The following is a 127759-nucleotide window of genomic DNA, read 5'->3' as shown; positions in this document are numbered from 1 at the left end:
CCCCACCGGGTTAGGGACACTCCAGGAAGGTGATACCCACCTCGAGCCGCTCCCAGCGCTGACCCTGGGGTGCTGCAGCTGCCTTCCCCTGCCCGCTGCGGGGCTCCTGTCTCATTTTCACCACCAATTAATAAACGAGGGACTGACCCCACGAAAGCCCAACTGGGGAGCCCTGGGTGCTGGCAGCAGCCCCAGCTCCCTGGGATGATGCCACCACCCCGGCCCTCATCCCATGCCCGCAGCAGGGCAGCTTCCAGCTTTTAGGAAGCACTGCAGAGACCTTTGCCTTTGGGTCGGGTGCTCCCAGCCCGGACCCGCTTTCTATTCCCCAACTGGGGTGTACTGAATATAAAGTATCACAGCATTGTTATGAAAAATAATTCAAACCCACCAAAAAGGCCAGGAGCAGATGGAAGGGCGAAATGGGAGCAGTCTAGGCTGGCTGTAACCCTTCGCGGGCAGGGAAGGCAGGGCAGGCTGGGGATCAGCATCCGCATCCCAGCCCTGCCGCTGGTGCCTGCGGGTATGGAAGAGAAGGTGATGGGCTGAACGTGTCCCAGTGCAGCTTGTGGGCAGGACAGGCAATGGTTTCCCATGGGAAAGGGGGAACTCGTGCTCGGGGGCTCATAAAACCGCCAGATTTTTGGACAGGCTTTAGGGATGCTGGAGAGTGCCCTCATCCCCAAATTCCTGCTGAAGGATGGGACATGCAACCTGGGCACCGCTCAGCCCGGGGGCTGCCCATCCCCTCGCTGCAGCGGGGCCTCAGGTCCCTTCTGCGACCACTGATGGCCCGCAGGTGCCACCCACGGCACTGGATGTGTGTCCCCTCCCTGCCACCAGCATCCCGCCGCCGAGCCGGGTACCGGGGGTGGCGCTGGGGACAGGGACGCGTCCCCAGCCGCGGGCCTCGCTCCAGCTGGGCGCTGTTTTGTAAGGACTCCTGGGCCTCTGCGGCGCAGAGATAAGCCCAAGAATTCGCCGTCAGTTCCAAATATCCCGTCCGCTTCCTCCCGCCGTCCTCGCCGCCGCTGCAGCCCGCTTGTCTCATTTCCGCAGCAGCGTGCTGGGGAGCGCTTCCTGTTTTCCCCCCGGCCCCGGGGCGGCGGCGGGGGCCGAGGGGCGCGGGGAGGAAGGGCAGGACAATGGGCGCGGGTCGGGACGGGCAGCTGCCCATCGCCCGGGATGGGGGCTCCTCGGCGGCCCGGGATGGGGCTGGGAGGGAGGGGGAAGGCGGATGGCAGGTGGCAGCAGTGGGGACGTGGGTCCTGGGCTCAGCTGAGATTGCGGATGGGGTTTCTTCCCTTCCCTTTCCTTTCCTGATTTCTTTCTTTTCCTTTTTTTCAAGGGCTTTGCTGCCTATCAACCCAAGCTCCCTAGAGCGCATCGTCTCTGTGCTGCAGTGGGAGCCCCTGCTCCAGCTGGGCATGAGGACAGGAATGGACCCGGGTGGAGCACAGCCCTGGGTGGGGGCACCCTGCCCTCTAATCACCCCCCCGAAAATTGCACTGTAGGGTCCCTCCAGTCAAACCATCCACCACAACCCTCTCCTCCCCAGCCACAGCGTGGGAGAGCAGCATCCCCACGGGGCTGCCACCTCCCAGGAGCTGTGTCACGGGGCAGGAGGATAGGATGTGGATACCCCATCCCAAACTGCAGCTTTGAGACAAGAGGGATCCATTTCAGAGCTCTGCTCCCTCGGAGCTCAGCAACCTCCTGGCACAGGTAGGACCAGGCAGTGGGCAGCCCTGTGTCCCCCTCTTTTCGGGGCTCCTGCCCCGTGGTGCTGGGCTGAGTGTGAGTGTTTACTCGGTGCCTTTCTCACCGCTCGCAGCGTGGCAGGAGTTATTCAAAGGCGGGAGGAAGCGAGCACAGCAACTGAAACAACAATGAAAAGGAAACAGAGCTCGAAAAATTCTCCGTTCATAAATCAACTGAACTGCAGGTGATCCCTGGGCAGGAGAGAGCTGAGGAAGAGACACGGCTCGGCTCAGCATGGCCAGCAGCCAGGCAGGCTCCGGCCCCCCAGGAGGGCATGGGGGAGGCCGGGATTTCCCAGGGTGGTCCTGAGTGATGCTGGGGTCAGTGTCCGTGTCCCCGGGGACTTTGAGGCAGGTGAGGTGCAAGCATTGCTGGGTTTACTTTTGTTACACATTTTTATTATACATCTGGGTGAGAAAGGTGAAGCTGTGCTGGGTGGAGTGGGTTTGTGGGGTCAGCATTGCATGCACGCACAGGCACACGCCTCCTTTCCAGGTCAGAGGAATGCAAAAAGCCCAAGGATGTGATGGAGTGCAGGGACCATGCCACAGCCCTCTGTGGCCAGTAGAGTGGGAATTGTGGTAATTTTGGTGGTTGAGGGGTTGCAGAACAGCCCCATGCATTTTATTTATCTCCACGTTTGCCTTTTTGGGTTGAAATTCATCACTTTGGAAACAGAGAAGCGAAAAAGGTGTGGGTGAGCATAGCACCAGTCTGTGGCTGTGCCACGGGAGACGTTGGGGTTAACGGGAGACGATCCAGGGTTCTCGGCAGCATCAGGCCATGGCTCCTTGCTGGGATCTCATAAAGGCTTTTTCCTCCTTAGGAAATAGAGCTGCTGGATTGGGATGGGCTCCTCAGTGCTGGCAGCATCTCTGCACGGGCAGGGGATGGGCATGGTTGGAAAAAATCTCCCCCTCCTGCCTCCAGTTGTGTCCTGCAGCATCTTGCTGCAGGCAGGATGGGGGCCAGTTTGGACAAACCTAGCTGTCCCCTCTGCCAGCTCCTGTAAGCTGAGACCCAGTCCTGGGGACACCAAAAGGAACTTGTGCTTTTGGGATGAGTGGATGGCCCCAAGGACCAGGCTGGTGGCACTGGACTGACCTTACAGCAGAGGAAATGATCCAGTTGTGTTCCCTGCACTGGGAAAGCCAAGAGAGATTGCATACCCCCTTCTGCTGCTATCTGTCCTCCCTCCTGTGAATTCCCTGTCATCTTGTCTTTTGGCAGAGCTGGAAAACTGGGAGACCACCGTAAATAAATCCTGTGTCTTTAAGCTGTTTTGTACAGTACAAGAAAATGCACTCGTTGAATTACAGCTTTTTAATCAAATACATGTAACCATGTCACTTAAAGTGCTCGCGAAAAGCAAGGAAAAAAAAAAACCCCAACACAATTGGAAGAGCATGATATTAAAACCAGCTGCCTGCTTACCCCCACCACAGTTAATAGTTTTTGAATGTTCTGAATGAGAGAGAAACCAGAGCCAAGCTCCACTTTCATGTCCATCTTTCTGATCAAGCCCTGTCAGACGGGGGGAGCCGGGCAGCCTGGCACAGAGGCGGGGGATGCGGGAGGGCTGCACTCCCTTGTCCTGCTGCTTTGCCCATCCCTTCAGGCTTTCTCCCTGTGGTGATGGGATGTGGGAGCAGCCTGGCTGGGATCTAGCGTGGAGATGGGAGCACAGGTTGCCCAAACCATGCAGAGGTGAGGGAAGATGCATCACCACCATGTTGTGTGTCCCCTCCTGACCAAATTTAATCCAATTCTACTTCTTGATGCTTCCTCCCTCAAGCTGGCATCACTGCTTGTCCCCCTGAGGCACTGTGCTACCCACAGCATCCCTTCCTCCGAGCATGCCAGTGCAGTCCATGGTGTCACATCCCTGTGCCCTGTTCCCTTGGGACACACATGCCAGGACCACCTCAACGCCTGCCTCTGGCCTCGCTGGCCACCAACCCCCCGCCCAGCACAGCCTGCCAACCACCCGAGCTCTGCAGTTCCCCCGCAACGTGGACCAATGCTCATTAAGCATGAGGCAGAGACCACCAAATATGTCAAAACACACTTAAAATTTATTGTTTCATACCATACGTTTGAGTCTCTTGAACGCCGGCCAGTGTTTCTCCCTCTCCGCGATGGGGCCTATCTGCTGTCACCGACGCTTCGCGTATATGTATAGCCCGCTTGCTTGCTGGCTTTTTTTCCCCTCCCCCTTCTTTCTTTAAATGCAAAATACAAACAATTGATGGAAAATGTACATTTGTTCCATATGGGACGGTCGGAGTGTGGAGAGGAGCCAGCAGAGGCATTTTTAGGCAGACTCCTCTCTCCAGCGGATGGCTGGATGGCTTCCCAGAACGGCCCCGCGCGGCCTGGCCTGACTCTCCTGACGAGCTTCAGACGCTCTGTGACGCTCCCACGATGGTGGGGGGGACGTGATTCAGTTCCCTGAAGGGATCAACCTCCCTGGGCTGCCGGGCACAGGAGGAGGGAGAGGCTTCCACCAAAGCACTGCAACATCCCGGAAGGGTTGAGCTCGGCTGCGCAGGAGGTGAAGGGGACACTTGCTTTAGGACTTGTGTAGGAAGTTGAGTTAGGCTTAGTTGGGTTGGTTGGGTTGTGTTGGGTTATGTTGGGATAGGTTGATTGGGTCCTTGGGATAGGTTACGTTGGACTGAGGTTGGTTAGGATGTGTTGGTTTGGGTTGGGTTGTGTTTGGTTGTGCTGGGCTGGGTTTGATGTTGTATGAGGTGGTTTGTGTGGGCTGGGTTAGGTTGTGCTGTTTGGGTTGTGTTGTGTTGGCCTGGATTGGACTTGGTGACCTCTGGAGAACACTCCCAACCCTTCCATGACCCTTTGTCCTCCTGGTACATCACAGCATTGCTGAATCACCTCAGGAGAGAAGCACAGAAGAGTTCTGACAGATGTTGTGGGGCTCAGTCGGCTCAGAGCCAGTGAGAAGAAACCCCCAAAATCCTTCGTGGTTCACACAATGAGGCCCAAACCTACCTCCTTCACAGGGACCTGTCCTCCTCACAGGGACCCCAGCATGGTGCTGGGTGAGCAGATGTTGGTGCGGGGCTGGGGACTGGGGGTCCAGGGGCTTGTGGTGTCCCTAAGGCAGGGGAAGGAATGTGAGGGCTGGTGGGAGCAATTCTGGGAGCTAGAGGAGGACAACCAAAGCTCCACGAGAGATATAGAGGCTGAACTTCACAGCAAGAAAAGTGCTAAAGCATTTCAGGCTGCACAGATTTCCCAGGGCACATTAAGGACTCCTTGTTGGCTTTTCTTTTCTTTTGCAAAACCTTAAAAAAATATTTGTGACCAAAAAAAAAAAAAAATTATGACACCCCAGCTCCTGTTCCCTGCAGGCAGCTGCCCTCCCCTGCCTGCAGAGAATTCTTGCTGCCAGGAGCAGAGCTGGGGGGACACCCAGCCTCACCCGAGTGTTCCTGCTGCCCGGCAGCTCTGGGCATGGCGCAGAGGAAACGGGGCCTTTCCTGTCTGCAAGGAGCATTGAGATTTCCAAACATTTCCTTTCCCAAACTGAGCTGCAAAGAAGAAAGTTTGGGAAGGCTTGGGAACTTTGCTTCTGCTTGACCAGGAAAGGTTGTTCTGGGAACATTTGAAATCTTTCTTTGCATTTCAACCTTTTCCCTTTGGTTAACCTCTCACCACAGAATGCTGTTACCTCTCCAAAGGCTTTGCCTTCCATCTAAAAAAACCTGGAAACTTTTTTTTTTTTTCCAGTGCACTTTTTCTAGAGTCAGGAAATGTTTTGGAGCTGTTTCCCACAAACAGGTTTGGTTTTGATATTTTTTTTTTCTGGAAGAGGGGGAAAAATATAAATCCCATCCCTTGGTCTAGAGCAATTCCCTGGTGCCACAGTGGGGAACCAGCTCTGGCAGCATGTTCTTTTCCCCAGAGATGTCCCCACACCGAACACTGAAAATACAAGGATCCAGAGGCTCTAATTCCCTGTTCATCCCAGCCAGCATGACTTCATCCAGGCTGTTGTGTCAGTGTTCCTGCCCAGATGGTGAGCTCTGGGCTGGGATGGCCGGGGCTGCCCTGGAACTGCCACTTGCCACCCTGCACATCCCGCTTGCCCCGGGCTGTGACACAGCCTCAGGCTTGGGAACAGCGAGCCCGGAGCTGAACGCTGCCGGGCCGGGCTGGCTGGCACATGAGGTTTTAATATTTGGGTGGGTGATGTCATCGAGCGCTCCGTAACGCTGTAAAAAATCCAGAACGTCTATAAAGCTGATCTGTGAACCTCCAGCAGAACACACACACACAGGGGTGTGTGCACACGGACACATGGATGTGGGCAAACACACGTGCACGTGGAGGGATGCACACATGGAAGATGCACACAGGGATGCACACACACACACATGGATGCACCCACATGTGTGTGCACAGACATGTCCACAGAGAGATACACGCATGGATACGCACAGAGGAACGCGTGGATGCATGTGCAGGCTCAGACACACCAAGGGGCAACAACAAAGAAGCACAGAAAGGAGCAGAGGTGCACACACGTGGCTACACACATGCACACACACAGAACCACCCAGATGCAGGCACACGGATATCCAGGGATGTGCACACACACACACAAATGCCTGCAACACAAGGATAATGCACACAGGGATGGATGTGAGCATGGATGCATGCAGTGATGCAGGTACACACAGGTGCTTGCACACCCATTCACACAGATCACACCAATGCTTGCACACGTACAGATTTGCACACGGATGTGTTGGGATGCACACATAGTTGCACACAGGTAGAATCCACTGCTCAGCACCCCCAGGGGACACAGAGCAGATGCCACCTGCCCTTAAAGCCCAGGTAGGGCCTGGCATCTCCTCCCCCTCTCCCTGCATGCTGGGAAAGCTGGCAGGATGGGCTGTCAGGTTTTCCATTTACCTGTCAAGTTCCTTCTCCATATTTCTGCCGTAACGACCTGCTAAAAGCCCCTCGCTCCTCCTCCCCAGCCCAAAACCATCCGGCCTTGAGCTTTGGAGAGATTAAGTCATAAAAATCGGAAGGGGCTGTGCAGTAACAGCCCCAGCCTGAGCCATAACGGCAGTGAAATCATCCCCAAACTATGTCAGCTCCAGCCATTTCCAGTCCCACGTCACACCTGAGCCACCAGCAGGCAGTGAAACAAAACACTGGGGGATGGTTTCCTGGCCCCAGAGCAGCTGCACAGGGACAGGGACAGGGGAAAGATAAAAATAATATATATGTTAAAAATATATAAAAGTAACACATAAAATACTGAAAAAATAGAAAAATATTAAATATACAAAAATATGAAAATAAAATACGGTGCATAAAAATAATACAGATAAGCATAGAACTTACATATAAGATATGAAACAAGATATAAAATTACAAAAATTATATGTAGAATAAGCCCTCTGCCCTCCTGATGGAGCCAGATCAGCCCCTGTGCCACCAGTCTCACCAAACCTGGATTTGGAGGGCAAAGCCTGTCCTGGCCATGGCTAAACCGTGAGCCTGCAGTAGTGACACTGTGGAGAGCTGCCTGCCCAAACCACAGCTGTACCAGCACAAACCAGGTTGGTTTCAGACACTTCTTGATAAAGTTGATGTCAAAGCAGTGAGTTTAGGTGAAAAAAGCTGTGTGGAACACTGAGTGATGGTAGGAAGTGGCATCTTATAGAGCCTGGCACAGGTCTTTCTGCCTGCTGGTATCTGCTGTGTTTTTATTCCTCTTTCCTTTCCCTTCTCTTTCATTTCCCTGTGATCTGGGATAGGGCTGGGCAGAAAGGTGGGGCTTTCACAGCTGCTGTCCTCAAAGTGGTGTATCCTTGGTGCAGTTGTGGATGGGAATGACCATCCATTGCAGCTTTCAGTACCTGCTGTACTCCCACAGCAGCCTCCTGGGGCATAAATCGCAGGGTGGTTTGGGTTGGAAAAGATCTTAAGGGTCATCAAATTCTAACCCCCTGCCATGGACAGGGACACTTTCCATTAGACCAGGTTGCTCCTAGCCCAATCCAACCTGGTCTTGGACACTTCCAGGAATGGGGTATCAGCAGCTTCTCCAGGAACCTATGCCAGTGCATCACCACCCTCATTCCAAAGACTTCTCATATCTAATCTAAATTGACCCTCCTTCAATTGGAAAACCACAGTGAGCTGGCACAGCCTGAACCATGGGGAAAGAAGGGAACTTCTGCTGCACTGAAAGTGATTTCATGTTTGCTCCACGATGTGATGGACGGCGGCTCTCCCCAGCATGGCAGGGCAGCTGGGCGAGGACCGGCCTGCTCACCGCTGCTTTGAACCGCGGGAAGTGACCACATCCATGCCTGGAAGGTACCTGGAAGACGAGGGCTGGAAAACAACTCAGGGCTTTCTTCTTCTCCCCCCTCCCTCATCTCCTTCCTCCCAGGCCGCTTCAGGGAGCGGAGCGGGATGGAGCCCATAGCCGGCTGCTTCCTTTCATAGTCATCGGCGGCGGCACAGGATGCTTCTCATTTGGTGTTGTGTTTGTTTGCTGCAGCGCGGGTTCTGGCACCCGCCGGGCGCCCGCCAGCCCTCCCGTGTAGGTAGTGAGGTCATTTTTCCATGTATTCCCCCTTTTTACATACTGTATATGGAAAGACAATGAAGCGCCTTTGTGGCGTTCCATGGGAACGCGCTGCCAGCCCCCGGAGTGGTCCCGTTTATTAGCGCTTCACATTCAACAACAACAACAAAAAAAAAAAGTGAGTCAGGATTGAGTCCTGTTAACACTAATGTGAATTTAATTTAGGAGAAGCTTGAAAATTAATGTCATTTGTTAAATATCCATTTCCCCTAAAAGGCAATTCTTTGCCAACAACAACAACAAAAAACCTCTTCTTCTATTCAATTTTTTCAAATTTTTTTTTAAAACAGCCTTTTTTGGCGATATCAGCCTGGTTCAAATCACTTGGTGCTCAAGGAACGGATGCCACTGGGTTTTAAGCAACAGATTGTTGTTCCTCCTTTTCAAATTGAACAAAAAAGCTCCCTGTAAATCATACAGTGATTCACAGGAGGGGGATGAAGCTCCAGCAAAGCACCAGCAGCTCTGAGCAGGATCTGGCTGGGCATGGTGACGGCTCGGCAAGACCCGCTGCTGCTGGAGCCGAGAAACAGACAGTGAAGGCCAGGAGGAGGAAAGGCTCCGGTACATGGAGTTTTCTTCCAGCTCTGAGCATTTTGAGAGAAAGCACTGGAGCAGCCTGGCTCTATTTTTGGGGGGTTTCATGGGAAAACAGGGTGAGCCACGGGGACCTCGCATCGATGCGCTGCCAGCCTGCCAAAACAATGACCACACCAAGGCTTGTTTCGGAGGAGGATATCACACGTTTTATTATATTTTAATCTGAGAACAGCTGCTTTTCCTGCTGGGAGCATCTCTGGGCAGCATGGCGCAGTGCTGTGGGGCTGCCACCAATATCCCATCCCATCCTGTTCCATCCCATCCCATCCCAAGCCACTGTCCCGTGCCCAGCCGAGCAGAGCCGCGCTCGCCGAGCCCGAGGCGGCTGACGGGGCGGGCAGGCGGCAGCTTGGAAATTAATACATTTGCCAGGTTGTCAAAACATTAATCAACGGATACAAAAATCTGGAAATGGTTGGGACAACATGTATTTGCGGAAAATATGTGTTCACACAACAAGCACACAAGATGGGAACAATTATATGAAGATGTTTTAATAATTAACCAGAATAAAACAGTTTGCTCTCCATACAGTTCTAGACAATAAAAGTGTTTGCAGTCATATTTTTCTTTTGTACAAAATTCCAGTCAGTTGTTCCTCAATATTTACATTATCATTCCCTTTTCACAAAATATCTCCTTTTATTCCCCCTTCCTTTTTTTTTTCTTTAAATCCAGCTTTGCTACATAAATGCTTTAGATCTCGTGGATATCCCTTGATTTCTTTTTAAAAAGTCTAATAAAAAAACCCCAAAAGACATTAAATACCATTTTATATATAAAAATGCTTAGTAAAAATATAGTTTTGTTGCCCAATTAAAATATATTGCTGAGAATACAGTAAAAACTGTCCTAAAGCCCACCCCTAATGGGCGCCGACTCTTTAACAGCCCCGGCAAAGTCTTCCTAAAAGCTTTTTCCCCCTAAAAGTTCGCCTGTCCTTGGGTTAAATACTGGGGACAGGTCACACTTTGGCTCATCCTGGTGTGATTGTTTCAGGCAGGGTTTACTGGAATTGGCTTGAAAATGCCCCTTGGAGCTGGTGGGAGTTGGAGAGGTGCCCTGCCGAGGGCTGGAGCGGGGAGCACGGTGGGGAAAGGCGTCTAGCTGTGTTATATAGTTATACGGTATATCAGTGGGTTCAGCATGGTCTGTCTCTAAAATAAAAAAATTAAAAAAAATCAAAATAAAAAAGAACAAACAAGAAAGCGATGCATTTAATGAGATACTCTAAATATGATGGAGCTCGTGGTTAAAGGAGGATGGCTTTTTGTTTTTAGAGGAGAGTCGGGGCTCTCCTGGTGCGCGCATTGGATGTGGGGTCAACCTAACCGGTGATGCAGGGGCTATAGTAAACAGCACTGCTGGCATCGGACAGGGCTGATATCAAACTGCTCTCCTCGCAGGAGATGCTTCTAGGAGTCACTTTGGACAGGGAGACATGGTAAGGGAGGCCCGAGGCTTCGGGACGAGTCCTGCTCATGTTCAAATACTGGTCAAACTCGTTGCGGTCAACGTCTGTCCAGAGCTCGGTTTGGTTCAAGTGATCCACGCTCTCCATGTGGTGGGCTTCAGGCGGGGGCGACAGCTGGCCCAGGTGGGCGGAAAGCCCGTTCTGAGTTCCCGAGCACATCTGGTTGTAGTAAAGGCTGGAGGGATGGGGAGTCCTCATGGCGTCGGCCAAGTGTGAGGGGGTCTGCGTGTAGGGCACGGCCACGTCCCGCCCCATGCACTTCTCCTGGGGAAACTCCATCTGGTGATGGTGGTGGTAGCCGCGAAAGGGCATCATGTTGCAGTCATCCTGCATGTGCGGAGGGAAAAACGCCGGCTCGGTCTGTTCCAAGACATCCAAGGGAGACATCTCAGGAGTTGGCAAGCCATAGTTTTCAATATCCGACCCCATGGAGTGGAGTTCTCTGAAGTGGTTAAGTGGGGGAGGTTGGGGGTGGCCCGGCTGGCTGCCGCCATGGTGACTCATGCTGAAGTTGTCACTGCAAGGCTGGGAAAGGTTATGCAGGAGGATATTGGGTTCCATCCTCTTGATTTTCTTGGCTTGCTTCTTTCTCCTTGGGCGGTATTTGTAGTTGGGGTGATCCTGGAGATGCTGGATTCGCAGTCGTTCTGCCTCTTCCACGAAGGGACGCTTGTCGCTGGCGCTCAGCGCTTTCCACGACTGGCCTGGAAGAGGAAAGAGAAACTGTGAGAGTGGCTCAAACACCTGGCACTGGCCAGGGCATGGGGACACCCAGGGAGAGGCAGCTCAGAGGTGAAGGGCTCCTGCAGATGGCTTGATACCTGAGCGGGGCCTCACTGCTGACACCAGGAAGGGCTGGGGAATGGCTTCCCAAGCCAGGCTGTTCCCTTGTCCCAGAACAAGGCTCGGGCAGTGTCCAGCACTTCAGTGCTGTGGGAGAATGGGGGTACACGGAATGGGAACCCCTCTGCCAGGGCTGGGGATTCTGCCTCCCACTGTCCCTTGGTACAGCCCACAGTCCCCGCTTCCCTGCATCTTGCATCCATAGCCTGCACCTCTGAAGACCAAATCACCCATCCCAAAAATTCACAGCACCATATCCTGAATCCCACATCCCCACACCCCGCAGCCCCGTGTCTCTGCATCCTGCTGCTCTGTCTGGCCATATCCTGCTTCCCGTAGTCCCGCATCCTGCAGCTCCATTTACCCATATCCTGCTTCCCGTGTTCCCACATCCCGCATCCTATAGTCGTGCATCCCGCATCCTGCAGCCTGTATTCCCATATCCTGCACCCCTGCAGCTGTGTACCCCTCAGCCCTGTATCTCTGCATCCCGCAGCCCTGTTTCCCTGCATCTTGTGTACATGCAGCTCTGCATCTTCACATCCTCACATCCCACAGCCCCATATTCCCACATCCTGTAACACCACATCCCACAGCCCTTGATCCAACAGTCCTGCATCCTTACAGCTCGCATCCCTGCATCCTTGCAACCTGCAACTGGTAGCCCATCATCCCACATCCCTACAGCTTGTGTCCTGCAGCTCTTTAACCTTGCAGCACACAGCCCTGCATCCCCCAGCTCTGTATCCCACAGCACCCCATCCTTGTACCCCAGCTCCCGCACCCCATATTCTTCCAGTCTGCACCCCACCATCCTGTACCCTTGGAGCCTGGCTAGCAGACCCCATACCCCGGCATCCTGCAGCCTGCTGCCTTGTATCTGTGCAGTCTGCATCCCACAGCCCTGGACTCTCACAGCGCACATCCCAAATCCCTGTACTGCTTCATCCCACACTCCCAGCCCCGAATCCCTGCACCCCAGCAGTTTGCTCTGTATCCCTGCATCCCACTGCTTGGACTATCAGAACCAAACCCACCTATCCCTACACCCCCAGCCCCGTACCCCAACATTCTGAGCTCTGTACCTCTCTGCATCCTGCAGCCCTGCACTCTTGCAGCCCACATCCCCAGACCTGTACCTCTCTATTCCTATATTCCCAGCCCTGTACTCCCACATCCCTGTCTCCCCAGCTCGATATCCTTCCTATCCCACAGCCCCGTACTCCTGCAGCCTGGATCCCAACCCCACACCCCCGTGTTCCCAGCTCTGCAAGCCTGCATCCCACAGCCCTGGACTCTTGCAGCCCGCATCCCCAGCCTGCACCCCTGCATCCCCAGCCCCGTAAGGCAGCATTCCCTCATCCTTAGCTCCTTACTCCCGCATCCCCAGCCCCGCACCCCGCATCCCCGCGCCCCCAACCCTCCTCCCGCTCCGCTCCCGCTCACCCAGCATCTTGCTCAGCACGGCGTTGTGCAGGTCGGGGTTCTGCTGCGCCAGCCGCTTGCGCTCATCCTTCGCCCAGACCATGAAGGCGTTCATGGGCCGGCGGATGCGGGAATCCTCGGCGGCCTTGCCCTCGGGGCGGCCGGCCGGGGGGCTGTATCCATAGCCCGGCTCGGGGCTGGGCGTGCGGCTGGGGGCCGCGCCGGGGGCCGCGCCGCCGGGGCCGGGGCCGAAGGCGAAGCCGGGCTCGGGGCTGGGCGTGCGGCTGGCGGGGGAGGCGGCTCCCGGGGGGCGCGGGAAGGCGAGCCCGGGCTCAGCGGCCGGCACGGCGGCGGTGACCCATGAACAGTCGCCCCGGGGTTGCGATATCTCCTCTCGGCAGTAGTTAGACTCAGATATATTCATTCCAGCTGGACAGCACTTTGTGTCAGACCCGACCGGGTGCCGGAGAGAGAATCGGGATTCCTGCCGCGTCCCACCGGGTCCAGCACCGCCGAGCAGCCGCCCGCAGTTCGCCTCCCTCGCCTGCCTTCGGGGGACTCGGGCTCGCCTGCGTTTGTTTTGGTTTCTTTTCTTTTTTTTTTTTTTTCCTATCTTTTTTTTTTTATTTTTCCCCCTTTTCCCCCCAAAAAAAACTTTTGGGATGATGCTGGGCTGGAAAGGGCAAAATATAGCCGGGCTGGACCAATCAGCGGGGCGAGGGGAGGAGGAGGAGGAGGAGGAGGAGAGGCAGAGGAGGAGGAGATGAGGGGGAGGAGGAGAAGGAGGAGATGAGGGGGAGGAGGAGGAGGAGGGAAGGGGGGCGTCCCCAGGCACCAGCAGGAAGAGCCACCCGGGGAGGGCCGAGCTGGGACCGGTGTGGAAGCTGCTGTCCCGTTGCCTTCGGTCCAAGGAGGAGGGTTGTTAAATCTTTTTGCTTTGTTTTTCTTTTCTTTTCTTTTCTTTTCTTTTCTTTTCTTTTCTTTTCTTTTCTTTTCTTTTCTTTTCTTTTCTTTTCTTTTCTTTTCTTTTCTTTTCTTTTCTTTTCTTTTCTTTTCTTTTCTTTTCTTTTCTTTTCTTTTCTTTTCTTTTCTTTTCTTTTCTTTTCTTTTCTTTTCTTTTCTTTTCTTTTCTTTTTTCTTTTTTCTTTTTTCTTTTTTCTTTTTTCTTTTTTCTTTTTTCTTTTTTCTTTTTTCTTTTTTCTTTTTTCTTTTTTCTTTTTTCTTTTTTCTTTTTTCTTTTTTCTTTTTTCTTTCTCTCTCTCTTTCTCTCTCTTTTTCTCTTTCTCTCTTTCTCTCTTTCTCTCTTTCTCTCTTTCTCTCTTCTCTCTCCAAGCCCCTTTTCTGCTCCCTGTGCCCTGCCCTCGCCCCCACCACCAGCGGTGCCGAGGCAGGGAAGTGTTCAGCTTTGCCTGCCAGGCTGTGTGCAGGAGCACAGGGATGTTCAGGGCTCAGCGTTTATTTTTCTTACATCTGACTCCGTGTGTGTGTTTTGGCCAGCATTCCCCATCTGGGGCTGGGAGCAGCCCTGGGGTGAAGGCAGGGGTGAGCCCTCTCCCCCCGGCAATTTTCTGTGGGAATTTCAGTGTCAGGCAAAGAAACCGCTCCTTGAGTTTAAGTGAATTGACATGAACAGCATTGTGTTTTCTAGGGACTGTTGAGGAATGGGGGGTTCAGTGCCAGCCAGGTGATGGTGGCTAAACCCAGCCTGCAGGGCTGCTGGGGCTGGCACACTGTGCATGCCCTGGGCATGGCCGGGTACCCACAGCCACAGCAAAGAGCACATCCCCTGCCCCCAGGTCACGGCTCCGCTCCCTTGGCTGCCATCCAGCAGGGATTTGCAGGGCCAAGGGTCAGGCTAGGTGGTCTGAATGTCCTTCCTGCCCTTGGCACTGGGAATTATGAGTTCTGCGGGATCCTTTTGCAATCAAGGAGTTTGGCCAGAGCACTGTGCCTGCCCCCTGAAACCCCCGGGGCAACTGGGCTGACTTGAAAGAGATGTCCCAGCTCTGGTACCTGTCCCCAGCCCCCTCTGGCTGTGGACATGCCCTAGACCCCAGCCTGAAATGTGAACCTCGGTGTTAGGAGGACTCGGGGCACTGGGTTGCGCAAGAGCCCAGCTCCAGCCTCTCACTGCCGAGCCCAGCTCCAGCCTCTCACTGCCGTGGGGTATTGCATGCCATGGTTTCTGTGTGTCTGGAAGTGATTTGGACAAGCTGATCTGCCGTTAACCCTAAACAAAACAAAGGCCTCTAAAAAAAAAATTTAAAAAATTGTGTCTCACTTGTTCTTCAATCATCAACCAGGAGTGACAGAGGTTTCGGGCGAGATTTCCTTCACGTTTCTGGAGCTTCTTATTAAAATTTTGAAAGTGCAAATCAGCACCAGCCCACAGGAGAGCCCACACAGCTGCAAGGAGTCTCCTCTCCTCTCTCCCCCATCCAGAGGGAGCCGGAGCACTGCTTTGCTGGAGGAGCAGTCCTTGCCACCATCCAGAGCAGAGTCCCTGGAGGCTTTGGCTCTCTGCCCCTGCCCTGGGAGAAGCAAGGTGGGTGCTGGGGGATCTGGAGACTCTCAATCCAGGACCTGTGGCTGCCTGTGGAGTGAAGTGAGCAGCCTTTGGGGCAGTCCGTCTGGGCAGCTGGTGGGGACGTCCCCCTTGTCCCAGGCTTCAGCCAAGCATGTGGAGCATTCCCTGATCACATCCTCTCTGTGGCCTCCTCCATGGCCCTGGCAGAATCCTTGGCCTCCAGGTGTGCTCAGAGCTGCCTTGGAGCAGGGGTTGGTGGCACCAGTTGGCATTTGGGATGTGGTGGGGATGAGCTGCAGCATGGTGAGAGTGGGGGCAGCTCTGATTTTCCTAGCCCTGGAATGATGTTAAGAGCTGGGGCAAACCCTCCCCAGGGGAGGCAGAGCCTCATGTCCTCCACACTTGCTCTGCACAGCTACTCCAGGCCTGGGCTTCTTCCACATGGGATGACCAGGGGCTGAGGATGCTCTCCCTGCTGCAGGGGGCAGAGATCAGGGTGGTGCTGCTGTCCCTGCTACAATGGGAGAGTTTGAGAACTCCTGACCATGGAGCAGAGCCGGGCACTTTGACCCTCAAACTCGCATGAAATCCAGCCTCACACTGGGTCTGCAAACCTGATCTTACAGTGCATTTGCTGTTGGTTCTGCATCATTAGGAAATCATTAAGAAGAAAAAAAAAGGAAAAAAGAGACAAAAATTGCAAAAAATGAAACAAATAAAGAGAAAAAAAGGAATGGGGTGAAGAGCCATGGAGTGTAGCATGGTTTTTGAGGAGGCAAAGCACAGAGAGAGGGGAAAGAGAGCTGAGAGAGGGATGGAGCAGTATGCAAAGCACACAAAAATGCCTGGATGCAGAAATGCCTGCGTGCAAAGCACCCAAAATATCCCCAGGCCAGCCCGGAGCCTACCTTCAAGGGCAATACCACCTTGCTTTTCTTCCCTCCCTCTTCCCACAGCCAGCATCACAGAGCTCCACTCCAGGGAGTGAAAGCCCCCTCAGCCAGGTGTGGGGTGAAGTTGCAGGGTCTGTGCCTGGCTCAGCTTTCCTGGGAGGGGGATAAAGCCTTCCTTTCACCCTGCTGCCCACAGGGCTGGAACGTGGGGTGCTGGTGACCCACTGGCTCCTCACCAGCCACATCTGCAGCCACACACAGAGAGGAAGCTCTGGGCATCCCTGGGCAGAGCCAGGATCGGTGTGTGCCAGCCGAGTGACCTCTCCCCATGCCCTCCTCGCTGGCCTTGGAATCAGGCAAGCTGGACCCCAGTCCACTCACTGCCTCGGGAGTTGTGTATTTTTTAATTTCTTTTTTTTTCATTCTCTCCCCAATTTTTTTGAGCTGGCAGCTGGCTGACCCCACCCCGGCCCCTGGCTTCCCTTGGCAGCATCCCGCGCAGCCCAGCGCCACACCTAGCAGAGGAAGCGTGGCGGGACGGCCGCCTCTGCTCCCCAGCACAAAGGCAGCTCCCTTGCCGCCCCCAGCCCACCCATTCCCGATTATTTCTCCCAGCCAGGACCAATGCTGAGCTCCCACCTGGTTAAAAATAGATGTGGCAGCACCTGGATCATCCCAAGGGGTGGCAGGGATTTGAGGGCTCAAAGGGGGGCTGGTGGGGTTGGTAAGAAGGGAAGAGCCTGTTGCCTGCTGAGCCTGATGGTTATTTCTGCTGCTGCTGCCTGTGGCTTGGTGCAAGAGCTCCAAGCTAAGGCTGTGCAACCAAATCCAAGGGACTTGTCCCCAAAATTTGCATCCAGGTAACAGAGGTGGCAGGTGGATGCTGGCAGGATCCTGTGGCACAGCAGTTGCCAGGATCCAAGCTGTGGTGAGAAAATGGCTTTTAATCCTCATTTTGCAGAGGATGCAGGGAGGGACAGGGGCAGGATGGGTCTTTGGGCCTGGTGCAAGTGCTGCACCCTCCTCTGGTGCCCAGCGCTGCCTTCCCTTGCTCACACAAACCAGCCTTGCCTCTAGATATGTTCACACCACTAATTGATTAATCACCATGCAATTACCAGCAGTGTGTGGCTGGTGCCGTTGTATGTCCAACAAGATGAATGAGATATTTCACAGGAAGATATTTATTATTAATTATAGTGAATAATTATCATTAGGCCACACTGGACATGTACCTGGAGCAGTGCAGCCAGGTGGGATGGACGTGACTTACACCCACCCCTGCCAAGGAGATGGGGATCCTTGGGGTGGCCATGGGGAGGAGGGATGTTCCTCACACAATTTGGGGGGACCTGTGCAGCATGGCCCAGGCTGGCAGCTCCTCCAGTGCCCTGAGAGGTGCCCCCGTGCCAGCAGGTCCCGTGGGCTCCCCTGGGGCTGGGGCTGCTCCAGCCTTGCTGGAACAAAGGCTTCCCAAAGAAAGGCACTTCCTGGAGAGCAAAGGACTCAGGGCTGGGGCTGTCTGTGCGCCCTGCTGGGAGGCTGAAGTCATCCGCTGGGAAATGCTGTGTTCACTGGAGCCTCCCTTTCTGCAAGGCCCAACTCAGCACCCGGTTTCCTCGGGTACAAATAGTTCAGTGGGTCAGGCAGAGGTGGAAAGTGCCGAGCCAGGCAGCTGGGGTTCAGCAGCCATGTCAGGAGCATCCTGCCTGCAGCCGTGTGCCTGTACAAGGGTGACAAATCCCCTGTGTCCCCAGCCAGGGACCAGACTCCCACCCAAGTGGGGGAAAGTGGGCAGTTGTGCCACTCCCAGTCCAGGGAACGCCCAATTCAGCTGTTTTCTGCTCATGTACTCTTTTTTTTTGCTGCCAACTCCCTCTGACAAGTGAAGGGCATCAGGGACAGCAGGAAGTCGTTCTGGGCCACAGTGGCTCTCTGCCTGGGTGCTCACTGCCACTCTGCCCTGCTGCCAACCTCTCCACAGGTCCCCAGCAGCTGCAGGAGCTGAGCTAGGAGTGTGCTGTGGGCTGTGTCGGCCAAGCCTGGCAATCAGACACCGCATCTGAGGAAGCAGAGAAAGTTGTCTTTATTTTCAGCTCTTTCCAATAACCAGAGGTCAGCCTTGTTTATACAGGATTATAACTGGAACGACAACAGCGATATCCATTGTATGAGCAGCAAAACCCACAGCTAACCTGAAAAAGCTGTTTGCTGCACATGGGTGCAGCCACTGCACCTCCTGGGTGATGGCCAGAGACCTTGGGCCTCCCCAGGGCTGTCCTAATTCCCTTCCCCTGCTTTTGCGCTGCCGCAGCCCCTTCTGGCACAGCTGACTCTCTGGTCCCACCATCAGCTGCACTTCCAGCCACATCACCCTGTGTTTGCTCCCCAAGCTCCTCTCTGTGAAACCTGGGGTGAGGTCCCCACATCCCAAGCATGAGCAGAGCTGTTGCAAATCCCACCCATGGTGCTTATGGACACTAAATCCCGGGAAAGGCTTCAGCATAAGGAGATCAGAGCATGCCAGAATGTGTAGGGCACACGCTGCCTGGGGTCACCTCCCTGGCAGCTGATTGCACCAGCACTCATTGCTTTAATACCCAGTTCCCATCACAGAGAGAGCCCAGCTTTTAGGAAGGAAAGTCTTACACTTCTACCAACTATTTCAAGACTTCTATAAACACATTTTTGGTTGAGCATTAATGAATTACCTCAATGTAGAGCTACTCATGCCAAATACATGAATACAGAGTGTAGAAAAGCCGCCGAGAAGCAGATTTGGCTGCCATTCAGCTGCTCCGATCCGCACAATTTCTTTTCTTGATTATAGCAAGAAAATGCTCCCTGCCTGTGGCACTGCATCCTCCCAGGAACAGGCAGCTGGCCGACAGTTGGGCTGTGCAGAGCCTGGGCATGCCGGGGTTATTCACTGCTTCCATCCCTTGAGTTGGCAGAAAATGCTGCTTGCTGGTGTCTGTGCAGGAGATGCAGCCAAGAACTGGGATCCTGCTCACTCTGCATGCCCAGGCTGGCTGCCTCGGGATGCCTGACCTCCTTTTGGGTGCTGAGGAAAGGAAAACTGCAATTAGAAGGTTTTCTGAGCCCGGATTTTTTGGGAGGTAGGTTGGAGCTGCCCATCTGTGGCCCTGCAGCCACACATGCCCATGAGAACCACAGCCATTGGCAGCTCCAGCACGGCCCCTCTTTAGCCTTGGGGACTCCCAGGAGATGATGTGATCCCCAGGAAAAGTGCAGTCTCCCTTTTGAGTACTCCTTTCTCACAGGGCTCTGTGCCCACGTGAGAGAGTGGGTGGTGGCACCACTGTGGGCACTGAGCCCCCCAGCTGGCAGCAGGAGGGTCACCCATCCTCTCTCTCTCTCATCCAGCAGCACAGGACATCTCTAGGAAAGGTTTGCTGTTCTCAGGAACTGCTGTGGCTCCTGACATGGTTTAACTTAGCATAAGGCATGCCCTCGCCGGGCAGCAGCAGATGGCAGATGGCTGCTGGCTGTGCCATGCTCCCCTCCTCCCTTTCCCCTCTTTCCTCTCCTCTCCTCTCCCTTCTCTCTTTATTTCCCCTGCGGCCCCCAGCCCAGTGCTTTGTGCTGGTTTTGGCTGGTTTTTGCTCACAGGAAGGTGGCTGCCTGGTTTCTGAGCATCGCCACAGCCAGGCCTGGAGGAGGAGGAGGAGACCTTTGCAGCATCTCTGGAAGAAGAGGAACACCACAGCGTCCCAGGAAGAAGGGGAACCCTTTGCAGCACCTTGGAAGTGAGAACTTTGCCAAAGCTTGCAGCCCACCCCACTGCACACAGGATCTCGTGGCCACCTCTGTGCTTCACCAAGGCTTTATCTGCTCAGCAGAAAGAATCAGGACATTGCTGAGAGAACCTCACCTCATGCAGACAGGGAAAAGAATGTGGAAGAGGGGAAGAGTGGGGTAGATGCTGCTGTGGCTCTGTGCCTCAGTTTCTCCACATCTTGTACAGGGCATGGGGCAACCCAGCCTCTCCTCAGGCCCTTTAGAGACAACAATCTCCTCAGCAAATGGCCAGATGTATCTCTGACAGAGTGCTTCCATCCCCAGAGAGAATAATAACAATAATAATTACAATTATAATAATAATAACAAATAATAATTACAATAATAACAATAAGAATAAAGAGAAGGACCTGAGAGAATTCCCTCCTTGCCAGCGGAAGAACAACTTTTGCTTTTAGGTGCTGCATTGAGGATATTAATTAAAGGAAGGGAGAGAGGATGTGCTGCATTTGCATCTCAAAACCCCAAGAACTGTGACATCCCTCCCATAAGTTTGCCTAAAAATGAGATTTTTAAGCTTGCCACAGGCACCAGGTTTGCTTTTCTGATTTCAGAGCATCCTTTGTGCTGCAGCTCAGAGAGCAGCAGTGAAACCCCCCAGCTGGAGCTCAGGGATGCTGGGAGCAGTGGTGGAGGGGTTTGGCACGGGGGTGCAGGGTGGGATGAGGAGGACGCTGCGGACCCCCAGGGCTGTGCCGATGCCGGGGATCCCGCGGCTGGCGGAGCGCAGGGGGCCGGGCAGGAGGGAGGCGGCAGGGAAGGGCTCCAAGGGAAAGGCTTTGTTCGCGGGCCAGCCGGGAGCGTGCGAGGGCCTCCGGGCTCCAGCGTTTCTCCTCCACTTCGCTCCTGCTGTGTGCGGGAGCCGAGCCAAGGTGGAGCACGGCGGGGTGGAGCGGGTCCCTGAGGAAGGCAGGGGACAAGGGACGGCCGTGCATTTGGCCCTTGAATTGCCTGGGAAAGCAGCTCTGTCTTTCCATCTCCCCCCAGGGCTCTTCTCTCACCCAAGCTGAGGCTGTTTCCCAGGCTGCTTGCCCTGAGCACCTCCACCTCTGCCCTTTGCCAGTGACCCCTCTTTTTGGCCCATGGAGCCCCTGGATCTGCAAGCTCAGGGGAAGGATAAGGAAAGGCTCACGACAGAATGGCCCTTCGTGGAGAGCTCGAGCAGGAGAAATAAGGTTAAAGGCTCTTATCTGATGGAGCTGCAGCCTTGCCAAAGCCTGTTGCTATCAGCTCGGGACACATGTGCTATTGGCAAAGCTTCGGGGACACAATAATACAAACAGTTTTCATTGTCGAGTCAACAATGATGGGAGAAGGAGCCTGGTGCTATTACCGGTATAAAAGGCACTGTAGGAAAGCTCAGGACAGGAGGATGCAGTCGGGATCAACAGCAGGGTTTAGCAGATTACAGTTATATTTGTATTCGGGAAGGAGAAACCTTCCATCCCCAGTGGGCTGGAGCCAGAAGGATGGAGCCAGCGGTGGGGGTTTAGGCTGCAAGGGAAAACTCTTAGAGCAGCACTGGAAGCAGCTGCAGCAAAGTGCTGATGGCAGCGGGTTTGGACAAGGGCAGGTTTGCAGCACGTCAGCCCAAGGTTGTGCTCTGCTCATGAGGGGAACTCAGGGAAAAAAATCATGACTGCAAGGCAAGAGAGGCTGTGTAGCAACAGCCCGAGGCTTGCACAATCCTCCACATTTTCACTGAAAAATCTGTTTATTTGGAAAAGTCAGTGTTTGCAGGGTGGACGGGTGATGTGGCACACACCGTATCCAGACCCTGCTGTCATTTGGGCAGATTTGAGGATGATGGAGAGAAGGTGGTTGCCTCCACAGGCTGGTGCAAAGAAGCCAGGCAGTACCTCTGTGTTTCACAGGCATCCCTCCAACACCCACGTTGCCTACCCCCATATTCCTTCTCCTCAGCCTTCCTGGCCCCTTTCAATCTCAACAGGGCATTTTTGGAGAACACACATTCCCATGCCATGCCATACCCTCAGATGTGGATGGTGAGGTGATGGGGAGCATCACCTCTATTGTGCCCATGGTAGTGAGAGAGAGGATGCAGATTTGCCAGCTGTTGTGCCATGGTGGCAGGAGTCAAGTATCTATCTATCTATCTATCTATCTATCTATCTATCTATCTATCTATCTATCTATCTATCTATCCATCTCTCACCTTTCTATCATTTCAGGCACAAAGGTCTCCCCACCATGAGGGAGCCGTGGGAGGCTGAAAAGCCGGACAGGAGGTCAGGAAATTGTTGGCTAATGTCAGGGACCGAGTGGGGCCAGGGTGGCCATTCCCACCGGGAGCGATGATGTCAGGCGGCAGCCGGGGCCAGGAGGCAGGAAACCCAACGCAGCCAGCGAGTCTGTCCTCCTTGGACTTCCCCATGTGTTTTCATGAACAATGCACCTCGTGTCAGGGACACTGGGAGGCAGGTCCCCCTTCACTTTGGACGCTGCAAGGCTCATCCTCCTGCACTGGAACACCGTTGTACCATTCCAGGTGCTGCTCTTCACTCTTGTGGGTTCTGGGATGGTGCTGGCGTTGCACCTTTTGCATGGGGATTTGGTGTCTGCTGCATTGCTGTGAGGTCTGGAGGTGACAGCTCTGCTTCTGTACTGTGCTGCTTCACTGGGTGGCACATCTGGCCTTGTGTGAGGAGAAGACAATCTGGTGAGCTCCAGAGTGCTTGGAGAAAGAATGGCCATGCCAGCTGCTGGCCCTCTCCCACTTCCAGCTTGGCTGGGACAGGGTAAATACACGCTTCGAGCATCCAGCCATGCCTGCAACAGTGTCCAGATATTCCATCTGGAAGTGGAAATAGCAATTACTCAAATGTGACAGGAAAGGCTCTGGTGGACTGAGACACTTAGGGAAGCTGTGAGATGTGGAAAAGCCTCTCCAGGCTGCAGGTCCCCATTGAGGTGAAGAGTGTCCATGGCCCTGCCTCTATCCTCCCAGCCCAGGCAGCCGGGGCTTATTTTGCACCTTGGCCCCTTTGTGAACTGAGCTGGCATTCAGAGCGGGCAGGGGCTGCAAATGGGGTGGCTGGGACAGGGCAAGACACCTGGTCACAAACAGCAAGAGGGAGAGAGAGGGACTTCCTGAGGCCAGTGAGCTCATGGGTGGCCCCAAGGACTCGAGCTCGGCCTCTCCCTCCACCCCACCCAGCACACCCTTGTTTTCGCAGAGGTTCCTCCGGGCTGGGGCCGCCGCAGGCTGCGTTTGCCAGGGGCTGGCAGCGATGGCTGTGCTGGTGCCGACAGGCCGGCTGGCATGCTTTCCCCCAGGGAGGCTTTAGCAGGAGGCTGTGCATTTCTGGGAATTGTGTTGGTTATTGTTCGAGCTGCAAGTGTGCGGCGCGCTGATGAGATCAGGGCTCGGTGCTCGGTGCTGGGCAGCGGAGCCGCTGCAGAGCCGCTGATGGGGCGATAAGCGGGACAAGGTTCTTATCTGTGCTCCCATCACTGCGGGGAGCAGAGGGCACGGCACAGCCGCGGTGACCTGTCTCGGCTGGATGAGGGCAGTGAGGAGGGAACACGCTGCCTTCTCCCTCCGGCAAGCCACGGCTGAACTGCTGAGGTTATTTGAGAGATAAGGGCCCAGCCCTCCTTGCCGAGCCTCTCCTTCCTCCCTCTGTGCCAGTCAATCCCTGTCTCCAGCCCCTCGGAGGTCTCGAGCCCAGTCCTGTCTGCTCTGCCACTCGCTTGCTCCTTTGCTGACAGGACACAGGTCTGGTTGATCCCAAACTCTGTGGGAGACCGTATCAGAGCACTCTGCTTGCAAAAGCACCGAGAAAAAGGGGCTGGGGTGTTTGAGTCCTTTGCAATCCTTTGCTGTGGCTGAACTGAGAGGTGCCATGTTACCCCATGAGAAGTCAGTCATTTTCCTCCTCCTGCTCAGGAGGATACCTTCTTCCATACGCTGTGGCTTTTGACACAGAGCAAGTCATGAGATCCTGAGGTCAGACCTGCTGCCATGGAGGGGCACTGCCATCCAGAGAGCTTCCCACTGCCCGGGTCTGGAGATCACACGGGTGAGCAGGGACAGCATAGGAAATGCTACATGGGAAAGCCCTGTGTGGGAGCCCAGGAGCCCCTGCCTTCCCACAGCAGACTTATCAAGGCACCAGTTCAGAGTGGTGCTTTCCATGGGCCAAAAGGGAAGTGCATACACACCAGACTTCTTGGGGTCAAGGATGCTGGGCAAGCAGTGAGAGGAGAGGCTGCAGGGGGCAAGGGAGGGAACCAGGGCGTGGGGAAGGAGACATAAATAGCAAAATGAATGGCTTGAACTTCCTATGTTTTATGGAGGCGAATAAAAGGAGACGGGGGGGGGCGGGTAGACAGGAGACCTTAGTGCCTGCACAGGCTCTCATGCTCACACAGGTCAGCCCAGACCCCAGAAACTGCTCGTGGCTGATGCAGGGTGGCAGCCTGCACCCACTTGGCTGGCATGGCTCTGGGCTGGCTGCTTGTCTAGCCCAGTGTCCCCTGGGGGCATCTCATGAAGCGTGACAGGCTGCTGCTTACCATTTATTCCTCTCCCTGTCATTATTATTTTGAACAGCAGCCAGTATAATTAAAATCATTAGGAGGAAGAGGTTTAGGGAAAATCCAAAGTGTCTCAGAAGAGCATCTGCAAAGCTGGAGGTCCAAACTCCACCCTGGCACTCACGATGAGCAGGGCCCATGGGAGCCATCATCTCCTCTGCATTCTCCCTTCCATGCTCCCCATTTCTCAGTGTGGCAGAGGCTGGGCTAACACACAGGGTGGTCCTGGCCACGTTCCCCTCTCAGTGGCTGCCCACTGTAGCCAAATCCTGCAGCTTTTGCTGGTGTAGGACGTGTCCCAGGAGGTCCAGATGGCTGTGTCCCCAGGCACGGGTGCTCACCTGCAGCTCCAGGGTTGCTCTTCCAGGATGGCATGGACGGATCCTAAAATATCTCCTGGGAACCATGATGCTTTCTGTTGTGTTAGGAGGGCCTGCACCACAAGAGGAGGTGTGGAGAGGTCCCTTGGCTTCTCAAAGGAGAAAACAGGATAGTCTGTAAGACAGAAATGGAAGTCACCATTCATGCCACATTCTCCAGGTTTCCTAAGTGTTTGAATGGAGGATTTGAGTCCTCCAGGATCGAATGTCCCCAGTGCCAGGACTAGGAGATTAAAGACATCAGACAGCTGCAGCAAGGAGAGGAAGAAAAGGCAGATCCCTGCCTCAATTCCAGGGCTGGCGCAAGTGCATGGTTAGAGAATCAGAGTCAGGAGCCCTCCAGCCAAGGTGGGGTCATGAGGGTGAAAAGGAGGGGAGACACATCAATACCCCTCCCCAAAATAAGTGGTGCTCTGGCAAAGCCTACAGCAGCTGCTCCCATCTCCTGCCTCAGCATCTACCAGCTACTGATAGTCTGTTGTTCTCTGGATAGGGTCACTCATTACCAGCTCAGAGCCCAGTGTGTCACCTGGGACAGCCAGTCCTCCAAGCAGTGACCCGAGGCTGAGGTCCTGAGGTCCCTAAAGTTAGGGGGTGTCTCAGGACAGAGCTTCCCTGTAGGTTTTGTGGTGAGCGGATGGACAAGGCAAGCCCAGGAGCACTTCTCATCTCTGCTTTTTCCAAAAGTGGACCAGAGCAAGCCTCTGGTGGTTGGGAGCAGAGAAAGGGTGGGGTTTGATGGCTGATCTCCAAATGACTTGAACTTACTGGGGACAGTGGAAGCAGGGAAAGCTTGTCCAACTTGATCCAGCCCATTTGCTGTGTTCAAATCTGCTGAGACTTGCTTGGGAAATACAGTAGCCCAGTGGAAAAAACAGGTGAGATTTTGTGGGGTTTTATTTTGCAGGAAACCTCTCCTGGCTCTCCCAGATCTGCCTGCCAAGGGCAGCTGCCAGCGAGGCACCACACACAGAGACTTTCAGGGAGTCTCTTGGTGTGCAGGGGTCAGCAAAAGCCCCCTCCCAGCCTCTCCCTGACAGACTCGCCCCTGCTCTGTTTTTAGCACATTCAAGTAGCTGCTTTCACAAGAGGTAAAAGAAAGTTCATGGATCCGTTGACAGATCACACCAAGCGGGAATTTCTCTGGGAATTCCTGCAATAGCAGGTTGGCTCCCGCGGAGGTGGAGTTTCCTCTGGATCTACCTCCACCCAGGCTCGGGGAGCGCTCCGGCCACCGGCTCCGCGCTTGGGGGGCTGGGCTGAGCGACGCCACGGCTGCTTCCCAGCCAAGGTCAGCCAGAAATCCTCCCTGCTCTGCAAGCGCCTGGCCTGTTGTGTCCTGTTAACCCTTGGGAAGAGCGGAGCCGCAGGCCAGCAGGGTTGGGCTGCAGAGCTGGCCTGTGTCCACGGGCACACAGGGGCAGGGGACATGCCTGGCAGGCACATAGGGCTGCAGGCGTGAGGACTTCGTGCCATTCTGTCCCTTGGGGACCCGCTCCAAGCAGGCAGTGGTGGGCCCTGGGTGAGGCTGGTTGCCACTGCAGGAGGCCAGAGCTGGCAGGGTGATGGCTCCCGCTGGAGCTCGGCATCAGTGACTGTGTGCTCTGGAATCTGAGACACGTCCCCAGCCATACTTGTGGTCAGGAACCATCTCTGCATCACACTGACACAAACCACACTCACAGTGGCAGCAGTGCTGCCTGAGCATGTCTCTGATGCCAAGGACCGGCGTGACCTGACCCCACACGTGGGACAGGCAGATGCCTATTTCCAAGGACCTACCAAAGGTCCCCTTGTTGGGACTTGTTTCTTCCTCCCTAACAGAGGTGGGCTTCTCCAAAATGGCACCCCCTGACTCCACAGCCAGACCCTGCCAAGGGTTGGAGGATTTCCAGGTGCTGCACAGGCTCCAGACTGTGGGGTGGAGGGAACTCGTGTTCACAAACATGGGGCCAAGCCAAGAAGTTTCAATTTATCATGCCTGGGAGAGGGTCTGAGGCTCACATTTATTCTGGGGCCACCTTTGCTGATTTAGGGATGAACTGACACGTGTCTCACACATCCAGGGAGCAGCTCTTGCCCAAGGGGATCCCAGAGCTCTGTGGTATTGCTATAAATCTCCATGGTATTGCTATAAAGGACAGCAAGCTGGCAGCTTGCTAGTGGGCAGATTTGGGGGTCAGCTACCTATCAGAGTTTTAGCACTGATCTGCTAATTCAATACTTCTCTCTCTGGAGGTATTCAAAACCCATCTGGACAAGTTCCTGTGTCACCTGCTTTAGGTGACCCTGATTTTGAAGGGAGGTTGGATGATCTCCAAGCCCTTGAACCCTACCAATTCTGTGATTATGCCCTCAGTGACTCAGTTGGCCTAGGACAGAGTGTAGCTGGAGATGAGTGCTGGAAATTCTGTTTCCTGAGACCTGGCTGTGCATCCCGAGGCCACAAGTAGCAATATCCCTGTGCTTCCACATGATCTGCAGCTCCAGCGGGGCAGGACACGGCCACTCATCACCAGCACAGTCACAGCCCTCTCTGAAACATCGGAGCTTGGTGAGGGCTGTGCAGGAAACTTCTCCCTCTGCCAGGAACCAGCTGGAGGGAGCGACAGCGCTCAGCAGCAGCTCCCGGGGGATGCGCTGCCCTCGCACAGTGTGCGAGTGCCATCTACAGGGGGTCCAGCCTGCCCCCCAGACACCCGTCCCCTCGCCACTGAGGGCGAGAGGGGCACAGCCTCGGTTTATGCAGGGAGCGGGGTCAGCCCTGCTCCGAGGGCTCAGCACAGCCACGGACAATAGTCACAGTCACAGAATGGTTTGGGGTGAAAAGCTCATCTTGTTCCAACCCTCTGCCTTGGGCAGGGACACCTTTCACTATCCCAGGCTGCTCCAGGAGCCATGAACACTGGCCATGAACACTTACAGGGATCGAGGGGCAGCCGTAGCTTCTCTGAGCACCCCGTGCCAGTGCTGTCACCACCCTTACAGGGAAGAATTTCTTTCCAATACACCACCTAACCCTGCCCTCAGTCAGCATGAAGCCGTTTCCCCTTGCTCTGCGACTTCAGGCCCTTGTCCAAAGCCTCCCTCCATCTCTCTGCGAGCCCCTTTAGGCACGGGAAGGGGCTTTAAAGGTCTCCCCGCAGCCTGCTCTTCTCCAGGCTGAACCCCGCGGCTCTCTGCCTGTCTGCACTGCAGGAGTGCTCATTATCTCCGCGGCCTCCTCCGGACCCGCTGCAGCATTTTGGGACACGGCTTTTTCCTGCCGTGCCGTGGCACAGCCCCGCGGGCGGGGACCGAGGCTCCCTCAGCCCCGGCGCTCCCTCCTCAGCCCCGGCTCCGCTCAGCGGGGTGAACCGCAGCCTCCACAGCGCCCCCGGCTGCCGGGCGGCACCGAGCGGCACGGACACAGGGCACGCTGGGAGATGAAGTCCCGCCCGTGGGCTGCGCTCCGGTAGGCGGCGGGTGGAGCTGGCGTCCCCAGGACTACAACTCCCGTCGTGCCCCGCGTGCGCCCGCCCTGACTGCGGCACCGGGGCTGAGGTGGGCACCGGGCACCGACCGCAGCTCCCCCCGCCCGGACCCCCGTCCAGCCCCGGCACCGACCCCGGGGAGCGGCGCGATGGGCGGGGAGGACGAGATCGTGCGCATTGCCAGGCGCCTGGACAAGATGGTGGCCAAGAAGAACGCGGTGAGTGGCGGCGGCAGGGCCCCCGCAGCCCGGTTGGGGTGGGGGGCCGCCCCCTGCCCCGGGCTCTTCTCTGGCGGACGCGTCCTCCCCCTCGCCTCCCCCACTTTCCGCAGGATCCCCTCCTCGCTGCCGCGCTGCTGGACCCCTACTTCTCCCTCGGTGCTCGTGGTGAGGGGCCTCCCCCTCCCCAGACCCCATTTTGGGGGCCTCTCTTTCAGAGCCGCCCCAGTCATTACATCGTGTTCTAGCAGAGGCTCCCCCAATTAAAGTGGGGCTCCCTTCCCCAGGCCTCGTCGCCCTCTCCCTTCCCCATCCTTTGCGGAGGTGTGGGATCCACCCACTGCCAGTTATTGGGCGGGCAGCCCTATGTGCCCCCTTGGGTGCTGTGGGAGCCTCCAGTCCCCATTCTGAGCCCGCACCCCAGGCTTGAGGCATCCCCAGACCTCATCTCAGCACTCCGGGGCTCACCCTGTGCTGCCTGCCCGGTGTTCTCCTGGAGAGCATCCTCAGCCCTTCTCCCCTATCCCGGGAGGCCTTTAGAAGGGGAGTCCCCACCAGCACCGGCCTGGTGCTCCAGTTTGCCCTGGGTGCTGATATATTTGCTTCGTGCATCTCCATCCCACACCGGCACCACTGCTCACCCCCGTGGCCTCTGGAGTGCGGAGGGCTGGCCAAGCTGCTGTCTGCACTCGGGGAGTCTCGCAGGGTGTGCTGTGACCCGTGTGACAGCCTGGGCGGAAAGGAGCCGGTGTTTTCCAGCTTAATGGGATATATCAGTGCTTGTAGGAACACAGTGTCATGCAAGTGCTAAGGCAGAAAGCTGACAAAGGTTTGTGGTGGAGATAGGCTGTCATTGTGTGTTTGGGTTGGGGGAGAGGGATAGGAAGGGCTGTGGGGAGTGGGAGATGATGGGTAGGAGGGGGAGGGATTAGAGGATTGTGATATTTATGTGGTGGGATGCTGGGTGCTGTTATCACATGAACTTTTGGATGTTGGACTGACCCTGCCAGCCATGGGTAGGGCAAGCACTGTCACTTGTGTCGCTGTTGGAACAACCCAGGGAAGTGTGTTTGGGCTAAAGTACAACCTGTGATGTCCGTTCTTGCTGGTGGCAAGTTTTCAGCATCAGTGTTGAAATAGGAAAGGGGCAACTTTGCAGCATTTGCTTCCAGCTTCATTGGGAAAGAGGCAGCTTCTTACAGGAGGGGTATGCAACATTTCCTCTTGGCTGGCGTTTGAGATGGTGCTGACCTGCAGCATGTTGTGTGTTGGCTAATCTTAGAACTCTTCCTGCAGAACAGTTTCCTGGAGTACCCGTTTGTTGCTCTAGTTTTTTCGTGGATCCTCCTTTGCTGCCATTGTGCCGAGTGGCTCCATTTGGAGTCAGAAGTCACCGGGTCACTTTGGGTGTTCGGGGCTGGAGGAACAGGAAGGTGTGAAACTACCTGAGGGGGAAGTCAGTCCTTCTGGGTACGGTAAATGTGTGTGGTTTATGCTGGTGTGAGTTGCTTGTGTGCACACTGAAAGCTTTGACTCTGCTTTGATTTTGGCATCTGTTCTGTAGGTTGGATTGCAGCTGGATCGCTTCCTGGGATGAGTTGGAAGCAGTCCTTCTGCATAGGGAGGATGGGCTGTGAGGACAGGGCCGGCAGTGCAGGCAGCTTCGCTTCCCTACAATGGTGGCTGTGCAGGCCTTGTGCTGCAACTGGGTTTGGAGTGGTCGGTGTTGTAAATGAGCTGCTAAATGTGAACACTGGAAGCCTTGTTTGAGGGAAGGGGGTTGGGAGGAGAGAGCCAGCTGAATGGAGACAGGCCTAGGCCAGGCTGGGATGTGCGGGAGGGAGACAAGTGATTTCTAGTTCTCTGAGTGACTGCCAGTTTTAGTTATCTACAGATTCCTAGTCAGATTTTTCCTGATCCTGGGATGTAGAGATGATGTAAGGAGACTTCACAGAACAAGTTTCAAGTGACCAACTCATCAGCATCACAGCTTGCTGGCTTTGCTTTTGTCCTGAGCAGAGTGGAAATATGAAAACTAATACGAAAACTAGGAAACAGCTACATGGAGTCATTGACAGTTGTAATTCAGAGTGTGTTTTTCAGGTGTTAAAAATGTTCAGCGTACCAGGTAAGAATAATAAACTAATGCTGCACTTGCACCATACACAAGCAAGGGCGTGTAGCACTCCAGTGGTCTTCTATTTTGCCCATTCCAATAATTCAGGTGCCCTCAGGTTGCAGGATCTACTGTCTAGAACAGCAACCCCAGCAGTGAACTTGCCGTTATTTCAGGAAATGCTTGTTGGTGTTTTCCCATTTGAATTCAACTTTCTGTGTCTATTCCCAAGCTGTTGAATTTCTTTAATAAAAGCTGAGGCACTCATTCTCTTTCTCTTTTCCTCTCCAGGAAGGTGCAATGGATTTACTGAAAGAACTGAAAAGTATGCCTATGACTTTGGATTTACTGCAGGTGAGTTGCACAGTTATGGTAAACAGTTGAAGTTTGCATCTAGATGAGTTCAAAATGTTGTCTAAATAAACTTAATAGATTTTCTCACACTTCTCGCCTCATGCAAAGAATCAAAATAAACATTAAATTCAATAAAATAGTGCAGAAGTTTGGTTTTGGACTGGCAATTAAAGAATTCTGGCTCACCATGTGTGTAACTGCTCAAATCTTGTTTGTAGGCTGCAAAAAGAGGAAAGACTGGGTTAAAGTAACAAACACAGAGGGCAGTCGTGGGAGAAGTTCTTTGTAATGTTGATATTTAGGACTTAGGGGAGGAGTGAGCAGAATTACAATTTGGAGGTTGTGATGCATCTTGGAGCTTTTCACTCTTAAGCTTGAATGTCACAAGTGTGTAGGGAAGGGATTTGTGGGAGATTAGATGTGTCTTCTGTTCAGCTGTGCAAGCTAGAGAGTGTCACTCTTCCAAAGTTGTAAGGGTCATAGAATAATTTTGCAAGCCTTTGGATACTCCTGTCTTGGTCATGGCTTTGACTTTGTGGTGGTTATTTGAGATTTCAGTTAGTAACTAATAATGAATCTGTTCTGGAGTGATTCACGAGTGTGTTCCCTTGCAGTCCACCCGCATTGGGATGTCGGTGAATGCATTGAGAAAGCAGAGCACAGATGAAGAAGTGATATCACTTGCCAAATCCCTCATCAAATCTTGGAAGAAACTTCTAGGTAAGGAAATCAGCATGTTCCTGTCATATTCAGCTTGTGAACAAGCTGGCTTCAGTGGGAGGTTGAGTTTTTGGGAGAGCTTATCTCTTGATCTGAATAAACATTCTAGCAAATCAGCCTTTACAATTCCACCCTCTCTGTCTTTCGAGTTTTGTGTCCTATCATGCATCTCCCTAGATTTAGCTCCTGTTTAGCCAGCTCATCATTGGAAGAGCATTGAAAGCTCCAGGACTATTAACTTATACCTCATCACATAATAATTAACAATGTTATTTGTAGAAGCAATATCTGTGCTCTGAACCCTCTGCTCCCACTTGTGCTCTGCATGACATTAACACCATGTGTGCTGTCAGCCTCATGCAACAGCTCAGGAAGGGAAGTGCTGGAATGCATTTTGGGTGGTGAGTTGGAGAAGGATCTTAGTTCATCATCTTGTAGATAAACTCACATGGACCATTTCCAGCTGGGGAGGCTTTCCTGCTTACAGGGTCCCATTTCTTGCTAGGCTTGGTGAGTGTTAAAAGGGCTTTTTTCCTGCCCTGCCTGGATTGTTACCTCCTGATTAGATTGGGTGTGTTTTGGCTAGACTCAGACAATTTACCTCTGGGTCAGACTTTTTCTACAGTGTCATGAAAGTCCTCTCCAGGTTTGTGCTGCTGGCGTTCAGCACTTGGGAATCAGAAGGAGCTGTACTCCCACAAGGACCAGCCTGTCCTGGCCCTTCAGCTGGTGTTGGCTGGAAATTCTGCTTTTAGTTGTGCTTGAGAGAACTTGATCTAATCCCTGCTCAGCAGCCTTTGAAAGAAACTTTTGTGAAGAGGCATGTCTTGTGAGGAAGCTTATCTCCCAGGCAGGCTGATTGCTCTCTAGTTTGGTGAGGAAAGCTTTTGCTTGAATTAGTTTCTACTTGGAGGCAAGGCAGAGGTCTTAGAAAGCAGGAAGGCCATTAAAGGCATTTTGTCCTGATTCTTTTTGGGAGAATAATAATTTGCTTTAGGCCAACAGTGGGTAGTGTGAAAACATCGAGGAGTATAGGCCGGGTTGTAGCATAAAGACCTGTTCTGAACTGATTTCTCATTTGAACATAGATGCTTCTGAGGAAAAAAATGAGGAGAAAAAGAAAAGCCTGTCTTTGCCAACATCTTCCTCCAGAGAGACTGGTAACTCAAGAGACCAAAGGTAATACTTCCCTTATACCAAAGATGACACTGTTAGGGAATTTAAATTTTCTTAAGGCACCTTGCTTTAATTTTTATTTTTAAATGTCTGAGTCAGGAATTTTGTATAGTCAAATTTCTGGTCAGAGACACTGGAAGTGTTTCTTCTTCGAGGTTGATCTGTGTGATGTTACTAATTAACTGTAATGCAGAAATACACATCTAAAAATACAGTGGCTTTAGTGAGTTTTAAAATTTTATTCATATTTTGTTTAATTTTTTTTACTCTTCATAATGTTGTTTTTTCTAGTAGTATTCCCTGTTCTTTTTTATGTTGCATTTTTATGCATTTTTGTTTATTTCTAACTGCGAACTACTTAGAATGAAGATTGTTTTTGGCCTTTTCAATGCCAAGTGATGGATGGGACTGATTGATACATTACTAAAGTAAAACTTCCATTTCTTTGTCCTTGACAAATCCCAGCAGAAGTCCCCTTTTCCCTGTGGCTGGTGTCCCCCAGCTGGCAGGTCAGCTGCATGCTTGCTCCTTGCCATGTCTTGAATGCTGCATCCTGTTTCCACTGCCTGTGACTGCAGTTGTTGAGTGCAGACAGTGATCAAAGGGGAGGGGAAAAATGGGATTTAAAGCTTTGTTCTAGAAATTTCTCCCAGCCTCAGATCCCAGGAGGGTGTGTGCTTCCTAGATTTGCCTCTTAAGTGATTTAGCCGATTTCCCAAATTTGACAGAAGATTTAGAGTATTCAGGCTGTAATCCTGCTGGCTTGTAGGATTTTCCATGTTTGCAGCCTTTGTTGGTCACTTTCTTGTCACTTCTTTGTTTCTGCTCAGCTCTCTCAAGGCTTGGCACTTCAGGATTGGTATCTTTGGTTATCTTGCTTCCATAAAATGGAAAAAAGGATTTGCTAAGTGTTGCAGTGAGAGGACTTGGGGGACTTCACAGGCAGGATGGAGTTCAGTGATGCAGTGCAGAATGGGAGCCAGGGCTGTCCAGACCTGTGTGTGTCTGTGTGGGATTTCACTCGGAACAGGATCTTGGCTCTGGGCACAGAGGCAAACCCCCTCCTTGCTGCCTCCTTGCTTTGTCACTTATCCTGGGGTATGTGGAGTGGAGCTCTCTGGCGTGTGCTGCTAATGTTCCCTTGTGCCTTAATGTGCTGCAGATACTGCAGTTTTATGGGTTTTTTAATCCTTGATTCTTTTTATGTGTGTTCAGCCTCCATCTTCTGACTAGCAAAGCATCCCCTTGGCTGTGAAGGATGAACAGAAGCCAATGGATTAGTGTAGCCTAGACCAGGAGCAGAGGCCAGCTCCTGGTGTCAGTCTGTTGAGCCAGGCTCTCTTCCAAAGATAGGAATGTTTTTTCTCCAGTCTTGCAAAATAAACTACTAATCTGCCTTAAAAAATAATATTTTGTTGGCAGAGAAGAGTGTCTGTTCTTTGAAGCAGAGACTGCAGTGGAGTCAGACTGGTTGCTCAGTGTGTGAGATAGCTGGTTCACATGAGGCTGCTGTCAAGACACCAAAGAGATCAGTTTGTATTCAGATATTTCAGCCGCTTAGTCTGTTAGATTTTGGCTATGCCTTCCATTTTCGTCAGGGAAAAATATTTGACTAACTCTTAGCCTGAAACCCATCTTGCTTTCTGGAGCACAGATGTAGAAATCCCTGTGTAGTGACTGGAGCTATCACTGCAAGACCTGAAGGCTCTGGGCCAGCCAGTGTGGAGCTGGCACCTGTGAATTTAGATGCTGCATTACTCTAATCCAAAGCATATTCTGTTGTGCTGTAGAGTTTCAGATCCATAGTGTAGTACATTTTAATGGGCTGTGTCTAATGTTTCTGTCTCTGGCAGCATGAGGTTTTTCTTTTCCAGGATTCTCTAAATTGCCTTTATTAGGAGGTTTTGTATCTGTGGCCTGAATTTAGCTCTTCTGTGGGATTTTCTTCCAGTGCAGCCCTGAGTTCTGCTTGCAGTCCCTGGCTGCTGCTTTGTCACCATTTTGTTCCAGCATAGCCTTGTTTTATGTATAAACTTTTGCTGCCTGGATAGATTTACAAGCTCTTTCTCCTGTTTAACAGGAACAGTGTGAACCACAAGGATTTCCTGAAATAAGTCTTCTAGGTGTGTTTGAGCTCTATTTCCCAACTATTCTATTTATAAACTAACTTCTAAACCTTAATAAATAATTTTCTGTCTTTGGAATGGCTGAGAGGTCTGTTTCATCTAATTCTGGAGGGATCAACTCTCTTTTCAGTGCATGGATGATGATGTGATGCAGGCAAATGTAACTTCCCTCATCAGCTAACAGAAGTGGGACTACCATGCATCTTGTTGAGCTTTTTTCCACCCCCAAGGAATAAACATGTAAATATTCAAGTCGATAGCATTTGCAGGTAGAACCTTCCTGAAAATCAAGTATTACCTCTGCAAATACAGGTTTGAAGACCTGTGCTTGAGGACTCATTGTAGTGAAGGTCCCTGTTCTGAGTTCACACTCAGGTCACTGAGTTCATACGCTGGGTTTTGCTCTGGGAAGCCTTCCTTTGTTTTTTGCAAAATGATACAAAATTTAAATTTGGAAGAGCTCTCAGGGAAAATTCTTCTGCAGCCCCTTCTCAGCACAGCACAACCTCTTCCCAAGCTGTCCCTGACAGGCTTTTTTCAAGCTCTTTGACAACCTTAGAAAACCTCAGGGCAAGGCATTTCCACAGCTACCCTTGGCAGTATTTCCAGTTCATAATTCACCTTTACAGTTTAAAACTTAATCAAAATCTGTGTTACTAAACCCATTTCTGCACCCTTCTGTGGATTTTTCCCTACAACTTCCTTTGTAAAGAATTTCAGGACTTGTCTCCTGTAAGTTTCCTTTGCCACAAACCACCCATATTTCTTTGGGCCATTCTTTTACTGTAAGTAATGTTTTACCTTTTTCCTTTGGGGAAGTCTAATTTTTCCAAACTATTTGATGTAACATGAGAAGCTGTGATTTTTAGATGGGTTATTCCTGAACTGTGGGTTATTCCTCAGGGTATGCTCTGGTATATACACCCCCATGAGTGCTGCTTGTGATTTGTGTGTAGCTTCTTAAGCACAAAAGTACCTGATGGCAGTTTCTACATTCCAGATGGGAGAAAATCATCATCTAATGGATTATTTACAGGCTAAGTTGTTTCTTCTTTTTGTAACATGTGCAGTGTAAATCCAATTGAATGTTTGGAGCTGTTTGGACACAAATCTGTTCTTTAATAAGCTCCTGCAGTGTCGCCCAGTAAAACCAGCTGGTAAAAAGGGGTTTTATTCAGCTACTGGTCAAAGAGAAACAGTTAGCTCACAGTACAATCTCCCTCACAGATGATCATCTCCTTCATGTGAGCAAGAAATCAAAGTTCTGCTTTGGTTTGACCTGAACAATTTGCTGAAGGTTCACTGGTGGATGCTTCTGAAAAGGGCTTGGCGAGGCTCTCACCTGTGGAAATTCAGTAGCCCCAATGGTGATCTGTGGGATTTGAGCCTGGATATGACCTTAGTCACAGGAGCTCCCAGGATAAGTCCCTAAAGTCGTCTGGCACAGTCTGTGTGGCAGCAGATTCAGAAGGTTTCCAGCTTACTGCTGTTTTTTTGTGGGCTGACTAATCCCTTCCAGGACAGTGTAGTGGAAGTGCTTGTTCATAACAAATTTATTTTTGATGGCAAAGAACTGGCAGTAGTGACCCAGCTTAACAAAAATTGTCAAGCCACTTGGATCTTCAAGAAGATATTGCCAGCATGACATGGGTGAAATATTGAGGTTTCTTTTTTCCCTTTCTGTCTCTTTGTGCAATAATGGTACCAGGCACTGGCCATAAATACAGGGAATTTTACAACCAAATCACCAAAGCCAGAGCAATCTCTGCTAAAAAAAAAAAAAAAGAAATTGTTATTCTGCTGCCTAGATTTAGGGGGGAGAACAAAGCTCTAGAAAATCATCCCTGAATCATACTAACCCAGATCTTTTACCAGCAGTATTTGCAGGGCTGACTAATGCCATGTGCAGATGTTAGGCTTTCTGGGTGCACAGCCAGCTGAGCTGCTCGTTGAGGCTCCTTCTCTGCTTGCAGACCCTGCAGCAGTGACTCAGCCTGCCCACATCGTGTGCTGATTGTGCAGGCAGGTCTCCATCCAGCTCCCCTGGCAGGTGACCCGACTGAGTCAGCCACAGCAGGCAGGTGTCTGCATTCCCTTGCCTGTGCCTGTGATTGCTCGCAAGTGGAAATGGAGTTATTTTTGAATTGAAGCAGTATTTCTTAGTCCTGTGCTAGCCTGGCATCTGTATGAGCTGTGTGTGGCTATGTAGGGGTGCTCTTCTCTGAGGTGAGTAATCAGTGTCTTGCTCAGATTACAGGAAAAAGGAAGAACCTTTTATGTGCTACACTTTGTTGGTGGTGTTTTTTAAATATCAAAGCTGAAGGAGCCATTTTCTTTCTTTGTCTTTGTTTTCCTTAGCACAGCTCCTTCTTCTGGAGCTTTCTGCTTGTTTTCTACTGAGATCAGTTATGGGCCTGGTGTCCTGCAAAGTTAAAGAGGAAAAAAGCACCATGAATCTGAGCTGCACTGCCAAACTGAGAGAGTGCTGATGGTCTCCGATGTCCTGAGTGCATTTGGGTTAATGATAGTGTCCAACAGAAATGGTTGGCAGGGTTGTTGGTGGATTAAACCTCTGCTGGAAGGCAGCAGTGTCCACAGGAGAGCTCGTGTCTGGGCTGAGGGTGTTGGCTCCTGTGTTGTGCTCGGTGCTGGTTTGGGACAGTGACTTTGCACTGTGTTCTGACTGGTTCTGTATTATGATTAACAGGATGCTTGGCCACATACCTGCTGCTCCCTTCTCTGCTCTCAGTGGCCCAAACTGAGACATTCTGACAGGTGAAGTTTTTCTTTTAGCTCCAACAAAAGGCAGGAGCCTCCAAAGACTCCGACCACCCCCAAAATCACCACCTTCCCTCCGGCCCCCATCACCTGCGACGCTGTGCGCAACAAATGCAGGGAGATGCTGACAGCAGCTCTGCAGGCTGATGGTAAGTGCTGGGGGAAGCCCTACATTGCCTTAAGTGCTTCACAGCTCCTGGACCATTCTGACACAGACTGTCAGTGCCAGCTCAGCTTAGACACACTGTCCTGGAGCAGCCTTGTCAAAGGATTATTGCCAGCAGCTCAGTTTAGCTGCTGGTCACCCCTTTGATGAACTGGCTGCTGTTGCAGCATTTTCAGACACTTACACAGGGACCTGGCTTGAGCTGGAGTCATGACAATGTGTCAAGCAATGGCTGTTAAGGACATGGGGTTTGTCACACAGCATTACTTGGGGTCTTCTGCTCTGCAGCAGGGGATGGTCTGTGCAAAAGTTTAATCTTTCAGCTGTGCAGGGATTTGCATCACTTTCTAGATCTTTTCTGATTGCTGTAAAGTGAAGCTGTCTTCTCTGTCACCCTTGGGGCCAAAGTGAAGCTGTAACTTAGTACATGGACTTTGTAGGAATGGTGCTTATGCCAGTCAGCATCTGCTGTCATTTGGCGGGAAGAGCATGTGAATAAAACCAGCAAACTGTCCAGATTTGTGGCTCAGAAATACCGAGCCTGGGGAGCCCTGGCTTGGTGGGAAACCACTGAGCTCATGTTTCTGCTGTCTTACAGACGACTACATCGCCATCGGTGCCGACTGCGAGCACATAGCAGCCCAGATTGAAGAGTATATCCTTGCTGTACAGTGCTGCCTCGAGGGCCTGCATGTCTCCAGCAGTGAAGTCCATGTGGTCAAAGGAAAAACGGGATTGTCTGTGCATGAATGTTCTGCTGCAGCTTGTCAGGGTTCTGGGTCTGGTTCCAGCTCTGCTTGGCTGAGTGCTGGGTCACTAAGGAACTATCAGTGTGGAGTTGGGAGCTCAGAGGCTGTGATCCCTAGTTTGTCCTTCCCATCAGAGTGCTGTTTCCTGCTTTTGATTCTACTTTTAAATACATGCAACTTCCCTGTGCTCCCTGTTGAGTCCAGTGTGCTGATCTAGACAAAAGCAATGGAAAGGATGGAGCAATGAGGATCAAGTTCCATGTTGATGTGAGATAAGCCTGAAATGAGGAGTTTGCTTGGTTTGGGAACTGTGGGGTCGGAGGTGCAGCTGGGCTCTCTCAGTGGAGGGTTTTGTGGCTGCCTTGCTGAGAGGAAGGGGAGGTTGTAGAACCTGAGCGTAGCTGAATATTTCCAGCACAGTGAAAAACCCAAGCTGGAAACCCCTGGACTTTGGGAATGTATAAAGCTGCTCTCAAATCCAGCACTGACCTCCTAGAGCAGATGCTGCTTTTGGGTCCCAGCACCTCCATCCTGGCAATGGGTGACAATCCCTGCTCTTCACGGGTGGCTGGGAAGTGCTTGATGCCTCTGGGTTGGTTGCAGGCTCCTTGACTGCCCTTACGCATCTACCAGGATGTCAAGAACACCGACATGAAATACAAAAACCGCGTGAGGAGCCGCATCTCCAACCTGAAGGACTCCAAAAATCCTGAGCTGAAAAAGAACGTGCTGTGTGGGGCCATCACCCCCGAGCAGATCGCGGTGATGACCTCGGAGGTGAGCGAGCCTGAGGAGCAGGGTTTGCTTCTCACAGGCTTAGCTGGGCTGCTGCCAGGGTTGCAGTTTTCTCAGTGGCTGCTGCCAGAGTGCATGGAGTGAGCTTGCAGTAGGGTTTGCAGTGTGGAGAGTGGTTTGTTGGGCCTTCGCATCATCCCAGGGCCCTGGGTATGAACCAGAAACCAGAATTGGAATAGGCTTTCTGTCCTAATGCCCATCTGTCAGGCTGTCTTGTCCTCCTGTTGGCTGTTTCCACTGTAGTGGGTGTGGTGGTAAAACTGGGCAGATGTGATTTTATTGCCTTTTTTTATTATTTTTTGAAAAGGAAATGGCCAGTAATGAGCTGAAAGAGATCAGGAAAGCCATGACAAAAGAAGCAATTCGGGAGCATCAGATGGCCAAGACAGGAGGGACACAGACTGACCTCTTCACCTGTGGGAAATGCAAGAAGAAGAACTGCACCTACACCCAGGTTGGTTTTCCTGCTCCTGTCTTGGCCTCTGCACAGGACATGATCTGTCACAGTCATAAGCTTGCACTGCTCCATGACAGGCCCTGCAGCAGAGCCGAAATTTTGCTGCTGGTGGATAGAAAACACTCAAGGCTGTCTAAAATGTACTTTTGCAAGTGTTACTGTGAGCTTGTGTACCTTTTTGGCTCACTTGTGCAAGAGATGGAGTTGTGCAGCACTGAGGAAGATTTCAAAAGTTCAGCAGTGCTCTACACTGAAAGCAGGTGCTGGGAATGCTGGGATTCAGACAATAAAGGAGTGGGTAGTGTAGAGGAGAGGCTGCAGAAACTGAGTCAGACATGTTGATGGTCTTAAAAGTACAAATTAAGAATATAGATAACCTGCAGCTGGATAAGTCCCAACTTATTTAAAATCAAATAGCATGAAATGGGTGAAACAAAAGGAATAAATGAAACTGTAATGTGAGCAGACAGGATTTTTCTTCCCCATGACCAGCTGCTGGAAGCCTTGTACATTACCAGTGCTTTTTAGCTCCCATGTTCGTGCCAGGCATCTGGAGATAAATGTGCTTTTGCTGTGAGTCAGTGGTTTAGAATGTGCAGATACCCAAAAATGCACCAGCAGCCACCAGATTGCTGCTGAGTGACTGCGCACAAACTGCGTGTGCAAGCGCCGGGCGAGACTCCTGCATCTGCTTGGACTTGACACACAAACACATGGAAAGAGAAGGAGATCCAGGAATCTGACCAGGGAGTTTCCTTTGGCTCAGCAGCAGCCTTGCATCCCACAGGCTGGCTCAGGCAAGGGGCCTTGCTCTGCCAGTGCTCCCAGTAAGCATTCCTGGGCTGTCCCAGCACATGGCACTGTCTCCACCTGGGGAGGACTGGAGTTTGAGTACCTGGAATTTCAGCAGGAGACAGCAGTGTCTTGTGAATAGAAATACTGGGAGGTTTTCTGTATTTTGATTTGTTTTCTAGTGAAATCACTACTGGGTGATGAGATGTAAGTCTGATGATGAAGTAGATGAACTGGGATTTATGTTGGAAGCAGACAGTAAAGGGGGAGAATTACAGAATTTAGCTATCCAGCATTCTTGCAAAAATGGTTAATTTGCATAACACAAATATTGTGACTCTTGCACGGGTAATTACACACATAGATCACCATAATGACCCCTTGGCACAGTTCTGTCTGACTAGTATGGGGAGTTACCAGTGTTTTCAGTCTAGATCTGCCTTGTGGTATTCAAATGCCACGAAAATCTGGTTTTTAGTAAAGTATGTGTTTCTGGCAAGAGCCAGTCAGAGGCAGCAATCACATCTGGGTTAAATATCAGAGTTCGTTAATGGCTCAAACACAAACCAGACTGGAACTGTGCAGAACCTGGTAACCCAGAGTGTGTTCCTGTAAGTCCAGGATGAAGGACTGCTCTGTAAATGGGAATAGCTTGAGTGCTTTTTTATGCTCTTGTGCTTGGGACTGAAGGGTTTGTCATGGCAGTGAGGGCCACATTCCTTCCTGGGGGACAGTTTGGGGAGGGATTGGCTGTGGGCATTTCCACTTCCAGAGTCACCTGCAAGAAATGGGAAGCAGACGAGGGAAATACCTTGTCCCAAAACTTGTCACTGAGGTAATGTCAGGCTGAAGGGGGTCATGATGTGTGTGTATGTGTACTGTGTGTAACACAACCACCAGACTTACCGTACTGGAGATCTCCTTCTGCTGTCCCAAGCCTCTCATTGATTTTATGAGCCCAGCACAAATCCCTGGAGGCCGGAGGGACAGGGCCATGTGTGATGCTCAGCTGTCACCTCCCTTCTGTCTCCCCAGGTGCAGACCCGCAGCTCCGATGAGCCCATGACCACCTTTGTCGTGTGCAATGAGTGTGGGAACCGCTGGAAGGTAGCGCACCAGGGCTGATACTGGCACTGAGGGGTGGTGGGGTGGCTGCTCACCATGCTGCAGGCACTTGCCTGCTGCCCAGAGGTGCTTGCCAAACCCTCGTTGGCTCTAGAGAGTGATCTTCCGCCCCCAGCACAGAGGCAGGTTCATCCCTGTAGACCAGCTGGGGTCAAATCTCACTTCTACATTCCCACATTCCTTGCCCTCTCCCCATATCCCTTTTTCCATGCTCCCTCTGAGGAATAGTGATGATGATGTTCAGGATTTCAAAACCGCTCTTTCATGCTGTGCACAGAGCTCAGGGGTGAACAGAAATGATGCCACTACAAAGAGCCACATTGAGAGATTCACATGGGAGCTCCCTTTGGCCCCTGCTTCTGAGAACCCCCAAGCCCTTGCCAGCTTCTGAAACACTCACACCTGGATCCTTACCTTCTTCTGCAGCTCCCCTTGGCAGTGAGGTTTCTAATTGGGGTTTAAACTCCCTTCTCTTGCAGTTCTGCTGATGTGCCATGGCCTGAGAGCGGCAGCCGAACGCAGACCCGAGCGCAGCCTCCACACGCCGGCTCCCACGGCAGTTGTGTTTTGTGTCCCAGTGAGTTTGCATTGTCACACGCTGAGAGCAGCAGTGGGGAGGCCTGGGCCTCGCAGAGAGCCACAGCCCTGGGCTGGCTGGTTGGCAGGAGAGCTCACTAAACACACCCAGTCATTACTTTCTCATCTAAGCGAGTACGGTCACTTTCTCTTCAAAACTAATATTAAACATTTTTGTCAGTTTCTGACTTTTATTTCAACTGTGTGTGCAGCACTTTGTTTTTCCAGCATGGGAACTTGCCAGGCGGTCCATATCCAGGTGGCTGAGGACTGAATAATGCCTGGAGCAGCAGAAGGTGACGTGTGACTTGCAGGCACACCCTCTGTGTGTGAAGGCTTGTTTCTGTCAGCTCATGGAATATCAACCACTGGGCCAAGGCCCAGGGCAGCTGAGTGGGCAGTACTGGTGACAGGACACAGCTTTTGGGGCAGAGATCAGATGTTGTTTTCCATCTTGGCAGCATTCTCTGGATTTTGCACTGATTCCTTGGCATCTTGAGCCTTTAAATGCCAATAGTATTGGCTGCTGCAAAGATAGGAATGTACTGCCCAGGTTGTAACAGACTGAAAGCAGGGTGACACCAGCCACAGAAAATCCCACCCCAAACTGTTCAGAGGGAGTCCCAGGCGCTTTCCTGTTTGTGCTCTGCTTGTAGCTTGACAGCTGAAAAACAGCCTGGACTTTGAGAGGGGCTTGCTGGAGAGGCTCGGGAGAAGGGAAAATGCTGCAAATACAGGAAATTCTCCAGAGGCTTGGATCTGGACAAGGTAAGGGCTAGATGGATGGGTGGGAGCTGTTAGCACTTAGCTGTAGAACTGGAAGAGGTTAGAAGGGAGCTCAAAAGAGCTCGTTCTTGGAAGGGGTCAGATAAGGAAAGGATCCTGTAGCAAAGCCAGCCCCAGGTGCCACATCTGCAGATGTGACCCTGTGAAGGAGAGGGAGCTAACTAAAACCTGGTGGGGAAATTCCATCTGAGCTCACAACAGCTTTCAGCCAGACTTAAAATCCTTCTTCTTTCCTTTTCATAGCCTTTAACTGGTGTGATGCAGCATTTGGGGCACTCCAGCAAGGCCCATGGGTCTGAGGCTGCCCAGGAGCAGTGCTGTGCCCTCCAGCTCTTGTGCTGAGGGCAGGGCAGGAGCATTTGCAGTCACATCTCATGGCATCACTTCCCTCTTCCAGAGTGAAAAACAAGTATTTCCACTGGCTTCCCAGCATGCCAGACAGCAGACATTTAGCAGAGACCTCGGAGATGTTTGGAAAGGAGTAAGCAGCCACATGAAAGCAGCGGAAAACGTGCTCCCAGCCCCTTTGAGGGCTGTGCTGCTCCGGAGGCAGGGATCCCACCAGCATCCTTCGCTCAGGGCTTTCACTTTACAGGGTGCAGCCAAGTCTCCCAAGAAGGAAAATATTCAAAGACGCTGACAACTCCTTTAAGCCTCACGAGTCTTGTGGTGAATGGGATTATTCAAGCCAGGCTTGGGAGGGAGCAGTGTCCTTGCAGCGATGCTGAAAAAAAAAGCTTCGGGATCTGAAACCCACGCTGACCACAGCACTGGCTCGTGCACTGGGAAAGGGAGCCAGCTCTTTACCAGTGCCTCTTGCCTTTCTTCTTGTGTTCCTGTGAGGAGCGGAGCTGAGCTTGTGTACAGCCTTCTGACAATCCTGGATTAGGTACCAAGAGTCCCTAGCAGAAGTTTGGGAAAAGTACCATGTCATTTTATAGTGCCATTTTTCTGGGATAACACCAAGGAGAGCCAGGGAGGGGAAGTACACTGGATAAAGAGGTGTTTCAAAAATAAAGATTTTCTTCTAAGGTGTTTAAAAAGGATTGGGAGCAAGAGGAAAACTAGATTGTCTCATGGCAGTGGGGTCTTCCCTGAGCTTAGTTCTCTGTGGTGTGTAGAGGGGCTCTGACCCCCTGCCATGCTCCTGAACAGCTTCAGGGATGTTCAACCTCCACCCCTCAGGCTGGGGCCACATTTCAGAGTATTTCCCTTACAGAATAAACCCAGAACTAAAACTTCCCCTATGCAGGGTGGGGATGGTGTAAGAGTGCAGACTGGGGGAAAACCTGCCAGTAATAACAATACCAACATTCCTAATAAACCATTACTGGTCTCTCTCAAAAATACATTTTTTGAACTGTATTTCCAGCTTGGCAAAGAAAACTAAATTTACTGACATGAATTTCCACACAGTCATGCCATGCGGAAGGAAGGAAACAAAAACAAACAAAAAAAAGCTGAAAGAATTGGTTTGTTTAAAAAATATGTTCAATAAAAAGCACTTTTTTTCTTTTGGAAGGGCTGAAGAGAGAAGGGGAAGGGGTGGATAAATAAGAAACTGCTGTGGTGGATCAGGAAAAGCAAAGACTGGCACAAAACCCGTGTTGGCTTTGTTTCAGTGTGAAGGGCAGGGACAGACATGTTTTAATCCTGGATACTGAGCCTTCAGTAAATCATTCCTTGTGCTGTGCAAAAACATGGGAATTCTGTATCCTCCTTGTGACACTTCCCATCCCCTGTGGAGCCCAGGTCTCTGCTCAGTGAGGGACCAGGGCAGAGCCCTGGGCTTCTCCCCCCTGGCAGGGCAGGGCTGGGCTAGCTGGGAGCTCTCTCATGTGGGCGTCCTGGTGCCTGTGGGTTCTGCAGGAGGGCAGACAACACCTGCACGGGTGTTTCCCCCCTCTCTGAGGTTGGGTTGGGTGGTTTCCCACTCCATGAGTCAAGGATGGAAGATGGGTTTGGGGTGACAGTGTGTGGTGTCCTGGGGCTGAGGCAGTGCTGATGTGTCATGGGGACTGGCAGGGGAGGCAGCTGTAAGACATCCCCTGCCCACCCCCTGAGCACATCCCCATGGTCCCTTCCGGCACTCTCTGCTCCATCCAGATCCACTGGGAGTACAAACAGGCTCTAGCACCACCCCCCTGCCCTTTGGGCCACCTCAAACAGCTGCAGCCAGGTAAACCTGACAAGTTTTTATATGTACAGAGATGCTCATCAACCCCCCCTCCCGCACCTCAAGTCCCCCAGTAAAAGCCAACCAAAAGAGCATTTAAAATTAAAAAAGAAACAAACCCAAACCAACAACAATCGACCTCCCCTCCCCCACCTCAAAAAATTCCCAGCTGGGTCTCAGGTGACAAATGGGGACGTGTGGTGTCCCCAGGTGTGGTGGAGATGGGATAAAGTGACCTCTTCCAAACAGTGTGTGGGGGGAGCACAAAACCCCTGTGTGCTGTCCTGTGCTCCCCCAGCTCGCTCTGGCCAGCGCTGGGGACAGGGCAGGGGAATCAGTAGTATGAGCTGGCCCAAGCTGTGTCCTGGGGACAGTCCTGGAGTGTGGCCCAGACACCGGGGTGCCAGTTCATAGGTAAAAAGCTAAAAACTCGGTGAGGTCTGGCACGGAGGGCGGCAGAGGGGAGGAGGCACCGACCGCCCCTGGCCACCATGTCCCCACTGGTGTCCCCACAGCTAGTAGGTGCCCTTAGGACTCCGAGGAGGAGTGGGAGACGGTCTGGAGCAGCGATTTGTAAATGGCAGAGTTCAGGAAGCGGGGGTAGGAGTCTCTGTGCATCAGCGTGTAGATCTGGAGCTGTGCGTCGTCAAAGGTGTGCGAGGACGGCTCCTGCATCTTCCGGTTGATGACCTCCCGCACCCGCGAGTCCAGGCTCACCTGGGAGGCACGGAGAGACAGTGGGGGCTGGGGGACACACAAGGACAAGCCCCAGGCCCAGCACCCATCCCTGCACCCCTCTCACGGGAAATTGGGTAACAATGCAGCACCAGATGTGGGGAGACCACAGTGTGCTCCATCCCAGAAGATATTGGCACTGGAGCCCTGGTGGTTGGGGAGGGTTGCAGGGAGGAGAGGGGATCTCTCGGAGTCCCCTCTGTGTCCCCCAGCTGGGCACAGGGAGGTGGCTTGGGGTGGTCCTGCCCTGGGTGTCCCCGCTCCGGGGATGCTGAAGGCAGGGATGCAGCATTTCCTCGGCCCGCTGGTGCCCTCGTGAGGTCTCAGCTCCGCAGCACAACTCGGCCCACGGTCCCACTGCCAGCAGCGTCCCGGGGGTTTTGGGGGGCTGGATATCCCCTACCCACCCCCGTTACCCTGCCAAACTCATCCCCAAACTGTCACAGGGCTCTGGCGGCAGCTGGAACTGAGCCCACGCCCTAAGAGTCCTCCCCCAGCCCCATTTTAGCCTGAGCCCTCCCCTCAAAGGCTCTGCCTCCTACCTCCTTGGGAGAGAGGATGGAGATGTAATCCTCGTAGATCATCCTGGCCTTCTCGTCGATGGTGTGCTTGTTGCACTCGGTTTTGAGCTCCTCACATGCCAGCCAGAAGAGCATGTTCTCCTCGCTGTACTCAGTCCGCAAAAACTCCCGGAAGACGTTGCGCCCCGCCGGGCTCTTCATCAGCTTGTCAAAGGACTGTGCCCAGCCCTGCACCTCCTCCGGCGTGGGTTTGGCACTGACAGGTCCATGGGAAGGCAAGAGGATGGCGTTACAGCCGGCCAGGGATCCCACTGTGCCCCTCCTGCTCATCCCTGGTTCCAGCCCAGAGGAACTGTGCCCAACTGCTTCCCCTGTGCTCATGATGAGGCTGTCCCTGCTCAGGCTCCGGTGGTACGGAGCTTTCAGAGGTCACTCGTGGGCTCTGTCCTGGCTCTGTTCAGCCAGGCTGGAGCATGGCCTTGCTTTGGGCTGGATTTCCCAAACTGGGTTGTATTTTGGTGCTGGCTCTGCACAAATCCCAACAGGAGGAGAAGCCCTTTGGTGGAGAGGCAGCTCCGAGCTAAGAGAGACTGCCATAGGTCTATCATCCCTCTCAGCTGGGAAGGGAGATGGAGGGAGGGGAGGCTGTTGCCCAGCAAATGCTCAGCACCTGCTCAAGCAGGCCAGGTACACTCATTATCCATGGCTAATTAGCACATCTAACCTGAACATGGCTGTACCAGGCACTGCACAGAGCCCCCATGGCTGGGTGTCACACTGGTCACTCAGGGAATGGGTGCTTGGTTCTGAGCATTCCTGGGGTGGGATGTTGGCCCATCTCACTTCTCCCTGAGTGGACATGGACACTGCTGCTGCTTCCACTTCAGTGCTGAAACCCCCTGGGAATGGCCTGTCCCTTCCTCTCCCTGTGGCTGCAAGATGCTCTTGGCAGTGGGTCTGAATGGCAGAATGAGGTCTAAAATCTGCTGAGGTTCTTCCATGCCTCAGTTTCCCTTTGCAATGGGCCCAAGTACAGAATCACTGGATTCAGCCTGTGGCTCCAGGCTCCCTGTTTCTTGATGAGAACTGGGGATGAACAGTTGGACACTTCACCAGGAACCCCTGAGCCCTGGTGTCCTGATCCTCTGCCTGCTGTGTACTCCAAGGGCAGAACACAGCTCTGGCTGCTATGGAGGGTGGCAGAGGGGACAGTGCCATGCTGTACTTGTCCCCTACCCCACCCTGCACTGCCCCTGCACTCACCACGCTTCACAGTTTGGGATGGTCTCCAGTTTGGTCTCCCGGGATGCCCTCCATGCTCGCTCTCGGTCCTCGTTCCTAACGGGGAGACAGAAAGGTAGTCAGGGGCATTGGGGACACGTGCAGACCCCACCTCGACACCTGAATCTCCTCTGTGGGCACCAGAATCCCCCACCCATGCCTTCCTCTCACCCCCTGCCCCGGTGGCACTCTGATTCCCTCATGCAGTTTTGCTGTCACCATGTGAGGGTGTCCCTGTGATGCCCCTGTGCTCAGGCACCGCTGTGGCCCTGGTCCTGCTCCACCACTCAGGCCATGTGCCAGGGCCATGTGCCAGGGCCGTGTGCCAGGGCTGTGTGCCAGGACTGAGCTGAGCAGGAGTGGCCACAGCAGCCGGCAGAGGTCAGTGCTGGATTGGCCCAAGGCGAAGCTGCTGTGTTCACAGTTGTGAGCTGTTGTGTCACCAATAATTACCAATAAATGAACAAGCATTTATGGGTGCTGTTTCAGCACCGGCCCGGCCCGCAGGCAGGTAGTAGGGTAGAGGTGTTGGGGCTTGGGGATGTGGTGTCCCCTGTCCCTGTGTCCCCTTGTCCCTGGGGGTGCTGGGGCACAAGAGGAGAGCAGCCATCAGCCAGCTTCCCCTGGGCCCTTGAATTTCTGTGCCCAGCACTGACCGCAGCCCTTCCTGCTTGCGACACTGCCCCTCGCTGCTCGCGCAGGGCTGGCTGTGCAAACCTCTGCCCCAGCGTGGGCAGCTGGGGTGGGCCAAGCTGTGGGCACGTCCCTGCCTGTGCCACCCCCAGGGCTCACTGCCTGCCATGCCTGAGCCCCGCTCAGCAACCAGCACCGCTTGCTCCAGGAACAGGATACAGGAGGGATATCTGCCCCATCTCTGGGATTTCTGCTCCATCTCTGCTTGCAGGCTCTTGCAGAGATGAAGCAGAGACACAGGGAATGCCACCAAGCCTAGGGTAGTGTCTAGGAGGGAGATGCATGGGGCTCAGCTCCAGGCTTTTTTGCTCCTCCAAGCTTGCTGCTCTTGGTGGCTGTAAAGACCAAAGCTGCTGCAAAGCCAGAGGCATCAGCAATCTCTGAATGAGCAGATGCTGAGGAGGAAGAGCAGATGGGCTCTCCAGAATCTGGGCTATCAGAGAATAAGGAGCTGGAGATCCTCAGTAAGGACAGGAGATGCAGATGGAGGCAGGCAGCTGGTTCCACCCTTGGCTTTGGGCAGTGCTGGGAGGGCAGGGCTGGACTCTGTCCCTGCTGCTCCAAGGCAGAGCTTCCCAGAGGGCTCGGGACCAGGGCCATCCTTCCCTGGAGACCATCAGGGCAGCACTGGGGAGTCTCACTGCTGCTTTCTGTGTATCCTAAGAGATTTAGCTCATGAATGGGAGTCACAGTGCACCCAGGATTCTACGACCTGCCCTGCCTATGGGATGACGAGGTGGGTGGGTGGGTGCTGCTCTCCGAGGCTGCAGGAGGCAGGGCCGGGGGGCAGAGGACGTACCACGAGCAGCTGCAGCAGCAGCACCAGCAGAAGCAGCAGGCGTTGGGGCGGTGGTTGCTGGCGGGTTGCACCGTTGTCGGAGAAGTCTCATGCCGGGACATCGGAAGGGGTGACTCTGTGGACGCGGGTCCTGCGTACTGAAAGGCAGCAGAGGGTCAGGAGGGAGCTGCCAGGGATCATCCCCCACCTTGTGCAAGCACACAGAGACAGAGGAGCAGTCCCTGTGCACTGACTTGCTGTGATTTAGTTTTGGCTCCTGCTTGCCACCCTGGCCCCCAGCCGGTCACGCCTCACCTGCGTCCCAGCCTCATACACGGCGGGCGGGGTTGGGTCGTGCTTCAGGGGCCGTTCTGCCGCTCTCAGCTCCTCCCAGCCCGCGGGTGAGCTGTGACACCCCCCGGCTAAAGTCCCTGCCGCCTCCTGGATGGAGCCTGTGGGGAGGGAGAGGAGTGGCACCACGTCACTGCACAGAACCCCGGCTCTGAGCGGCTCCGGGGCTGCTTGGTGCTGGGGAAAGCCCTGGGCAGGTGGCGAGCGAGGGCAGGGCAGCAGGCAGAAAGTGCAAGACAAGGAAGTGAGAAGGAAAGTAGAAGAGGAAATGCATTGGGACATGCTCTGCCAGCCCCCTGCTTTGTCTGGGATCCCATCCCATACTTTGAGGATGCTGTGGGGCTCACTGCAGGCAGCAGAGGGGCTTGGCAGGGTGAGGGGCTCAGTGCTGGCCCTGCACACCCCTGGCCATGCCCTGTACCATGAGAAAGAGTGGCTGTAATCCCTGGTGTCTTCAGGGATGGGATGGGGAAGTTGGAGCTGCTCCACAGCATCATGTGAGTGGAAGGAAACAGGGTGGTGGTGGTGAGTTTTCACAGCTCCTGGTGCTAAACCAAACCTTGTCCCATGCCACCTGCCTGTCCCTGCCTGCACCACTGGCTCAGCCTGGTGCAGGGATGCTCCTGGGTAGGAGAGATGCTGGGTGCTGGGTTCAGCATGGGCAGTGGTTATGTCAGGCCACAGCTGGCTCTACCTCTCTGTGCCTTGCCAAAGGTGATGGGCAGCAATCAGGGTCCTTCCCCTGCCAGAAGGAAGGAATGGGAGCAGAGGCAGCAGGGGGGGAGAGCCCCTGGAGATCTCAGCCTCAGCATCCCACCTTGAGCAGCCCCAGGTCTCATTGTCCTGGGTCTGAGTCTTGCTGTGGACTCAGCAAGGGGAAAGAGCAGGGGTGTGGGATGCAGCTGGGGACAGAGCTGTCCCCAGAAACCTCCATGAGCCCTGGGGGTAGAGCCCCCCTGTTCTCAGCACAGCCATCACCCAGCAGTGCTTTCCTGGGCCCTCACAAACCCTCCCAGAGTCCCAGTGCTCCCACAGGAACGAAAAAGGAGAGAGTCTGTGTTTCACTCCCAATTGTCCCTATTTATAGCCTCAAGTGCTGGCAGGACAGCTGTGACCTTGTCACCTGGTTCAGCAGCAGCTCTGCTCCCTCTCGCACCGTGCCACCTTCGTGTCCACCTAACTCCCCACTTTTTCCCTTTCCTTTGCTTCCTCTGACCATTGTCCAGTCCCAGCACCTTTCTTCCCACTGCCCACCCACATCCCACAGCTCATCCCACGGCACCCAGCACTGCTGGGGCTCAGCACCAACAACAGGAACTGGGGTCAAGGCTGTGGGAACGGGGTGAGCAGGAGGACAGCCTGGAGGCTGGGAAAACCCGGCTCCCTCCAGCTCAGCCTGGCTCTGCCACAGCCCTGGGCTGTGGGACGGTCGGACTGGGGGTGACCGAGGGACTGGGGTGTGGGGACAGCACGTGGCTTTGCTCTGTGGGGACACCCAGGTACTTCACTTTCTTGGCCAGAGCCAACCCACAAGTGGCTGAGCCAACACACCCTGGAGAGGCAGCAGGAGGGGGTGGCACCCCTGGCAGGAGCATCCCCTTCCCATCCCAGGGGGAGCACTCAGCACGCAGCCAGGAGCAGGATCAGGTCACTGCCCACCCCGGGTGCTGTGGGACACACCCAGGGCCATTCTGGAGGAGTGTGCCATGGGAAACAGGGAGAAAGAACTGTGGGCCTGCACAGGGCCCACAGAGACCCTGTCTGACAGCACCAAGAGGTGATGCTGCTGTGACCCTCACTGGCACCAAAAAGCAATGCCAGCACCCTTTGATGGGCACTGAAGGGCACTACCATCATGGTCTGGATTTGCAGGGATGATTTCCCAGCACTGTGCACCCCTTAATGCCCCTGCCACCCCCACCTCCCATGCTGGCAGGGTCTGGGTGCTGTGGGGCTGTCACCAGCTGCCCCAGTGCCAGCCCCACCATGGGGCTGGTGGATAGGGAAGTGCCTGAGGGAAGGCGAGGGCGTGCACTCGAGGCTGCAGAAAGAGGAAGGATGACAAAGAAGGGACATTTCCCTTCAGAGAGAAGAGAGGCCTCAAAAGCCGCCCTCCCTGAGCTCCCCGAGCCCCCCGTGTGCCGGGTGTCCCTGGGCTGTGCCAGGTGGCATCACACGCCCGTGATGTCCCCATGATGTCTGGCACCACACTGTCCTCCAGCCAAAGGGAGTGGGGACCCTCCACACAACCAAACAAGACAAGCTGTCCCCAAAATCACTTTCAAAGGGGAGCCTCCCGTTCTACCAGGCCTTGCTGAGATGTTGGCCCCATCCCATACACCTGCACAGGAGGCTCCTTGTGCCCTGCTCACCCTGGGCTAAGCAGGCTCCCCCAGTTCTGCAGCACGGGGCACAAATCTGCACCCACCTCAGTGCAGGGGCACTCCCAGCACAACCTGTGCTGCCCCCTGACGTGCCCACTGACCCTGTGGGTGCTGGGAGGCCTGGGGGGTTGTGCAGCAGCTCTCGTGGTGTGTCCGTACCTGCAGCCTGGCCATCGTGCCAGCCAGGGTGGCCCCGGCCGGCTCAGGGGGCGCGCGGCATCGCCGGGACCGCCGGGTCTGTGGGCAGGGAGGTGGGGGAGAAAAGAAGAGAGAAAGAGAAAAGAAAAGCGGCTGAACACATCCTCTCACAGGAAAGGGAGTGGTAAGGGAAGTGGCAAACTCAACCGAAGAGTTCAGGCCTTTTTTGGGAAAGCCCCAGCCCGGCCCAGACGCTCTCCTTGCTGCTCCATCACGGGGCCAGCTGCCCCATGGAGGGACACGGTGGGTCCCACCAGGGGCTGAGCCAGAGCAGCCTCCTGCTTCCAGGAGGGCTGGATCCAGCAGCAGCCACAAGCACAAGGGCTACAAAGATGGGGCTCCCCAGCCAGGACTGGCACTGATGGCAGCTTCTGAGAAATAGCCCGGGCACGCTGGTGCTGGAGCAGCCCCACGGCCAAGGAAATGGCTCTGCCGAGAGTGATGGGCAGGATATGTCCCCAGGGTGCGTGCAGGCAGCACCGAGGTCCTCGGTGACCAGCGGAGGCCACTTCAGAGCGACAGTGCTTTCTGCCACGCTGTGCCTGCGCTGTCCCCGGGCACAGGGCAGGGCGGTCCGCAGGGCACAGGCACGGGCAGCGAGGTGGGCAGTGCGGCACAGGGGCCGTGCTGAGGGTGGGCTGAGTCAGAGCTGCCTCCCGGCAGCACGGCCCGCTCGAGGTGGGATGTGCCAGCCTGATGCACACAGCGCAGCCCTGCCTCCTCGGCCAAGAGTGACTCACAAACAAAGTTGTTTGGTTTTTTTCCTCTTCAGGAAAAAAAGAAACAGAAGAGAGAGAGAGGGAGGGAGAGAGAAATCAGCCGCCAACCTCCGTTTCCTTGATTAAATTCACCCTCGGCACTGCTGTGGGCGGAGGAGGCTCCAGCCCACAAGCGACCAACACCGCTTGTGGTCTGTGCTGGCGGCTGCCCCTCGGTGGCACGGTCTCACCGCAGGTGAACAAGGGCAGCAAGGGGAGAAGGAGGGAGGAGGGATGCCGGCGGCCACCCCCGCTGCCCTGGGCAGCGCCGTGTGCCTGTTATCAGCTCATCCCAGCGCCCGGCTCAGCGCAGCCGCTTCCCTCGCCTTCCCGGGACACGAGCTGTTATCTCCTCTCCTCCCGAGCCCCCAAACCCGGCACCCCAAACCCTTGTGCTGCTGCTGTCCCAGCGCCACTCCATCCGGATGGAAACTCTCCTGTCACCCAAATGTCACCACTCTGCTCCGGCAGCTCCTTCCTGTGGCGTTCCAAGGGCTCAGCCGGGCTCCGCTTCTCTGGGCACCTGAACCTCATTTATTTCCCAGATGGTTTTCCAGGACTCCCTTTGCTGCTACAAGGCAGGGAGAGAGCTGGGGCCGTCAGAATACAGCCACGCTCCCACGGCCTCTGGCACCCCCAGCTCACAGGCACAGAGAGTATTTTTATTCTCCGGCCACCTCTTGCCACTCTCCACCGCAGGAAGGACCTTCCCTTCGTATTTTATGGGTCAAAACCGGGACAGCAGCTTTGCTGCTCATCACAAAACCCTGCAGGGATCATTTGGGTGGGGACAACGAACGAACCCCCAGTGGCAACGGAGACACCATCCCTGGCCAAGTCCCTGTCATAGCCCCGTGATGCCTCAGCCAGGACCAGCACTGGGTCTGACCCCTCTCCATGCCTTGGAGGAGTCGCAAACGCCCATCACCTGCTAGACCAGCCACGCTAGATCAGCACAAGCAGGGCTTGGCACCCCGGCTGCCCGCTGGATTCTCCAGTGTCTAATAAGGGCTCAGCACAGCCTGCAGCTTCCCCACCCCCTCCCTGGCATCCTCCCAGGAGGTCCCAGCACCTCTGATCTCTGCCAAATTTGGCTGGAACCAGCCACTGAGTGCAACCAGAGGCGAGGCAGCCCAGCAGGCAGCGGGGGTGGGTGACAGGGGGCTGGCACCCCTTGGGACCCCTCTGCTGGGGTTACCCCATGGTAACAGCTGAGCACGGCCCCACAGCTGCCTCCCGCCCCCGCAGCCTGTCCCAGCCACCTGCCAGCAGCACAGGAAGTTTTAGGAGTTATTTTTAGACTCGGTTTTCAATCCCCCCCCCCTCCTTAGCAATCTTTTCAGAAAAGATTAAAGAGGTTCAGGGCTTGAGCCCCCTGGCTCTGCAGGATGGGGCTGGGCTGACCCCAATCCTACCAGCACAGAGGTGCCAAGGAGCCCTGGCAGTGGCTGGGTGGGCTCTCCGGGTCCTGCTGGGATGAGGGCCTGGTTCTGCACCCTGCTGTGTCCTCGGGTCCTGCTGGGATGAGGGCCTGGTTCTGCACCCTGCTGTGTCCTCACTGCCCTGCCAGCCCATGGCACTGATAACGCTGCGGATGTGCCCGCACACGTGGCTGAGGCAGCCGTGGCCAGTGGGTACTTTTGGGGAGATCCTCTGCCCTGCAGTGATTTCTCTGCCATTCCCAGAGGCTGGAAAGGCAAATCCTGCTCATGGGAACTGTGAGATGCTTCAGTGTGTCCAAACACCTCCCCAGTCCTTTACACCACGAGAGCTGACAGCCGCTGTCCTGCCAGGATGGGGACGATGCCGGGGTCCTTCTCCAGACTCCTCTGCTCCCAGTGTATTTCTGCTTGAGCATCCTCCAAACTAAATCCCACCATAAGCCCTCCCAAAAGGCCCACATGAACCTCTCCAGCACCTGCTGGGAAGAGGAGAACAGACCCATGGCTCTGTCCTGGCACCACAGCTGCTGGGCAGCACCACAGGCACCGCCAGCACCCACCGCCCTGACCCCAGCTTTTGCACTGAAACAGAGTTAATTATTTCATAGCATAAAAATAGCCCCATGCCAATCAGCTGGGGGATTTAGTAAGGCAAGCCCTGACAATTATGTTTCTACTGCCAGAGGTATCGTGGTGTTAGGGCAGGCGCCTGTTCTGCCTTTGGTAATGATCCATGGGAAAGGAGAACACAGATCAGTGATCAATACTCAGCAGGGGCTAAATGGATGCAGGAGCCTGGTGGTGCATGGGAGGGAAGATCAGAGGAAAGGGAGGGGTATGGCACTGGCATGGCCAGGGTAAGAGCTGAGCTGGGCAGCTTGTTCATAGCAAGCTGGGACCACAGGCCAGTGGTAATTTGAGGGATGAAAAATGGCATCTTCCAAGGAAATGAGGACAGAGAACCAATGCAGGATTGGGATGAAAAGGAAGGACACTGCATCACAGGGCATTGCTGGATCAAAGGGTGGCTTAGCACAGCTCTGAGAGCTCCCAACACAGCCGAGGGATGATTTTTCCCCCAGCCCCGGCACAAGACCAAACCCCACTGGCTGCACCCAGAGCCCTCCATGGGAGGCACCAGGAGGTGCACGAGGGGCTTTAGGAGCCTGTGGTGGCACGGGCAGGAGGGGAGTCTGACCGTGCCATGGACAGGTCTGGCCCTGCTCTCCAGTTCGTGCCCAAAGCGTGGCCCCACATGGCATTGATGTGGCCAGGGCAGGGCTGAGCCCGGCTCAACCGGCCAGGCCAGGGCCACACCAGCAGGACAGCTGGGGACAAGGGGAGCATGTCCCAAATGCTGCACCCAGGGGCATTTGCCCACTGTGGTTTATTCAGCTGTGGGTGCTGCTGCCTGCACACTGCCAGCGCTGATGGATGCCTTTGGAGGCCTGGCTTCAGGCAGATGTCACTTTGTGCTGATGTGGACACGTACCAGGGTTGGGACATGTCCCCAGCATCAGGTCCTTGGACTACAGCTTTCAGAGCTGGGCTGTCACTTGTACCAGCAAAACTTCCTCCCATATCAGACTCTGGTCCTGCATTAGAACACAGAGGGGCTGAGGAATGAGCCCCCCAGGAGACCATCCTGCAGGCAAACACCCAGGGAAACGGGGATCTGGTGACTCAATGCCCTGCCCAAGTTCTGGAGAATCCCAAGGGTCACAGGTGACCCCTGTGGTGTGGTCATGATGCCAGGGCAGCAGAGAGGCTCTGCCCTGCCCTAGCCACCAGAAGGGATCAGGGTGAGTAATTCGTGTCCGCTGAACCCAGCTGCCCTGCTGATTTAAACCCCAACCAAAGGGGAAGATTGATGGCAGGGTTCAGCTCCATCGCCCCAGGGAGGAGCTGGCAGCGTGGGGAGGAAGGAAGCACTGTCACCCTGTGTGGCCCCATGCCACAGAGGTGGCCCTGGGGGCAGTGTCTGGCAGTGCAGCTGCTGCACCCCACTGCTGCCAGACAGGGCAGGCACGGCTGGGGTGCAGCACCCTGGCCATAATGGGTGCCCACTGCAGTGGGTGGTGGCAGTGGGGCTTGCAGGGGACCTCAGTGAGACCCCTGATTTGACAGGCCATGGTGATGCCCTTTGCTGAGCCCCCAGGGTGCTGCACGGTGCAGGTCCCATGAGAGGACATGAGTTGCTGTTACAGCAATACATTTCTGCAGCCCCAAATCTGCTTTGCCAGCTCTCTCCTCCTGCTGAAACCCACACCAGGCTCTCGGGCAGCATCTTCCCTTGGTTTTTGTTGGTTTTTTTCCAGTCTAGCTTGAAGCTTTCTGTTGCTTTTTTAGAGCTCCTGCCCACTAATGCCAATATGTACCTGTTTGTTCTTCTCCTGCCCTTTGCCCTGGAAGGCTGCTTGGGCATTCGCCTTCTGTCGAGGAAGCTACAGCCCTGCTTGGGCTCAAACCTGCAGGAGGGAGAGCAATTGGAAAACCCAAACCTTTACCCCAAACCCTTTTTCTGACCCCTTTAGGCTGAACCAGCAGTGCTCCCAGCACTGGGAGTGGGCTGCCAGTGCACCCACAGCCTGTCCCCAGCACCCAGAGCCACAGCCACACTCAGAAATTCCGCCAGCTCCGCTCCCACCATGCCCATCCCGTTGCTGCCCTGGAGGCTTTGCAGCATTTCTGCCTCCAGAGTGGGCGAGTGCTGACAAGTGAGTCTGGAGTGTGGCAAACCTGGGCCCCCGAGCCCAGCATGCCTCCACAGCTGGAGCAGAGAGCCCTCAAAAGGTCAACCGAGGCTGGTTCCAAGTGGTTGGAGAACTGGAAGGGCGGCTTGTTTTAAAACTCAACCATACATTTTCCTGCTGTCAGGAAACCCCCTTTTTTCCATGTCTAAGATGAATGGTGAAGCTGAACCCCAAAGGACTTTGTTGTTGTTTTTACTGCTGCTCCACCCTTCTCTTGGTTAAATTTTGCTTCCACCAAATGGCCAAAGGCAGGAGGTTTTGCAGGATGGGTGAGTGGCAGAGCACTCCCTACCTCTCCTGGTACACTCACCCAGAATGACTGAGGAGGAGATGATGGGCTGGGCTGAGGCATCACCCTGCATGCCCAGCACAGGGTCTGGGGTGGGGGAAAATCACAGGCAGGAGGTTTCTGATACAGGTCCACTCTGAAGAAGGAACCCAGTGGATTTCCAGCCAAAAATAACAGAAATAACATAATTCTCCATGCTCCCAGGGAGCGCTTTCGCAGAAGGGTGAAAGGTCAACCAAAACTCTGGGGTTGCTGCCTTGTTTTACACGTGGTGCTTGGGATCTGGGTGGGGCCAGAATTCTGCCTTCACTGGTGTTACCCCAAAGCCACCAGCTGCTGTGTCCCCAGGTCCTGAGGAAGGCTGGGGAGCTGCACAGGGAACTCAGCCCAGGGCTTGTGAACCAGCACAGCCAACGGCTCCTGCAGAGCATGCACAGCTGGGTTTAAGATGTTTGATCTCTGTGAAAACGTCTGGGTGTCCTGAAACCCGTGGGAGCAGAGGGGAGAGCTGGCCAGTGGTGTTACCAGAGTTACCATCACATCCAGTGGATGGCCAAGGCAGTGAGGATTCAGGATTTTCTGCAGATCACCCTCCCTGTGCTGCATGGGGCAACCCACGGAGAGGCAGCTGGGAAAGGAATGGGCTGGCTGAGCCCCAGCAGTGATGGGAATGAGCTGCAGGAGGCTCCAGTGGTGCTGGTGCAGGATGGGCAGTGAATAGGGAGATGCCTGGGGCTGGATGCCTGTTCCCTGAGCTGCCAGAGGGGACATCACTGTGGCAGTGATGGCACCACAGAGCTGCTCCCCAGTCTGTGACTTCCCGGGTGTTTGGAGTCCCTGCAAGCTCAGTTCCTTCCCCTCCCACACCACGGAAGATGTCGGACACTTCCCCTATCCTGTCCTCCCCACAGGTAAAACCCAGGTTGTAACACATGGGGGAGATGCACAAAAATCACTGATAAGGTCCAGGATCTTTTCTTCTCCCCAGAATAAAAGACAACTATGAAATAATGTATATAAACAGATGGATTTAGATCCTCCCCTCTCTGAACAGCTTCTGTAATGGAAATGCAGAGAGAGATGTGCAGATGAATAAGGAACTGAGCAATAGGAAGTCTCGGGCGAAGGCCGTGGGCACCAGATCATGCAGAACCTGCTGTTATTCCAGGCAAGAGCCCACACTGCTGAGCCCTGAGAGTGTGCCATGGCAGGGGTGGTGCCTGCTGGCCTTGCTGTGCCCTGCCTGTTCTTTTTTGGGGTGCTCAGACATGGCCAGGGGTTGGTGCACAAACTGATCCAGAGCAGGAGGAGCTGGGGGGAAAGGCAGAGTGCCTCTTACCTCCTCCTGAGCTTTCCAAAATTATTTTATCGAGAGAATAAAATTTTGGGGGAAAAAAAGAAGAAAAGCCCCAGCAGCTCGAGCTCATGCTCTACGGAGGTGGAGGAGTGACACAGTGGCTGCTTTGCTACTCCTGACCTGTTGCTCACAGGGAAGAGCTCTGAGCACTGAGCTCACCCACTCACTTTGCATCAGCCCAGCTGAAACCCAAGATGCTGGAGCCCAGGTCCAGCCTAAAAGCAAAGGCTACAAACCAAAGCTCAGCCAAGATGGGAGAGGATGCACTTCAGGAGGTGGCTGAGATGGGCTGCTTCAGCACCTTGGGCAGACTCAGAACCAACTACCCTGCCAAGGGATTTTTCTCCCTTACCTTTTCTGGGTTTAATTTGAATTATCTGCATTCAGCTCCTTCTTTTTGTAAATAATAATATCAAAATGGGTGCAGCCTGACAGAGACATATTAGTGTCACTAAACTCCTGCTTCTCCACTACAATCCTGTGAGGTGGAGGTTGTTTAATTGCTGAAGAACATGACTGTATTTTGATTAGTGGCTTGAGTCATTTGTGGGGAAGGGCTGACGCGGAGCAGCTAAAATCCTTGTAGGGAAATCTGATGTGGCGCTTTCCCTTGGGAGGTACTCTGAAATATGTGCCCACTGGGGCGACCCGTTTTCCCAAAGAAAACGACGTGCACCAGGCCAGCAAACGCCCTGGCTCTGCTCACCCTGTGTGCCACGGGAGGAGCATCTCCATTGACGGGGATGGAGATGCATCCAGAGGGGAATGAACTCCCCTCGCAGCAGGGGAATCCCTCCCACTCGCTTAACACTTTTTGTTTAGTTTCTTAAATAAGGCCGTGGATCCGTGCCAGAGCAGCCTCATGGAAGCGGCAGGGAGAGGGAGCTTCCCGGGGAGCCTCTGTGTGCCCGGGGACAAGGGTGACCCGCACAGGGTGCGGGGCTGGCCTGGCCCTCTCCATCCCCCAGCCCTCTCCATCCCCTGGCCCTCTCCATCCCCTGCCCCACTCCATGCTCTGGCCCTCTCCTCCATCCTCTGGTCCTCTCCATGCTCTGGTCCTCTCCATGCTCTGGTCCTCTCCATCCCCTGGTCCTCTCCATGCTCTGGCCCTCTCCTCCATCCCCTGGTCCTCTCCATCCCCTGGCCCTCTCCATCCCCTGGTCCTCTCCATGCCCTGCCCCTCTCCATCACCTGCCCCTCTCCATCCCCTGCCCCTCTCCATGCTCTGGCCCTCTCCATCCCCTGGCCACCGAGGCGCAGCGCCAAGTGGCGGCATCCCGCGACGCCGCCCACGTGATGGGCTCGTGTAGGGCCACCGCAGCATGTCACGTCCCTTCGGGGGACAGCCGCGCCCCCGACACCTCCCAGGCAGGTCCCTCAGCCAACCCTCGGCCGTGCCGCTGCTGGAGAACCCCGCGGGCACCGGAGCTTGAGGCTGCCCTGACCTCAGGCAACCTTCCCGAGCGCCGGTGCTGCCGAGCCCCGGCCGGCCGGGTCAGGGCTGCCCACGGCCCCGGCGAGGCTCAGCACCCCCCGCACCGTGCCCGGGGAGCTGCACGGGCAGGGAGCTCTGCCCGGCCGAGCCGCTGCGTGGATGCTCCGGCGCCGCCCTGGCACCCACCTGTGGGTGCAGAAGAGCCGGGGAGGCCTCCGGGAGGGGGATCCTCCCTGCAACCCCCGCCCCGGGCTGGGCAAACCCCGGTGCAGCCGGCCCTGCGGCTGGAGGGTGCCCCCCTCCTTCCCCCTCTCCATCCTCCTCCTCCTCCTGGCAGGAGCCCTGCCCTCCCCCGGGGGGATGCGGCGGGGAGTTCCCCCTCCCCGCTCGGAGCTCGGGGTCCCCCCGCCCCGCCGGCCGGTCCCCACGGAGCATCTCCCCGCCCTAGCGCTCGCACATGGGGCCGGTGACAGGCAGCAGCCGGACACACGGACGCGCGGACAGACAAGACAGGCACGGGCAGGGCTCTCCATCCTCCGCGGGGCTCGGCGCGGGCGAGGGGAGCCGCGCAGGAGGGAGGATGCCCGGGGTCCGTGCAGGAGGAGCGCGCAAAGGGGCTGGGGACGGAGAGGGGGTGGGCAAAGCGGGGTCTGCAGGGGGAGCGAGGCTGGGCTGGGCACCGGGCGAGGGAGGGGGCGATGGGAGCGCGTCCCCCCCTCCGCGGCTGCCCCTGGCCGGGGCGCGGGGTACTCACGGGCCGGGCATCCGCGCCGCCGCCGCCGCCCCCGGCCGCCGCCGCTGCGCTGCCGCCGGGCTGGGCACCGGAGGGAGAGGGAGCGGCAGCGGGAGCCGAGCGGCGGCGGCGGCACTGCGCAGGCTCCGGCCCGGCCCCGCCGGCCACTTCCGAAAGCGATTGCAGCCCTGGCACTTCCTCACGGCACACGCACACACACACACACAGACACCCACCCGCACCGCCCACGGCCCCGGCCCTGCCCCAGCGCCGGCACCAGGCACCCGCCGCTGTGCCCCGGCATCACCGGACCAGTGCTGGTACCCACCGTGCCCAGTGCTCGCACCCTGCACCGGCACCCGGTGTCAAACACTGGCACACAGGACAAGCGCCGTGCCCCGCTATTGATAACCAGCACCAGCAGCGTGCACCGAGTGCTGTGCACTGCCAGCACCATGCACCCACTACTGGCACCCAGCATCACACAGCCAGTGCTGGCTCCCAGTACCAGCACCATGCTCCCAGTACCAGCACCATGCTCCCAGTACTACACCCTGCATCAGCATCACATACCCAGGGCTGGCTGCCAGCATTCACACCCTGCACACAGTACTTACACCCAGCTACAGCACCTGCATCGTGCACCCAATACTGGCACCCTGCACAAACACTGGGGATCCCCTCTGTCCCCCTGGAGTGTTCTCCCATCCCCAGGAGGTGGGGAAGGGCTGTCTGTGAAGCTTCCCCCAGACTGCTTCCCACCTAAGGCTCCCAGCCCAGGAGTGGCTTTCCCCATGTCAGTGATTTCTCTGCCTTTTTTTTTTTTCCTCCCTCAAAAGCAGGGATTATACATCACTAAAAATAAAGGGTGATAAAACTTTGGGAGAGAAAGGAGGCATAAAAATTTCATGATCTTGCCAGCCAGGGAAATTATCCCACTTTATTATTTAAAACCTCATTAAAAACCATTTCCCTGGGAGAGACAATGATCAAACCGCCATCTATTTCAATCTATTGAGACGTGCACTCGGCGACGTGGGGGACGTGTTTAAAATAGGCCCCAAGTGTGACTCCTGCAGTGAAAACTCCACCCCGACCCCCTCCCATGCGAGCAGCATCTCTGAGCTGAATCGCTCTGCCTCTGCACTGGGGCATCACACAGACCTGAATGCCTCCCACATTTTCAACCTGCCCTGTCCAGCACTCTGGATTCTGCTCTTTTCACCCATCCAGCTCAGCACAGCGGGATCTACACCCCTCTCACCCAGGCAGGACCTGCCCCAGGACCTCTGTGGACAAAGCAGGGTCCTTTCTCTGGCTGCAAGCTCTGCAAATCTTCAGAGCAGTTCCAGTGTGGAGTTGTGACTGCCAGTCTGCTCCCTCCTGCTGTGTGACCGGGCCACCAGCCCTCACGATTTTCTTTAGCAAATCATTTAACTGGAAGCTCAAAAATGCCCATACAGGCTCCCACGTCTTCAGGAACTGCTTTTTAGTGTGTATTTGGGACTTTTAGATATTCCCGTGAACATTTGCCCCTCCCTGGAACTGTTCAAGGCCAGGTTGGATGGGACTTGGAGCAACCTGGTTTATTGGAAAGTGTTCCTGCCCATGGCAGGGGGTTGGAATGAGATGAGCTTTGAGGTCTCTTCCAACCCACACCATTCCAGGATTCTATCATTTGTGCTTGTGTTTCCTTGTGATTCTCCATCCACTCTGTCCTTTCAGATGATGATAAGAAATCTTTTTTTTTCCTCTTTTTTTTTTTTTTAGAGTGTGGATTGTGAGGAAATGCTTGGAGCTTCCAAATCCCCTGCACAGTGAGTCTGTCAGTGAACAGACAGCAGCACTGGGTGCTCAGGGTGCAGCAGCTCGGCCTCGCATCTTTCCCAGCAATTGGAAATGCTGCCATCAATATCCCGGAACACTGCTGCAGGTCTGGAAAGCTGCTTTCCCCCCCGTGCCAGCCTGGAGAGCTCCCGGGGAAGGACCGGCAGCATCCTGCCGCGCCCGGAGGCACCGAGGAGACAGCGGCAGCCTCGGCGGAGCCGTGTCTTTGCTGAACGGTGACAGCGGGGGCGGAGACGCTGCCCGGAGCCCCCCGTGCCGGTGCCCCCGGAGCACCGGAGCCGCTCCCGCCGCTGCAGTAGCGGGACCTGCCCGCAGGTGCCGCCCGACTCCGCCGGGAGCGCGGCCGGCGGCGGAGCGGGGGACCCGGAGCTCGGGAGGGCTCGGCGGTCCGGGCATCCCCGGCGGCCCGGAGGGGTCCCAGTGTTTCGGGCATCCCCGGCGGCCCGGGGGGGTCCCCATGGCCTGTGGACGCACCGGCGGTGCGGGGGTCCCCGGCAGCTCGGCGGGGCTCTGGCTGCTCCCTGCCCCCGCCGATCGCCCCGGGAAAGGAGCGTGTGCGGAGCGGGGAGAGGGGAGAGGGGAGAGGGGAGACGGGAGACGGGAGACGAGGAGACGAGGAGAGGAGAGAGGGGAGAAGGGATAAGGGAAAGGGGACCGGGGAGCAGACCCGCTGCAGTGCGGGGCAGCTCCAGCCCAGGAGCGCGGGGCAGCCGCACCATCCCGGGAGCTGCTGCCGGCTCCTCGGGTACCCGACGGACACATCGGGAGGAAATCCTGACAGCAGAGCTGGGCACTCCCTCGGTGCTTCACCTCATCTTCTGCTGGTGTTGCTAAATAGGCTCAGACCTGGCCAGCAGGACCAGGACAGTGACTGCCCTCCCTGTTGCTGGGATCTGCTGGGGTCATGCCTCAAAACCGGTGTTTGGTTGACAAGAATGACATTGAGGTGCTGGAGCGTGTCCAGAGAAGGGAACAGAGCTGGGAAAGGGTCTGGAACACAAGGAGATGTTGAGGGAGCTGGGAGCGCTCAGTCTGGAGAAAAGGAGGCTCAGGAGGGACCTTCTCACTGTCCCTGAAAGGAGATTGTAGCCAGATGGGGGTTGATCTCTTTCCCCAGGGGACAAGCAACAGACAAAAGGAAATAGCCTCAAGTTGCACCATGGGAGGTTTAGATTGGATATAAGTGAAAATTTCTTCACAGAAAAGTTTGTCTAGCATTGGACAAGCTGCCCAGGACAGTGGTGGGGTCACCATCCCCAAAGGAATTTAAAAGCCCTGTGCATGTGGCACTTGGTGGCATGGTTTAGTGGTGGGCTTGCCAGTCGTGGGGTAATGGTTGGACTCAATGGTCTTAGAGGGCTTTTTCAACCCAAACAATTCTGTTTCATTCTGATTCTGTGTTCCTAAGGAGGTGCTAGGTGAGCAGAGGTGAGCTCTGCCATAGGCTGCAGGAGCAGTAAGCACAACACCAGCACCTGCAGAGCTGGTTTTCCTCTTCAAGGAGAACTCAACTCCAGGCAGGATGCTGAGGAGCAGGAGGCCTCTTTTGATGACTGAGACAAGCCAGCCTGTGTCAGGACTGAGATACAGCAAGGTTCCCAACGGGTCTGCAAAACACAATTTACTGGAGAAATCCTGTCAGCTCTTGCTCAATCCCATCTCCAAGGTGCTCTGCAGTATCTGCTGCAACAGCAGAATGGGCTGATCCCTTCCAGGGGTTTCCAGCTTGTTCGTTCCTTGAGAGGTTGGCAGGTGATGAAGATGGATGGATGAAGGCCTGAGGGACGTTTTGCTTTAGGAAAGCCTTTCCCCCACCAGCTACCTGGGTCTTTTAAAGCGTTCCAAACAGCAGTGCATATTCAGACTGGAGGGACCAAAAGAGATGCTCCTGGCACTGGGCTCTGAGAAAACAACAGTCCTTGAGCTTCTACAGCCCAAGTGAGAGGCAGAGGAGAAGCAACTCTCTGTTGTCACCCTGCAGGAAGTGCTTGTCAGAGCTGAGATTGTAAAGGTCACGTTCACCCTGTCCCTGAATGTGCAGCTCCTCTGCAGAGGGCAGCTGGGGACACGCTGAGGTGATGCTCTTGTGTGTGCACAGAGCTGGCACGTGAGGCTGCAGGAAGCAGAGCTGCTCTGGAGACCAGCCCTGCTCCAGGACTTAAATCCACCCTGTGTATCTCAGTGGTGGAACTGTCTTTGCAGAATACCTGGTTTGAGCTGTGCAGTCTCACCACAACTAATTTATTCCCTTGTGAGAAGTACCTGTGCACTCTTTACAGCCTTTTTACTCCTTTAAGGCCTTAAAGCTTCCTGTGGAATGTCAGAGACACATTTCCAGTCCCAATCTCTGCCTTAGCTATCAGCTGTGCTACAAACCTGCATATCTGTGTGGCTCCCCAGGACTGCTCACAGGCTGACTCAAGAGTCATTCTGCTTGGGGTCATGTTTCTTCCACAGGGACCTGAAGTGCAAAGATCGCCTCTCCTGTACTCAAGTTTGAAGATAAAGCAGCAACTTGAAGTTCTGGAGTGTGTCTGCAGGTCGTGGAGCAAAGTTTAAAAGAGGATTTTGTACTACCAGGCTCAGCATTCAGTCTTTAAATTCTATCCCATTTAGAGAGAAAAGGGTTGATTATTTTGGTTCCTAATGTAACAGAGCTTATGCAATCACACTGTATATCAGTCTACTCATGTTCTTCCAAATTATTCTCTTCAAAAACTTCTTAACCTTTTGTCCAGTTCTATCAAAAACTGAGAATGGTTAGAGCTGAACTCCTGCCACTACAAACAGCTGGGCAAAGAATGACCCAGCCAGGGCTGCAGCTGTGAGAAAAACCAACACATGCTGTCAGACCTTATTAGACACTGGAGAATCCACTGGAGCTGACATTTGATTGATGCCCAGACCGTGGGAAAAGCTGGAGTCAGGGTTTGTGCCCTTGCAGGCACCCAGGCTGATCCCCCCAGAGGCGCCAGCCTGCGGAAAGCCAGACTGCAGATTCTGCAGCTCCCAGAGCTGCTTCTTTCCTTTCCAGAGCCAAGGTGGGAGGAGGTGGGCAGGGAGAAGGAGCTTGGCAGAAATCTTGGCCAAAAGAGCCAGTGCTGATGTTCCAGATGGAGTTAAAGGTCCCAAAGCCTGCCTGTGGTGGTGTAAAGATACTGCTCTTGAAGGAGTCACTGCAAGTTCTCAGCTCTGCTGCTGGGTGGCACAAACTGATACTGCCTTGGAGGGCACTAAAGTCCATATTACCCCTGCAGCTGTCACCTGAGCATCTCAGTGAGCTACAGACTTTCTCTCAATCTCTCATCACTGTTTGGGAGGTGGCTGAACCCTCATTACGTCAGAGAGAAGTGGTGACAATAAGGACAAAGCTGAGGTGGTTGGACTCCTCTGATTACTTTTGGCTGAAATCAAGCCAGGCAGAGGAGATCTGGGCAGATGTGCCCTTTCCTTGGCTACAAGATGGACAGTGGCAAAAATTGGACCACATTTTGAAAAGTCACAGATGTTTTGGAACTATCACAGCAGATTGGAACAGACAGGAATTGAGAGACACTTTGGAGATCTTCCAGCTGTAAAAAGGAGCACGGTTTGTCTGGTCCCTGTACAAGAGTGCCCAGGCAGGTGGAACAGCTCCTGCAGGTGTGTGGAGAGCCCATGGGAAGTCTCCACTCTTTGGCTGCTGGGGAAAGGTGATGCTGATGTCTAGAGATGAGAAGAGTGTATTTGAGAGGAAGGTTTGAGAAGTCAAGTGTCTGTCATGAAAAGAAAATACTTTGCCCAAAAGGCGAAGATAAAGATATTCTCAGCTGTTTCATCTACCCCGAGAGCTACATTCTCCCTTTTTTATTGTACTTGCATGAAGAGCATCTCTCCATTGCCTCCTCATCTCTAAATCATTTGGTACACAGAGTTCATGACCTGCTGACTACAAGATGTCAGACAAAGAAAATGATGGTTATAAATGTGTGAACAAATATCACCCTGATATTTCCTTTATCACAGCATCATCCAGGAGTCATTGTCAGAAAAAGCTGGTCATGATTTTGAGGTTTCTCACTTATATGCTAAGCTGAGAACAACTTTGACATGCAGAACAGTTGTGTTTGTATGTGGTTTCTGGTTTAGCACCATACAATCCTTATTTCTCATTGATATCATTGACACTGAAACGAGGAAAGCTTTGATTACAGCCTGATTCACATTGCCTGCAATGCCAGAGCAAACACAGTTGAGATGCAGGATTTATATTGGCATCTTACATCACTAAGACACGGTGAGAAGATGGAGTAAAGGAGAGCAGGGTGCTGTGCCCTGAGAAAAGATGGGATTCCAAAGTTATGACAGTAAATTTCCCTCAATCCAGGGGAAGAAAAACAGTGAGAATATACATACTTTCTCATTTTCCCCTCTTCTCTCTGTAGTGGATGTGGGGCAGAGGACATCCCTTCACTCTTAAGATATTTTCACCGTAGAATTAAGTGTCAGAAGTAAGAGCCTTCCCCTGCCTCAGAAAGCCTGGTTCAGTGTGGGAAGCACCGTTTCTGAAGGGAAAGAGTTTATTTTTGCTCAGTCTTGAATCAGTCTCGGCTTTCCCCGCTGTGAGAGCTGGAGGAGGAGGGGAGGCCAGGCAGGCTTGTGTGTGAGGATTCATTTCCTCCAGGTCACTAACATAAGGTGGCACTGGGGTTCAGCAGCCCTAAGCCCAAACTGAACTTCAACCAGAGTCCCCACTTGAAATTCCCGGGGTATTTTGGGGAAACACCCCTGCCCTGCTGCTTGTACCAATCCCCCACTCTGCTTCTCCTGCTGGAAATGGGTGCGAGGAGAGGTCTGAGCCTGTCTGCTCTGAGCTCTGAACTCTTCTCACTGTTTTCTAACACCTGTCCTGGGGACAGACTTAAAAATATCGCAGGAACAAATTGACTGATGCATCCTCTTTGTGACACGCTCCGGGAGAAGAGGAAGGGAGCTGTCTGCTCCTTCCTCCGCCCCTTTTCTCGGTGAGACAGATGCAAGCCATGCAGCTCTCCCTCTGCCTTGGCGAAGGGAGGGGCAGTTTCCTGTTTTTATACAGAAATTAGATAGAGCCAGGATGGCTTCGTGCGGCTGCTGCTCCCGATGCACGCAGAGGGGCTCTCTAAGTTTTATTTCAGCTCTCCTGGTCGTGCCTGTGTCCCTCCCGGCTGTACCCCACGGACAGAGCCTCGGGTTTGAGGATGGAGGGACATCCCTCGGACCAGCCGGGGCAGGAGGCTCCCAAGCACCACTGAGGAGTTTTTCCTGCACGAACAGAGCCTGCTTTTCCAGCAGCCCCATTCCAGGGGGTTTGAAGCTCCATCCTGCCCCAGCCATGGCACTGCCCGTCCCAGTCTGGCATTAGCATCCCAGGAATGTGCTGCAGGCGGGCAGGAACAAAGTGGAGAGAGATGTGTTTACAGCTGCTGGGGGAGAAGCACAGGAGGGGGAGCAGAAAGTGCCCAGCGTGGCAGTCTCACGGTCCAGCTGTCAAGGAATTGGTCCTGCTCGAGGAGAAATGGAGAGCAAGCAGCAAATTGGCCTTGCCGAGTGCTTTGGCCACAATTAATAAGGAGGGAACTGGGCAAAGGTACTGGATAATTAAGTTGGCTGATAGCAGAGCTCCGTCCAGAGCAGGAATGTGTTGTATGCTGTCAGGCTAAAATTAGCAACATTTTGTTATAGTGCTTTTCCTTCACAAAATGCACTCGGTTAAAGTTGCCAGCTCCCCTCGGGGAGGGAGGCACCACGTCCTGATCCTGCGTGGTGGAGGGGTCTGGGGCTGCCAGAGGGAGTAGGACGGGACTTTTCCTGTAAAATCCTCATCTGGAGGACACAGGGTCCCCCTGCCTGGGGTGACCCGTGGGGTGGGTGATTCTGCCTGTGAGAACGCTGGAGAATGGAGGGGTGAAGGGGCTTTCTGAGGTCACCAACTGAGTCATGGGTAAGGCCAGGAATAGAAGCCAGCAGTCAGGCTCCCAGCTGCTGTACCTATGGTTATTTCTGTTTATGCTCTTCACTTCTCTTGCCCATGGTTTACTGAGTGCATTCCAAGAGTAACTTGCCTGCCAAACTTCCTCCCCTTTAAAACCAGAAATGGACAGATAAGATAGTAAAAGAAATAAGTTTAACTGCTGGTATGTGCACAAACATACCTGAACCCCGTCCAAGTTATCGGCCAGTGTTTTTTTAAAGCTCTTTTGGGGCAGGAGAAACTCCTCCAGTCTCAAAGTGCCGGTGGCAGTTTGCTGGCACGATGTCAGATGATTTATTTGCTTTGCCTGTGGTCAAAAGGAGAAAAAATTTAAGAAGGAAAAAATAAAGAAACACGTTAGACATAGCAAAACCCGGTCAAGTGACTCCACTATAAATCCCATGAAGGCAGTGGGAGAATTGTGGCTCTGGGAATTGGAAGTTTAGACTGTAAACCAAAATAAAACTGAAACCCCAAATAAATGCTACATTCTCACCCAATAAATTTTCTCAGAATGCTTATCTACTTCTCAGTGAAGGCCCTGAGACTTTCTTCCACCAACTTGTAAATCAGATTGGGCTGAAGGCCAGAGTATCTGGAAAGTCCTAAACTGGGGGCTGATGACTTGGATCCTCCTTATTCTTGGCATAAGCAGAATTAGACTGCTCTGTTAACTGCTCTTCAGAGGCAGCATAAAAAGGTTAATCCAGGTAGCAGAGCTGACATGAAGCCAGACCCTTACATCAAAGTGTAGGGGCACAAGTGTCCAACAATGCTGTGCTGTATCTGCACCCCAGGCTGCTGTCCCAGAGCAGGCACTGAGGATGGGCTGTGACCTGAGCTTAATTCACTCAAACTGCCTCTAGCTGTGGGTCAGAGGATGGGCTGCCTTTGCATCTCAGAGCAGAATCCCATCACATCTTCATGCTCGGCTATGTCTCTCCTTTCTTCTCCATTTTCTTTTTTTTTCCTTTTGCATTTTGCCCTCTCTATTTCTATTTCAGTGCTTTTACTGCAGTTTTGTTTTATGGTTCTCTTCATTCCCTGACTGGGAGGTGATGCACTGTGTCAGGCATGCAGAGGCTACTGCTGCTGGCACGAGTCCCCTCCAAGAGCAGAGAGAGGTGCCTGGGTCCCCAGGCTGTCATCTGCCCCTCAGGATATGGCTGTGAGTATTCCTGACAGGGATCTGTGCTGTGGGAGCAGGGAACTTTGACCAGAAGGGATTCAGCATTGTGTGGTTTTCTGTGTTTCCTCTGTTCTACTTTGCTGGATTTCCCCCAACTTCCTCTGGGATTTCTTTGCAGAGGGGATCAGGCTGGAATAATGTTGGTTTGGTCCCCAGATATCTTGTATACACAGGCTATCCGTTTCCAGGAGGTGACTTCCAGAGCATCCCAGACATAAGAGCTGACCTCTCCTCTGTGCCCTCGTGGTGATTCCCTGATGCTGGAGCTGATGTGCAGTGTCCAACCAAGTTCTCCGTCCTCCTGCCAGCCCTGGCTCTGCACACTGGATTTCCAGGTCCTTTCACAGAAATTAACATTTACTTTAAGAACTAAAACAAACAAAAACCCAAATAAATCTCCTCACAAAACAAGATCAATAAAAACATAGCCAAGTGCTTTGTTTTGCTTAGAGGACGCATCTTTGTACATATCCACTCGTGTGTTGCCAAGTTTTGGAAATCAGCAAAAGCTGACATTGTTTACTGCAAATTAAAGACCCTTTGGAGACTTTCTGTCTTGCTTTCCAGCATAGCCTCGGGCTGGGGGAGGGAAGCACTTGGACAGTAGCATAGAAGAAACCCTGTTCCACTGTTGCTAACTATAGCATTAATTTCAGAGTCATAAATAACTGCAGTACCATGGTTACAGCACTAGCCAAGTATGATATCACTTAGTTTAGGATTAGGGGAAAATATCTTCCTTGAGGCTGAGGGTTCTAAAATAATCAACTTTTCCAGTATAAGTTTTCTCCCAAAGACTACACAAACTCCAGCCTGCAGCCATAAATTAGGGGGATTACTCTGGTAAAACTGCCTGGATGAGAAGTGTCAGCAGGTAAAACAGCTCAGAGAGCAGATTCTTCCAAGTTCCTCAGGGAATGCCAGCCTGGCACTCTGTCAGTTTTCTTAGAAAACAGCACCTTCTGGGAATGAGAGCAAGCACAGCCTTTCCAGCCTGAGTTCTGCACTGGAGAAGAAGGTCCCTTCAGAAATCAGATGCCACTAATGACCATTGTGGAGCTGGATTGAGAGGCCAGCACTGACAGTTCCCATGGCTGCCTGGGCAGCATTAGAGCAACTGCACAAGGCAGTGAAGCTCAGGGGCATCCATTGGCCCAGGCGAGCAAACAGCTGGGATGTTTGTTTTACAAAATTTACACACAATTACACGCGCACACAAATCTGCAGGAGCAACTGGGAAAGGCTGTTGTGAGGGAGATCCTGAATACGTGTTACAGAGAGGACAGCACGGTCATGGGTTACAGCAAGGACTCAAATGGGATAAGGGTCTCTCATAAATAAGAGAAAATTTTATGGAGAAACACAAGCACAGCAAAAAATGGCCCTAGTTTGATGAAACAGGAAACCTGGCTTTAGGGCTCCTGGGTACAAAATCCTAGACCACACAACCCACAGCACTGATCCCATTCAAAATTGTTCAAGAAGTTGTGACATGAGGTCTGTATTGGTAGGCTTTATGCCAGATTAGATATTGTCTTTCTTCCTGCTGCCGGCATCCAGCCAGCACAAACGCCGTGTTGTGAGCTCTGCCTAATCCAACAGAAACGTCATTGTGTGCCCAGGCACGATCTGGATTGAATTTGTCCTGCTAAATGATCCACTCGTGCTCAAACCTGGCATAAGGGACCATGGGATTGCGGTACAAAATTCCATTTCAAATTTCTTTTTCTTCTCTAGTGCCAAGCAAGAGGATTTTGCCCCATGCAAGCGTCTGTGATAATCACTGGAATGTTTTCCCTCCATTTAGTGTTGGATTAGAGGGTGTCCCCCCAAGGAAAGCTGTGGATAAACTTGAACACGCTGTGAAAAATGGAATATCTTTTTTATTTCTGCTCTTCCTGGTTCTAATCATGCAGACAACATCTGAAAAGTGACATTTTGGGATAGGCTGAACCAGCCTGTGCATTCACTGTGTGCATTAGCCCTGCCTCTCACTGCTGCAGCCGGATCCCTGGTGAGAGATCCTCTGCTGGTTAACTTAGCCTCAGATCCTGAGAGCAGAATCTCAGCTTCCAAGGACATTTTGGGCTTCTGCAGCTCTGAGCAGCCTGACAACCCCAGCCTCTTTCTTTTGCTCTTTATCTGTGCTAGGCTTGGCTTGGGAAGTAACTGATCTCCACAGAGGTGTGGGAGGCCAGCATGGTTTTCATCTTCTCAGCAGTGGGCTCTGCAGACACCACATACCTTGCCCTCTTTTGGGTTGTGTTAGACAGAGGGATGCTTTTGGTTTAGCAGTAGTCCCCTGTGAGTTTCTGTGTCTTGAAGTCAGCTTTACTGCAGCTGTGCTTTGCAAAGCAGCCTAAAGGGGAAAAAGAGAGGAAGAAGAAGAGAGAATGATATTTGTGTATGAGGACAGAGGTTTTTTGAATTACCTGGTAGGAGTTACATGATAAAATACAAAGGTCATCTGGCCAACGAAGTGGGTAGAAGAGGTCAACTGACTTTAGTACTAATTTAGGGTGTCAATAGCTCCTTTAGGACAGCCAGTGAATAAAGGTATTGCTGTCAGTCTCAGATATGGACAGCTTGCTTGTGGCTTTGATGCTGATCTGTCCTTTAAGCCTCACAAACTCAAATCTTTGTCATTTCTTGTGCTATGCCCGTTTTCTCTGCAAGAATTGCAGGATATCTATTCACTGCCAGATGATACAGGACCCTGATCTACACTGGGATTTCTACCACCACACAGGCCACCACTTTTATAGTGACCCAATCTTATTTCATCAGGGTTATTTGGAGCTTCACTGTTCTCTTCAAATCCTCTGCTGTCAGGGAATAGAGTCGGCTCTGGCCCACTTGGGATATTTAGTTGAGCTGCAATATGCCAGACAGCCTAGTCTGTATTTGGGGTGGGGATTGAAGAGTCTGAGGAGCCCTCTCCTGCAAGGAGGAACCATCTGTCAGAGCTGTATGTGGATCTCTACTTGGAAGCTCCTGGAAGCTGCTCTCAAGTGTAGTTCAGAAATCTGCAGGCAATTACACATGACTGCTGTTGTGCCGAGGCTGCCAGCTGCGGGGTCAGGTTGTCCCCTTTGTTTTCCAGTAATTACTATTTTTAGTTCAGGTTTCATGAGCCCAAAGGTCCTCTGGCTGTGCTCTGTGCAGCTTCAGAGAGGACAGATGGGGCATTACAGGCACAGTGTACTTAGTCCCTGCCACTCATGAGATTCAAAATGCAATTCAGTTGGTTGAAGAACAATATTTTCAAGTTCTGAGAAAAGCTGTCTCTGGGTACAAGCAGAATATCTGCAGCAGAAGCACAATTAACAGGGAATAATTTCACTGCACAATAAAACAAGGAGATTGGAAATGTTCAGGGACCACAGAGAAAGTCTGCTGGGGTTTGACTAGCTCAGACCATGTCAGCTTGTCCAAGAGCCTCCTGAGAGATCCGTATCCCTGCTCAATTCCAAGGCAGGAATTGAAACCAACCCAAAATTTAAGGAAGAAACTGTGTGTGCAGGTGCTGGGCAGAGCAAGTCAGCACAGCTCCCCAGTCCAGAGCAGTGGGGAAGCTGGGCCAGGCAGCATTCCTGGAACTGTGCTTCAATCCCAGTCTAAGTGCTGAGGTCACCAGTGGCCATCCCAGTTGCAGTGGGAGCTGAGGGCATGAGTCAAAGCCACGAGGGGCTGCCATGGTCTTGCCAAGGACAAAAAGCACAGAGATGCTGCCTTTGTGCTTTGCTTCTGTCTGAGAACAACAGAGAAGGAATGAGCCACAGGATATCTGTGGCTCAGGAGATCAAGAAATCCCAATACTGCTTTGATACACATACGGTGCTCAAAAAGTCTCCTACACAATCTAACCTTCCACAAACATTAACCAAGGGATCGTTGTAAAGGGCCTGGGAAGATCCCAAATAGCACAATCTTCATTTTACTGAGGCCACAAACAGTAATTAGCTGACTAAGGGCTGCAGACTCAGCACCCACATTAAATCTGGGGCTTGGGGAGCTTTGCTCGTGCCTTGCTGCTGCTGACACACAGCTGAGCTGGGGAGCACTGCCCAGGCTCCCAGCACAGCTCTGTGACACACAGGGGCTCACAGGCAGGGTGTCATCCCAGCAGAGAGCCCCAGGAGACAGGCTGAGGTGAACAGCTTCTGCAGACAGTCTGTGTGACACAGACTGCTGTGGAGTTTAGCTGGTTGCTCCTGACACAGATTCCTTGGAGTCTCAGCAGTATTCCAGAATAAACCTGCAGTTCAGCTCCTGGTCCCAACCCTCAGGGTGAAACATTGCTGACTGCAGGTTAAAACAAGGTGGCCACAGGTGAAAATTATACTCAGGGTGGATTAAACACAGATATGATGGCTTAAATGTGGTGAGGGGAAGGACACGGGGAGAATCAGTACAAACCCATGGATGAACTCTGGCAGCTGAGGTTGTTTTCACCACGTCATCTGAACCAAACCTGCCCAGTTTCACACGAGGGGCAGCCTGAGACACACTCGTTTTGTTCTCAGAAACTGGAATTTGTAGTAAATATGTGGCAGTCTGTGATAACCAGAAACTATTATTATCACAGGAAATGCTGCTGGTCAGGAGGAACAAACCTGTTTGATCCCCATGGTGTGAACGAGCCTTGAATTTGTCTGTGCTGCAGACCCTCGGGATTGTTACATGGGCAATGTTCTTAATAACAAGAGAGACTGAGAAAATGGGTTTGACTCTGAACAGAGAAGCCAACAGGCCATGGAGAATAACATGTTCTAAGCAGAGGAATATTGGGAAGTGTAAACAGTCTGCCTTTGCCTCAGCTGGGCTCTGCTTAGAGCTGTACCCTGAGGAACATGGCTAGCAGGAAGGTAAATTGATTTAATTCATAGATTAATAGAAAAGAAGAAAGTTTAGGGTGTTTGGATGTTTTATAACACACAATGGAAGGCAGACAGTGGTTTAACCGAGACTAAAATAATCTAATTGAGTGTATAGGAAGATAAATTTCTGCCAAAACTGCCAGAAAATTCTGACTTATCTCAACTTAGGATTCATTAAAGCAGTGTTAAAGTTGGATCTTTGAGTCAGCAGTTTATGTTCCTGTGGGAGGGAGTGGCATCCCAACCACAGTGGGAGTGGTGCATGGTGCCTGTAGATGACTCTGAGTACATTAGCTTCTCACGGTGGATTTGGGGATGAAGATGGAAAGGAAATTAATTTCTATTTGAAATAAAGCCAATAATGTTTGTGGTTATTAAGATCAGTAAGTGATTTCAGTGAAAAATTTATTCCTGTGCACGACCTAAAAGCTTTGCTGTGCTGTACGTGTGTTTTGTAGCAGAAATTGTGAATCTTGGGGCTTCTATGTTAACAGTAATTGCATTAAAAAAAACCCAAAAAAACCCAACAACAACAACAACAACAACAACCCAACAAAAAACCCACCAAAACTCAAACCCCCCACCCCAAAAAACACCAAAAAAACCCCCAAAAAACCAGCAAAAAGTGAGGAAAAGGGTTTTGACTGTAGAGAAAAAATACTCTGAATTCCAGGGGAAAAGAAAAAAAAAGAAAAAAAGAAAAGAAACAAGAAAACCTGGTAGAAAAATGCTTTAAAGAGGGATTTTGTAAGTAGATTTGAAAGAAAAGCTGCTAAAGACAGAGAAAGGCTTTCTATAAATGAGGAATCCTTTCATTTGTGCTGCTCTTACAAAACAGCACAGGAACTCACACAGGATGTGCTGACGAGGAGGAGGAAGTGGTTTTGAGGATGACATTGGGCGCTGAGAGGGGGATGGATCCCCAGGGAGGGTTGGTGCTCCTGGCAGTGCTCCTGGACACCCCTGAGCTGCCCTGAGCCGGGGCAGCCGTGGGGATGCACAGCCCGGGGAGCTCCGTGAGCTCCTCCTGAGCCAAAAATCCCCAACCAGCCCCGTCCCCTCCAGCTGCAGAGTGCTGCTGTTGCAAAACCTGCTCAGGAACTGAAACTTCTGAAGCCTTCCTGAGCTGTCTGGTGAGGGCCCCACCTCCTGAGAGTCCTGTTCCACTGGGGACACATCATGTGGGAAGCAGGCAGCGCACGAGGAGGTGTTATTATAGAAACAGGGCAAAGCACTTGACTCCGGGGGAACTGCCTTGGCCATTTCCAAGTGATTACAGCAAACAAGATAATCCGTGTTTATTGAGGTCCTTGGCGTGTTATTTTCCTCTCCCTCTTGATGTGGTGTGCAGGTTCAAAGGCTCTTTGCTCCCCAGGAGGTGCAGGGGGTGGTTTCTCAGCAGACGGCCTTGCTGCCATCGCGTGTGCTGCTGCAAATGAAAACAGTTTCTGCTCCAGACACTTGTTTGCCACAGATTTGAATAACTTTAAAAATAACTGCACACGTATAATACATAGGGGTGCACCTACAGAGTGTGCATGTCTATGTATATATCGATATCTACATATCTATATCTGTATTTTGCATATTTTCAATGAAGTGCTTGTGTTTCTGTACACAGTCTAAGTCTGTCTCTTTTCCTGTGTAGCTAATGTAGCTCAGATTCTTTTCAGCTAATCTACACAGCTTTTAAGCAGTTGAGTTCAGGTCAGTAGCTGCATGAAGCTGGAAAATCTTAAATTTCTCTCATTGCCCTTAAATCCAAACCCAGAGTAAAATAGTTATTCATAAGGCTGCTCATAAATGGTTCATTACAATGTTATATTGGTGAGCCTATAACAAAATGCAGGTTCCCACCTTCACTCTGTTTGTTATTTGTGAACAGAAATTCAGGAGACTGACTCCACAGTATTTAATTTAATCAGAGCCAGTGCAGACTTAGCAGCGCCTGTTGGTGTGTATTAAATCTCCGAACGCAGTAATGCATCAATTCTCTCAGCTCCTGCTACAAAACTGAAATAAATTTTCCTGCTGTCACCTAAGCATCAGAGGGATGAATATCAGAAGGAAAAATCCCAGGTCTCAGCTGCGTGGCTCAAAGGATCCCTGCTTCAGTGGCACCTGTCCTACCTCTCCTCATAAATGAGAAATGTGAAATGTGAAATGTGAAATGTAAAATGTGAAATGTGAAATGTGAAATGTGAAATGTGAAATGTGATGTGTGCCTCTGTCTTCCAGGCAAAACATGGCTTCAATCTCTGTCTTCTGTAGCAAAACAGGTTTTTATCAGTGAGAAAATATTCTGGACAAGACAAGGAGGAATAAATATAGTCACATTTTAAATCTGCAATTTATAAAACACAATTGAATTCCAAATATGCTGGAGAAAGAAGTATCCTTGCCTAATAAACAAGGTGCACCTGCTCTTTGGCTCTTTTAGTTTCAAGGTTTCTCTTTTCTGCTGGAAGTGGCCTTTTTGAGAATTAAATTCCATAAACAGTTGCACATTGAGGTTTAGTGTTTATCCAGTTTCCCAGGTGGAGGTCAGCACCTGGTATTCCTGTGGTCCAAGGTGAAACAACTCGGGTTTTCACAATGGTAAAAATGAGACAAATGAGATCCTTGCTCTGCACCACCTTAGAGGTTACCAAAGAGCCCTGGGGCCAAGGCTTTCCCCAGGTGCTTTCCTTGGGCAGAGAAGTGAAGGACAAGGACTGCTCCAGTGCAGTGCACTGCCCTCCCCCATGGAAAACACCTCTGCAAAGGAAGGAAAGATGGATTTCCCACAAAGCACTGTTTCCTAGGCTAGTGGGAGATGCTTCCCAGGGCAGTCTTGGACAAGAGCTCCTTGCAGGCAGCCTGTGAACCCCTGGCATTTCCTGGGTGGGTGCAAGAGCCGTGGGCTCCCCTCCTGCACAAGGGTGGATGGTCAGCAGAGCTCAGCTGGGCTTTGAGAACAGCTCAGCTCTTCAGAGACCAAACTGTTGAAAATCTGCTCAGTTGTGTAACAAAAGGAGCTGCCACACACTAATTCGTGGTGATTCTATCTCTAAGAAAAACCACTTAGCAGACCTGGACAAGGACTGAGGCTGATAAGGAAAGAACTCATTAAACTGATAGAATTAGAGATCTCTTTTAGCCTTCTCCCCATCTGTCTTTTGCCACCTGTCACTCACTGTTGTTTCTGTAACTCAGAACTGTAGGCTTGGGGAACAGAGATTATTTCTTCCTACATCTTCTTCTTAAGGTTCTTTCAACATTACATAATTACCAATAACACAAAGGGAATAAGGTATGAGAGCTGCAGAAAACCAATCTTTGTGATGCTGCTCTTGACAGCAAAAAGCCCCTTCTAGCTCACAAATCCCTTAAAGTAAGTACATCTCCTAAATAAAACATGATAAGACTCAAAAAAAAAAAAAAATGAAAACCCAGCAGAGCTCTCTGGAAAACCTCTGTATTTAACACGTTGCTGGAGCCAGCAGAGGAATCCTCACCTGCCCAGCTGTTGATTCAGGCTGAGAGCAACGCTGGGAACAGATGATTGTTTTCTCATGGATGCTGAAGAAACAGAGCTCACATATATTTGTATAGATATAGACGTTTTAAATGATCTTTTAAATTTTTTTTTCCAGGAAGGCTGGTGAGAAATCACAGCTCAAGGAACACAGGATGGAGCAGGGCCCAGTTTCCCCAGCCCCAGAGGGGTATTTTGTGTCAGGGTTATCTCTCTGCTCCCATTCTCACTGCCCCACTCCCCTCCATTGCTTCAGGGCAGTGCAGGGAGCCCTCAGGGCCTCGGTATCAGAGGCTGTTCACAGACATCTTGTTTTCCTTTTTCATGTCACAGCTTGTCTAGCAAAATAATACTTTTTTTTTTTTTTTTTTTTTTTTTTTTTTTTTTTTTATGTTTAAATGCCTTTTTATATAAGTAAAAGGTGTACAGTGAAATCTCAGTAAATGGGTACTGAATCATGCTGCTTCATAAACCTGCTTTTGTTTAGGTTTTCTTTTGAATTTATTATGAGGACAAACACTTTCAGAAACTCCGTTTTTATTTCCCAGCATCTTTCATTTCTTTTGGCTGGGCACCATCAGCCAAATAGGTGTAATAAAACCATGGAAGAAAAGCAAATGTACAGCAAGGCGCTTTACCTGGGCAGATGTAAAATTGCACTCATTAAAGAAGCACATTTAGGCATAAAATGCAGCTCAAAAACCTCCACTGAGAGCTTCCACTAGGGAAAAAGATTGCTTTGACCTTCAGAGGTTGACGCAATGTGTGATGTTTATTAATCGTTTTAGTAAGAAAATATCTATACAGGGGGTTGTCTTGCCTTTTATTTGGCTGATTTTGAGAGCCCTCACTGTTTCTTGGCTTGCCTACTGAATAGGGTTGATGAAAAACTCCCTGCTCTCAGGTTAATGTCCATCAAAAGATTTCTCTGCTCCTCTGATGATGAAAGTGGCTCTGTGAATGCTGCAGGACAGCCCTGGGCTTTCCAGAAAGGGCAGGATGCTCCAAGCCTCCCAATAGCAGTTCTGTGTGTGAGAAATGCTCCATGAAGCATGAGGGGCTTGGGACGACTCCTTGTGAAAGCATCTCCTTGTTTCTCCTCATGAGATGCTTCCTGCCCTTCAGGAGGTTTTATTTAATCAACATTTTCAAGATCTGCTGTCATGTTTTTTGCTCGCCATTTGTGCTGGGTGTAATTACTCATGCTGAGGGGCTTTGCACACCACAGCTCTAAACCATCAGCAGAACAGACCTGTCTCCTTGCTGATGTGATGTTCAAGTGTGAAAGTTTCTCCATCCTAAACAAAGATCAGCTGAATTTTTAGCTGAAGCCACCCATTTCTCTTTGTTGACTGCACTCTGCTTACCCAGGCCATAGGGAGTAAAGCTGTCACACAAGAGGAGTAAAGCTGACACAGGAATGCCACTCTCAGCTCTTAACACTCATATTTAACAAGTCAGGGCCCAGGAAGGGTTTGTGATGTTACTTTTCACAGGCAATTAGAGCAGGGCTTTGTTTTTTCGCTTCCCCACCCCTGGAAATTTTCAAGGCTGGTTTGGATGGGGCTTGGAGCAACCTGATTTAGTGGAAAGTGTCCTTGCCCATGGCAAGGGGTTGGAATGAGATGAGCCATAAGGTCCCCTCCAACCCAAACTCTTCTGGGATTCTCACATTCCCTGATTCCTTCCCCGGAGCCTCTCCCCAGCCCAGGCGAGCCAGCCAGCAGAGGGAGCGCAGCACACGAACGCACAAAAATAGGAGCCTGCTAAAAAAAACCCTCCCCAAACAAACCCAAACAGCAGAATGATTATGGTCTTTAGCAGAATAAACAGAACAGTCAGGAGGCAGAAGCTTTTCCCCCGGCAGTGAGATGCAGCTGCAGGCGGGATGGGGAACAGGCACGGCATGTGGCAGTGAGCTGTGTTCCCCCGGTGAGGATGTTCCCGTGTGCCTCCCCTGCTCCGGGGTGGATCCCATTCCTTTTTCACCCTCCTTGGCAGAGCCACCTCCGCAGCTTTCCTGCAGAGCCCAGCAGCTCTGGAGGAGCCGGGATGGGGAGGCAGAGGCAGCTCAGGGAGGCAGCGGTGGCAGGGTGACAGCAGTGGCAGGGTGGCAGCAGTGGCAGGGTGGCAGCAGTGGCTGGGTGGCAGCGGTGGCAGGGTGGCAGCGGTGGCAGGGTGACAGCGGTGTCACAGCTGCTCTGCTGCCCGGCCTGCTGGTGCTCTGGCCGTGCTGCAGGTTTGGGGTGGAAGCTGGGAACTTTGGGGCTTGCCTGCGAGCAGTGCAGTTCTGCAAACAGCGGGATGTGATCAGCGCGGGAGGGTGGAAGTTAACCCGTCTGTCTGTCTTAAAGAGGATGATAAATAAAAACTAACAGGAACTGGAGGTGTTCTCCAGGACTTTATCACCTACAAAAGGGCTTTTCCAAAGGTTTGGGAACCTGCCTCACCTGACACATCCTCCTTGTGTCTGGCTGAGGGGGAGCAGAGCTCATAGGATGTGTGGCTGGCTTGCTTGGGGGGCTGTGGCAGCTGGTCCTGCTGGGAACATTTAACTCTGGGACTTGCTGCTCTCTCCTGCACTCCCCGGGGTGAGAGGCAGTGAGAGGATTTCTCCATATCCCTGCCAACATCTGGGCCCTCAATATCTCATTTACTGCTTGTGAGGTGTCTCAAAATGGGACAAACTGCACATCCAGTATCTGATCCTCCGCTCAGAAGGATGGGGGAGTTTTGATGGATTCACTTCAGCCAGGATCTGCATCTGACACCAAACCTTTTCTATAGCAGGCTGGTCATTAGCTGGAGCTCAGAGTTTGCAGGGCATTTCTGTAAGAGCTCTGTAGCCCTTCAAATCAAATGCACTGCTTTCATTGTGGATTAGAAGGGCAGTATGCAGCCAAGCTTTGTTAGTTTAGTTTTTAACAAGGATTTAAGCATTTTAAATTCTTTCAAAGCTGTAAGTAAGGCTCGTAATTTAAACCCTCACAGATGGATATCATGGCAAAAATATGAAGACTATTTAAAGACAGTCTGCCTGTCCATCTATTTGTCACCTTCTAATCTGCCTGACGTGTGCCATTGCCTTTCTCTTTCCAAGCACAGCGAGGCCAGGTCTGCACAGGCAGGTGTGGAGTGACCTGAGCGTCCCCAGGGTCCTGCAGCTGCCTGCCAGCTGCAGCCTGGGAATGGGAGTGGGAACGGGAATGGGAATGGGGATGGGGGTGGGAATGGGAATGGGAATGGGAATGGGAATGGAAATGGAAATGGGAATGGGAATGGGAATGGGAATGGGAATTGGAATAGGAGCAGGAATGGGGATGGGGATGGGGATGGGCTGATGCTGATCATAGAATCACAGAATCACACACTGGTTTGTGTTGAACTCTTTCCACTCCCTGCTATGGGCAGGGACACCTTTCACTATCCCAGGCTGCTCCAAGCCCTGTCCAATCTGGGCTTGAGCATTTCCAGGGATGGGGCAGCCACAGCCTCTCTGGGCAGGTGCTGATGCTCAGCCTTGCTGCAGAGCAGTCTGGACCTGCCTAGATTGGAGGTTCAGGCTTGCTACATGGCGAGGGTACCTGCAGGTTTGGTGGAAGAGTTTATCCATCCAAGGCATTCTTCCCTCTGAAGTCAGTGGGAGGAGGAAGGCATTCAACTCACCAGACACAGTTTCTTCTCTACTTGTTTGGGAACAGGCATGACACAGAAACCACGTCACTCTTTGGAAATAAGTGAGACATGATATTTCACTTTTTTAGGTGACCTGAGGATATTTTGTCCCCCCTGTAGAGAATTAAATGATGCTCAGCCAAGTCAATCTCTTACTTGGTCAGGCCTTTCCAGCTGCCCTTCATTGGCCAGGGACCAGTTGCCTTGTATGGGAGCCACGGCTTCCAGAGAACCCACTCACAGCCCTGCAGATGTTTTTTGGGGAGGCAGGAGGGATTTGCAGCTTGGGCTGACACACACTTATGTCTAATTCTGGCAGTACAGAGGAGGGTAAAGGTGACAAACGACTCAGGGATGGCACAGCTCACTTCTGAGGCTTTGGATTTAAAGAGTGGAAAAAATGTTGTCTGGTTACTTGTCTGAAAAAGTTTGGGAATATTATTTTTAAGATTTTTTTTAAATCAAGGAACGGAGCCTAATTCTGTCTTAAGAAAACCATTTTGAGTCTGACTGAAATGCCCTTTGTGTCAGTGGTGGCTGGAAAGAGAATCTGAGTTTATTTGCTGGATTTATATGAGGGACTGGGGCATGTGAGCAAGAAAGTTCATTGCAGGAATTCTTAAGGCTCCATCCTCATGGCTGAAGGAGCATTTCCAGGAACTGGTCTTGTGTCTTTCTGAGAGATCAAAGTGCCCTTTGCCTTTAGCTTATCAAAAGGATTTGATTGTGGTGCTTGAGTTCTACTGCAGTAGGCAGCTCTGTGGGGCTTAGCAAGGATCAACATCTGGATGCAAAATGCAGATGAGTTCAAATTACAGACCAGGAAAACCTTTTCAACAGGGTGAGATTGAAGCAGCAAAGCACTCTGCCAAGGGGAGCTTCCTTATCTCTGAATAATTTTGAGCTATGGCTGATGACCTTTCTGCAGGTGCTTTTATCCATCACAAGTTCCTGGGCTCAGCACAAAAATAGCTCTGAAGGGGGAGAAAATGTAGCAGCTTCTTTTGGCCTTAAGGTCTCAGAAAGGTTGCAAAGGACAAGGCAAACTAAACTTGCTTGTGTTCCTGAGATTATCGGAGAAGATAAAGAGGTTGTTACAGTCCAGGCGTTGCTGCTGACTCCCTGCCACGCTTTTTTGCTGGCTGAAGTCTGTGCCTTAGTCTCTGCAGCCCATCCTTGGGTTTGGGGAGGGTTAATGGGTGTTTGCAGAGTGCTCTGGGTGAGGAGAGGGAGCATCATTTACTGCTACAGAGATTGGAGACTCCCTGATGTGATTATAACGTGTAGTGATGGAGGCTATTTTTGTTGTATGTTGTGAATATTTCCTTGTATGGAATCACAAGGAGCCTACTTGTGATTTGCAGCTCTGTTGAAAGCTCCAGCGACAAAGTTCCCAAAGCCTTTGGCATCCCCAAGTCAGTGCTGCATGCAGCAGTGTTAATTAGCCTTGGGGGCAATGCAAACGTTGATGAGATGATGATATGGAAATGCCTCTGGCCCCTGCTCTTTGCAGAGGGAGTGGACAGAGCAGCACAGTCTCCTCTGCACCTCAGGACCTGGCATCTTGCACCTGGAGAGAGTAATCCCCACGAAGTGGGAGGAAACTCTTAATTCTTCTTAGTGATCCAGAATGCTGCTCAGCAAATCCCCTCACCACTGGAGCTGCAGATCTGAAATGGCATTAAAGAGGAAATCAACCTTTTGCACAGTTTCCTCTTGGAAAGTGAGTGTTACTTCTAATTATAGCGATTGCAATGTTTCAAATGCTCTCCCAGGGACCAGGATGCTGGGGGTGGGGAGGGACAGCTGGAAATGCAGATGTGTTCCCCCTCTCCATTGATTCCTGTGTGTTATCCATAACAGGAGGGGAGAGAAACAGTCCTGGCCATTGTCCCCACACCAGTCCCAGTGTTGATCATGACTGTGTCCCTGACAAGCATCAGCCTCGATGGCAGGAACATCTCTCCCAAGTTGGGGTTGCTTTTCAAAGGTCAAACTCTCTCTTTTTTCCCCCTCTTCCTCCAGAGCTTCAGTTCTTCAGCCTCCTTTTGGTGGGTGAGAAGCACCTCATGAGCTATTTTGTCCTCCCGCAGAGGAGCCACCATCCATGGACGAGTTGAGCCTGCCACCTCCTGGTCACACTCTCCAGGACTGACCACAGCTTGGAGCTTTACAGCAGCTCATTGTGGCACTTCTCAGAGGTCCCTCGTGCCCCCTGACCCCAGAGATTTCTTCACTGTTGTGGGAGTTGCCCCTGTGGCTCTCCTGTGGGGTGTGAGCATTGGGTTCCCCCTCTTTTGTGCAGGTGAGGCTCAGAAGCTCAGTTCTGCCCCCTTGGAAGTGCTTGAGTTTGGTGTCTGATGGTTCGAGGACCTGGATTTCCTGTGTGGAGAGCACACAGCACACAGAAAAGAGACAGACTTCTGAGGAGGAGGGTGCAAGCCATCCTCTGGAGGTGAGGCAGGGCTGTGGCTGCTTGGCTCTGAGCCTTGCCTGGAGCAGGTCCCAGTTTTGGCCATCTGTTGCCCCTTGGTGGCTGCCGTGGGAGCCTGGCTGGCCCTGGGAGCTCCCAGAGCCGTGTCCCTGCTGTGTGCTGTGTCTCTGGGTAATCTCATTGCAATTACACTCAAATACCATCTCTATGGTGATGACTCAGGCATGCAGCCCCTCTCTGGGCTCTCCTCTCCCCGTCCAAATTCACATCTCAGAGGAGCTCTCTGACATCTCGTGAATGTCTCACCACCCTTTCAAGCACAACACAGAGCCAGATCAGGGCTTTTAACCTCTCCTTCTCAGCTCAGGGATTCCCTGAGCTCAGCAAGACCAGGATGCTGCTTTGCTGCCAGAACCTGGCTGCTGTCTTCATCTCCCGCCTCCTCCCATGTCTTCACATCCTGGGCACCTCAACACCTTGCATAACCTTGCTAAGCCTTTCCTAAAGCTATAACTCTCACCTTCTCTTTCATCACATCCCCCTCCACTTGTTGCAATATCCTTTTTTGGCCTCAATAAACTCACTGTGGGCCAGCCCATCCACTGGGATGCTGTTTCAGGCATTGCTTCCCACCTTTCCTGCCTCTCCTCCCTCACCCCTCTGGGCTGCCCTCCTGCCCACAGCCACCCTCTGCCTCCCCTTGATCCCACCCATGTCCCTGCCAGCTGCCAGGGCTGTATCCTCCTGTTAGTTCCCCATTTTATTTCTCAGTTGTAACCTTTTGGCTCCCAGGCAGCTGTCTTTACTCCTCTTCTCACCAGAACTAGGCATTCAGGCTGCTGCATTTCAGTCAAGCTCCTGTTGATGGGCACAAATGGGAAAACTCCTCACTTGTGAGCAGGGAGGGGCCACTGGATGGACAGGGCAAAGCTTTTCCCCAGGCTCTTGTCAGGGAGGTGCCAAAAGCTGCCCATCCCTCCCTGGGAGTGCTGGGTGGGCAGGCTGGGGCACACGGGGAAGCTGCACCCCTGCCAGAGCTGCCCAGGCTGGGGTGGGCCAGCAAAGGGATGGGATTTCAAGTGCCAATAAACATCCCTGGCTCCAGGCAAGGAGGACTCAGCTTTTTCTTGCAGCTGCAGGAGTGCAGCTACCCCAGAGGCTAAATAAACCTAAACAGGCCACTGAACAAGGGCTGAAAATGGGAGAGAGACTGCTGCAGGGGAGTGAGCAGGGGCAGAGCTTGACCTGTGAACACAGCGAGGCTGGGAGGATGAATTCTGCCTCAGGGTCTGACTGTCAGCTGCACTGGCATGGATGACATGAAGCTTGCTGAGCTCCTGAGCCTGGCCCCTTGGTGGGCAGAGGAGGCTGTTCCTACAAACGTGCTGCAGGACAGCTCTGGACCAGCTTGTTGCATAGGGGACAGCAAAGAATTGGGGCAGAGCTGCTGCTGTGTCCCAGAAAGGTGTTGGCAGAGCCTGTACCTGCAGTTTCCCTGCCAGCTGAATATTCATTTAGGCAGGAGCAGAAAGCTGTGATGTGCCTGCTGAGATCTGCAGTGCCTCTGCTCGAAAGCAAAGGCTTTCCATTAATTTATTGATGCTGGGCTCCAGCCTCATCTCTGCTCCCGCAGAAGGATGAAAGCAGCTCCTTGCTCTCTTCTGGCAGGTGTGTGTCAACAGGAGTTTCATGCTGACATGTGAGGAGCTTATTCCTAAAGCAGCTCATTCGGGATTCCTCCTGCTGGTGCCGATGTGCATCCCTGTGCTCTGACATCCTGCAGCCCCCAGGCCATGCCCTGACCTCTCTGCAGCTCTCACAAGAGCTGCCCTTCTCAGATGAGCCATCCACATGAGGGATGCTTTTAATGTGCCTGCAGAAGAGGCATGCTTACACCCTTTGCTGTGATCCTTTCTTATGGGGAAAGGTTCTGTTCAGGAAGATTTTATTGATTGATTTATTAAGATTTAAGGATAGAAATAGTAAGAGAACCTCACCACTGCCTAGCTGTGCTCTTTCTTCATTCCCCAAATCCTCCCAGCTGGGATTTCTTTGCTTTTGCTCTGTCTTCACTGGGTTTCATCTGTGGTATGACAAAAGCAGTGTCATACTTTTGTGAATTCATCTTATGGCCATGGCCTGCCTGGGGTTAAAAACAATTACTGGGCCCTGGGCAGTTTGCTTTGCAGCAGAGAGCACAGCTGCTGGGAGACAAAAATTGGTGATGCAATCCCAGTTTTGAAGAACTTGACTTCAGATCACATGGTGCCACCTCAGAAGTCAGTAAAAGCACTGAATAGGAAATCCCCTTAATGTTCCCAAACCCCCATAATGTTCCCACAGAGCTGGCCTGGAGGGAGCTGTGGGTCTGCTCCATCTCTGGGCAGGGAAGGGCACCACAGTGTGGGCAGGCACTGGTGCTCCTCAGGTCACTTCTGCCTGCCTGGAATCACCCATTTCCCTGGAAGCCCTGGCTGAGCAGTGTCAATCTGACTCAAACAAACCCCAGGCAGTTTGGATGGAGCTTTCTTGGCTCTGTGCTTGAAGCATCTTTACCTGAACCAACAAGGTCTTCTGATGGTGTCTTGACACACCTTTTCTCTGCCGAAAAGGCCAAAGGAGGGTGCACAGGTGCCCAGCACAGAAAGCAGCTTTGCTCTGCTGTGCTGGGTGATGCAGGGCTCAGCCCTTGCTGTGCTCACCCTGGCAAAGAAACGAAGGCCTTGCTGTTTCCACTGAAATTAATCCTTATGGGAATCTGCTCTCTGATGCAACGCCCAGCAGGAGATTTCTTTTTCCCATCACTCCGCTTATTTCAGCTTGAAAAATAAACAGAGGCGAAAAAGCAACAGACAGTAAAAATATCTGGGGGCTGCTGGAAGAGGGAAGGGTTTGCCATCTGCCCGTGGGGAGGGTGGCGTGTGGGGAGCGCCGGGTGCTGGCTCAGCTGCCATTCTTCAGCAGTGAGAGCCCAGGGAAAGACTAAACACCCTGCCTCCTATTTTGGCTTGGGATTACATTAGAAATAATAAACATCTGAGCTCTGATTCTCAACTGACAGTATCTGTAAATGGAAGGGAATGTACGGGATGGGAATCGGCAGCCAATGGCCAAAAGGAGGGAACAGCTACTGCTGGGAGGAGAGAGTGTGTGGGGAGGCAGGGGAGGGGGCTGCAGTGGGGCTGGGGGTGCCTCAGAGCTTGGGATGGGGACCAAAGGAGCCTGCTGGAACCTCTGAGGACAGTGGTGAGGTGGAGGACGAAGAGGAGGAAGGCTCTTGTGTTTCTTCACTGCTTTGTATCTGGAGGATATCTGAATGCTGGGCTTGAGCTTCAATTAGGGTCCAAAAAGTGCTTCATGTCTAGAGAGATCAGCCTGAGGCTTCTGTTTGTGCTGCTCCATTGCCCACAGCAGGGCAGGGCGGTGTCCTGGGGGCTTGGGGCCAGCCCTTTGCAGCCATAGCTGTGACAGTCCCCTGGGTTTGCACTGCACCTCCAGGGCTGCTCTGCTTTGGTGTTCTTTTGCCACTGTACCTTTGCTGTTTTGCTGCTGGGTCCATCCCTCCCTGCCTTTGCCAACCCAACACAGATCCCCTCAGAGATGGAGTCTGCATTTGAGAGGTTTTTTTTAAACTCTTCTCCAGCAGAGCAGAGTGAAGAGCAGGTTTCCTCATTCAGTGGCTGAGCTAAAAACACTGAGGGAAAAATCATGTGGGGTTGAGCTGAGATCTGTGGGAAAGGCTCCCTTTGGGTGTGCTCGAGAAGACACATGAGCTGCTGAACACCCCCAGGAACTGGTGGCCTCCAGGGCTGGGTGACCTTGTGCCTGTCCCCAGCCCCATGACTGTGCTGCCTCACAGACCCAGGAGGAAGAGCTGCCCATGGCCCTGGGAGCTGACTCAGCCTCTCTGCTTTTTCTTACAGGGGTTGTTCCTCTGAAAGTTGTGGCTCTTTTTCTCCACTTCCCTCTCTTCTAGAGGGCTCATCTGTCATCCCCTGCAGACCATCCCCAGTCCTGCTTCCACGAGGAACTCAGTGAGGTTTGATGTGTGAGACCAGAGAAGGCAGAGTCAAATGTCACCTCCATGTGAGACCTGATTTCCCAGGAAGGGAGGAAGGGAGAAGCTCTGCAGGTGTTTGTTGGCCTCAGGATGGTTAAAGTGCAGAGCCACACTCTTGGTGGGCACATGTGGGTCCCCATGGTGTGCTGGGCAGTATGACCTGCAGTCTGACAGCCATGAGTGCTGGGGCAGGGCACTTTCCTCTTTCCCGGCTGTAATTTCCAGCAGGGAACAAAATCATCGTTTCACTGGAAATAGATGAGTAGCAGGAACACTGAGAACAGGTCCTTGGGGCATCTGTCTTGTCAAGGGGATGGGTCAATAGAACCACTCAGACTCACTGGCCGTGTATTGCCTCCTAAACACGGCTCCATTCACCAGGAGAGGGATTCCTAACGAGATGAGCTCGAGGCAGGCAGCAGAGCACACTGCAGATAATAGCCTGAATGAGAGAACCAGACCAATATAGGAATTTTAATTAAACCTGACAAACCCTGAGAGGAAAAGGGGAGAGACAGAGACCAGCTGGCATAAAGATGCTGAGTAATCTGAGTTTGGTGAGTGCTGTTGACCTGCTGCAGTTTAGGAGGATGTGCTTGTCCCTGGGTGCAGGGGCCAGCCACAGGTCCTTCCATGATGCTGGGTCAGGAGAGAAGCCAAAAGGAGCTCTGATCACGCAGTGCTTTGCACAAATACATCAAACCTTCCTTGGCAGTGAATTGGCACTGGGATGCTCTGCCCTGTTGCTGACAGCACTGAGATGGTGGGGTGTGAAGGGAGGATGGACTGTGCTGCTGGGGGATCTCGTGCCACCTCCTCATGATACAGATGGGGCTGATCCATCCCCTGCAGCCTCCAGCTGATCCCGTGCTGCCAGGCACATTTTGGGACTCTTTGTCCTTTGCCATGTACCCATCCCATGCTCCTGAGGGAAGGCAGGACCATGCAGGAGCTGGGAACAGTCCTGCTTTCTGGAGCTTTGTCAGAGACTCATAGAACAGTTTGGGTTGGAAAGGACCTTAAAACTCCTCCTGTTCCACCCCCTGCCATGTCCAGGGACACTTCCCACTGTCCCAGGTTGCTCCAAGTCCTGTCCAACCTGGTCTTGGACACTTCCAGGGATGGGGCAGCAACAGCTTCTCTGGACAGCCTGTGCTCACCACCCTCACAGGGAAGAATTTCTTCCTTGCATGGGACCCAACCCTGCCCTGTGCCAGTTTGGTGCCATAACCCCTCATTCTGTCACTCTAAGTCCTGGTCAGAAATCCTCTCCAGCTCCATCCTCAGTGTGGGCAGCACCCCTGGGGCAGGAGTGGTGCTGGGTGGGTGGCACAGGCTCTGCAGCTGGGCACAGTGTCTGTGGCATGGGGATGAACCAGGGAAGGGCTGTGGGAGCTCCTGGCTCTGCCCTTGCTGAGCTCTCTGGGGCATTTGACACACTCTGAGCCAGCTTTAGGTCCCCTTGGGCTGTTAATGCAAACAGCAAGGCGTCGGTGATACATTTTAGTTTAGCTGGAAAAGCCTTCAGAGCAATGCTGAATAAGGATTAAAAGGCCATTTAATCTATTTTATTTTGCCTTTGCAAACACGAGGAAAATTCAAACCAGCTGACAGGGCTGGTGGTTTTGAGCCAGTTGCAGCAGCCTCTGGGATTTCCTTGGCATGCTGGAACTGCCTGTGGGGAAAAGCTGGAATGAACCAGGTAATTTGGGCTGTGTCCTGGTGCTGTTGCAAGGCAGGGGTGGCTGATGGGCTGCTCTGCTTTCCCCTGCCCTGTAATGGAGCCCTCCCACATGTGCAGTGAACATTGTACCAGGCATTTTACCTGCCTGGGGTGAGGATGGATTCCTGCCCAAAGAGGAGAGCCAGGGAAACAGAGCTGAGGAAGGCAGGAGGGGTGCTGGAAAGATGCATTTTACTGTGTGGATCCTGCTGGCAGCCAGATACATCCCCAGGCATCCCTCTCCTTGCCTGCATGCCCAGCATCTTTGCTTGGCTCTGCCCTGGCAGATCCAAACCCTCCATCTGTCTCCTGTGCTGGAGATGGTCTCAAACTCATCTTGATACTCTTGTCCCTGCTCTCATTCCCCAGCCCTTTATGAGTGGCTCTAGGGATCTTTTCCTGCCTATTTAACACATCTGGGAGGATTCTTCAGGTGCTGTTTACATCTGCCCTGTCTGACAGAGCCCGGCCTGCCACAGCCCTGCCTAGACACAAGCCTGACCACATCATCCTTTTGGTTTTTCAGCCCCCACTCCATGCTCCACATCCATCCACTCCTGGTAAGTTTTGTTTCACCAGTCCTGAATACAATTCTTTCCTGAGTGCAAGTTCCATCCGGAGTAATTGCATCTTTATTGCAGCCATTGTATTACACAAAATAATAAAACTCCATTAATTTGGCATAAAATGAGAGAGCAGCGGAGGCTGGAGGGAGGATGCACAAGGGGTGCAACTGCAGTGTCCCGTGTTGGATCCCACTTTCTGCTGCCTGCAGGAGGGCTCAACCTTTCCACAAATCACCCCTGGGGCTCTCCTGGTGTCCCCCAGCCCCACCCGTGTTCCTGCCTGGAGCTGAGCTGCACACGTGAGTGAGGGCACGTCCCCAGCTCATGTGCCAGAGCCCATCCTCATGTGCCTGCAGCGCTCTAGAAATAATTGTGTCCAAACATCTTGCCTGAGCCCTTTGCTGTCCCCTCCCTGCTACATCCCAGCTCTGTGGTATCCCTGGAAAATGCTGGCTCTTGCTGTGGGACAGGCTCTCCTGGCTGCTCCTCCAGCTGCTGCTTGCTTCAAATTAACTTTGCAAGCAAAGCTCTGCCTCGTTTTCTTCTGACTCCAACAAGCTCCGGGCTGCTCAGAGCCTGTGTGGCCTGTCCCCCTCGGTGCCTTGGGGACAGAGTTAATGAAAATCATTCTGGGTTGACAATCCCAGCCTGGGAGAACGGGTTTCTCCTCTTCTCACCAGGAACCCGGCTGGAGAGCCCGGGAGGCTGAGCAGAGGGAACTGGTTTTGGGGAGCAGGAGGGGATGTGGAGCAGGGCTGGGTGCTGGCATTTGGGAAGCGTGGTGGCTGGGAAAGGGAGACTCCCTGCAAAGCTGTGCAAGGCCTGAGCTTTGCTTTAATGCAAGCCAAGAGCTGGGCACACCAGCCAGAGAGGCCGGGGTGCCATGAAGGCTCCAAATCCCCTGTGCACCAGAGCAGGCTGCAGCCCCCTTCAGAAACTGCCTGATGAGCTCGGTGCCTAGGACAGACTGTGTACAGAGAGGGGTCCCAGTGCATCTCAGGTGCCTGCCAGGATCTTAGGAAGAGCCTGGTGCATTCTTGGGAGGCCTTGATCCATGTGTGCCACACACCCAGCCACTGCTCCTGGAGCACACGGTACCAGCCTGCCTCCTACCCATCCCTGCATCCCCACTGCCCTGCCCTTGCTGGCCCCAGTGTGGCTGTGACAGGCTCACTAAGAAGAGATTTCCAGAAAAATCCTTGGTCTGCAGGGGCATGGAGAATCCTTGGGAAGCCAGGAGGGCTCCAGGGATCTACCTGGGCTGCTCTGTTAGGATCATCCCTGCCTCTACAGCACTGCAGGCACGGGACTGTCATTAATTACAGTTCACAATGCTTTGCACACACAGTGAAATTAGCAGTGCTAAAAATGAGAGGCAGTTTTCCTGGGGAAGAGCTGAATCTCAGCCCAGCAGGGCCTGGCCTCCTCTCCCTGGCACGGTGGGGCTGGCAGAGCTGAAATGCTCCAGTTCATTGAGGACCAACCAACAAAGCTGTGCCAGCTCTGGGGGATGTGTTTGGCCTCTGGTCAGTGCCATGCACGCACAGGGCCCCGTGTGGCCTCGGCCACCTCTGCCATGGGACACGTCCCACTGCCCCTCTGGGTTCTGCAGCCCCCCAGGACAGTGTCCCTGTGGCTTTAGCAGGAGAAGAGGGTCAGTGGGGAGCACAGCAATTCTCTGGGTTAATTCAGAGAGTGGAAATACCACAAAGCTGGGGCTGATGTGCTCAGTGCCCGGCGTTACCCGATGTGCTCAGCCTGCTGTGGGCATCTGGCTGCTGCTCCCAGGGGAGGGGTGGAACCCTGCTCCAGGCTGAGGAAGGAAAGCAGGAGTGCAGGAGGATGCTGTTCGCTCCAAGGCTGGCTCCAGAGCTGGCTGGAAGGATTCCTTTTGGAAATATTGGCACAGGTTGCAGGGGAAATCACTCACAGAGGAAAGGCTGGCTCGTTCTGAGGTTTATCCTGGGTTTAGGCAGCTCAGGAGGGTGTGTTTGTAACAACTGCACTCTGTGAAGAGCAGAGGGAGAGAATTAACCTCTGAGTGTGTCTCTTGGGGGAAGAAATCCACTGTCAAGCTCAGCCCAAAGCTCAGAGGAGAAAATTAATTTCAGTCCCGCGTTCTTCTCTTCTTTCTATCAGCACCCATGGAAGCACCCATGAAAAACTTGTCAGTGATGAGCTTTGGGAACAATTCTTTGTGCACACTTTTCTTTCAGAAAGAAAGGAAGACAGGAAGAGGAAGGAAGGAAGGAAGGAAGGAAGGAAGGAAGGAAGGAAGGAAGGAAGGAAGGAAGGAAGGAAGGAAGGAAGGAAGGAAGGAAGGAAGGAAGGAAGGAAGGAAGGAAGGAAGGAAGGAAGGAAGGAAGGAAGGAAGGAAGGAAGGAAGGAAGGAAGGAAGGAAGGAAGGAAGGAAGGAAGGAAGGAAGGAAGGAAGGAAGGAAGGAAGGAAGGAAGGAAGGAAGGAAGGAAGGAAGGAAGGAAGGAAGGAAGGAAGGAAGGAAGGAAGGAAGGAAGGAAGGGAGGGAGGGAGGGAGGGAGGGAGGGAGGGAGGGAGGAAGGAGAAGAGAGGAGAAGAGAAGAGAAGAGAAGAGAAGAGAAGAGAAGAAAAGAAAAGAAAAGAAAAGAAAAGAAAAGAAAAGAAAAGAAAAGAAAAGAAAAGAAAAGAAAAGAAAAGAAAAGAAAAGAAAAGAAAAGAAAAGAAAAGAAAAGAAAAGAAAAGAAAAGAAAAGAAAAGAAAAGAAAAGAAAAGAAAAGAAAAGAAAAGAAAAGCTTCTCTTTGAATTGCTGGGTCAGCTCTTTGGCTGCTGCTGGTGATTCCAGTGGATGCTTTTCCCCTCGTTAAACCCTGCCCTGTGCGGAAATGCGTGAGCTGGGGAACTTTGACACCCGGGTCCCTGCCAGGGCCCTGCCACCACGTCTGCCGTGATTGATGGCAGAGCACAGGGGGCTGCAGATGCTGCGGTTGCACAGAACAGCAGGGCGCTGGTTCCTGCGGTCGGGGGAGATGCTATCTGCCTGGGATTTGCCTCAGGAAAAGCCCCCCCCAGGCCCTCCCTTCGAGTTGCAAAACCAGTTGAGGCCACCCCAGATTTGGCTGTTTCTTTGCACAAGCACTAAATGGAAGGGAAGATTTGAGCAAGCCCCTTCAGATGTGCTGCTCAGTGGGAAACTGGGCAGGGAAGCCAAAATTCGTGATGGCTGCTGCAAGGACACGGGCTGTGGTCAGACCTCTCTGGCTCAATAAGGATGGAATTGATGGAGCCATGGGAAAAAAATGAACTGCAGGGATGTGATCTCTGGACCTGTAACAAGGGGAGCTCTGGGTGAGTGAAGATGTGACACTGGATCTGTAAAACCTCGGGGTGTGTGTCCCCAGAGCTGGGGCAATGCTCACTCCTGGGATGAGCTGGACTTTGCCACTTGCCCTCACAAGGGAGAGCTGATCCTCCTGAGCTCCGTGGGGCTGGACCCATCAGCCCCATGGGGATTCTCCATTTTCATCTCTTTTCTTCTTCATGACGTGGCTGAGGTACAGATTCCCGGGGGCCTCTTTTTTACGTACAGATTATTTGGGTGGGAGCTTCCCAGGAGGGTGGAGCCCACCTAAACACACAAATACACATAAAAACCTCTTGCTGCTTCAGAGTGTAAAAGAGCCCTGCTCAAATGTGTTGTAAAACCAGGCAGATCAAGTCTCCCCTGCTATAAGCAGCTGCTGTCAGCTGCAAAATACCTCCCTCTTCAATTTGCAGTACCTGGACAAAGCAATCTGCCAGGATTTGGTGAGACACCATGCCCATCTATCAGCTGCTGTCACCCTGCCCTGAGCCTTGCTTGATCCCAGAGAATCAATCCTGCCTGATGCATAAATACTCGATCTGGAGTCTCAGCTGTGGAGGAGAACACAGAGCTGTCAGATAAGCTGCAATTAGTACATTTATCTACTTTATTTTCCTGTCGTTTCCCGAACACCATTTGCCTGACTGCTTTTAATACACGTTATTAAACCTGCAGTAAATGTTGATTAAAGAAGCCTTAATCCCAGGTGTTTGTTTTCTAACACTGCTGTGAGATGCACTCTTCAACTGCCTTCGGGAAATTTGATTTTTCAGGGGTTTTTCTCACCTTCCAAGCAGAGTTATGCCCGGGAAATAAGTTTTTAAGAGCAGATTAGTGACTTGTCCTTCTGATTTGCTTTGATGTGCTTGGCCCCACTGGAGAGGGTGATGGGTCAGCTCTGCTGCCTTGGAGAAGCACTTCTCCCCTTCACCAAATGCTCCACAACCACTTTAAACAAAACACTGCAGAAGAGATAGATGTATTCTTATTAGTCTTGCAAGAGAAACTACAGCAATCAATCCCAGCGCTAGACTAACTCCTTCCCTTTGCAATTTGGATGTTTAGAAGTAATTTGGGAAGTAATGTCTGCAAAAGGCAGCATGGAAGTAACTGCCTGCAATAAAACATTGCGGGGGTGACTGTTATCCTAATGATATTTCCAACAAACATTACTGAAATATGTTTTCCTCTCTAAAAATGGCAACAGAATTTAAACGTTCATAGTGGTAACATGGAAATGGAGTAAAAATTAGCTGGGTTGGTTCTGTGATGATGATGATTTCTTTATTATTGCCGTGGTGGGTGGATTCCCCTCTTCCTACTGCCCTGTTTATCCAGGGTACAGCATTATTCCCTGTTCATTATTCTCTGCTTCACGACCTGCTCATGTTATTTCATGTGACAAAACCCCTTTCCATTAAACCAACATAAATAATTGCTATATTCTTTCACAGAGGAAGCAGGAATATTGCACTTGGCAATAGCATTACAGGGAAAAGCTGCTGGCCTGATCCCAATGGCCTGTTCTCCTTTTTTTTTTTTTTTTTTCTTCCAGATGGGTTAATCTCTTATTCTTTGTGAATAATTTATCTAGGTATGCTTGGAGAAATACTCTAAAGAAATTACAACTATCCTAAAACATCTATACCAGTGCTCCCTGTTGGGAAGGTTCTCCAGTGATGCTTAAAGAACCTTCCTTTATCCTTTCAGCTAAGTGTTTTCCTCTGTGTGGGTGTGAGCAAGCCAGGGGTGTGGGGCTGTGCTGGGATTTTGGGAGAGGAGCTGGGGAGGGTCAGGAGCTGCAGGTGGGCGAGGTGTGTGGATCCAGCCATCATCTAACTGTGAGGTTGGAGGGTGGCTGAGATGTTCAAGGATACAATTAGGAGTTGGGCAAATCCTTTGGGACCTGTGACAGAATCACAGAATTTTTAAAGCTGGAAAAACCCTTTAAGATTCTTCAGCACAACCATCACCACAGCTCTGACAAGGCCAGCACTAAATCATGTCCCCAAGTGCCACATCCACACATCTTTTAAATCCCTCCAGGGATGGTGACTTCACCACAGCCCTGGGCAGCCCATTCCAGTCCTGGACAACCCTTTCAGGGAAGATTTCCCTTCTAAACAATCTAAACCTTCCCCTAGCTCAGTGAGTCCGCTGGCTGCAGTTGGATTTATAGAGCAGGATGGCTGAGGGTGGGGGCTAAAAGGGGACCTGCCCACGCCTTCCTTGGGTGTGTGGGTGCACACTGGGTGCCTCTGGCTGCAGATGGAGCCTGTAGTGGCCAAATCTCTCCAGCCAATTGCTTCCTGTTTTTCAGCATTTCCAAACCGAAGTGCGATGGATGGAGAAGCACTGCCAATCCTTGCTCCTGTCTCCATCTGGCCAAACCTGCTGAGAGGGCTCGGCGGCCAGAAGGAAAAACTCACCAAGGCAGCTGAAATCCCAGGACATCATGAGCTACAGGAAACAAAAGAGGGAAAAATTTTGGGGGTGGCTTCAGCCATTTGCTGTGCCTGGTGCTGCTGCTCAGAATGCAGCCAAGAGTCATCCTCCCCCCGAGTGACAGCAAAGCCCTGCATGGACAATTAAATTCTGTGTGGAATGAAGTCCGGGGTGGTGTTGTGGAAGGGGAGGCTGCTGTCCTTAGCAGGGCTCTGCCCTCCCTCAGGGGGAGCCGGCTCTTTGCTGCAGGTGATTAAACTCGATGCTTCTCTATTGATCCTCCGCTGCCTCCCAGAGCCGGGGTGATGTTATCCTCTTTGGATATTCACAGAGCTCTCTATTCCGAGAGACAGCTCAGAAATCCTTCTGGACAAAGGTGCCAGCAGCCCCTGCCCCCTCCTGTGCGTTTTCAGCTGCCAGGTCCTGTGAGCAGCTCCTGGGCATGGGGGGACGGGGGCTGGTGATCATCGGCTCATGAACCACCAGGTGAGACCCCTGTGAGACCCCTGCCGGCTCTGGGGGTCCCTGGCCAGGAGGAGGAGGAGGAGCAGGAGGAAGAGGAGATTTCCTGGTGCATCCGCCCATTCCTGCAGCTCAGGCGCTCTCGAGCTCTGCACTGATGGGATGCTGATCTCTCTCCTCTGGATGTGTTGGGCAAGCCAGGCTGTACCTCTGGGGGTCATTCCTTCCTTCCCACTGCTTGTGAATACCGTTTTTCCAACAGTTCACATAGTTTTGGTTTTTTCTCTCCTATTTGCCTAATTTTCAATGGAAGCATCCCCCCATGAGCAGATGCTGAGGGAGCCCGAGTGACACCAGCCTCTTGTTTGTCAAGAACAGAAGGAGAGGCCTAAGAGCAGGCAGGCTGTTCTCCAAATGCACTTCAAAAAAACAAAAAAATAAATTTGGTTTTAAGGCATTTTTACTAGGTGTTTGGTTTGCAGCCAACAGCCTAATGCATCACCGAGTTTAGCTCCATCCATTCTGTGTGCAGTTGCCCAAGAAATCAATGCCCTGACATACTTTCCTTTGCTAGAAAATACACTTTTGCTTGAGTGGGTGTGAAAACTGAGCTCTTGCCAAAACCTTGTGAGTGCTGGGGAAGGTTGTCCCGCTGAGCCCAGCTTCCAAAGGAGCCACAGGACAAAGGCTTTGCTCTCTGACTTCTGTTCTACCCACAGGGGCCGTGGGGCTCTGAGCACTGACCAGAGAGCAATTTAACAAGGGAAATGTCTTCCAGTTTCTCGCTGAAAATAACCTTTTTCTAGTGCTTGCCCAGGTGGTTTGTAGTCTAGGCTGATTTTCTGACTTCCTTTATTCCTAAAGCACACAAACCCCTCTCCTGGCATCACCTGGGCTGGGCTTTGACTTCTGCACAGACACAGCTTCACGGGGTGTGTTTGGTGTGGGGTTTGTGCGTGTTTGGTGTGGGGTTTGTGCGTGTTTGGGGTGGGGTTTGTGTGTGTTTGGGGTGGGGTGCCTGCTGAGGTGATGGTGATGGGCTTCCCCAACAATGGTGATTTTTTTGAAGCTTTTCTCCAGGGTCGGGTGCCTCTGCATGATTGCCCGCTGTGAGCATGGATTTTGGGGAATGGTGGCTTCCTGCAGGGAGGATCCCCATGGATTTGGGTCTGGGGGTTGCTCTGCTGTTGCCAGCCCTCTGCCATCCCAGCCCTTGGCTCGCAGGATCTCTGCTTCACTGCTGGCATTGTCCATCCCCCTGCCTCCCTCCTGAGAGGTCTCTGACTCACAGCCTGTCTCCTTCTGACAAGTTTATAGGTTTTCCAGAGCCTTTCCAGTGCTACTGAGGCAATGTCTTTCATTTTGAGGGCGAAGCAAGGAATGGTTAATGCCTTCAGGAGGGGGTGAGCCGTGTGCTGGGCTGGCTTGTGGGACACCACTGTCCCTTCATGTCCCACGTCCCTGCTCCTGATGCAAAGCATAGGAATGCCCTGATGTCATTCCTGGAGGGTATTGGAGGGGCTTGCTTGTGTTTCCAGCTCTGCTGGGGAGATGCTGGGTGGTTTTGTTCACATCAGAGCTCTTTGCTGCCTGCTGGGATCTGCCTGGAGCAGGGGCATGATCAGGGTGTGCAGTGCCCAGAGTGAGTGGGGTAGGAAAGCCCCAGGAAAGCCTTACAGGTGTCCTTACAGCATCCTGGGCACAGGGTGCTGTCAGCCCATCAGAGGGACACAGAAGCTCCTGGATGCTCACTTTCTAGATGGACTGACAGCTCCCAGCTCCAGAGCCCCAGGAGAAGGAGAGGTGAGCTCCCTGGTGCCCTTCCACCCCCACTGTGCTCAATGGCACAATTTCCTGGGGCCTGGGAAAAGCACACACTCCACCTTGAGATTCCCTCTGCCACCTCTAAGAGGTATCTTGTGTCCTAATTCCTGCCCAGCTGCCAGCTGGTTTTCCTGCTGGGTCTGGCCAGCTGCTGGGCAGAGCTGTTTGCTCTCCCCAGTGCTGGCACCCACACCCTCTGATGGCAGCACACCCTGGGGACCCTCCTCTCATCTTGGAGGATGCCAAGGTTGTTAATCCACTTTGTGGGTTAAAAAACTGAAAATATTTGGAGCATGAAGAGCCATGTCCCAAACCCCTGCTGCCCCAGCTCTGTGCCTTTGAAGAGATTGTCAGTTTGCAGTATCAGGCCAAAAATGGGGCTTTTTTAGTGGAAAAAAAAAAAAGTGCAGCTGGCAAAGGGCAAAAAACCCATTTTTACTCCTTTACCAAATTATAATGAGATTGTGATGGGGAAGAGCGAAGTGATGCAATGAGCAGAGTGCTTGTGAGTGAGTCCTGCATTTGTGGAAGAGGTTGATGACAGGACCCACATCTTTGAAACCAGGGATCATCTGTGCCAACAGTGGGGTGGAGTAGGCAGTGGGGCTCAGGGGGAGGAGTGAATAAAACCCCAGAAGAAAGGAAAGTCACTAGCAAAACCTTCAGAATGATCTCTTTCTTCTGTGCCCTTGAACCAAACCTGTAATCGTTCTGGGGGGGATGTGCCTGCACAGTGGCAGGAGGACAGTGGCTTCCCTGCTCGAGACTGGGGTTTGCACAGAGGTTGAGATCTCAGCTGGGACAGAAATCCACTCAGCAGAGTGCAGGGAAAGAGCAGGGAGAGGCACTCAGTAGCTGCTGTGTGACACCTGTGAGCTCTGTGTGAGCTCTGTGTGAGCTCTGCGTGAGCTCTGTGTGAGCTCTGTGTGAGCTCTGTGTCCTGCTGGATGGCCGTGTGTGGAGGAAGCAGCTCTCAATTTGAGCTGAGTATTTTCCAAGTATCCAAAGGTTCTGGGGAGTCGATTTTCATTACCTGCTCACTGCAGGTCACCTCTCTCCAGGAGCTGGGAAGATGCTCTCTGAAATTGAACTGCAGAAGAGGAGTCAGTCAGATGTGCTCTGAGTAATTGCCACTCCTGGAGCCCCACAGGGCTTTTGGAGGATGCTTATCCCTTTCAGGGGAAAAGTACTCCCAGTGCTATAGAAATGGTGTGAGGTTGGGCTCAGCCCCTTGCCTGGAGCTGTGAAGTCCAAGGGAAATGCTCTTGAGCCAGCATATTATGCCCAAAGGATCCCAGCTCCTTTCTCCTGCAGGGTGGGCAGGGGGAGAGGCTGAGGGAGACCCCAAACCTCTGCCCTGAGTTCCAACACTGGAACGAGAGTTGGGGTTGCCCTGTGTGAGACACCTTGGGAAAGCAACGGGGGTGCAGCGTTCAGGGGGAACAGTTTGGGGAGCAGCTTTGAAGCTTAGCACAGACAGTCCCCAACCAGCACAGCTGCTGAAGGTGTCCTGAGCTCTGCTCTAAGTGCAGAGTGAAGCAGTTTGTGCTCAGCCCCGGGCTCACAGGCAGCCAGCTGTGAGTGTCAGACCCGGGTCAGCTCTGCTTCCCTCCCGTGCTCCAGGTGGCTGTGACCTGGAGGAGCTGAAGCTCTTGTCCTCCCCTGAGATGTGCTGGGTCTAAATGCCTTTGCAGAAGCTGTGCAAGTACGAAATAGTGTTTTTGCTTTACTCTTCACATGCTCCCCCTTGTCCTTGTCCCCCTGGTCCACCCTGTCCCTGTGCTGGTCCTGCTCCATCACTCCCTCTCTCCTGCCCTGCAGGGGAAGCTGTGACCCGCTCCTGGTGTGAAGGAGATAAGGCTGGAAGAAATGCTCTGCCAGAACGGTGAACTCAGCTCATCACAGAGTGTTCCCACAAATTTCTGCTGCCCTCTTATCAGCCCATCAGCTTAACCAGATCACCCTCCAGCTCCCACCAGACACCTCTGTGCCTCCGCAGTCCGAGCCTCGGGAGCTGCAGCCTGACTCACACTGTGTGGGAGAAAGTAATTGTTCCATCCACAGCAAATTGGAGCCAGTAATAACCTCTCTCTCCATAACAGCAATGATGCTCCCTCAAAAATATTTTTAATTGATTTTGGATAATGAATTCGGCTTAGCAGGGAGCGGGCAGTTGGGGGATGAGGAATGGCTGGATGGGGAAGAGCAGGGGGAAGGGAGAGGTGGCTGTTGTGTCCTGTGGAGAAGGTGCAGGTGGTTTGGTGCTGCAGGCAGGGCAGGGCAGGGCAGGGCAGGGGCAGCCAGTGTCTGGGGCATGAGCAGAGGGTGAGCAACACCACTGGGCTCATCATCAGCCTTGCCTGGGGCTGTTCCGTGGCGCTGTGCCAGGGCTGTGTGCACACGGAGCCTTGGTGAGCACTGTGTGTGCATGCAAGGGCTTTCCTTCCTCCTCCTCCCTGTGCCAGCCACTGCAGAGGCTTCCCCAGGGTCCTCTGCCCATGCCCTGGGGTTCTGAGGAGCTGTTTCACACCTTGGAGAAAGGACAGCTGCCCCTTCCTCAGCAGTTCTGCTGTGAGGCAGCAAATCTGACAGAAGGCAGGCTGGATCCAAAACTCCAGTGCCCTCCTCTGCCAGGCTTTGTTCACCCTCACAGCTCACAGCAGAGATATTCAGGGGGTTAATGTGAGATTGCCATGTACCACTGCAGCAGTTTCAAGTTCTCTGCTCGGAGATGCCTCTGTTCCTGTCTCTTGCTGGGAAGAAAATGCAACAATGCTCTCTAGAGGCAGAAGAAGTCAAGGAGAGCTTTGCTTCCCCTGGCTCTGTCTTTCATCATGACCTCACTGCTCTTCCCAGCTGTTTATTTCCCTCAGAAACAGCCCTTTCTGGGCATTTTTGGTCTCCTGAGATGCAGCCTGGGCAGTTTGCTTCTCCCTCCCTCCTCACAGGACAATCTGATGCAATTATTGTGGCTCATAGAGGAGTGCTGACAGAAGCGGGGAGTATTTTATGTCAGGATAGGGAACATTTTGGGTCAGGATGGAGCTCTGGGCAGAGTTGGCTGTTCAGGGTGATGGAGGAAAGCAGAAAGGGCTGGAGGAAATGTGCTGCAGCATGATCCAGTTTCACTCTGGGGCAGGGAAAGTGGGGCTCATGGTGGCATGTTGGAAGGGGAAGGTCTTCCAAGGGCTAATCAACCCCAGGAGAGATTTTCTTCTTCATGTGTGCAGCTGGCTGAGTAGAACTCAGCCTCTGTGTGTTGTAGTGCTCAGTGGGTTCTTTTTGCTTGTGCTGAGCCACAGAATCCCAGAGTGGTTTGGATTGGAAAGAATCTTAAAGCTCATCTTGTCCACCCTTCTGCCATGGGCAGGGACATCCCAGAGTGCTCCAAGCCCTGTCCAGCCTGGCCTTGGACACCTCCAGGGTTGGGGCAGCCACAGCTTCTCTGGGTAACCTGTGCCAGGGTCTCAACACCCTCACAGGGGAAGAATTTCTCTCTAATGTCCAATTTAATGCTGCCCTTTATCATGTTTGGTGCCATTTCCCTTGTCAGCTGTGCTCGCTGTGCTCTCAGAGTAAGTGGGGATTGTCTCTTACCTTATACCTGGAGCTGGCTGGATGCAAAGCCCAGACCACCCCTGGTCATCAAAGGAAAATAGAATAATTAATTTTACTATCCTGGCCAGTTTCCAATCCACTCAATTACATTCTGCTGATCCACCCTGCAATCCCATATGTTGTTGTTTATTTTATTAGCTCATATTGCAAATCTTTCAGTAAGAGCTGCCCTATGAATAGCCTCGCCTGCTGAATTAATTGTGCTGCTGAAAGTTTCAGGTTAATGTATAAAATGTACTTGCAGGGCCTGGATAAAGGAAACAAAGGAAATTATTTTACTGAGCTAAACTGGGCAAATCTCATGTCCCCAAGTGACTGGGAGGATACATAAAGAACTGGACAAATCACCACCCTCACAGGAAAGCATTTCTTCCCAATATCCCATCTCTGGCAGTAGGAAGAGATTTCCTCTTGCCCTGTCATTTAAAGCCCTTGTCCAAAGTCCCTTTGCAGCTCTCTTGGAACCTCTTCAGGCACTGGAAGGTGCTCCAAGGTCTGGCAGTTCTGGGGAGTTGGGCTCCATCAGCTGTGCCTGCCCTCCCAGGGGGCTGCCCTGTGTGTTTCTGTATATTCCTGGTAACTTCCCTGCTGGAAAGCCAGTCCCATATTGCATGTCTGCCTTTATTCAGCATGCTGGATGCATCTGCCACTCCTTTTAGCTTTTGTTATGTGCAGTCTGCAAGCCAGGGTGGGTTGTGTGGGGCTTTGTGCTTCCTCTGCTGTGCTCTGATCCATCGAGAGAGGCAAATCAGAGCCGGGGGTAACACGTGCAGGCTGCAGATATCCATGGAAGGGCAGCTGGTGTTAAATTGCACCAGATTAAAGCATTTCTGTTTGGGAACCCTCGCTCTGGTTTAATTTCATGGAGTTGTGTGCTCTGAGAGACTTGGTTGCTATGGGGAGCTCACTGCCTCTGAGCTGGAAGGGATCACTTTGGTTCTTTGCTCTGACCTCCAATGAGGTGTAAAGTACTCTCCACAGTTCTGCAAGCCCACAGTTCTGCCTGAGTTCCTGCATATGCTTCATCTTAACTTCAGAATTGAGTGATGTATGATAGCAAACCCCTCAAAGACCTTGTTAAATTTGGAAGTCACCCTGGCAATTAAAAGCTGTCTTGTTTCTAGCTCCTACTTAATTTCACTTCAGTTTCCAGTGCCAGGGGCTCGTGATGGCTTTCCCTGCTGCATTAAAAGTGGTTATTGGGCAGCACCAGGCAGGGCTGTCCCAGTCTCTCTGAGTAACTGGGATTCATAGCTGCTTTGGGAAGGGGACAGGCAAGAATAGATGATAAGAGAGTGAATGAAATAACAAAGGCTTGAGGCAGGAGCTTTTGTCTTATTTCACAGATCTCAGTGCATCAAGCTGATGCTGGACTTTGCAACCACCCTGGATTTGTGCAAAGGCTCAGGCAGCTCTTGCTCCCTTAAGACTGCTTTGCTTTTCCATCTGCATTTCCCCCACCTTGTTAGTGTTGTTACATGGATGGATAAGCAGTGCCTTGATCTATCCCTGGTCTTTGGATGCTCTGAGGAGCTGAGGCTGGGCTGTCACAGCCCAGTGTGGTCCTTTGCCACCCCTTTGTTTGCTTCCCAAGGGCAGAGCAGCCTTGGGCATGGCTGGGATGCTGGGGAGCCTCAAGGATGGGAGATTGCTGAGATCAGAGGTGATGCTCTGCTTTCTCCCACCTTGATTACAAGGAGCCACGAAGAGCAGAGATTCATCTCCAGGGAGGTGCCTGAGGTGTGGGGAGAGCTTAGTGCTAAAATTGTGGGGAAATTTGAACCTTTATTAAATGTTTTCACTCCCTGCTCTCTCACTCCTCCTTTCCCTGGCTGTGCTTGCAGGGCACAAGCTCTGGCCTTGGCAGCACTGCAGACCCCTCCTGCCACTCAAGGGTGACCTGTGTTTGCTGCCTACCCATATTTTGGTGTTATCTCTTATTTAACCCAAGCTCTCATGGACATGTGCAGGAATTTGTGGTGTTGTTGAGGGGAATTTGCATTTGGGTGGTGAGAAAATCGTGTAGCCAGAGGAATGCTGGTGTTTTCCATCAGGCAGTGAGTGCCATCCATTACTCACTGCTCTAACTCGATTTGAGGCACTGTGCTGTCAGCTCTTTAAATCTGATTAGCACAAGTGTTTCTTCTCCTCTGTGATCTGCTGTGGTCTTAATGTGATGCCCACTAATGACAGGGGAAGCAGCTAAACCAACTTATTTTCCCGTCAAATAAATGGCAACTTTCATTGCTCTTAAAAACAGTGAATGGAAGAGGAAACCTTCTTTTTGGAGGCTGCTCCACGGAGTCAATTAATTCTGACTGCTAGGAGCAGGATAAATTGGGAAAAGGGAGTTGGACTTGCACTCACACTGCCCTGAGAGGTGGTGATGATCTGCCCTGGCTGCTCTTTGGCCTGGCCAGGGAAACTTGGAGCTCAGAGGACAGGTAGTTTGGGACAAGCCAACCCTGGGAGTCACCAGGGACACATTAACTTCCCAGATTTCTTGTTGGCACCATCCACCCTTGTAGCCCAACTTGCAGGGGCAGGATGTATCGTCGGGGATGTTTTGTGTTATTCCCCAGGTGTGGTGCTGGTTCCTCTCCCTGTTTGTCATGGCAAAGCCAGAACCAAGACCATGGGGCTCAGGACCTCTCACTGCCAAGCAAGGCTTTATCTTAAGACCCACAAAAGTTCCTGTAACCACTGGAGTGGTTCCAGAGTGTGCAGCAAGGGGTGAAGCCAGCCCTGAGCCTGCCCCCGGCTGCAGAGGGCATCATCAGCTCTGTCTCTGCAAACAGGGGTGGGAAATGCAAGTCAGAGCTCTCTGCCAGAAGCACTGCTCCTGCTTTGCATGCAGAGTGCAGGTGCAGACAAGGGGAAACGTGGCAGAGGCTTCAAGGGGATGCAAAAAACCCCACTTGGCTTCTTTTTTTTTTTTTTTTTTTTTTTTTTTTTTTTTTTTTTTTTTTTTTTTTTTTTTTTTTCCCAACTGCCTGTACTTTTGGTCCAGAAAAATAGGCTGAAACAGGTTTTTTCTTTCCTGATCTTCTTTTTCATTCTTGCTGTGTCTGTTTAGCTGCAGGATTTACTACACAGACCCCTTCATGCTGTTTCCACAGGCTTATTTAGTATCTGGGGTCTGTGGCAGCTCTTCCCTGGCCTATAGGCTTTGCTGGGTTTTTTTCTCCACACTGCAACTTGCTATTAAATTTCACTGTGCACCCTTGAGTGCTTTTGTGAAGGATCCCACTGATGTGTTCACTATGATAATCATAACCCTGTGCTAATTGCTTCCATCACAGGTAACTGTGCTCAGCTTTGAAGCATTTCTCTTTCTCTTTATTCCTTTCTGTCTTCCCCTGTTCCTCCTCCCTCCTGGGCAGCAGCTCAACTCTGTTCCTATCATGAACACCACTGGAGAATTGCTCCTTGCTGGAATATCCCAAGGAAATTGTTTGTAAAGCAGTGCTGTGTGTTACACATCCCATAGTGATCCCTGCTCAAAACCTCTAATGGTGCCTGGTTGAGGTTTGTGCTGAGGGACCTCTGCAGACTCTGGGATGGCATTTTCCATAATTGATGTCCTACCAGAGGAGGTGATTTAATTCTGCTGAAGTCACATTTGTTTTCTACAAATCTCCCAAAGTTCATGAGGCCAATTAATCCAAGGAGATGAGACTTTAATGGCACTGATGTATCATCCTGTGCTGAGCTCATCCCCACGTGCGAGGCAGGGTGATGCATGGGATGATGATGCTGATGATGAAGGCTTTGAGCAGACCCTCAGAGCCCTGTTCTCAGTCAAGGTGAGATGCTTTGCTCTAAATGGACACAGAGCAAGGCCAGGACTGTCCCCAGCTGAGGGAATTTGCAGTCCCAAAGTATGACTCTGACACAATCCAGAGCAGATTTGCTGTAGAGCCTGACTCAGAAATCATCCCTTTATAAGTAAATGTAAAAGGCTTCTGAAGAGCAAAGCCTCCAGAAGTGGAGTAACATCATGTTACATGTTCCTCTGCTCCCATCTGCTCTAGAGCAGTTCTCCCACTGTGTTTTCCAGCTTGGATGATGCTGACTGGTTGGGGATCCAGGACTGCTCTCAGCTGGGTGCTGCTGTAGCTTTCTTCATGGAAGAGGCTGAAGATTAGAGACGTGTAACCTTTACATCCAAACCCTCCCTGGGGGTCCTTCATACTCAAATCCTCCTGTTTGCCCTGTTTCTATAAGCTGGTTTCTGTGAGCTGCAACTTAATCAGGATGTTAATTTTAACCTTTTCTTGAAGGATTATGTTCCACCCCGCTTAACTCCCAGAAATGCTGACACCCCATGGGCATTCCCTGGAACCAAATGTTTTTCTGCCTTCAAACTTTCCCGTGTCTTTGCAGTTCTGCCTTGTTACTTCTTTCTGATGGTGCCAACACAAATCCTGGGGCTCACTGAATAATTTTGCTATGTGCAGGAATTAATAATTAATAATAGGCATCTGTCAGCTGGAAAGCTGCATTATTCAAAGGGGGATGATGTGGGTGGGCAGCTGCTCTTGCTGGTGGAACATCTCTCCCCTAGCATCATGTCACAGCATTAGGGGAAGGCTGGGTGATGTGCTGGGTATCAGTGGATGTGTGGGAAGGGTGCAGGTAGTGATTCAGCCCTGTGAAAACATGCCTTGCCTGCTGCCAGCACCCATTTCTGGGGAGAAGGGTAGGAGGGATGGGTGTGAATCTCCCAGGGCTTTGTCAGGATATTGGGAAGTCAATGGGACAGAAGGGAGGAGGTGCCAAGGCAGAGCCTGCTCTGCTTTCCAGGCTCTGCTGCTGTGACTCAGGGGCTTGGATCACAGCTTTGCCTAAGTGACAGCTTTTGCAGGTTTTGTTTCCCTAATTTGGGTGGCTTTGTTTCCCAGAGGGTTTTTCTGGGATTTTGCCTCCTGCTGTTTCTCTGGGGGGGGTTTCAGTGACACCTCCACTGTGTTCTGCAGTGCTGGAGCAGCCTGGGGTGACACAGTGAGGGAAGAGCACTGAGTTTTTCCCAGTGTTCAGTATGATGAGGACAGGACCCCCTGAAAAGAGGATACTCATGTGTTTGCTTCAGGAAATACCTGGGAAAGAGGTGCTGATGAATGGTAATATTTTGGAATTATTTTTCCCTCTCAGAGGCTTTTTATAAAGTAAGAAGAGGATAAGCATCATCTCCTGGTGCCAAGGGTGGCTTCTCTTTAGCAAGGAGCACTGCCACTGCCATGGAGTGACATTTCAGCATGGCAACAGCATGGTTCAAAATAGTAATGAGGATACAACCGTTGTTTGCACAGATGAATGTAGAAAGTGATGTGAAATGGCAAGAAACCCATTTGTCTGGAAACACGGGTTTCTTAGCACCCACTTAAGCCCTCTGACACATGACATTTCTTCCTCTGAGCTTCAAAGGAAGTGAAGGCTGTGAAAAGCAGGTTGTCTACCACTGGAAGAAGAAATGTGTCTCCAGATTAGAGATGTCAGTCCACGTTTGCTTTTTGCTGTGGAAAGGATGAGTTTGCCCAGGGGGCTGTGGGAACTTCCCTCTTTGTCCCTGCCTGTTCTTGCTGGGCAGGAGGATGCTGAGGATGGGCATGGATGGAAGGCCAAAATTTTGCAATTTTCCTCGCCACCATTGCAGTTAGTAAACACCATCTGCCTGCCAGTTTCTCTGGTGGAAACTGTTCAGGAAAAAATGCTCTAAAAAAATGCAGTTGCACAGAAGTGATGCTTTCAAATGGGTGCTTTCTACTTTTTTCATCAGCTGTTGCTGTCTTGTGAAGTACCAGTTACTAATTAGCTCTCGTATCTCATTAAAATCATAGTGGGGTTTTTTACCTACTGAAATTTTTTAAATAGCCTTTATTCTGGTCTTTAATGCACAGTGATTGAAGTATTTATTGGATGTCACTTATGCAGCTCTGTGCCTGTGCTCATTTTCTTCTTAAGACATTCACTAAACCACTGCTTAGAATTACTCCAGCCCATCTGGCATATTAAGTGTTTGCTCAGAGTGTACCCGACTTCCCCATCCACTTCCTCAATTAATATTAAATATTCAGGGGAATTGAATTTTTTTTCCCTCCTTGCCATCTGATCTTCGTGGCTGTAATGGCATATTTGGGTGGAAATGTGGCTCTGGCAGTGGAGGGTGAGCTCAGAGGTCAGGAGGGGGTGTTGGAGGTGAGGTGGAGGTGTCCAGCTCTGCACAGACACAGAGATTGCAGCGGGCAGATGGCTCTGGTAATGGGCATCCTCAAAGCCAAGAATATCAAAGTCAAAGGATGTTATTCCACCTGATCCTGGCCCAGCAGGGAAGGAGCTCCTGGAGGCAGGGATTTAATTCCATCCCGCCAGCCGTGTCAGCTCTGAAAGCTGCCCTGCATCCCCGGGGAGCAGCAGGGATGGGCAGCGTTGGAAATGAGCTGCCCTGGCAGAGACCTGGGGGCAAGATCCTGCAGGAAACCTGAAATGAGCTGCCCTGGCAGAGACCTGGGGGCAAGATCCTGCAGGAAACCTGAAATGAGCTGCCCTGGCAGAGACCTGGGGGCAAGATCCTGCAGGAAACCTGAAATGAGCTGCCCTGGCAGAGCCCTGGGGGAAGATCCTGCAGGAAACCTGAAATGAGCTGCCCTGGCAGAGCCCTGGGGGAAGATCCTGCAGGAAACCTGTCTGCACCAGGAATGACAGGGACACGGATTCACTGCTGCAGGCAGACTCGCAAACAAAAGGGAGAACAGAACACGTCACTTTGCCTGGTGATTATCCAAAGCTGCCTAAACCCTGTGCCAGCAACAAAATCAGGGCTGAGAAAGGATTTAAGTGGCAGTGAAATATCCACAGTGGGGTCGAAGGCGGAAGGCTTTCATTAGCTCTGAGGAGGATCTCCTGCCACAAAGAGGGCTCTGGATTTAGTGCTCTTCCCATTAGATGGGAAAAGGTGCTGCTTGGACTATGCCAGCCTTAAACCTGTCTGGCTGGAGAGAGAAATAAGAGACACTGAAGAGGAGGGTTTACAGAATTCTTACTCCAAGATGTTGTACAGTCTGGCTTGGAATGTTGATGAGAGAATCTTTCCCTATCTGTTTCCCATTATCTATTATTTTTCTTTCTAACCTTTCTGCAGGACAAGAAGAAGTGAGCATTCATGGAAGGTGAAAGCACCTGGAATCTCTCCCCTTGGAGGTGGCTGTGATCCTGTGTGTGTGCTGCTGTGCCAGATACCAGGACCTGGTGAAGAAGTGTCCTTCACTGAGCCAGCAGCCACTGTGGGGACCCCTGAGGTCCCTCACCAGGCACTGGCAGCCCTTGACTCCTGCCATCCATCTCCATGGCAGGTGCTTTCCCTACCCCCTAAAAAAGAGGACTGCAACCTCTGGAGGTCACTGGGAGCTTGGCTTTGTCTCTCACCCAGCTGGATTGAGGGAATCTGAGGGGAGTCAGAGCATTACAGAGCCATGGAGGTGCAGGCACACACTTATCAGCATAAACTCGGAGTATATAATTTATGTTGATCCAAACAAGGCTGTAGAGATGCAGATCAGCTGTCTCATGCCTCATTAGCATGCTCCAAACCTGCCTGTGCTGCTCTCAGCAGCAGCAGCTCAGCCCCTGGGTCCTGTGGGGGATGTGTGGTGCTGTGATCCTGGCAGGAGAGGAGGCTCCAGGGCTCGTTTTGGGGTGAAAAAGATTAGATTCTGGCCAGTATTTCACTTTGCAATGGAGCTGTGCTGGGTGTGAATTTAGAAAAGGTGTAACTGTGTGCTTGTGGAATTCCTGCCCAAAAAAGACCTTCTTGTGTCTCCAGCAATGCCCTGAGATGGATCTCCTTGGGAGGGCAGAGCTGACTCATTTAGTGCTGTGCTCCTCTGTGCTTGCTTCCTGGGTATTCTTTCTTATGGCATTTTTTCCCCCTGAAAATAATATGGAAAAGGAGGGAAATGGCCCTTCAAGCTCTCTTCTCTCCACGTGGAATCTGTGCGTTTTTATCTCTCCTTGGGGCGTTTCCAGCTCCCTTCCCACTGCTTCCCTTTCCAAGCCCCTGGGGACAAAACATCCCGGATTTTGGAGACCCTGAGCAGCCCTACCTGCTGCAAACCACATCCCCACTGCCCAACCCAGCCCCAGCTTGCTGATATTCCTAAACAAAGCAGTGAAGAGCTGTGGTGCAACTGCAGAGTCCTATGGCAATCCTGGGTTTTCTTCCCAAAATAGCAAAGAGAGAGTTTAGCAATAATAACTCCTTCTGCAATGGGAGTGAGTGACAACAGCATCTCCTGGTGAGTGAGACAAATGCGGTGTTTTAGACAAAAGGAGACATTTCCTTTCCTCCCAGAACTGCAACCTGTTTTTTAGCAAGTTAAATTGCTGCTGTTCGATTGGAATCCACCTGGTGATGAGCTGGTTATTTAGTGACACACTGCTCCAAATTGCACACCCCCTGCTTCTGGTAGTTCCAAATCACTTGCCCATTAGAAATTAATCCCAAACAAGGGCAAATACTCAGCGTGCTGACAGCCTGAGGGTTCGTTGCCACCCCTTCAGTAATTATGAATTTGGCAGGTTCGTGGGAAGGGGAGTGCAGGAAAGCCTTGAGTGAGGTGTTGCTCCCCCGATGCTGGGAGGGGCCAGGGGAGCGTGCACAGGGAAAAAAACCCTTTTTTGATCATCTGGACGTGGTGATTTCTGCAGTGTGGGTGGCAGGTGGGCACAGAGGTGGTGCAGAGCCCTCCTCCATCTGTGCTGGACGGGAGCCTGGGGGGTCTCTTCCCAGATTTTGCTGACAGTGTGTCTCCCCAAACTTGCCAAGGCAACAGAAGGGAAAATTAATCACAGGGAAGGCTGCTTGGAGCTGTGCTGGAAAACAGGCAGAAGTGACTGGCTGTGTTGGTTTCATTGGTACAATGTTCTAAATTGAATTTTAACCACTTCCATTACTTTTCTCTCTCTAGAGGTAGATCTACCCCGAGGCAGGGATGCCAGTCTGTCCTGTGTCCCCACCTCAGCTGAGCAGGATCCCTCCTGGAAGCAACTGGAAATTTCTATTTCACATCTTCTCCCCTCCTTAGCTGCTGGTTTCTTTGCAACCAGCTTTCCTGTGGGAATCACCTCTGAGAGCTGCTGTGGGTATTTGCAAAGGGATGTTTGTCTTTGTTCCCTGCTTGTGAAAAATTCCTTTGCTTCCAGGCACTTCTGTGTCCCCCTGGATCTCCCCTGCTGCCCTCCTGGCCAGGGAAGCAGAGGGAAAAACCCCTCTGATGGGAAAAATGGATGGGAAAAACCTGATGGGTAGCAATGAGCATGTCCTCACACACATTTTTCCATTGTGTAAGACGTGGCAGCCCAAATTGCTGGCAGATTTTTGGGTCTGAAGGAAGTTATCTCCTTTACTGTTCCCATGTGGAGAATTGCATATGGTGATAGCTCCAGCTTGCAGCTCCCTGCACCCTGTGGTGACTCTCATGCAGGCTGGCTGCAGCCAGATTTCCTCCTGACATACTTTGTCACCTCCTCAAGCTGCTCCTCACAAGCTCAGCAGCTCAAATGTGCCTTCCAGTGAAAAATGCCAGGAGGAAATGGAAGTGTTTCTCCTCATTTCCAATCAAAGTTGAGGGGTTTCCACCCAAACATGTGCCTGTCACCTGGAGTTATGAGAAGCTACAGAATGACTCTGTGCTCAGCAGATGCTGGGGAGTGCTTGGTGCAGTGATCCACCTTGCTGGAGCTGCTGAAACCTCACGACATCAACTGAAAACAGGCCAAGAAAGATAAATTTCCTTTATTTCACTTATTCATTTGCACTGGAACATCACCCTTGTTTTTTGTCTCAGCACTTTCTGCCTCAGTGCTCCAGAGTTTGGCTGTTCAGTGCCATCAGTGGGCAAACAGCTGGAGGCTGAAAGTCTGCTCATGGCAGAACAATAAAAAACCTTGAGTGGACAGGCCCAAGATCTTGATTTCAGCAGGAATGGCACCAGGAGAGACCTGCTAGAGAAAGGAACATGCTGGGGAGGAGCTGCAGGTGTGTGTGGTGAACCAAACCTGAAGGGTGGATGATCAGAGGCACAGAATGTGCTGAGCTTTCTGCACTCACCCATCTCAGCCATTGCTATTAAAGTGAGATTTAGAGTTTTTCTCACCCTGTGTAGCTTTATTTGGGATGCACAAGCCAAATCAGGAACTGTTTCCAACTGTCTCAGGAGAGCCTGCCTGAGAGAAAACCCAGTTTGGAACAAGACATGCGCATGACAGCTGCCTGTCTCTGGGTGTGAGACAGCTGTCATCAACTTAATGGCAATAAATGAACTCCCAGGTGGTCTTGATGGTGTCCTTGGGTGTCCCTGTGCTCAGGATCTGCTTGGGTAGCTGTGTTCCTCTCTATTTTTGGTGATCAGACTTTTAAAATAGCCTGTTTGCCCTGCAGCTCTGAGGGTGGGTGAGTTGGGAGTCTTGCACATCCCTGAACTTTGCTGTGCAGGTGGCTCAGCCATAAAGGGAGGGAAAACATACAGAATCATAGACTAGAACCTTTAAAGACCTCCAAGAGCATCAGGTCCAACCTGTGGCTGTACAGCACCACTAAACCATGTCTAACCAGTAAATGCACCACTCACAGCTCCATATAAAACCCTCTGCATCAGCTCTGCCCTGGTTTGAGCACACAGGAATTCTCTGCAGCCCCATCCCACTGGCCTGGAGCTACATCCCATGGCATCATCCCTTCAGTGGCACAGACTGGTGACACCAGCAGGAGCAAGGGAGAGCCTTGTGTGGGACAGAAACCCCCCGGCTTGGTGGGGGTTTTGGGGGAGCATCTCTCCACGGGATGTGGGTCTGGAGCCTCCTCCTGTTGCTGTGGCTGCTGGCAGTGCCTGCGGGGGGAGCAGACAGCAGCTGGAGCCCTGAGCACAGACACAGCCAGGGCGGGCTGACTCACGCCTGGTGCTGATACTTGCCATGTGTTATAATCACCCAGAAATGCTTTGCCTGTGGTATCATTTTCTTTAAATATATCATTAGGGAAAATGACAGCCCAAATTGTGGGAGGATGTTAATGGCTCTGGAGTGGCAGACAGATTGCAGAAAATAGTTCCCCGCAAACACGTCTCAGGTGGGAGCTGGGAGAGGAGGGAGGGAGACGGGACGGGCACGTGTGAGCTGGGGCAGTGATGGGCTGGGACAGCCCTGCTCCCTCCAGCACCCGGGAAACCCTCTGTGAACCCTCTCTGCCTCTCTTCTGCCTTTCCTTGGGAGATTTTAGAGGGAGTGGAGTGAGGATTGGGCTAGGCAGGATCACTGGGAAGAAACAATGTTTGTTTAAGCACTGTGTGATGGAGAAGAGCCTTTGCAAAGTACAGCCAGGACGGAGCTGGCACCTCTGCCCTGCTGCCCCAGGCTGGGTGCTTGGCATGGGCCCTGTGGTCCTGACCCTCTGCTGTCCCTTACAGCAGCTCTGGGTCCCCTCTTCCTGCTCAGTCACAGGTCCTTGTGGTCCCCAGGGCTGCTGAGATGAAGTTCCTGGTGTACAGCACCAGGACTTGTTCCACATTTTGCACGAGCTCTCCTTTCTTCACCTCCTTTTTTTCATTTTTTTTAATTGTGTGAAGAATAGCAAGGAACAAAATGAGGTTTGAACTTCGCAGCTCTCAAAGTTTCTTGTTTGTAATCAGCCCTATGTCCTCAAAATTTTTTATTTCTTCTGAGCCTGTGTAAGAGATAATAAAAAAGAATGACATTTAATTTCCATGCGGCAGCCTGCAGCTCCTGGAGATGCTGCACAAACACTGTGTATCCTGGTGGATAAAGGTCTTCTGCCTTGTTCTTCAAAGATTTTGTGCTTAAATCTTCTTGCACTGGAATTTTTACTGAAATGATTCCTCTCTGAGAGCACTTAGCAGTGAGAGTTGCTCTCACACGGAGGCATTAATTGCCTGAACCCAGGGGCTGCTCAGATCAAACGCTGAGGGCTGTGGAGAGCCCAGCAGTGCCCTTTGCATCACAGAGTGGTGTGGAGATGGAAACAGGCTCTTCTGAAGGAAGAACCCTGGGGAAATGGTGGTGTTTCAGCTACACCTGCAGTCTTGAGCCTGCCCAGAGGCAAGGACAGCAGGATCCGTGTCAGTGAGAGTGTCAAAGCCATTTCTGCTGGTGGCACAGCCACCCCACGCCCTTGTACACAGCCCCTCCCCAAGCAGGAGCACCTCTAGGTACTGGAAGGTACCTACAGGTGCCTTCTAAGGTCTTCCCAGAGGGTTTTTTCTCTGGGATGCCCAAGGTTTTCCCTCAGAGAGATGGGAATGACTGCCCTGTCATGGCTTCTTCAATTATTTCTTTGCATATTTGCATTTCTAAGGTTGCCACATTGCTCCTGGCAGCGCTCTGGGGTGAAGGGCAGATTTATGGCTCCACTGAGGGGGACGTGGCTGAGCTTTCCTCTGATGTGTCTGGTCCTGGGGTAGGAATATTTATAACCCACAGCCAGCCTGAATCTTGCTTTTGATGGTGTTTCAGGGGTTTCCAGCTCTCCAGGGAAGAGGGGCACCCACTCCCAGCATGGCAGATGGAGAGAAAAGGGATTTATTTACTATGAGCAAGCTGGAAACACCCCCAAATGCTCCCCTCTGCCAGCAGCAGCAGTTGGGAATGAAAAACATGTAAAAATGATGGAATTTCTTGACTGTCATCGATGTTTAATCTCCTCCATGACTGCTGTGTGGAAATGTTGTTTCAGGCTAATGGTGCTCCCTGCTAATGGCAGGGAGCTTCCAATGGGATAAATCAATGGGATAAATCAGATCCTGTTCACCATGTTGGGCCCTGAGGAGATGTTGTGGCTGTTTTCTTAGCTTTCAGATGTTTCTTCTTCAAATTGAAAGAAGAATTAATTAATGAAATTTACTTTAAAAAGGATTTTCTTCTAAAGCCAGTAAGAATTTAGGTGAAATGGCACTGAGTTGTCCTGGCTGATATGGGAGGCATGGATTCATCACAAGAAAAGTGTTTTCTTCACATGGGCTGGTAAACAGCCTGCAGTGTGAATATTTTCACACATTCAAGTGAGGTCTGACCCTCTGAGAGGTTTTGCTTAACACAGGTCTGTGAATAAAATAACATTTCTCTAAAGCTACAAAAATAAATACCAACCCAACATCAATCTCATGTTCCTATTCAGACAGCAGGAAAGTCCCTGGGTATTTCTTGAACAGAATTTGAAACACCTGAAGTGTTAAGGAAAAAAGGGACTGAAAAAGTTGTATGGAACCATTTGGCAATTCCAGAGGGAGGAAGGCTCAGCTGGTCCCACCTGCTCCAGATTCTTGTTGCTCTTCTGAGTTGGTGAAGCTGGAAATAATGACAATAAATGTGAAAAGCTGGTGCTGGGAAGGAGCTGGGCTGGGTGGCCTCAGGGAATGTTCCACCCCTGGAGACATTGCTCCCCACTCAGGTGTGATGTGTGAGCCTGGAGAAGCTGCCCTTGTTGGTTCACGGCCCTAATTCCACCTTAATTTTTCTCTGGCAATTCCTGGTGCCCGGTGTTTGATGCAGCGGGCTTGAGATGCTCTTTGATGCAATTACAGCTCCGGAGCTGCAGCGGGCTGGAGCACCTGATTTAAATTCTGAGCCTACTGTGAGACAGATGAAGGCAGTCACTTGGAGAGCTGCCCGCTCCTGGCTTTTGCCTCTGCTATCACTGCAGGATCTCGGATTTGCTCCTTGGCTGGATGATATCACCACGATCCCAGCTCAAGGCTGCCTTGTGGGGTTTTTAGTGTTTTTTTTTTTTTTTTTCAGTCTTTCTGCTACTTAACTGCAGTTAAAAAGCATCAAGTGCTGCCTCTGGGTGAGGGAAAGCCTGGCTGATGAAATGTGTGTTCTTTTACTCTTGGGCAAATGTCCATTGTGACAGCCAACCAAGGTACATGGAGTTCAGTTCCTCAGGTACCCAAAGGCAGGACAGAGCCAGAAAAATGGATGAGATATGAGACTGGTTAGTTCTGCTCTGAAGCAGAAAGGAAAATCCTCATCAGGGGATGGTTTGTGAACAATTATCCCCATGTCCAGTGCTCATCCTGGAAGAAATAACTTAGGGTTGAAACATGATTTGTAGATAAATTAATGATAAACTGATTATCCCATTCTGTTTGGCTTTTTCTGCTTATTTCATCCTTCACCTCTTCAAAAGGGCATTTGGTGATTTGGGTGATTTGCCCATGTTCAAGCTGTGCACACCAGCTCTGTGTTTGCTCCCCAACCTCTCATTTCCTCCTCCAGCTGCTGCAAGAGGGACTCAGCTCCTGGCAGGAGCTTCAGCATGTGCAGATGTGCCTCATCACCTCAGCTGCTGCTGCTACATGAATATATTTATTTATTGCTGCTTTTACTAAATAAATAGAGCTTATCCACGTGGTTCTTAAGGAAACTGGAGAAAGAGAAGATAGATAACAACAGGAAAAGCCTCTTGTGGCTGGTTTGTGGCAGGTCTGTCTGAAGTCCAGCAGTCTGACCAGCATTAACCACATCTCCCATTAGTGCTGGACATTCCTGTGGGACCCTTCCTGCTGAGGTACCTGCATGCTGCAGGGACAATGTGGAACAGTTGTCATTTAAAGCAATGACAGAACGTGTGTCTGAGATGGAAATAAGAATGCCACAAGTCAGTAGAGAGACTTGAGAAAAAAAGAGATTTTTCCCTAAAGTCTCAAATCTCATTTGTGTTTAAGGCAGCAGCCAAGTGCATTTTGCCAAAATCTTCAGGACCCTGGGTGTCCCTGCCGGTCCCTGGGTGCCCCACACCTTGAGCTGGAGGTGCTGCCCTATTGGGGAATCCCCTCTCTGAAGGGAATGTGCCTTCTGTTTGTCTCCAATTGTTTTTATTCAATATTATCCTGAAAAACCAATCAGTGAATCCCCAAAATGACTCACTGAATTAAGGGCAGGTCAAATTGCATGTTATCGTGTGCCTTGCTGAGATGTTTTAAATTAGCAGAATTAGCTAATTAGGCAAGCTCTCTGCTCTGTCCTGCAATTTGCAGCCTCAGGCACTGGTGGGTGGGAGCATCCTGCAGGATCTGTCCTGCTCTGAGTCCAGAGGCGTCCTGGAAGTGACAAGAGATGCTCAGCAGACTTTAATATCTGTCAGCTCATGAGGAGCCCTGATTTAAAACAACCCCAAACTCCCCTGTTTTACACCTGCGTGGAGAAGAGCAGATATTCAATTAAGGTTCTGATCTCTCTGAGCAATTACTGTGGCCAGAGGAAGCTGCCTGGTTATCTGTGAGTGCTGATAACTCGTCCTGCACCTCACAGGCAAATTGCCAGAAGCTGGGAAATTGTAAAAGCCAACGTGGTGGGTTCCTGGCTGTGAGTTCAAGACAGCCCTGCTGTGCTCATGCTGGGGCTGGGCTTTGCCTGGAGGCTCCCCTGGGTGGGCTGGGTGGCAGTGAAAGGCTGTGGTTGCTCTGTGGAGGAAGGCAGAGCAGTCCAGCACGGGCACAGCACACAGGGATGAGCCTGGAGGAGCCTCCTGGGCCTGCTCCATCTCCCTGTGTGTCCCTGTGGAGAAAGATGGCTGGAAAAATTTCCCTTGGACAAATGAGGCTGGTCTGAACTCTCAGGACTTCCTCCTAGTTCTGAAATGTGTGTGGGATTGATCCTGACTGAGCAGGACTGCATCTCCTGGCATGGTGGTGGACCATGGGGCAGTCCTGGGAGCTGGGCTGTTGCTGGTAAAAATGGGTCTGTGCTCTTCTGTGCTGTCTTCTTCCCTAAATCCAGCTGGTGATGGGGAATTTTCTGCTGTTTCTGACTGCATAGACCAAAATTTTCTGATTGTAATAGAGATGTGTTTTTTCCAATTCCTTTTCACTGAAGAAAGTGGTATCCTCCCTCTCCAGGGTGACTATAACACACACCGTAAAAACAAGTTATGTTCTGTGGAAAATCAGTTTTCCTGTGTCCTTTTCCCATCTGCAGTGGCTCTGGGGAGGAAAGCAAGACATCATCCCAATGGTCTCATGTGGGGAGAGGTGCAATGCCAGAGCAGACTGAAACAAATAGGAACAATTTTCATGAGATGTCCCTGTTTGCACACAGTGCTGAAGAGCTGGCAAAGCGGGCAGAGTGGGAAGCAGGGACAGAGGAGGCTCCTCTGCTGAGCATCTCCAGCAGCCTGGCCTTGGGGGAGATATTCCTGACATATTTCTGGGCTCTCATTCAATTTGCAAATTAATTTTACCCTTCTCAGTTGCGTGAAGGGATTCTGACATGTACCTGTGACTGAGACTGGGGTAATGTCCAGATTCTGAGGGAATTGCAATGAAATGGTGAAATCCCTTAAGCTTATTAGTGAATAATGGTGTTGGTTTTCAGTGGAGTTGGAGTACCAATAGCATTTTAATTTTCCTAAAAGGTCCATGTAACACAGTGCCTGCTTCTCTCAGTAAGAACCACAGATAACTCCTTGCCAAGGAAAGCTTAAAGTTGTTCTCCAACAAATTGACTTTTTTTCTTCATTATTCCTTAGACTCTTATCTCTGATTCCAGGCTAAGGGATGATAAACTTGAAATATTTGAAACATTAGAAGTTGCAAGATACAGGCAGAAGTGGTCCCAGGACATGGGGTGTGGACAGTTGTGTGGGTCTGCAGGAGTTTCATGGTAATCAGGGGAGAAATCAACTGAAATAAACTTTATTGGTGCATTGCTGCATGGCCTTCCCTTGGAAGCCATGCTTTGAATCAAAGGAGCAATGAAAATTTCAATGTTCTCTCCAGGCTCCATAAAATGACAGCAAAATCTTTGGGTCTGGCTGTCCCAGGCTGCAGAGCCTTGCTCTTGCTGAGCTATTGTGGCTGTAGCAAAGCTCCTGCCACAAAGTTTGGGTCATTCTGGAGTTGGATTGGAGTCCCTGTGCTGGGAATCACACCTGTCCCAGTGGTTCTCTTCCAGTTCTGGGCAATTTCATTTTTGGGGGGGTTTGCTGGAAGCATCTCAGCCTACCACAGCTCTGTCCTTGCTTGATGGGTTTGTGAGCTGAGTCAGCACAGGTCAAGCTCCAAATGTCACCGGTATGGGAAGGATCAGGGTTTTCCTTTGGCACAATCTCAGGAACTTGAGCTCAGCCTTCTGTGAATGCTCCTGTCAGGAAGAGAAAGGCCAAATGGGAATTGTGGGATAGGAGGGATTAACTTTCCCAGCTGTTTTCACCTGAGTTTTTGAGGCAGGGGCTGCCTTGGCACCACAATAATAACCAAACACGGTAAATACAGGGAGTTCAGGAGCATCAGGATTTGGCAACTACCAGCAATCACCACATTTTTCTGGTTTATTTGGCTGCAGAGGATGTAACTGGGAGTGCTGCTCCTGCCTCTCCCCTGTGGTGCTTTTCACCCAGTGGATTATTAAACAATTCCAGGAGAACCATGCACAAGCCATTTGTTTTACTCTGCTTTTTCCACCCTTTTCATTTTGTTTAATTTTTGTCTGTTACACAAGCCTTTGGGAACATAATGCTAAAAACGTTTTTGAGAAGCCATTGACCATACATGCCCTGCAGATTTCTCTGATAAAACTGCCCATTGCTTTGGAGAAAGTGAGATTAAATACAGGGAGACTCAAACGTGTTCCTGGGGAGGAGTGGGTGAAAAGCAAAGCAAAGACCTTCAGACATCAGTGACGTCCTTGGTGCCTGCCAGGATGGCTCAGGGTCTGTGAGGACACGGGGCTCCTGTGGAGAGCTGGGGGTTTATAGATGGCTCTTATCTACAGAAAGTGGAATTAGATGAGAACATTGTGACCTTAAAGCTCCCTGAATAGCTAAAGGCATGCGCTGAGCTGGGAGATGGAGTGTGGAGGGGTCGTGTGGGGTTTGGATGGGGGGAAAGGACGATAAATGGGAGAGCTGCTGGGGAGGAGGGATTGAGGCAGAGGCCAGCAGGGTGAGCAGGGTGGTGAAAATGGCTGTGGCTGGATTAGGGGTGAAAGAGTGCCTAACTCTCACCTGAATATTTCATTTTGTCGCCTTAAGAGGAGAGAAGGTGTGATGTTGTGGACTGGGAAGAAGGAATCTGCAGAGCTGTCCCACTCCCACCTCATTGCTGGTTCTCAGGCAGCTTCCCTTTCCTCCTGGAATGCCCCCAGCCCAAGGTTTGTGATGGATCAGTTCCTGCTTGATGCTGTCCTGCCCTGGGAGGAGGTGCTGGACCACTGATGAGCAGGAGACGAGCTTGGGCCACACCTCCCAGCCCCTGTAAAGTGGATTTGCTGAGTGCCTGTGCACAGATGCCCTCTCTGTGTCTCTGAGCTCTGGGGATGGAGCCTGCAGCACATTGTGAGCACTGACAGCAGTTCTCTAATCAAACACAGAGCCCTTGTCAGCCCAGAGCTGTGTGTTTAGCCCATGCATTTGAAACAAGCTGCTGCCAGCTTTAGTTCCACAGTATCACCACTTGCACATTTTAACAGGGAGAAATCCTGCCTCATCTGGGAGCTGAGTTTCTGCAGATGGAGTGATCTGTGCAGCCACACGGCTCAGATGCATCACCCAGCTATGGCAAAAATGGAACAAGGGCTGGATAAAAAGCTCTGCTGCTCTTCGAGAGGGCTGCTGGATGCAATTCACCCAAGCCTGAAGTTGTTATTTTACTCTCTGGCTGTAAATTGTTCTGATCAACAACGTATGAAAGACACTACATCAGAAGAAGTGGAATCAAATAGATATCAGGCCTTCCTAGGGAGCTGGAATTATTTGGCATTTGACTCTTGAAATGAGCCACCAGGAGACATCTGTATCCTGGGTACAGCTCACCTGCTCTGCCTCAGTGCTCATCCAGTGCTGTTCCTTGCTCTGGATGTACCCAGCACAATTGAAATGCTGTTATTTTGGGGTGGTGCTTCTCCCTCAACGCTGCCAGCCGGGTGTGGGGGACCCTTTTTCACCCTCCTGTGCATGGGCTGGTGCTGGTGGATGGAGAATACAATATTCTGGGGGAGAAAAAGCCCAGATGCTACTCTGATAAGCACCCCTTTGAAAAGTGATGACAATCCCAGCTCTGGAGCCCTCCACTGCTGGGAGGGAGGTCGTTAACTCTGATTAGAACACTTGCAATTCCAACAAGGCCTTTCATTTCCACCCTGGCTCCTGTTCTGCATATTTGATGCTGTTTTCTAGTGACAGGGTGCAAATGTTAAGATGTTAGAGTTAGATTGCCCCAAGGTTCAGACACTAATGACAAGAATTATCACAGTCTGAGTAGTTCAGGACTTGACAAAAGGTACGAAACAATTAAGCCTTGATTAACAGTTGAGTATTTCCGTAATTACAGAGCGAGGTTTTGTGGTACTGTTTACTGCCTTTTATGAAACAAAAGGAATCCAGTTGCAGAGTCTGGTTTACTAAAAAAAAAACCCACTGGTGATGTTGGGTAAGCAGAGAAGAGCCAAGTGAAGCCCAGTCCTGTGTTGTGATGTGGAAACCGGAGGCCCCAGCAGGATGTGGAGCCTCATTAATGCACATTGATGAACCAGTTCTCTGCCTGTAGGGGACAGAGCGTGTTGCAGTGTCAAGGACTACTAAAAACAAGCATTAAAATGACTTTCTGGACACCCTCGTCATCTCCCAGCCTTTCTTGAAGCAGTGTCCCTCAGTCCCTTTAAATATAAAAGGATGAATTATTTTTGCATGGGGAAACATCTCACTGAACAGAAGAGAATTTCGTTTCTTTACATACAAAGACTTTCAAAGGCAGTTCTTTAGAATTAAATGAGGGAATTAAATCAAGGAGTAAGGTAGAGAAATGAAAAAATGTTGACAACAAGCCTAATTTTCTGTGAAGAAGGAGGAAGTGGTGTGGGAGGTCAGTCCTGGATGATGCTGGTTGCCCTTTGCTGCACACCCAGGAGGCACCACGATGTAAATATAGCAGAGCACTGGATCTGTTACATCCATTTAACTTGTCAGCTTATAAAGAACTGTCAGCTGTATGGAAGAGGAAGCTGGGATAAATCATAAATAGTTTAATTATTAGGTAGTGCCATAAATACTCCCGCCAGCCTCCTGAGGATTAAAAAGGTCTTGTTTTCCTCTTGCCAGCAACAAGGGAGTTGTTGCTGGTTGAGATCCAGCCTGACTGGGTTGTGTCCAGGGACCAATGGGTCTCATGGGGTGAAGGGAATTCAGCAGCTTGCTGGGGCTCCTGAGTCTTGTCTGAAAGCTCCCGAGGTCATTGGTAGGTTATTTATAAGCAATCAGAAATCAGAAATCAGGAGTGATTTGCTATTACCGAGAGATGCTAATTCAGATTCTAGAGGGGATTCATTAGCTGAGCTGGCTTTGCTGTGTGTGAGCTGCTGACAGCCCTCTGGGTGCAATGCCTCTGCCTCCGGGGGGACTCTGGTGCCTGTGGGAGCAGGAGGAGCCCCAAATAGAAGCAATCTGGCACCAATGCTTATCTGAGTCCAACTGGGCCATTCTTTCCCCCTGAATATTATCCTGTGGGGTGAACAGCTCCAGCCCATCCTGAGGTCTCCCAGATGGCCCTTGAGGAGTGGATCCTCTTCATCCCAGAGGACTTTTTCAACCTTAACATTACTATGTTCCTCTCCCCAGAGGGAACGTCTCTTTTCCATGTTTTTCCCCAGTGTCAGGGCAGGGCTGTGGAGCACCTCTTGCAGGACTCAGCACCACTGGTTAGGAACAGCTCTTATTTAGCTCCTATTTGTTTGGGACAGCCTAAGACAAGGACAGAAAACCACGTGAAGCAAGGAGGTACATGGGCAGCGTGGCTGCAAATCCTTCTGTTCCTCTTGGCAAGGGAGTTAACTGTTCAAGGAAATTGGGCAATTGGTGGTGCTGCCAGCTGTACAGTGCTTTTGGATGGCCAAGGTGGCAGAGCTCATTTTCAACCCTGCTGGAGTGAAGAAAGCTGTGAATTACAGAGGGTGGAAAATGCCACAATAAAGAGATGAATAGAGGGGAAAAATTGTTCTCTTCCCTTGAAATATTTCTTGATATGAAAGAGCTCTAGTTCAGAGTTAGAAGAGGACCAGGCATCTTGAATTTTGTGAGGGTTTTATTACTGTTGACATGAAGTAGGCATCACTTATCATTTATATACATGTGAGAAAGGAGGAAAACCCCTTTGCCTTTATTTTCATGCTTCCAGTTCCTTCCTGGTGTAGGTGTTTTTCCTGACTCTCTAGGATCAGCTCATTAATCAGCCACTGCTGCCCTTCCTGTAGGTTATTCACAGGAAGCCTCAAGGAGAAGCAAGGTGGGTGTAAAAGAGGAGAGAGCAGGGCAGAGGGGACATCATCTGCCATGGAGCTGGGACCTGCCAGGGACTCCCAGCTTTTCCTGCCATGTCTGGGGTGTTTGCAGCATTTCCCTTGTCTGATACAGGGTAGAGCTTCCATTTGGAGGTGGGTTTTAGTGGGGGCTCTATTTGGGATGTGCTTTTGGGACCAGAGTGGGGAGATTCCTCTGCCCCCACGGCTGGGTCAGGGACTGCCTGCCTTTGTACCTGAGGCTTGGCAGTCAGCCACTGCTCACTGGTGTCTCTGTGCCTCCCCAGCTCCAGCCTGGCTCTCTCTGGCTGGCAGGGAGTCAGAAACGCTCCTGCCTGCAAATAAAACCCTGCTCCATTTGGCACTTAGAAACAGAAAGGAGGCAGAAAACACCTGTGAACAGAGAGTGAGGCTGTCAGCACTGGTTTGTGTTAGTGTGAAAACCTCTCAATGCACTGAGGGGACAGAGCTGCGTTGCCTTTATTTAATGTTTGCCAGGCTCTTTAGGAGAGGAATTAGCTCAGCACAGATATAATTATTCCAGCAGGACGATGGCTTCTGCAAGGCTGACATTTCCCTGATGCAAAGACTGTGGGGAGAGGGGAAGGGGCCAGAGTGTGAAGGTGAGGGACAGCCCATTGTATTAATGAGCCTCAAAGCACTGAAGGAATGAGCTTTCCAGCTGGGCTGGTGAAGTGAGGTCTGAACTGTTCCAGGGCCTTTTGGCCCAAGAACAGCCTCTGAGGGAAGCCCAGGTGGAAAGATGGATACCTGAGGACTTTCTGCAGCAGAAATATCCCAGGTTTGGCATGCTGTGGGGACAGAGGCAGCATTTGGTCCTCTGAAGCCTTTCCTGCCCCAAATCCAGGTGAGATTATTCCCAGACTTGTGACAACCCTGAGTTATAGTTTTGGGAAGGAAAAAGTATTGGAAGAGAGTGGATGAAGCTGGCACATCACTAAGAGAAAATTCCCTTGCTTTAGAAGATGCAGGATATTTGTTTTGTAAGACATCTAATCTGGTCTCAGAAGCATCAAATATTCACGAATGTGCCATCTCTCTCAATGCCCTGTTTTCCTGCTCATTTACCTGGAATGTGAGTTAAACCTTGCTCTATGTCAGTCTGACTGTGCCAGTGTCCACACTGCAGGTCTGAAAAGGCTTTGCTAATCTTTTCCATGGAAAGAAGAAGCATTGCAAAGAGGGTCCTCACTATTCTTTCCTGCAGGAATTGCACAGCTGTGGCTCATGCCTTGCCATTTCCAGCCTCTCAATCCCAAAGTGTCCCTGGGGGATTGGGATCCCCTCTTGGGGCAGCAAAATCTCAGTGGAGATGGGAAACACAGGGATGATCTGTCCCACAGGGACCCCTTCCTCCAGAAGCATCAGGAATGAAGAGTCAGGTGGGAAAGTTCTTAAAACACTAAAAAAGTAAAAGCCAACCCCAGCAGTCAGTCCAGCAGTCACCATCCACCACCTCAGGAGGATGCTCTGCTTTCCCCCAGTGCTCCAGCACCAAGGGCATTTTTATTTAACTCCCCAACACTTTGCTGTTGCCTTCCTCAGTGAGACGAGTTGTTTACTAAGAAAATAAATGTGATGTTTAAAAATACAGCAGTGTGGATGTGCTGTAAAGCAGGTGGGGAGAAATGTGAGCTCTGAAGTGCCCTTCCCTGAGCGCCTGCAGCACATTTCCCTCTGGGGCAGGGCCTGCTTGCTGCTGGCTGCCAGCTCCTCTGGACAGGCTGTGGTTAGTGCTGGAGCAGGGTAAAAGGTTTCTGTTTATCTTGGGTTTGTTATTTCAGAAGGAAGACAGAATAAATACCAGGCAACAAAGCTTTTACCTCTTTGCCCATTGTGTAATGCAGAGACCACTTGTGATTAATAGAGGGTGACCTCAGCTCTGGAGAAGTTGGAATTAAAGCCAGGTGAATAATGGATTGTTTTTCTGCCTTTGTGGGTGGCTCCAGGAGAATCAAGTACTAATTTAATTTGGAGTTAATTTACAAAGATATTTTTTGTTATGTTTAGGTTGTTTTTTCCTGCTGTAACATGAAAGAGTAACATCAGCAAGGGATGGCTTCAAAGAGCCACAACTTTGTGTCCATTATAAACCCTGTGGATGCAGAAATGTACATCTGATTTTGGCAGGGTGTTTGAGACACTTGCTGGGAGTATGTTGTATTATTGTAATATTTATTTTCTTGAAGGGGAGTTTAATGGACAGATCATAAAATCCTGGAATGGTTTGGGTTGGAAGGGAAAGCTCATCTCATTCCACCCCCTGCCATGGGCAGGGACAACTTCCACTGGACGAGGTTGCTCCAAGCCCTGTCCAATCTGACTCTGAACAGTTCCAGGGATGGGGCAGCCACAGCTTCTCTGGGCAACCTGTCCCAGGGCCTCACCATCCTCACAGGGAAGAATTTCTCCCTAATATCTAATCTAAACCTACTCTTCCTCAATTCCTGCACAGGCTGGGGCTTTGCAAGGCTCTGCTCTCCTACCCTTTGGTAACCACCAGCATCCCCAAGCTGGTTCAACACCTTTTCCTCCAAAATTCTGGAAAGCCAAGCCCTGCACTCATAGAATCCTTTGGCACTCACAGAATCCTTTGGCAGCAACACAACACAACACAAGTTTTGTGTCATTATCTGGTAAAGGTAAAAGCCACAGGACAGAATGTGGTTTGGTATTTTTGCTCCATATTTATGTTCAAGTTCTTCTGAGGCATGATAAACCTTTCTGCTGGATTTCTAGGTCCAAACCTTCTACCATTAGCGTCAGATTTTAGTACCTGGCCCCAAAAGTCTCACTGCAGGATTTAAAAGTATATTGGAAACAGTTTTGTTGCAGGCAAGTTATTAAAGATTGAATGATGTCAGACAATATGTTGAAAGCAGTGTGAGTAGTTTAATATAGGTATAAATATTAAGCTGTCAGGGGCAAGTGTACAAGAAAAACAATCCCTGAACGATATAAAGAAGAATAGGTAAACATCACCTTTCAATAAATTCACATAAAAGGATTCTGCCAAATTTAATTCATATACCTTACATTTAGGGATATGGGGAAATAATTGCTACCAGTCATCATAAAGAAAACTGTTGTTTTTCCCCTTTTTGCTGCTGAGTTTTCAGAAGTGACTTTGGAGTTGCTTTTATCCAGTTTGCTTTCTTGGATGCTGAGCACAAGGGAGAGGCAGGTGGGTTTGAGGGTGTGGTGCTGCTGTTGGGGCTGTGCTGCCACACCAGGCACACAAATTTCCCCCTCTCTGGACATTCAAACTCAGTCTGACTGCTTTGGAGCACTTAGCCCTGCCTAGTAAAAAGTTAAACTGTGCAGTGCCCTGTACCTTTGAGCAGCTGATGGGGGTCAAGGGTCTTGAAGTGGAAGAAGAGGGTCTCAGGAGAGGGTGGGAGTCAGGGGAGTTATTGCACGCACACCCTACTTTTGGGAAGAGCTTTTCTGTAGGAACATCACTTCCCAAAGAAGCACTTGAGACTCAGATCCCTGAAGTCTAAAGCCAGGCACTTAAAAACCAATGAACTGTGGAGTTCTTGAGTTCTCCTGTAAGGGTTATTTCTCCCATCAATTTAAAAAGCAAATCTAAGGGATGTCAGAAAAATAAAACACCCAGAGATGGCAACAGCTCTGTGGATCAAACAGCTTTA

The 127759-nt window shown here is 51.9% G+C and overlaps 3 protein-coding genes and 2 long non-coding RNA genes across 11 annotated transcripts; 2 read left to right on the top strand and 3 right to left on the bottom strand.

Moving 5' to 3' along the window:
* The first annotated feature begins 1242 nt into the window (after positions 1-1242).
* Positions 1243-2661, top strand: LOC134552997 (uncharacterized). The gene is made up of 3 exons (XR_010081008.1): positions 1243-1725; positions 1835-2115; positions 2588-2661. It is a non-coding gene; the product is annotated as an uncharacterized LOC134552997 (long non-coding RNA).
* Positions 2662-10159: 7498 nt separating this feature from the next.
* Positions 10160-13828, bottom strand: SOX18 (SRY-box transcription factor 18). Its single transcript, XM_063404346.1, has 2 exons — positions 12765-13828; positions 10160-11179 (listed from the first exon to the last, which is right to left on the bottom strand). Exons 1-2 carry the CDS (start codon positions 13165-13167, stop codon positions 10329-10331), a joined length of 1254 nt encoding a protein of 417 aa, XP_063260416.1. The 5' UTR covers positions 13168-13828; the 3' UTR covers positions 10160-10328.
* A 3651-nt stretch (positions 13829-17479) lies between these two features.
* Positions 17480-29457, bottom strand: LOC134554057 (uncharacterized). Of its 4 annotated transcripts, XR_010081193.1 has the most exons (4): positions 29085-29457; positions 22162-25040; positions 18875-19227; positions 17480-18225 (listed from the first exon to the last, which is right to left on the bottom strand). It is a non-coding gene; the product is annotated as an uncharacterized LOC134554057 (long non-coding RNA). The 4 variants fall into 4 exon arrangements; XR_010081192.1 differs by lacking the exon at positions 17480-18225 and having other exon boundaries at positions 18227-19227; positions 29060-29457; XR_010081191.1 differs by lacking the exon at positions 17480-18225 and having other exon boundaries at positions 18227-19227.
* TCEA2 (transcription elongation factor A2) lies at positions 28315-42746 on the top strand. 3 transcript variants are annotated; one of them, XM_063404339.1, is made up of 10 exons: positions 28329-28616; positions 31024-31086; positions 31701-31806; positions 32895-32985; positions 37902-38035; positions 38651-38707; positions 39424-39578; positions 39904-40050; positions 41881-41952; positions 42450-42746. In XM_063404339.1, the coding sequence occupies exons 1-10, from the start codon at positions 28548-28550 to the stop codon at positions 42456-42458; spliced, it is 903 nt and encodes a 300-aa protein (XP_063260409.1). In that variant the 5' UTR covers positions 28329-28547; the 3' UTR covers positions 42459-42746. The 3 variants fall into 3 exon arrangements, with proteins under 3 accessions (XP_063260408.1, XP_063260409.1, XP_063260410.1); XM_063404340.1 differs by lacking the exon at positions 28329-28616 and adding an exon at positions 29903-30086; XM_063404338.1 differs by lacking the exon at positions 42450-42746 and having other exon boundaries at positions 28315-28616; positions 41881-41985.
* Positions 42747-45898: 3152 nt separating this feature from the next.
* Positions 45899-61393, bottom strand: RGS19 (regulator of G protein signaling 19). Of its 2 annotated transcripts, none has more exons than XM_063404345.1 (6): positions 61238-61393; positions 49832-49968; positions 49538-49674; positions 48028-48102; positions 46786-47020; positions 45899-46225 (listed from the first exon to the last, which is right to left on the bottom strand). In XM_063404345.1, the coding sequence occupies exons 3-6, from the start codon at positions 49636-49638 to the stop codon at positions 46037-46039; spliced, it is 600 nt and encodes a 199-aa protein (XP_063260415.1). In that variant the 5' UTR covers positions 49639-49674; positions 49832-49968; positions 61238-61393; the 3' UTR covers positions 45899-46036. The 2 variants fall into 2 exon arrangements, with proteins under 2 accessions (XP_063260415.1, XP_063260414.1); XM_063404344.1 differs by lacking the exon at positions 61238-61393 and adding an exon at positions 52411-52486.
* Positions 61394-127759: the final 66366 nt, after the last annotated feature.

Source organism: Prinia subflava, chromosome 8 (genome assembly GCF_021018805.1).
Source record: "Prinia subflava isolate CZ2003 ecotype Zambia chromosome 8, Cam_Psub_1.2, whole genome shotgun sequence".
Lineage (NCBI taxonomy): Eukaryota > Metazoa > Chordata > Aves > Passeriformes > Cisticolidae > Prinia > Prinia subflava.
The sequence above is the reverse complement of the archived record's forward strand: the minus strand, read 5'-3'. Positions and strand labels throughout refer to the sequence as shown.

Bases quoted from the DNA above. Each gene is read 5' to 3' on its own strand.
- SOX18 (XM_063404346.1), bottom strand. From the start codon at position 13,167: ATGAATATATCTGAGTCTAACTACTGCCGAGAGGAGATATCGCAACCC. The intron at 11,180-12,764 runs GTGAGCGGGAGC...TTCCTCTTCCAG, and splicing joins CGTGCTGAGCAAGATGCTGG to GCCAGTCGTGGAAAGCGCTG.
- TCEA2 (XM_063404338.1), top strand. From the start codon at position 28,548: ATGGGCGGGGAGGACGAGATCGTGCGCATTGCCAGGCGCCTGGACAAG. The intron at 31,807-32,894 runs GTAAGGAAATCA...ATTTGAACATAG, and splicing joins ATCTTGGAAGAAACTTCTAG to ATGCTTCTGAGGAAAAAAAT. The intron at 40,051-41,880 runs GTTGGTTTTCCT...CTGTCTCCCCAG, and splicing joins AGAACTGCACCTACACCCAG to GTGCAGACCCGCAGCTCCGA.
- RGS19 (XM_063404345.1), bottom strand. From the start codon at position 49,638: ATGTCCCGGCATGAGACTTCTCCGACAACGGTGCAACCCGCCAGCAAC. The intron at 48,103-49,537 runs GTACGTCCTCTG...TCTCCCCGTTAG, and splicing joins TGCTGCTGCAGCTGCTCGTG to GAACGAGGACCGAGAGCGAG. The intron at 46,226-46,785 runs GTAGGAGGCAGA...CGTGCCTCCCAG, and splicing joins CCATCCTCTCTCCCAAGGAG to GTGAGCCTGGACTCGCGGGT.